This window comes from Bufo gargarizans, chromosome 6 (assembly GCF_014858855.1).
Source record: "Bufo gargarizans isolate SCDJY-AF-19 chromosome 6, ASM1485885v1, whole genome shotgun sequence".
Classification (NCBI taxonomy): domain Eukaryota; kingdom Metazoa; phylum Chordata; class Amphibia; order Anura; family Bufonidae; genus Bufo; species Bufo gargarizans.
The window spans coordinates 123,386,609-123,520,291 of record NC_058085.1 but is presented as its reverse complement, the minus strand read 5'-3'; the positions used below and the strand labels follow the sequence as shown (position 1 = coordinate 123,520,291).

The window sequence follows — 133,683 nt, the reverse complement described above, 5'->3', positions numbered from 1 at the left end:
AGCCAGATCCTCTGTTACGGGACCTCTCCTCTGCCTGTGTGTGTGCTGGGCCTAAATATATGCCAATGGACTGTTGCAGTGGTGGCTGACGTGAAGCCTCATTCTCTGCTATGACATGCAGACTGATTCTCTGCTGACATGAAGCCAGATTCTCTGTTACGGGACCTCTCTCCTCTGCCTGTGTGTGTGCTGGGCCTAAATATATGCCAATGGACTGTTGCAGTGGTGGCTGACGTGAAGCCTCATTCTCTGCTATGACATGCAGACTGATTCTCTGCTGACATGAAGCCAGATTCTCTGTTACGGGACCTCTCTCCTCTGCCTGTGTGTGTGCTGGGCCTAAATATATGCCAATGGACTGTTGCAGTGGTGGCTGACGTGAAGCCTCATTCTCTGCTATGACATGCAGACTGATTCTCTGCTGACATGAAGCCAGATTCTCTGTTACGGGACCTCTCTCCTCTGCCTGTGTGTGTGCTGGGCCTAAATATATGCCAATGGACTGTTGCAGTGGTGGCTGACGTGAAGCCTCATTCTCTGCTATGACATGCAGACTAATTCTCTGCTGACATGAAGCCAGATTCTCTGTTACGGGACCTCCCTCCTCTGCCTGGGTGCTGGGCCTAAATATATGCCAATGGACTGTTGCAGTGGTGGCTGACGTGAAGCCTCATTCTCTGCTATGACATGCAGACTAATTCTCTGCTGACATGAAGACAGATTCTCTGTTACGGGACCTCTCTCCTCTGCCTGGGTGCCGGGGCCTAAATATCTGAGAATGGACTGTTCCAGTGGTGGGTGACGGGAAGCCAGATTCTCTGCTATGGAACCTCTCTCCAATTGATTTTGGTTAATTTTTATTTATTTAATTTTTATTTTAATTCATTTCCCTATCCACATTTGTTTGCAGGGGATTTACCTACATGTTGCTGCCTTTTGCAGCCCTCTAGCTCTTTCCTGGGCTGTTTTACAGCCTTTTTAGTGCCGAAAAGTTCGGGTCCCCATTGACTTCAATGGGGTTCGGGTTCGGGACGAAGTTCGGATCGGGTTCGGATCCCGAACCCGAACATTTCCGGGATGTTCGGCCGAACTTCTCGAACCCGAACATCCAGGTGTTCGCTCAACTCTAATCTTCATGACACAGTAATTCCATTTTAAAATGAAGAAAGATGATATAATCTTAATGGTCTCTCAGGCCTAACTTATGTTATTAGTTGGTACATCAAGAAACGCAAACTGAAGACAAATTGGGATCTTGAAATAAAGGAAAAGTGAAATTTCATAGCTTTCATGCAGCCACTGATGGGTAGCAGGTGAGTGGCCGCCCATAGATGAATTTGAGACCCTTATATGCCTGGGTCCCCGAAAGCAGTCACAGCTGTATCACACTGAAGACTAGGTCAATCATATAGGAAGATAGCCTTCATCGACCCTTCAGGAATGCATTCCAAATGTAGATATTTTACTGTACAGTAGATCTCAGTTCAATGAGCTTTGAAGGCCACCAGCTAGAGATGCGCAAAGTTCCTAAAAATTCGATTTGGCTGCTTTGCCGAATTTTTCCCCAAAATTTGCTTTGTAACTAATTACTTTGTCACGTAGAGTATTTCTTTGTAGGTAGCGCCCCCACCCTCCCCATCATTGAACCCCTTAGATGCATGATGACTTCATGATCCTGGCCAGTGTGGTGATGTCATACTGGCCAGGATGTCATTGAACGTCATTGAACCCCTTAGATGCCTGCATTCATCACTGATCGCGGCATCTGAGATTAATATTAAGGCCTTTCAGGGGTTAATCCTAAAAAAAAAATTATTGTACATTTGAGCGAAAAGAGGCTGCCACGGCCATCTTTATTGAAGATCCAGCACGAAATATCACGTGGTGTGTGATGACGTCATCATCCTGGCTAGTGTGATGACACCATACATCACCGTGCACAAGATTTCAAATGGGATCTATAAGCAAGATGGCCGCAGCAGTTTCTTCACACTTAAATGGATAAGGTGAGTTTGATTTTTTTTATTTATACTGCTATTTCAGGGAAAATAGATTTGTTACCATGAAGTACAAGGAAATTCGGCTTAGTGGTCGAATCAAAATTTCCATGAAATCCGGATCGAAGTCCACTTTGGATACTTTGATTCACTCAACAGCATCAGATGAAATGAAAAATCCGTAAGGATGTTTTTTTTTGTCTCTGATAACCACTCCCAGGATTAGCAATTCAGATGTCAGCTTATCTACCCTGAAATTGAAAAAACATGGCTCTTGGATGTCTCAGGTCTACCAGAACCGTGCAGCTCTCCATTGTGGCCACACACAGGATCCTTCTCTATGACAGACATATACCCTTTGGATGCATCATCAAACAACTGCTGCCTATGACCTGCTCAATCACCCCTTTTAACAAGACAAGGGGTGATTGGGATTTATAACTGCATCTAATGCTGGATTTACATGATCCAACCAACAGCCAAACATCAAGAAGGAACACTTCCTACATTGGCTGCTCATTAAGTGTAGGAGAAGTTCTGCACTCACATGCAGCGATCACCTCCACAGTATGAGGACAAGCTATGGCTACTGCTATCGTTCATCCTTATACAGCTGCATTATTTCTGGGCAGCAGATCGCTGTTCAGACAGCACAATTTGTAGACCATGATTTGAACAATAATTTATCTGTCAGCATTAACGATTGTTTCACCCCATGAACAAACGTTTCGCTTGTTCATCAGGTGATCTGCAGTATCTTTAGACAGGCATGAGCATTCGTAGGAACGTTCTTTCCTGATAATCGGCTGAATATGGGACCATGTAAAATGACCTTTTAAAAGAGATAATGACTCCATGGTTCTGGAAACAACTACCTCATGTTCCCTAGGGGATCAGGTACAGAAATACCTTGATACTAACCCAGGATAGCTATATAGGTAAATCTTATCCAATGTTTCTGCTTATATGGCTTAAGTTTTATGCTTTTGTGATAACATCTCTCAGGAATCAGTTTAATGACATGACTTAATGCATTGGTGTTTCACTTCAAATACTTGTCAACACGGATGTATTTGTGCATTCTAACTCTCATTCAAAAACACGAAACCAATTGCTACCTATAATTTTCTCACTTTATCTATTATTTTTCACACTTTGCTGACAAGTAGATTGAGCAGAAACAACAGGCAGGTTTTGTGTAGTCAGCTGGACTGGGATAGCCAAGCCCTGGTAATAGACATCTAGATCTTCCCTGTAGGAACTCCTGTCTATGCTTCCAGCAAGTTTACACTTATCTATTGTACAATCTGCCAAACCCCATGTTGTGTGAAACTTAGAAGAATGTTTGATGCAATAGTGTTAATTACAATGCTATATAATGAGAACCACGCTGCATGTGGAGCAAAAAATGAGACAAGTAAATCATGGGCAATGTGAATTTGATGCAGTCAATTAAAAACAATTTACTGCCTTGGTAAAGAAAATCAGTATACAGTACAATGGCCAAAGTAAGAAAATGGCTTACTGTCAGTTAATATCAGTTACTGGTTATATCTATTCTTAGTAGAACTAAATTAACAAATATAATTGAAATGCCATGCTTGTCCTCCTTCCACCTTAAAGTGTCTAGAGTTTTACTCTTGTTCTAAGCAGCAGTAAGGTCAGGTAGGCCTACCAGACTATTCGATCTCCTTGTGGGTCCAGGTTCTGACAAAGTAGATGGACTCCAAAGGACCATTAGAAGTTGAATTGAAGGCCATCACTTGCTGCTATAGACTAATTGGTTTAATTCACAGATAACTTATTAGGTCTTGTTGATTATATATTCTATGTGTACAAATATAACAGCATTTTTGGATTTGGAGCACATGCTCTGCAGAGAATAGTTTGCTTTGATGAGCCTAAGTATATCAATCCAACACTAGGTAGGTTTGTATTCTACAATTCCAAGAAATTCCACCTATTGGATGTCTTAGGATCTGTAAATTATTGTTTTGGAAACAACCACTACCATCAGAAGAACTATCAGCAGAACACAGACTATGTCATAGCGCCATTTACAGAATACAGGCTGCCAACACTTGCTTTATTTTAGGCTGATGATACCTTCTTTACAGAAAATCTGACTGATGTGCCCATATATTGCACACTACCAGTGCAGCCCATCTCTAGCCTCGAAGGTTTCGATATGCAGGATGTCATGGCTGTAGACCAGAGTGGAAGACCAGAGCGGCGGTGCTGGAGTGGAGGAGGTAAGTATAAGTATAACTTTTATTATTTTAACACCTTCTCTGCCATTCAGTTTTTTCTTTACTTGGATAACCCTTTTAAACACTGGAGAACCATTTTACAATAAAGCCTTACAACCTACAGAGTACCAACCCAAACTGAATTCATCGGAAAAATTTGTCTCATGGGTGATTCAGTCTTTATATTATGTATACACTAAATATCTCTGGGACTGAGAGTATTATACACACATTATCTATGCTGGTGCTTTATATCATTTAGTGTTGAGAATGAGCCTTAGGCATCCTTCACATGTCTGTGTCCGTGATGACATCAGTGAAAAGATGGTCAGTGGTTCATTCAAGAAGATGTCCATGAAGGATCCGTGTTTGGTCTGTGTGTCCATTTTTTGCCCTTCATGTATCATCCATATTCCTTGAATACCGCTAGGCTGAAAATTTATTTCCAGAGCATATTGTAGCAACAGTCGGTGAAAACCAGACCAAACATGGATGGCATCATGGATAAAAATAGGGCATGCTTCTGTAGTTGTCAGCACAGACACACAGAACACGGAAAACCACTCATGTGTGAATACATAAATTAAAGTCATTGGATACAAGAGAGGTCCATGGAGACCATGGACAACAAACATCTACAATTTACTGTGATAGAGGCCTTATACAGTAGATGTCTATGGAAAGTTTCTTCAAATAAGGCTTATTTTGTAGACCCAGATTGTTCACACAAGTTTGATTCCTGAGAAATCCACATAGTTCCTACAATGGGGAAGAAAAGGGTGTAGTAGTAACAACATATACCAGTGGTGTAGAAATAAAGTTGTTTGCATTGACTTTTCCATTAGTATAAAGTATAAGCTTTTCTACAAGGAGATAATCAAGCACAAGACCAAACTAAGAACTCCAAATAGTAAAATATAAGTAATCCTTAAGTTATTGTCTAGACAGTTCTTTACAATTTGATACAAAAGATCACATAATTATAATTTTCACAAATTTCTGTTTGTCCTCAATGTCACAAAGAAGTATAGCAAACTTCAAAGTCATAAAATAGAGTCAGGTTTATGTCAAAAGAGACTAAGCAATAACAATGGGGAAAATGCAGACAGCCCGAGGGGATTTGAGAAAACAAAACCAAGCGAGGAAACTATTTTTACATACAATTTACATTAATCCAACAGGATTTATGAGTTGTTTTATGGTAAAAACATTAGGAAAAGAGCTAACTACACCCACCACCATGACTAGTATAAAAGCATCTATGCTAGCAAGGCTAAGACGTGCAATATAACAAAAGGTTCCTCAGGTCTCAGGTTCTCGTACCTCAAATATTACACCATGTCTTGTAACTGGAAAAGTGGATCTGTCAGAACATCAGTTAGTGGCAGTGTCAGTAACCACAGGATCAATGCTCTAGCTTTAGACCTGACTAAAGGATCTGAGCACTTTGCAGTCGGAAACATTAGTGGAAATGATGGCCTTCTGCATGGAGGAGAGAAGGAGACCATGCAAAACCTTAATGTCCGACTGGCTTCCTACTTGGACAAAGTCAAGGCCCTGGAAAATGCTAACGCTGACCTTGAAGCCAAGATCAAGGAGTGGTACATCAAGCACCAGTCGAAGACAATCCCGGGGGATTATAGCAAATATTTCGCTATAATTGAAGACCTCAAAAAAAGGGTAAATGTATTGACTAATTCAAGTCTGTCAAGGAAAGATCAAAGTATTTGTTTTCTTTCTCGGACTATAGGGTTATCAGATAATAATTTCATTTTAGGTTATTTTCCTTCCCCTTATATAAGCTGACTTATGCTTTATTTTGTATATGTATGTTATTTTTTGTCAATGCCCATAACAGCCTTAATCTGTAGTAATCTAAATCTCAATGTCTCAATTCATATGGAGTATTAGAATTAGTGATATCCATCTGTGGAAAGATCTGTACCAGTCTTTTGGACATCATCAGCTGAGAGTAGGTTTTTGCTTGGAGAAGCCATCACAGTAGCCTCACTAAAATACTGTTTAGGGAGACAACAATCAATAGTGACAGGAGAAAACATCTAAATAGCATGATACAGAGAGCATTGTTCAAAATCTCCCAAAGCAGAATTAGTGTTCCAGCAATCCCTGCTATGGGCCACACCAGACCATTCTTTTCCTACATTTCAGTAGGATATCTCAAATTGACAGCACTTCATAAACCTGGAGTTGGTGCTTTGGCTGTGTTTTCTTAACATAATAACATCTTTATATTTATTCATTGTTCACAGGATTAGATATGAATTCAATTAATGTTCTTGTCTTCTTCAGATTTTAGCAGAAGGCACTGAAAATGCCAGAGTTGTTCTTCAGATTGACAATGCCAAGTTAGCAGCAGAAGACTTCAGAATGAAGTAAGTTTTAGCACAGTCATTTTTTGGAATCATAATAGATATTAGATTAACTATTTCTTAAATAAAGATGTCTGAACCCACCAATTTTCAAAAAAATTTGCTAAGCATCCCTGCAATAGAGATAGACCATGCGACTGCTATAGGGCTTGGGGGGATGGCACAGAACTGATTAATTTCTTCCCTGCTTGAAACATGCATTTCAATGCAGTGGCCACTAGGGGGAGCAAATAGATTATTACAGCTTCCGTTGTAGTTATCTTAATTCCTATTCACTCAGCTCCATCTAGTGGTGGCTTCAGGCAGCCAGCTAGCTTTGTAATAGAAGAGTAGCAGGTTTATCGATGCATTTTTGCCAGTTTTCTGGTGTGAATACACTGAGAAATATGGTGTTCAGAATGCGCATCATATATTTGAAGCACCTGCTTTTTCCAACATAATTGTAGAATAAAGTGGGTGAGACCGAAAGCAACTTTTTTTATTGCAATTTGTATTTAATTAAAATTTCTTCCACTTCATTAAAAAAACATAAATCTGGGGTGTTGTGCATGTTCCGCATTGCCTGGGAGTGATTGACGCACGTACATGGGGAAACTAGGTGCAGGAGGCTCTTACTATGTTTAGCTATGGGGCCCTATGAGGTCTGTGTACACCTCTGTGAGCGTGCATGTATTTGTTCAATTCAGGGGGAATAACTATATCGGCTGAATGATCATTTGAAAATTATCTTTAGTGTATGGCTGAAGAATTTACCCTCACTATATTTCACCATGTAATTAGGCGAAGTATGTATGAATGGGTTTCATAAGTAGCTCCATTTCAGGTACGAGAATGAGGCCTCCATTCATCAGACCGTTGAATCAGATATCTGTGGTCTAAGAAGAGTATTGGATGACTTAAACTTTACTAAAGCCAACCTTACATCCCAGCTTGAAAGCCTGAAGGAAGAGATTGATTGTCTGAAGAAGAACCACGAAGAGGTACCATAAATGATACAGTATGCATTATGTCCACCTCAGAAAACCATATAGTTATTTAAAATGACCAACTATTAATAGTTCATACTCCTTAACACAAAGTAGATATTTTTACCTGGATCTGATTTGTCATGTACTTTGGCCCATTGTGTCTATAATAGATACGTACCTTATGTTTGTTGGCTTTCAGTTTTTGTAGTCTTGCCAATATTTTGTATCAAAATAGAAACATGAATATGGGTGAAGGGCTATAAATTTTTCAAACTAAAAAAAATTGCCTCATGGCTAATAAGCTTTGGGATAGGTCATCAATATCTAAAAAGGGGAGAACCCCTTTAAAGGGCATCTGTCAGCAGATTGTACCTATGATACTGGCTGACCTGTTACATGTGCGCTTGACAGCTGAAGGCATCTGTGTTGGTCCCATGTTCATATGTGCCCACATTGCTGAGAATTTTTTTTATATATGCAAATGAGCCTCTAGGAGCAACAAGGGAGTTGCTGTTATACCTAGAGTCTCAGCTCTCTCTGCAACTGCCGCACCTTCTCCACTTTGACATGGCCAGGCAGTGTAAACGTCATCACTCCTGGCCTTGTCAATCAACGAAGATTCAAGCAAAACTGACTTCAAATTTTCCCCTCATGATAAATTCCCCTCTTTGTTTATCTGGCCTTGTGTAATGTTCATATTGGACTATAATCCTGTCTCAGGAAATGAAGGCATTGAGAGGACAGAAGGGGGATATTAATGTGGAGATGGATGCAGCTCCAGGAATCGATCTTAGCAGACTCCTGAGCGACATGAGATCTCAGTATGAAGAAATTGCTGAACAGAATAGGAGAAAAGCTGAAGAGTGGTTCAATGAAAAGGTAAAATACCGAATGTACAGATGCATGATAAGAATAGGTGGCTCAAAGGGGTTTGCCCATCTCAGACGCTAATATTTTGCCTTATTGCTTGGATATGCCATCAATGTCAGAAAGGGGTGGGTCACACCTTTGGGACCTGCTCCTATCTCCAGAACAGGGGTCCTGAAGTGAAGGAAGGCACTCCACGCATGTGCAGCATGCTCTCAGTTCACTGCTATGGGAGTTCTGAAAATAGCTGAGCAAGTGCGCACGGCTATTTTCAGAAGTCCCATAGTGGTAAATGGAGAGATCACCGCGAATGCATGGCTGCCTCTCCATTCACAGGTATAGGACTGCTGGAAATTGCTGAGCCTGGGCTATTTTCAGAATTCCTATACCAGTGAATGGAGAGTGGTTGCGCTTGCACAGTGCGCCCTTTTTCACTTCATGAGGCCCTTTATGGAGATAGGAGCAGGCCACAGAGGCATGGAATTTAGCAACTATCTGACATTGAAGGCCTATACTAGTGATAACCCATCAATGTCTGAAATGGGAATACCCCTTTAAGATCCAGCCTACAACATGTTCATTAACATTTTTCATGTGTTTGTAGAGTGCCGAACTGAACAGAGAGATTTCCCATAGCAGCGAAAAGGTTGAGTCCCACAAATCCCAACTTACAGAACTGAAACGCACAGCGCAAGAGTTGGAGATTGAGCTTCAAGCACAGTTCGCCCTGGTAATTCTAATGCCTTTGATTGCTTATACTAGGATTTCTAAATACGTGTAGCAAAGTATGCAATGTGTGCTTTTATCTGGCCCAAACAGAAATCATCGCTGGAGTGCTCCCTGTCTGAGACAGAGTGTTGCTACAGTACACAGTTGGCACAACTGCAGAGTTATGTAGGAAATATTGAAGAACAGTTGAGTCAGGTCCGCAGTGATCTGGAAAGGCAGAACACAGAATACACAGTCCTTCTAGACATCAAGACCCGGCTGGAAAGGGAGATTGAGACTTACCGCAGACTACTTGATGGAGAATCGTAAGTCTTTTCAATGGATTATATGCTGTATGCATGAATAGATGTTTGGACTCACTGATGGATGGAATCAATGGGTAATACAACAGAAGATACTAGAGCAATAAATGTTGTGGTATATGTATCAATTATTTAATTTATTGGGCACTATTGGAGACTTTTCTAGGTGAGCAATCTTGTAAAAAGTTATCTTCTGATATACCATAAATATATGTGAGAAGATCGCCACTGATTTCAAAGCATAAGGACTCTACAGGGGTTCAAATACCATTGACTGTGCTTGTCGATTTTGTCTCCTTGATGTCTACAAAAGGAGTTTGAGCTCTCTATACAGAGCTTGAAAATTAAAAACTAGTGTGGTAGGAGATCAGAGACTACTCCAATGTGATCTTCTCACAAGTATCAGTGACATATGAAAGGATCACCTAATCTGTTCAATAATGATAAAATAATGGTATAAACAATTTTTTTTTTCTTTTTTTAAAGATGGCAACACAAAGAACCAGTCCCCGTGAAAGGTATGTACATTGAATAAACAAAAACTTTCAGGATTGTGTTCTTAGGACAACAAACCTGTCCATACTCCCCATTAATGTACATGGATGTCATAGACTATGATTCCCTACTCCTACCCCCATGCTCATGTAAGCCAGAGACAAACAGAAACTCTCTCTTAAAGTCCCAAACCATCCAGCAATTTTTTGTTGGTCAGAAGCCAATGGCAGCTGCACCTTCCCAGGCAATTTTAACTCTTTGCCGGGGGTTTCTGAAGGTGTACCTCCTTGGAATGGGATTTAGTTGATCAGAAAACCCTTTTAGAAAATGCAGTCAGTCCATTCCATCATTTTAGCGCAGTCTTAGGTTTAGTAGCTGCCAAATGCAAGCAGCAGAAAAGTAACCACCATAACATAACATTATATTCTATTTCAGAGGCAAACAAAACCAGGAAAGTCACAACTATCGTAGAAGAAGTGGTCAACGGCAAGGTTGTGTCGCAGAAGGTGAAAGCAACAGAGGAGAAGCTGAACATGTAGCCAACTACAGACCTATAAATCAAACATCTGTGCCAATATTTGATAATGACATGATCTGCACATGCTTTTGTAATACAGTTAATCCATGCAGGAAGCTGGGTGCATCTATATCTATATTCTATTAATACTCAATAAAGTTTATCTTGCAATTTATTTCTATCAAGTTTCATTAAGTAACTACAAATTACACTACAGAGAATTGTAAAAGTAGTATAGGCTATTATGGTGCATTAAAGAATAATGTAGAGGTCCTTGAGTATTCTTGGTGGCTTAAAGGGGTTATCCAACCTCAATAATGCCCACTAAAATGCCCAGGCACCTCATACAGGTTATACTTACCCCGCTCCCCGACACCCTGGCAGCCACAAAACATCCGTGGGAGGGGGTGCAGCCAATAGCAGGCTGCACGGGGAACGAGCCTCCGTTGAATTGCGGGTGACACTCATAATCCAATAGCTCATTTGTAGCCCTGATATCTCTGATCTCATGACCTCACAAACACTCATTATAGCTCAATTCCTATCAAACTAACAAGAATATGGTTTAAATAAGTGTTTAGGAGGTCAAGAGATCAGAGATAAGAGCTACATATGAGCAATCAGATGATGGGATTCAAAGAAAACAGCAAGTGACAACTTGTAAACATATTGTATCTCAGAAGTGGATGAACATTTTTAATAAATACACATTTTTTAGCCCAAAGTGAGGAAAATGCAATCATAAATTTGTTTCCTGAAGGTGGACAGAGCCATTAAATACCTGTGTCAGTTAAAGTGCCATTTATTGTTCGTTTGTTCTCTTGCCTCCTTCTGTCCCTCTAATGTGGCTCCCCTAATGCAGCCTACATTTCCCATTATGGCTCTGACTTTGCAGGGGCAGAGTCTAATCACGCTTCACTAGTTCTGACTCCTTAGTCTCCCCTGCTTAAGCAAAGTCTCATAGAAATACACTGTAGATTCTGCAAACAGCACCCACAGACAGTAAAGGCAGTTAGTATGAGTCAGGAGAGTTTTATAAATCTGCAGGTAATCATTGTATAGACTTACCTACTGGTCTTTTAGATAGGGCAGAATTATATCTATAGGAGGATATATGGTGGAGAACAGAGCTTGGAGCTTGGTGAGGAGAGGGAGTTGTCTGAGCGCTGCCAGTAGGGATGAAAGATGTTGATGTGAAACACCCAGCTGGACCTTCATTGAAAACTGCTAGAAATTCATTCATAACTTCTAGAAGGAATAATCAAGGAATGGCAGAACACAAAGTCGAGAATAGATGCTCTATACTTGTTATTGCATTGTCAATAGTTACTAAAACAGACATGTCAGGAGAGGTGACAGGTCCTCTTTAAAATTGTGGGGTACAGGGCAGAACTGGGACGGAAATTCAGCACTGGCATTTTAAAACAGAGAGGCCCACCTCCTGTGTCAGAAATACAAAGTATGTTTGTGTCCTTCCCTCTGATCCAACTCCCCCCCCCACACACACACACACACACACACACACACACACCAGTTCTAATGGCATATTTAGATAGACACTACATCCAGTGCTATCACACATACAAGAGAATACAGCACTACATGCCTATTAGTTACAGTAAAGTCTCCTCTGATGTTGACATTCTCTTTCCTCATCTTTTCCATTCAGTCCATACAGACATGACAATATCTTTCAGTCTCGTCTCTCTAGATTTTGCCCCACACACATCTTACATTCCAACAGTGTTATCCTGTTGCTATCCCTAATACTGTGCCCACTGTGATCCCCCTTACCCTCAAATACAATACTTAAAAATAACAGTGCCATACTACACCCCCATAAAAATAGTGCTCCCAAAATCCCACCAATATCAATAATTCTCTCCCAGAGTGAGAGTGCTCCCTACAGTGATAATGCTACCCAAAACTGACCATGTTAGTAGTGCCCTCCATATTTTGTCCCATAATAATAATAATGTTCCCAGCAGTAATAATGCCTTATAGTACCCCCTGGAGGTTATAATGCCCCCTATAAATCCCCAAGTAGTTATAATGTCCATCTATAGTACCCCTAGTAGATATAATGCTCCATATAGTGCCCCCAGTTAATATAATGGCCCCCTATAGAGCCCTAGTAGTTATAATTCCCCCCTTAGTGCTCACAGTAGGTATTATGCTCCATATGGTGCCCCTGTAGTTATAATGCACCTGTAGTGTCCCAAGTAGGTATAATGATTCCCTGTAGTCCCCCCCAATTGATATAATGGCCCCTTGTAGTGCACTCAGTACTTATAGTGTTCCCCTGTAGTGCCCCCATGTAGTTATAATCATCCACCACCCATAAAGCCCAGTGATATCTAACCACAAAGTGACAGAGAACATAAAATGCCTCACTCCTGGTCCATGCTGGACAATCCTGATTTTCCTGTGTCCAAGCTTTTGCGGTTTTGACAAACCCTTCACCTTTCTAATGCATCATAGGCTTCAGGCCTAGAGCCCTGAGGCCTATGAGGGTGAATGGCAGAGGGCCATCGGATGCTCCACCAAAGTGTTCAACTGTATCGTTGTCCTGAGGATGGTGATACAATTATGCAATTAATCTACTGTAAGAGGGGCACTCAAATACCTGAGAGCTCTGGACAATATTATATACCATAAAAACAATATTTATTATACACCACTAAAATACCACCATAAACCATAAAAACATAATAGAATTTCGGCTCATCAACCAGTCAATTGTATGTTGCTGATAAGCACACAAAACAGAATGATATAAGTCCACTGTTTGAACTGCATATAGAGGAGGCTTGAAAGTACTCTGGCATTAAAGCAGTATATATCTTAGGTGACTGACATATATTGCACACCTTATTGCCACATAGTATATAAACTGCTTAAAATGTCCCAATAAAAAAGCCTTGTAAAGGAAAAATAGATTGTGCCGCCTGTTATAAAAATGCTGCTTAGGGATGTCCCATATTGGTATGGACTCCTACTCATAAGAAATGTCCATCTCCTTTAATAGACAGCGTAATCTATGTCACCATCAGACAGTAATAAGATTTCAGTTATTATTGCAATGTAATCAGTATTGTACATTACCACCAAGATTGTGAGTGATTGCCAAGTATCTTCCTTCCCCACCACCCGGACCTACTACGGCGTCCCGTGTGGTCTCGGGTCATTGCACAGCATCCCACGTGACCTGGCGGCGTCTGACGTGACTTGAGTGTATCCACGTGACCAGCGCTAACTGCGCTGTGGGGAAATTAATATTCGGCTAACGTTCCACTTGAGTCCTGCAAACCGGACCTCTGCAAGTGTCTGAATTTTGATGAAAATGTTCAGTTTTACTTGCATATTAAGCAGCATATTGTAATGTCCATAATAATACAGTGCTTGCTGGGCCACTCCGACCAGACGCGTTTCGGGGTAACACGCGTTCTTCAGTGGTAGTGTCAGCAAGCAGAAATGTGACGTATTTTTAGATTAGGCTATAAATACGTCACATTTCTGCTTGCTGACACTACCACGGAAGAACACGTGTTACCCCGAAACGTGTCTGGTTGTATTATGTCTTCTATAGCCATGACAGATCTGTCTTGAACACCATTGAAAGTCAACGGGGGACAGATCCATTTTCTATTGTGCTCCGCTTCGTCAGGTGGACATCATAACGCTGCAGCGTTTTGGTGTCCGCCTCCAGAGCAGAATGGAAACTGAACGGAGGCAAACGGATGCATTCTTAACGGAGCCTTTTCCATTCAGAATGCATTAGGGCAAAACTGATCCGTTTTGGACCGCTTGTGAGAGCCCTGAACGGATCTCATAAACAGAAAGCCAAAACGCCAGTGTGAAAGTAGCCTAATACACTTTGAATTGAAGTTTTATTAAAGTGCATACCAAACACATGGAACCAATGAAAGACCAAATTATATTTTCTATTGGTTCATTTGACCTATGGTGCCTAATAGAGGTTCTATATGTGAATGTGTTATCAGTAGGGATGAGCGAACTCGAACTGTATAGTTCGGGTTGGTACCGAATTTTGGGGTGTCCGTGACACGGACCCGAACCCGGACATTTTCGTAAAAGTCCGGGTTCGGGTTCGGTGTTCGTCGCTTTCTTGGCGCTTTTGTGACGCTTTCTTGGCGCTTTTTGAAAGGCTGCAAAGCAGCCAATCAACAAGCGTCATACTACTTGCCCCAAGAGGCCGTCACAGCCATGCCTACTATTGGCATGGCTGTGATTGGCCAGAGCACCATGTGACCCAGCCTCTATTTAAGCTGGAGTCACATAGCGCCGCCCGTCACTCTGCTCTGATTAGCGTAGGGAGAGGTTGCGGCTGCGACAGTAGGGCGAGATTAGGCAGATTAACTCCTCCAAAGGACTTCACTTGATTAATCGATCGATCTGCAGCTGTGCATCATTGAGCTGCTGAAATTCAAATGCTCACTCACTGTTTTTAGGCTGCCCAGACCGTTTGTCAGTCACTTTTTTCTGGGGTGATCGGCGGCCATTTTGTGTCTTGTGCGGTGCTGCGACCAAGTGCATCCAAGCTGCGACCAAGTGCATTTAACCCTCAATGGTGTGGTTGTTTTTTGGCTAAAGCCTACATCAGGGTGAAGCTGTCACACCAAGTGCATTTAACCAGCAATAGTCTGTTCATTTTTTGGCCATATACTAAATCAGGGGCAAGCTGCGCCTGTCACCAAGTGCATTTAACCCTCAATGGTGTGGTTGTTTTTTGGCTAAAGCCTACATCAGGGTGAAGCTGTCACACCAAGTGCATTTAACCAGCAATAGTCTGTTTATTTTTTGGCCATATACTACATCAGGGGCAAGCTGCGCCCGTCACCAAGTGCATTTAACCCTCAGTAGTGTGGTTCGTCAAGCTGTGACACCAAGTGCATTTAACCAGCAATAGTCTGTTCATTTTTTGGCCATATACTACATCAGGGGCAAGCTGCGCCCGTCACCAAGTGCATTTAACCCTCAGTAGTGTGGTTGGTCAAGCTATCACACCAAGTGCATTTAACCAGCAATAGTCTGTTCATTTTTTGGCCATATACTAAATCAGGGGCAAGCTGCGCCCGTCACCAAGTGCATTTAACCAGCAATAGTCTGTTCATTTTTTGGCCATATACTACATCAGGGGCAAGCTGCGCCCGTCACCAAGTGCATTTAACCCTCAGTAGTGTGGTTGGTCAAGCTATCACACCAAGTGCATTTAACCAGCAATAGTCTGTTCATTTTTTGGCCATATACTAAATCAGGGGCAAGCTGCGCCCGTCACCAAGTGCATTTAACCAGCAATAGTCTGTTCATTTTTTGGCCATATACTACATCAGGGGCAAGCTGCGCCCGTCACCAAGTGCATTTAACCCTCAGTAGTGTGGTTCGTCAAGCTGTGACACCAAGTGCATTTAACCAGCAATAGTCTGTTCATTTTTTGGCCATATACTACATCAGGGGCAAGCTGCGCCCGTCACCAAGTGCATTTAACCAGCAATAGTGTGGTTATTTTTTGGCCATATCCCAGTCTAATTCTGTCACTAAATCCATACCGGTCACCCAGCGCCTAAATACTAGGCCTCAAATTTATATCCCGCTAAATCTCTCGTTACCGCTGTCCTGTTGTGGCTGGGAAAGTTATTTAGTGTCCGTCAAAGCACATTTTTTGTTCTGGGTTGAAGTACAATTCCCAATTTAGCAATTTCATAATTTAGTGGTTCCTGCTATATCAGAGCTATTTGAAATCTATCCCTAAAAGGGTATATAATATTCAAGGTGCACATAGGGTCATTCAGAATAACTTCACACACACGCTACTGTGCATTTCCAAGTCTAATTCTGTCACTAAATCCATACCGGTCACCCAGCGCCTAAATACTAGGCCTCGAATTTATATCCCGCTAAATCTCTCGTTACCGCTGTCCTGTTGTGGCTGGGAAAGTTATTTAGTGTCCGTCAAAGCACATTTTTTGTTCTGGGTTGAAATACAATTCCCAATTTAGCAATTTCATAATTTAGTGGTTTCTGCTATATCAGAGCTATTTGAAATCTATCCCTAAAAGGGTATATAATATTCAAGGTGCACATAGGGTCATTCAGAATAACTTCACACACACGCTACTGTGCATTTCCAAGTCTAATTCTGTCGCTAAATCCATACCGGTCACCCAGCGCCTAAATACTAGGCCTCAAATTTATATCCCGCTAAATCTCTCGTTACCGCTGTCCTGTTGTGGCTGGGAAAGTTATTTAGTGTCCGTCAAAGCACATTTTTTGTTCTGGGTTGAAATACAATTCCCAATTTAGCAATTTCATAATTTAGTGGTTTCTGCTATATCAGAGCTATTTGAAATCTATCCCTAAAAGGGTATATAATATTCAAGGTGCACATAGGGTCATTCAGAATAACTTCACACACACGCTACTGTGCATTTCCAAGTCTAATTCTGTCGCTAAATCCATACCGGTCACCCAGCGCCTAAATACTAGGCCTCAAATTTATATCCCGCTAAATCTCTCGTTACCGCTGTCCTGTTGTGGCTGGGAAAGTTATTTAGTGTCCGTCAAAGCACATTTTTTGTTCTGGGTTGAAATACAATTCCCAATTTAGCAATTTCATAATTTAGTGGTTTCTGCTATATCAGAGCTATTTGAAATCTATCCCTAAAAGGGTATATAATATTCAAGGTGCACATAGGGTCATTCAGAATAACTTCACACACACGCTACTGTGCATTTCCAAGTCTAATTCTGTCGCTAAATCCATACCGGTCACCCAGCGCCTAAATACTAGGCCTCAAATTTATATCCCGCTAAATCTCTCGTTACCGCTGTCCTGTTGTGGCTGGGAAAGTTATTTAGTGTCCGTCAAAGCACATTTTTTGTTCTGGGTTGAAGTACAATTCCCAATTTGGCAATTTCATAATTTAGTGGTTCCTGCTATATCAGAGCTATTTGAAATCTATCCCTAAAAGGGTATATAATATTCAAGGTGCACATAGGGTCATTCAGAATAACTTCACACACACGCTACTGTGCATTTCCAAGTCTAATTCTGTCACTAAATCCATACCGGTCACCCAGCGCCTAAATACTAGGCCTCAAATTTATATCCCGCTAAATCTCTCGTTACCGCTGTACTGTTGTGGCTGGGAAAGTTATTTAGTGTCCGTCAAAGCACATTTTTTGTTCTGGGTTGAAGTACAATTCCCAATTTAGCAATTTCATAATTTAGTGGTTCCTGCTATATCAGAGCTATTTGAAATCTATTCCTAAAAGGGTATATAATATTCAAGGTGCACATAGTGTCATTCAGAATAACTTCACACACACGCTACTGTGCATTTCCAAGTCTAATTCTGTCGCTAAATCCATACCGGTCACCCAGCGCCTAAATACTAGGCCTCAAATTTATATCCCGCTAAATCTCTCGTTACCGCTGTACTGTTGTGGCTGGGAAAGTTATTTAGTGTCCGTCAAAGCACATTTTTTGTTCTGGGTTGAAATACAATTCCCAATTTAGCAATTTCATAATTTAGTGGTTTCTGCTATATCAGAGCTATTTGAAATCTATCCCTAAAAGGGTATATAATATTCAAGGTGCACATAGGGTCATTCAGAATAACTTCACACACACGCTACTGTGCATTTCCAAGTCTAATTCTGTTAGTAAATCCATACCGGTCACCCAGCGCCTAAATACTAGGCCTCAAATTTATATCCCGCTGAATTTGAATACAATACATTGGGCCAAATAATATTTTTGTTGTTGTGGTGAACCATAACAATGAGAAAAACATCTAGTAAGGGACGCGGACGTGGACATGGTCGTGGTGGTGTTAGTGGACCCTCTGGTGCTGGGAGAGGACGTGGCCGTTCTGCCACATCCACACGTCCTAGTGTACCAACTACCTCAGGTCCCAGTAGCCGCCAGAATTTACAGCGATATATGGTGGGGCCCAATGCCGTTCTAAGGATGGTAAGGCCTGAGCAGGTACAGGCATTAGTCAATTGGGTGGCCGACAGTGGATCCAGCACGTTCACATTATCTCCCACCCAGTCTTCTGCAGAAAGCGCACAGATGGCGCCTGAAAACCAACCCCATCAGTCTGTCACATCACCCCCATGCATACCAGGGAAACTGTCTCAGCCTCAAGTTATGCAGCAGTCTCTTATGCTGTTTGAAGACTCCGCTGGCAGGGTTTCCCAAGGGCATCCACCTAGCCCTTCCCCAGCGGTGAAAGACATAGAATGCACAACCACTTATGTTTCCTGATGATGAGAACATGGGAATACCACCTCAGCATGTCTCTGATGATGACGAAACACAGGTGCCAACTGCTGCGTCTTTCTGCAGTGTGCAGACTGAACAGGAGGTCAGGGATCAAGACTGGGTGGAAGACGATGCAGGGGACGATGAGGTCCTAGACCCCACATGGAATGAAGGTCGTGCCACTGACTTTCACAGTTCGGAGGAAGAGGCAGTGGTGAGACCGAGCCAACAGCGTAGCAAAAGAGGGAGCAGTGGGCAAAAGCAGAACACCCGCCGCCAAGAGACTCCGCCTGCTACTGACCGCCGCCATCTGGGACCGAGCACCCCAAAGGCAGCTTCAAGGAGTTCCCTGGCATGGCACTTCTTCAAACAATGTGCTGACGACAAGACCCGAGTGGTTTGCACGCTGTGCCATCAGAGCCTGAAGCGAGGCATTAACGTTCTGAACCTGAGCACAACCTGCATGACCAGGCACCTGCATGCAAAGCATGAACTGCAGTGGAGTAAACACCTTAAAACCAAGGAAGTCACTCAGGCTCCCCCTGCTAACTCTTCTGCTGCTGCCGCCTCGGCCTCTTCTGCTGCTGCCGCCTCGGCCTCTTCCTCCGCCTCTGGAGGAACGTTGGCACCTGCCGCCCAGCAAACAGGGGATGTACCACCAACACCACCACCTCCGTCACCAAGCGTCTCAACCATGTCACACGCCAGCGTTCAGCTCTCCATCTCACAAACATTTGAGAGAAAGCGTAAATTCCCACCTAGCCACCCTCGATCCCTGGCCCTGAATGCCAGCATTTCTAAACTACTGGCCTATGAAATGCTGTCATTTAGGCTGGTGGACACAGACAGCTTCAAACAGCTCATGTCGCTTGCTGTCCCACAGTATGTTGTTCCCAGCCGCCACTACTTCTCCAAGAGAGCCGTGCCTTCCCTGCACAACCAAGTATCCGATAAAATCAAGTGTGCACTGCGCAACGCCATCTGTGGCAAGGTCCACCTAACCACAGATACGTGGACCAGTAAGCACGGCCAGGGACGCTATATCTCCCTAACTGCACACTGGGTAAATGTAGTGGCAGCTGGGCCCCAGGCGGAGAGCTGTTTGGCGCACGTCCTTCCGCCGCCAAGGATCGCAGGGCAACATTCTTTGCCTCCTGTTGCCACCTCCTCCTTCTCGGCTTCCTCCTCCTCTTCTTCCACCTGCTCATCCAGTCAGCCACACACCTTCACCACCAACTTCAGCACAGCCCGGGGTAAACGTCAGCAGGCCATTCTGAAACTCATATGTTTGGGGGACAGGCCCCACACCGCACAGGAGTTGTGGCGGGGTATAGAACAACAGACCGACGAGTGGTTGCTGCCGGTGAGCCTCAAGCCCGGCCTGGTGGTGTGCGATAATGGGCGAAATCTCGTTGCAGCTCTGGGACTAGCCAATTTGACGCACATCCCTTGCTTGGCGCATGTGCTGAATTTGGTGGTGCAGAAGTTCATTCACAACTACCCCGACATGTCAGAGCTGCTGCATAAAGTGCGGGCCGTCTGTTCGCGCTTCCGGCGTTCACATCCTGCTGCTGCTCGCCTGTCTGCGCTACAGCGTAACTTCGGCCTTCCCGCTCACCGCCTCATATGCGACGTGCCCACCAGGTGGAACTCCACCTTGCACATGCTGGACAGACTGTGCGAGCAGCAGCAGGCCATAGTGGAGTTTCAGCTGCAGCACGCACGGGTCAGTCGCACTACAGAACAGCACCACTTCACCACCAATGACTGGGCCTCCATGCGAGACCTGTGTGCCCTGTTGCGCTGTTTCGAGTACTCCACCAACATGGCCAGTGGCGATGACGCCGTTATCAGCGTTACAATACCACTTCTATGTCTCCTTGAGAAAACACTTAGGGCGATGATGGAAGAGGAGGTGGCCCAGGAGGAGGAGGAGGAGGAAGAGGGGTCATTTTTAGCACTTTCAGGCCAGTCTCTTCGAAGTGACTCAGAGGGAGGTTTTTGGCAACAGCAGAGGCCAGGTACAAATGTGGCCAGCCAGGGCCCACTACTGGAGGACGAGGAGGACGAGGATGAGGAGGAGGTGGAGGAGGATGAGGATGAAGCATGGTCACAGCGGGGTGGCACCCAACGCAGCTCGGGTCCATCACTGGTGCGTGGCTGGGGGGAAAGGCAGGACGATGACGATACGCCTCCCACAGAGGACAGCTTGTCCTTACCCCTGGGCAGCCTGGCACACATGAGCGACTACATGCTGCAGTGCCTGCGCAACGACAGCAGAGTTGCCCACATTTTAACCTGTGCGGACTACTGGGTTGCCACCCTGCTGGATCCACGCTACAAAGACAATGTGCCCACCTTACTTCCTGCACTGGAGCGTGATAGGAAGATGCGCGAGTACAAGCGCACGTTGGTAGACGCGCTACTGAGAGCATTCCCAAATGTCACAGGGGAACAAGTGGAAGCCCAAGGCCAAGGCCAAGGAGGAGCAAGAGGTCGCCAAGGCAGCTGTGTCAATGCCAGCTCCTTTGAGGGCAGGGTTAGCATGGCAGAGATGTGGAAAACTTTTGTCAACACGCCACAGCTAACTGCACCACCACCTGATACGCAACGTGTTAGCAGGAGGCAACATTTCACTAACATGGTGGAACAGTACGTGTGCACACCCCTCCACGTACTGACTGATGGTTCGGCCCCATTCAACTTCTGGGTCTCTAAATTGTCCACGTGGCCAGAGCTAGCCTTTTATGCCTTGGAGGTGCTGGCCTGCCCGGCGGCCAGCGTTTTGTCTGAACGTGTATTCAGCACGGCAGGGGGCGTCATTACAGACAAACGCAGCCGCCTGTCTACAGCCAATGTGGACAAGCTGACGTTCATAAAAATGAACCAGGCATGGATCCCACAGGATCTGTCCGTCCCTTGTCCAGATTAGACATTAACTACCTCCCCTTAACCATATATTATTGGACTCCAGGGCACTTCCTCATTCAATCCTATTTTTATTTTCATTTTACCATTATATTGCGAGGCTACCCAAAGTTGAATGAACCTCTCCTGTGTCTGGGTGCCGGGGCCTAAATATATGCCAATGGACTGTTCCAATGTTGGGTGACGTGAAGCCTGATTCTCTGCTATGACATGCAGAATGATTCTCTGCTGACATGAAGCCAGATTGTCTGTTACGGGACCTCTCTCCTCTGCCTGTGTGCTGGGCCTAAATATATGCCAATGGACTGTTGCAGTGGTGGCTGACGTGAAGCCTCATTCTCTGCTATGACATGCAGACTGATTCTCTGCTGACATGAAGCCAGATTCTCTGTTACGGGACCTCTCTCCTCTGCCTGTGTGTGTGCTGGGCCTAAATATATGCCAATGGACTGTTGCAGTGGTGGCTGACGTGAAGCCTCATTCTCTGCTATGACATGCAGACTGATTCTCTGCTGACATGAAGCCAGATTCTCTGTTACGGGACCTCCCTCCTCTGCCTGGGTGCTGGGCCTAAATATATGCCAATGGACTGTTGCAGTGGTGGCTGACGTGAAGCCTCATTCTCTGCTATGACATGCAGACTAATTCTCTGCTGACATGAAGACAGATTCTCTGTTACGGGACCTCTCTCCTCTGCCTGTGTGTGTGCTGGGCCTAAATATATGCCAATGGACTGTTGCAGTGGTGGCTGACGTGAAGCCTCATTCTCTGCTATGACATGCAGACTAATTCTCTGCTGACATGAAGACAGATTCTCTGTTACGGGACCTCTCTCCTCTGCCTGTGTGCTGGGCCTAAATATATGCCAATGGACTGTTGCAGTGGTGGCTGACGTGAAGCCTCATTCTCTGCTATGACATGCAGACTGATTCTCTGCTGACATGAAGCCAGATTCTCTGTTACGGGACCTCTCTCCTCTGCCTGTGTGTGTGCTGGGCCTAAATATATGCCAATGGACTGTTGCAGTGGTGGCTGACGTGAAGCCTCATTCTCTGCTATGACATGCAGACTAATTCTCTGCTGACATGAAGACAGATTCTCTGTTACGGGACCTCTCTCCTCTGCCTGGGTGTGTGCTGGGCCTAAATATATGCCAATGGACTGTTGCAGTGGTGGCTGACGTGAAGCCTCATTCTCTGCTATGACATGCAGACTAATTCTCTGCTGACATGAAGACAGATTCTCTGTTACGGGACCTCTCTCCTCTGCCTGTGTGTGTGCTGGGCCTAAATATATGCCAATGGACTGTTGCAGTGGTGGCTGACGTGAAGCCTCATTCTCTGCTATGACATGCAGACTAATTCTCTGCTGACATGAAGACAGATTCTCTGTTACGGGACCTCTCTCCTCTACCTGTGTGTGTGCTGGGCCTAAATATATGCCAATGGACTGTTGCAGTGGTGGCTGACGTGAAGCCTCATTCTCTGCTATGACATGCAGACTAATTCTCTGCTGACATGAAGCCAGATTCTCTGTTACGGGACCTCCCTCCTCTGCCTGGGTGCTGGGCCTAAATATATGCCAATGGACTGTTGCAGTGGTGGCTGACGTGAAGCCTCATTCTCTGCTATGACATGCAGACTAATTCTCTGCTGACATGAAGCCAGATTCTCTGTTACGGGACCTCTCTCCTCTGCCTGTGTGCTGGGCCTAAATATATGCCAATGGACTGTTGCAGTGGTGGCTGACGTGAAGCCTCATTCTCTGCTATGACATGCAGACTAATTCTCTGCTGACATGAAGACAGATTCTCTGTTACGGGAACTCTCTCCTCTGCCTGTGTGTGTGCTGGGCCTAAATATATGCCAATGGACTGTTGCAGTGGTGGCTGACGTGAAGCCTCATTCTCTGCTATGACATGCAGACTGATTCTCTGCTGACATGAAGACAGATTCTCTGTTACGGGACCTCCCTCCTCTGCCTGGGTGCTGGGCCTAAATATATGCCAATGGACTGTTGCAGTGGTGGCTGACGTGAAGCCTCATTCTCTGCTATGACATGCAGACTAATTCTCTGCTGACATGAAGCCAGATTGTCTGTTACGGGACCTCTCTCCTCTGCCTGGGTGCTGGGCCTAAATTTATTTAAATGGACTCTTACAGTGGTGGGTGACGTGAAGCCAGATTCTCTGCTATGGGACCTCTCTCCAATTGATTTTGGTTAATTTTTATTTATTTAATTTTTATTTTAATTCATTTCCCTATCCACATTTGTTTGCAGGGGATTTACCTACATGTTGCTGCCTTTTGCAGCCCTCTAGCTCTTTCCTGGGCTGTTTTACAGCCTTTTTAGTGCCGAAAAGTTCGGGTCCCCATTGACTTCAATGGGGTTCGGGTTCGGGACGAAGTTCGGATCGGGTTCGGATCCCGAACCCGAACATTTCCGGGATGTTCGGCCGAACTTCTCGAACCCGAACATCCAGGTGTTCGCTCAACTCTAGTTATCAGCCCAGGTAATAACATCCATAGGTGCTTATAGAAATGTAAACTCAAGCAAGTCTCCAGACTGGAAAATTAGCAGAAGCTTACCGTGGTCTACAAGTGACCTCAAAAACATGACTGCCTTCATTAAAAAACCGCACCATACATCCGTAGGTTGGGTACAGTATTACAAATCGGACCTATGTTCTTCAAAAGAGCTGATTCTCAGGATAGGCCTTCAATATCAGATATGGAGGTTTAACTCTGGGCCCCCCACTGATCAGCTGTTTGAAGGGATCAGAGCTGGCCTTTGGATACATGGAACCATGTTTGAGAAGTCGCACTTCCACCCTGCACAACCACTCCTCCATTCACCACTATGGGACTTTCAAAAATACCTGAGCACTGGCTAATTACAGAAGTTCCACAGCAGTGACTGGACAGTTTCACAAGAGAATGCTACCACCCATCATCACGCTGTGACTATAGCACTCATCATACACAGTCAATGCAGAATAAATATTTACATTTAGTGACTAACAAGTGACATCTCCCCAGGAGTTATTCCCATCCGGTTCAGACCATCATGCTGATTTCTCCTGGCTACGACTTGTCTCTGCAGACTTTGCTGCCCAAATCTCTTCAGCTTCTCACTTTACCAACACATTGGCACCATATATACAAACACAAACTCCTCTTAGTGCCATATGCCCTGAACATAATAGCAGCATACACTGTGCCTCTGAATACAATCCTGTCACATACTATGCCCCCTGAAAATGAAGCACCACACACCCAGTGCTCTTAATGGCAGTGCCCCCTTATATAGTGTCACACACTCTGGGCCTCATGTATATACAGCCTCATGGTCTGTGCCTCTGTATATAGTGCCATATGTGTTGTGCCACTGTATACAGTGCCAGGTTCTGTGCACCCGTATATAGTGCCAGGATCTGTGCCCCCTTCATATAGAACCAGGATCTGTGACTGCCTTATATAGCACCTCTTGCTCTGTATCCCCTTAATATGGTGCTAGATCCTATGCTGGTGTCAGGCTGGGGCCCCGTTATATAATGCCAAGATCTGTGCCTCTTTATATAGTGCCCGAATTTGTAACCCCTTTATGTTATGCCTCTTACTCTGGCTCTGTGCACCCTTTATATAATGCCTCTTCTTCTGTGCCCCTATCATGACTTATGTTCTGTGCCTCACTTTAGTGCCTCATGCTGTGTCCCCCTGTAGTGCCCTACGTTCTGTACCCGCTACAGTGTCTCAAGGTCTGTGCCCCCTATAGAGTGCCTCATGCTATAACCATTTCTGGACAGGCCTGCATCTGCGGAATGATGTGTATGCCACCTGCCTGACCCAAATAGAGGGGTAGGAAACTACTGATAATCTGCCTCTCCATTCGGCACGTTTATGTGATGTAAGTGGCACAATCACATTATTGTGCTTCCTGCAACGTTCCACAGATACAGACCTGGCCAGAAGAGGCCAGCCTGGCATCTGCAGAATGTTGCAGCTGCTGCACGTGCCTGCCCTTTCACAGTAGTTATGTCCCCTTAGTGCCCTCTCACAGTAATAATATACTGTCAGTGCTCTCACACAGTAGAATGCCCCTTCACAGTAAAATGCTTGTTTAGTGACCCCCATATAGTAGAATGCCGCCTTAGTGCTCCCACTCAGTAGTTATGCCTCCATAGAGACCTCACACAGTAGTTATGCTCCCTTAGTGCCCCCACACAGTAGTTATGCCCCCTTAGTGCAACCACATATTATGCCCCATTCATGCCCCCACACATTATGCTTCCTTCATGCCCCCCTAGTAGTTATGCCCCCTTAGTACCTGTTTACACTAGTTATCCCCCTTAGTGCCCCCTCACAGTATGCATGGACCCTTAGTGCCACCAGACATTATGCTAATGTAGTGTCCCCATAGTAGTTATGCCTTCTTAGTACCCCTTCACAGCAGTTATGCCCCTCAGTGGCCCCTTACATTAGTTATGCCCCCTTACATTAGTTATGCCCCCTTAGTGTCCCCACACAGTATGCATGCCTCCTTAGTGCCCTTACACAGTAGGCATGCCCCCTTAATGCCTGCACAGTAGTTATGCCTCCTTAGTGCCCCCACACAGTAGTTATGCCCCTTAAGTGTAAAGAGTAAAATACCTCCTTAGTGTCCTTACACAGTAAAAGGTCCCCTTAGAGCCCCCATCCAGTACTGCTTCCCCCTTAGTGCCGCCACAGAATAAACTGCCTCTTTAGTGTCCCATCATAGTAAAAGGCCCCTTCAGTGCCCCCATCTACTAGTGCTGCCCTCTAAGTGACCCCGTCCAGTAATGCTATCTGCTTAGTGTTAAGAAAATAAACAAAATATAATACTCACCTGGCACCCTCATTTCCCTGATGATTGAAAAATATCCTTCTCTCTCCAGCAGCAGGCACAATGTGGTGACGTCATCGTGACTGCTAAGCTGGAGAGTGAACAGGCTGATTCCCAACCTGTGTGCTCCTTCTACACAGCCCAGTAGGGAAGATGTGTCACTGCATCCTGCCTCATGCTGGAGAGCACAGGCCAGTTCATGGTGCAACCCCTTTAAAAAGCACCTGTCAGAAGGATCAACCCTATTAAAGGGGTATTCCCATCTCAGACAATGGGTGCATATCGCTAGGATATGCCCCTATTGTCTGATAGGTGTGGGTCCCACCACTGGGACCTGCACCTACAATGAGAACGGAGCCGGGAAATTAACGGAGGGCGCACTGCGCATGCACAGCCGCCCTCTATTCTTTTCTCTGGCGCTGCCGAAAATAGCCGAGCGCTGGCTCAGCTATTGCCGTCTGCCCTATAGAAATGAATGGGAGCATGGGCCACACATGCGCGGTGCGCTCCCATTCACTTCTATGGTAGCAGCTCTTGGTGGTGGATGGACCCTGGGAAATCCGGGGTCCTCCAGCCACAGCGCTCCCCGCTTAGTTCTCCTTGTAGGTGCGGATCCCAGGGGGAACTGCACCTATCAGACAATGGGGGCATATCCTAGCGATATGCCCCCATTGTCTGAGATGGGAAAGCCTCTTTAAACCAGGCATACTGACCCTGCTTAATAAAATATCTGTCACGTGACAGAGTTGCAATGTTTGCAAGAAAAAAAAAGTTGTATTCCTTATGCAAATGAGTACTTCAGCGCACTGATGGGTGTGGCCAACATTGGAAAGCTGAGGAGCTGAGGGATGCACCAATAGTCTAGGCTTAAAACCCTAATTTGCATTAAAAAAAAAATGTCTCTGGAATATTGCAGCCTATTTTCACAAGGTAGATATTATTTTAACTAGCACAATCAACCATACCAGGTAGTATGCTGGTTTAATAGGGTGGATCCTGCTGACAGGTGTTCTTTAAGTGAAAACATTCAATGACATAATATTAACCTCTTGGGGACACAGGGTGTACCTGTATGCCCTGATGTCCCAGTACTTAAGGACACAGGGCGTACAGGTATGCCCTGTGCATTTCTGGTGACCACCGCTCGGCGGGCGGTGATCGGAACTGGGTGCCTGCTGAAATCAATCAGCAGGCACACTGGGTCAATGCCGAGGGGGGTCCTGTGACCCCCCGTATCGGCGATCGCTGCAAACCGCAGATCAATCCAGACCTGCGGTTTGCAGGGCTTTCGGAAGTTTCTTATCCCCGCGGATCAGAAACTTCAAAATGCTTTTTTTTATGTTGCAGCCCTCTTTGTGATGTGCCGGAGGGTTGGCAGGGGGAGGTGCGTGCAGTGCTGGGGGTCGGGCAGGACCGCGATCATCCGCCCGCCCCCTCTCTCAGGATGGCTGAGCTTGTAATGCAGAGTGTCCGCACATTGCGACATCATCACACATCATCCGTAGGGACCGCTGCATGTAAGGGGTTAACAGGGAGGGAGCTCCCTATCATCAGCGGCTGCTGTGCCTTTTCAGCCCCCGATTCTTGACGGGATCACAGAGGGAAGGGGCTCCCCTCCCTCCCCATCACCCGCTGCTCTGTTGTGACAGCGAGTGATGATTACCATGGGAACCGGACACCTTCACAGGCTTCCGACTTTTCTGATCAGACTAAGTGTAAAGTGAAAATACAGTACAGTACCCTATATAGTGTACTGTACTGTATTATGCAGACATCATACCCACTGGATCTTCAAGAACCAAGTGGGTCTGGCTCAAAAAAATGTAAAAAAAAAGTGAAAAAAATCATATCACTGATTTAAAAAAAAAAAATTCCCTACACATGTTTGATATCACCGCGTCTGTAACGACCTGCTCTATAAAACGATCATGTTACTTTCCCGCAACGGTGAACACCATAAAAAAAAATATATATTTAAACTATGATGAAATTGAAATTTTGCCCACCTTACTTCCCAAAAAAGGTAATAAAAGTGATCAAAAAGTCGTATGTATGCCAAAATAGCACCAATCAAACCGTCACCTCATCCCGCAGAAATTGAGCCCCTACTTGAGACAATAGCCCAAAAAATTTAAAAAAAACTATGGCTCTCAGACTAAAACATGATTTTTTGTTTCAAAAAAGTTTTTTTATGTTAAACGTGAAAAAGAATAAAAAAGTAGACATATTAGGTATCGCCGTGTCCATAAGAACCTGCTCTATAAAAAATACCATATGACCTAAACCCTAAGGTGAACATCGTAAAAAATAAAATTTTAAACGGTGTCAAAAAAGGCAATTTTTTGTCACCTTAAATCACAAAAAGTGTAATAGCAAGCGATCAAAAAGTCATATGCCCCCCAAAATAGTGCCAATCTAACCATCATCTCATCCCACAAAAATGATACCCTACCTAAGACAATAGCCCAAAAACTGAAAAAACTATGACTCTCAGACTATGGAGGCACTAAAACATGATTTTTATTTTCTTTCAAAAATGATATTATTGCGTAAAACTTAAAAAAATTTAAGAAAGTATACATATTAGGTATCACCATATCTGTAACGACCGGCTCTATAAAAATATCATATGACATAACCCCTCAGATGAACACTGTAAAAAAATTAAATAAAAACTGTGCTAAAAAAACATTTGTTTTGTCACCTTACGTCACTAAAAGTGCAACACCAAGCGATCAAAAAGGCGTATGCTCCCCACAAAGGTGCCAATCTTACCGACACCTCATCCCGAATAAAAAGGATTTATTTCCACGTCCGTAAGAACCTGCTCTATAAAAATACCACATGACCTAACCCCCCAGGTGAACACTGTAAAAAGCAGTCAAAAAGTCATATGCACCCCAAAATAGTGCCAATCTAACCGTCATTTCATCCCTCAAAATGATACCCAACCTGAGACAATCGCCTACAAACTGAAAAAACTATGGCTCTCAGACTATGGAGACACTAAAACATGAATTTTTTTTGTTTAAAAAATTATATTATTGTGTAAAACCTAAATAAATAAAGCAAAGTATACATATTAGGTATCGTCGCGTCTGTAAGATCCTGCTCTATAAAAATAGCACATGATCTAAACCGTCATATGAACGTTGTAAATAATAAAAATAAAAATGTTGCCAAAACAGCAATTTTTGGGCAAATTTTTAATTTTAATCAATTTTTTCCCATAACAAAGCAAGGGTTAACAGCCAAACAAAACTCAATATTTATTGCCCTGATTCTGTAGTTTACAGAAATGCCCCATACGTGGTCGTAAACTGATGTATGGCCACACAGCAGGGCGCAGAAGAAAAGGAACGCCATATGGTATTTGGAAGGCAGTTTTTGCTGGACTGGTTTTTTGACACCATGTCCCATTTTAAGCCCCACCTGATGCACCCCTAGAATAGAAACTCCAAAAAGTTACCCCATTTAAGAAACTACACCCCTCAAGGTATTCAAAACTGATTTTACAAACTTTGTTAACCCTTTAAGTGTTCCACAAGAGTTCATGGCAAATAGAGATGAGATTTCAGAATTTCTATTTTTTGTTACTTTGCCTCACAAAAAGTGTAATATAGAGCAACCAAAAATCATATGTACCCTAAAATAGTACCAACAAAACTGCTACCTTATCCCATGGTCACTTTTTTGGAGTTTCTACTCTAGGGGTGCATCAGGGGGCTTCAAATGGGACCTGGTGTCTAAAAACCAATGCAGCAAAATCTGCCTTCCAAAAACCAAATGACGTTCCTTTCCTTCTGCGCCCTGCTGTGTGCCCGTACAGCAGTTTACGACCACATATGGGGTGTTTTTGTAAACTGCAGAATCAGAGAAATAAATGTTGAGTTTTGTTTGGTGGTTAACCCTTGCTTTCTTACTGGAACAAAATTATTAAAATGGAAAATCTTGCAAAAAAGTGAAATTCTGAAATGTTATCTCCATTTTCCATTGAATCTTATGGAATGCCTAAAGGGTTAATAAAGCTTGTAAGATCAGTTTTTAATACCTTGAGGGGTGTAGTTTCTTAGATGTGGTCACTTTTATGGAATTTCTACTCTAGGGGTGCAGCAGGGGTTCTTCAAATGGGACATGGTGTCAAAAAATAAAAAATGCCATCAAAATCTGCCTTCCAGAAACCATATGGCGTTCCTTTCCTTGTGCGCCCTGCCATTTGGTCATACAGCAGTTTACGACCACATATGGGGTGTTTCTATAAACTACAGAATCAGGGCAATAAATGTTGAGTTTTGTTTGGCTGTTAACCCTTGCTTTGTTACTGGAAAAAATAGATAAAAAAATAAAATTTGCCAAAAATTTGAAATTCTGAAATGTCATCTCTATTTGCCAATAACTCTTGTGGGACACCTAAAGGGTTAATCAGTTTTGAATACCTTGAGGGGTGTAGTTTCGAAAATGGGGTCATTTTTGGGTGGTTTCTATTATGTAAGCCTCAAAAAGTGACTTCAGACCTGAACTGGTCCTTAAAAAGTGGGTTTTGGAAAATTTCTGAAACATTTCAAGATTTGCTTCTAAACTTCTAAACCTTGTAACGTCCCCAAAAAATAAAATGGCATTCCCAAAATGATCCAAATATGAAGTAGACATATGGGGAATGTAAAGTAATGACTATTTTTGGAGGTATTACTATGTATTATAGAAGTAGAGACATTGAAACTTGGAAATTAGCAAATGATTTAAAAGTTTTGGTAAATTTGGTATTTTTTATAATAAAATATAAAAAAATGTAAGTAAATAAGTAAATAAGTAAAAGCATTTTAAAGTTATTCACACATAAAGTGACACTGGTCAGATTTGCAAAAAATGGCCAAGTCCTTAAGGTGAAAATAAGCCCGGTCCATAAGGGGTTAAGAGTACAGCAATTTATTAGCTATCCAAATTAAGCCAATAAAATAATTAATGACAATGGATTTAACAAATAGCCAATAAAAAAAGAGTCTAATTCCTGATGCTTACTCAGCAAATCCTTTTTCCAGACACATAAAAACTGCTTCTATCGGATTATCAGGAAAAGAGCTACTATTAAGTAGCTGCCAATTCCCGTGCGAGGGAGCAGCAAGTGTTCAATTCCATTGCAGCACTACCACAGGGGAAATACAGTATTAAATTGTTCTCTTTTAAATAAATCCAGTCCATTTGCTGAGTCCTCTAGTGTGAGAGGTGCTCTTCATAATCGCTCTGCACTCGATAGGGTTCAATGGGATTCCCCCTCCCACAAACCTCGATAAACGGATAATTACCCAATGGACAATTTCAAAAGGGATTTTCTACCCCTTGCAGATTAGCCACAGCACTTGGACATACCACAATACTCGTGAATGGAACTTAGATAACCACAAGACTCAATAGTGTCCTAGGTTCAGGTCCGTAGTACAACAGTGAGAAGGTGGGAAGCTGTAACAAATAGGATGTTTAAGTAGATACTCCAAAAATAAAAGTTTAAAAAAAAATATCTATCATAAAATATGAATGAGACAAGTTGTTGGACCTAAGTAAAGGTCAAAATGTATAAAAACTATGGGAGTTTTTGGAGTGAACATGGATCGCTGACTTCAATTTTTTTGGCCATGGCCTCCATGAAACAAGTTGGTAGTAAGCTATCTATTCTATAAAAATACTTAACAAGTAGACATTAGTAAATTTCTGGAAATTTGTTTCGAGTACAATTGGAACAAATTCGTCATCAAATTTGATGAATACATTTGACCAAAATCAAAAGTGCCCCAATAGCCCTGAATAGTTTGAGGTGTACTAGGACTGTATCCTACCCCTTTCAAGTTCATTAACACCAAGACAGAATTAGTAATGTCAAAGTGACAGTGACATGGATTAGTATGGGTAAACGGATGGTAGCCGGTGGTAACAAACAACCTGTTTAATAACATATTGCACATTTACACATTTTTCAAAATGTAAAAATAGTTTGAAAATGTTCTGATTTGTCTCTTTTTGGTGGCAGATGTGTTCCTCTCTGTTTTATGACCTATAAAATGGTAGCTCCAGTTTAAACAATTCGTCCAAAATGAATCGCAAAAGTTTCGGATTGGCTAGAATCAGAATTTTTGGGGAAGTTCGTAATGAATTTGAATGAATTTTGTTTAGAACCCTATTCACTTATCTCTACCAACAATCAAGGGCTTCCATAGAGATGTGTGGGCCCCTAGTAAAGATACAAATAAGGTGACTTTCTGGTGCTGGTTAACAACACAACCAGTGAAAGGATAACTTGATGCTTGTTTGCCCGCCTCTCCTTTTCATGATTCTTGAGTTAATTTCCTACACTGAAGGATCTATGAAGGTCTACAGGACAGAGGGGTTTCCTGACCGGTTATCACCAACTACAAGAATAAAAGGTGCACCCTGGTTTGTGTCTGAGGGTTTCATAGTTGATATGTGGTCTGTCTCTGTGGTATACATGCATTTGCTAACCAGACAGCCACCTACAGTGGCATGCAAAAGTTGAGTATGCCTACTCAAAATTACTGTTACTGTGAAGAGTTAAGCAAGTTGAATATTAAATGATCTCCAAAAAGCATAACGTTAAAGATGAAACACACTTTTCAGCATTTTAAGCAATATCAATGTATTATTTTGGTTTTGTACAATTTTAGAGGAAAAAATGGAAAAGAAGGAAAGAAGTACCTTGCAAAAGTATGGGAACCCAAGAAGATTAGAGCGCTCAGATAACTTTAACTGAGATCTCAGAGCTTAAATAGTTTATTAAGCTTAGGGCTTGTTCAAAATCATTGTTAGGAAAGGCCAGGTGATGCAAATTTCAAAGCTTTATACATATGCAGATTTCTCTTAACACTGTCCCCTAAAAACAGTAGCCATGAGTTTGTCTAAGCAGCTGCCTAACACTACTAAAAAAGGTTGAGGTCCACAAAGCAGGGAAAGCATTTTCAGGTTGCCATTTCCTCAGTTCGAAATGTAATTAAGACATGGCAGTTAACAGGAACAGTGGAGGTCAAAAGAGGGTCTGGAAGACCAAGAAACATTTCAGAGACAGTTGCTTGTAGGATTGCTAGAAAGGCAAATCAGAACCCCAGCTTGACTGCAAAAGACCTTCAGGAAGATCCTGCAGACTACTACTATTCAGCAACACTTGCCCAACTATGGACTTCATGGAAGAGTCAACAGAAGACAACCTCCCCTGCGTCCTCTCCACAAAGTTCAGCATCAGAAGTTTGCAAAAGAACATCTAAACAAGCCTGATGCATTTTGGAAATAAGTCCTGTGGACCAATGAGGTTAAAATAGAACTCTTTGGCCACAATGAGCAAAGGTATGTTTTGAAAAAATAAATAAAAGGGCACAGACATTTAATGAAAAGAACACCTCTCCAACCATTAAGCATGGGGATGGATCAATCATGCTTTGAGGTTGTGTTGCAGCCAATGGCACATGAAACAATTCATGGTTAGAGGGTAGACTGGATTTAATTAAGTTCTGGAAGCAAACATAACACCAACTGAAAAAGTTGAAGTTGAAAAGAGGATGGCTTCTACGAATGGATAATGATCCTAAACACACCTCAAAATCCACAATACACTACCTCAAAAAGCACAAGCTGAAGGTTTTACCATTGCCCTCACAGCCCCCCTATCTGAACATTATTTAAAATCTGTGGATATACCTCAAAAAAGCAGTGCATGCAAGACAGCTCAGGAAGACCTTTGCAAGATCAAATGGCTGAAAATCCCTCAAACAAGAATTGAAAGACTGTTGGCTGGCGACAGAAAGCGTTTACAAGCTGTGATACTTGCCAAAGGGAGTGCTACTAGGTATTGACCAGTTTTACTTTGAACCCTTTTACCTTTTTGTTACTTTGAAAATGTAAAATACAAAAATAAAAAAATAGTTTTTGCTGAAAATACAAAGGGAATGTGTCATCTTTAACTTTATGCCTTTTGGAGATCATTACATCTCCAACTTGCTCACAGTAACAGTAATTTTGACCAGGGTTGCCCAAACTTTTGCGTGCCACTGTATACTATCAGTAAACCAAATAACATAAAAATTCAGGAATGAAAATGTCATATTAATGTAGAATAAATCCAGTGTCTCTCAATGATGATAATGATCCTTAAAATATAAGTTTCATGCATCATTAGAAAGCTGCCATATAAAACCACATTCATAATTATTATTTACCTTAATAATTGTCAGCTGTTTGTCAGCACCTCGGATCTCCCCTATGACAATAAAGGCAATAGTCATTTTTAAAACTATAAAAAAGAGATAATATGTATTTTATGTGTAATTTGTAATAATCCAGCAAGGATTTACACAATGTTTTATAGTAAAATATAAAGCTGAGATGACATTACACCCATCTCAGCAATTATGTATAAATATCTTGAGGTTGAGCAGTGTTGTATGATCCACTGATAACTTTTCACTAGATCTTTGAAGATTGAAGAGGTTGCACCTGACATTTTGCACCATGTCTTGTCACTGGAAAAGTGGATCTGTAAGATCATCCTGCAGCAGCGTCAGTACTCACAGGGTCAGCAGCCTAGCTGGGGACTTAGCTTTGGGATCTGAGCACTTATTAGTTGGAGGTCATAGTTCAAGTGATGCCCTCCTGCATGGAGGAGAAAAGGAGACCATGCAAAACCTTAACATCAGACTGGCTTCCTACCTGGACAAAGTCAAAGCCCTGGAAGATGCTAATGCTAGCATTGAAACAAAGATCAAGGAGTGGTACATTAAGCACCAGCCAAAGGTAGAGGACTACAGCCCGTACTTCCATATCATTGAGGAGCTCAAATCCAAGGTGGGTGATTAACAGCACTTTGCTCTAAATGCTATGACCATTCTTCCAAAAAAAAAAAAAAACAACATGGTTGGCACTATCATTGCTCTATGACCCTAATATACCATGCTATCACTCATATGAACCAAAAAGGTTGTGGTTTAAAATGAAAATAGTTAACTATTTACTTATTAAAGAGCAGCGCACAATAGATTCTGGGTCTCTGGAGTTACCTTCCTCCAACATAGGCAGCATCTCTTTGGATTACAATAAAATTTTGGAGTTAGCATCAATGTCCAGTTGTCATAGAGGATGTTGCATTGATCTTCTGCTACTTACATCCTAGGTGATGAAATATGTCTCCCATCATTAATCTCCAAGTGCCAAACTGACACTAGACTGATTCATGTCATAATGGGTTAGATTCAAATACATTACACTTACAGAAGTAACAAAACAAAAGTTTTTTGTGTATGTAAATTCCCAAGAGTTCCCATAGCACTTGATGGCGTCTCTTTAGACATGCTATGTCTATGCAAGTAGAGTGGGAACCCCACTCTGCGATGTCCAAATGCTCTCGTAGAGCATATGAAATTAGCAATTCTTAGCCAGACAACCGCTTTAAACATGGTTTACTAAAAATGCAATGCTATAGATATCATCACTATGTATGGGAAATTCAAAATCAATGTAACTATTCTGGACAGAACTAAATCTGAACACTTCTCTCAGAATTTACTTTTCAAGAATCTCATGGTAATTTGACTTCGGTTGAGATTGAGCTGGGCCTAGTCATAAAGTTAAGTATTACTTAAAGGGGTTCTCAGGTACTTATTTATAATGGCTGCCAGCAACCTTTCCTAGCTCTGTTTGCATCCACTTGCAGAGCTAGGTGTGGTGAGGGGCTGGGCCTCACTACATGCTATACTGCTTTATAATAGATGGTAATGATGTGATCCTGCCTATGATACATCATCATGGCTGAGCAGCCTGACAGGAAAACTCACCAATATGTAGTATATGCAAGTGCCAGAGTGTAATATGTAGTGCCCCCACCCCCTCACCCTCCTGGCAGCTCTGCAAGTCTTGTTCATATTCTAGGACAGGTTGCTGGCAGCCATTTTATATCACTCCTTGAGAACCGCTTTAAGTCTTTATAAGAATTTGTCTAATAACATTACCTGATTTGTCAAAACAATTACTTCTTGAAGTTGTAATGTATAATATATCTTGAATTACTATTTTGAAGCATTCGTTGTGGTCCATGCAGAGGCATAGTTTGCCCAGGTACAAATTCCTTACAAGTACCTTGGGACCCTCATGACATGATTCTTTATCTACCTCCACATACAGTGCTGCTGCTTTCATTTGTATGATTGAGGAGCTACTGGCTCACCACAAGTAGTTGCCCAGTTGTGACTGTTACCACTATCTCTTAAAGCTATTTCACCACGTAAAAGAGAATACTGTTCGCATAAGATTTCTAATAAATAAAGGGCAGCATAGTTTATGCCACTATAGTAAAATAGGTTCTCTTTTCATTCCAGATCTTAACTGAAAGTTCTGAGAACGTAAAGATTTTTCTTCAAATTGACAATGCCAAGTTGGCTGCAGAAGACTTCAGAATTAAGTAAGTAAAAGAAACCTGAACACTCACTCAATTACCTAACATTGCCTAACATTAACAATTTTTTGAACCACAAGAAGAAAAATATACTAGGAGTACAGTTTACATACATGGTAAAACTTTAGAGGGTATGCCTTCAGACGGATATTTATCAAATCTGCTACGCCAGTATTGTGACATTAAAATGTCGCAAGTGAGGACCACGTGCCCAAGATATGACACACTATTTCTACACCAAAAAATTAATAAACAATGTTAATAAGCATTAAAATGGGCCCCCATAGAAAACATTATAATGGGGCTCCCTTCTGCTGTTCCTGGTTGACACCATCTTACCCCTGACTACTTGTTTCTGTTAATTTACTTTTCCTGTTCTGCAGGTGACTTTCCACCAATCCTTGTTTGCTAATGTTGTAGGGCTCATGGAAAGGGGATATACACATTAATTACAAATCCAAATCCAAGTGTATCCAATGCAGACATGATAGATTCAAAAATAGAGATGCCTAATTTCTACATGGTACAAATATCAACTCTCTTGTGTGTTGTTTGGTTTAAGGTATGAGAATGAACTTTGCCTGTACCAAAGTGTTGAATCAGACATTTGTGGCCTACGTAAAGTATTGGATGAGCTGAATTTTGCCAGGTCTGCTCTTGAACCACAGCTCCAGAGCTTGAAAGAAGAAATTGAATGCCTGAAGAGGACCCATGAAGCGGTATTGAGTTGTTTTTGCTCTTCTTCTGACATTTCTAAAGCTATACTTGATCAGATATAGATGTTTTGGTCCTGTTTATTAAAAAGTACAGGTTAATTCTCCAAGTCTTCCCAAGCCTTTGCAGATGCCAGAAGACATAAATAGCATTGTACTTTTTTGCTAAATTTATTCTCAATTGGTGACTTGACCTTGCATGTTATTTTTCTAAATGCTTTGAAGGAAATTAATGCCTTGAAGCGAGAAAGAGCCGATATTAATGTGGAAATGAATGCTGCACCAGGAGTGGACCTAGGCAAACTTCTGAATGACATGAGGGCTCAGTATGAAGAAATTGCTGAGCAGAACAGGCAGAAGGCTGCAGACTGGTTTATTGAAAAGGTAAGACTATGCTTTTCATGTCAAATTGAAAGAGAAGGTGAAGTCGTAAACTGGCATTAAACATTAGATAAAAGTCAACTGTGCATATCATATTCCTCCATACAATCTTATGCGTATGGGGCCTCTCAATGACAAAAATTAGGGAAAAGGATTGGCCAGGATCATCTGTTCCTGCTGGTGGTGAACCACTGACTGAGGTATCTGGCAGTAGATTATTCTCCTCTGCCAATCAAATAAACAATATTTATGGCTGGATCACGACAACTAGTCATTGATGTTCTTCTGGCAAGCTTTACATGAAGACTGGCATGATGTCTCATTGACTGGTTGGTAGTGGGTGGGGTTTAGGGGGCCCAATTCACATTCTTGCTATGGGGCCCAGTGATTTCTATGTGCGCCCCTGCTCATTGATTATGAGATATTTGTTACCCTTCATCATCAAATAATCAAAAACAAAAGACCAAGAACTCCAAACTGTGAAAGTGACATCAAAATTGCTAAAACAACAAAAACTATTTCACAGCAATACTTGATTTATGTTTCAGAGTGCTGAACTTAACAAGGAGATCTCACACAGCAGTGAGATCGTTGAATGTCACAAGACCCAACTGAACGAGCTAAGACGTACTGTTCAAGAACTGGAAATTGAGCTACAGGCTCAACTTGCCATGGTAATAACCAATCAGCTAGCATATGCTTAGAAACCAGTATCAAATACTTTAGAGAATATATCAAATGCATCCCCTATTGTAATATGCATAGAAATATTCAACATTGTTGATTTACTACAGAAAAAATCCCTGGAGTGCTCATTGGCTGAGACAGAGGGATGCTACAACGGCCAGCTGTCACAACTGCAGGATTATGTAGGAAATCTTGAAGAACAGTTGAGTCAGATCCGTAGTGACCTGGAAAGGCAGAACGCAGAATACAAACTTCTTCTGGACATCAAGACCCGTTTGGAAATGGAGATTCAGACATACCGCAGGCTACTAGATGGGGAATCGTAAGTATGATAAAGAATACTTTATGTAGGGAAATGTAGCACTACATTTGGACACTTACTTTATTAAAAACATCTCTGAAAAAGGACTAGTAAAATGTATTAATATGTAATACATTTTCTGTTACAGATGGCATTGCAAGGAAGTCATAGTCCCTGCCAAAGGTATGGTACCTACAGTAACATAGTTAGTTCATGGTATAAAATATCTACCTAAATAATATCTATAATCTATAGGAATATAGTATTTATATGCTACCTAATACACTAATACACATCACATGCTATGGCGTTTATTCTCTATGTACCACTTGTGACAAGGTACAGTACCATATAACATATAGTTTCTATGGCATAATAAAAATTTGGAAATACTAATTACCCATAGTACCAACACACATGTAGTGTCCACAGATCCTTAGTATGTACATAAACCATGTTTTCATAGTACCTATACACAACCTGTTACCTGCGTTTGCATAACATCTAATATGTATGGTGTTGTAGCACTTACATACTACCTCATACCTACAGTGCTATAGTACCTACATGCTACTTCATGCCTACAGTGCCATGGTACCTTCATACTACCTTATATCTACAGTGCCACAGTATTTACACACATCCTCATACCTACAGTGCCATAGTATCTACATACTACCTCATATTCACAGTGCCATAATACCTATATACACCCTAATACCTACAGTGCCATAGTACCTACTTACAACTTCATATCCACAGTGCCATAGAACATACATTCTACTGTATCTCATATCCACAGGGTCATAGTACCTACATACTACCTCATACCTAAAAAGATATAGTACTTGCATGCCCCTTTGTAGTTATACTTCTAATGTATCTACACAATGCTGTATTCCTACAGTGCCATATAAGCTACACACTACCTCATACTACTTATAGTACCATAATACTTATATACTACCTTGTACCTATAGTGCTATAGAAGATACAAACTAACTTGTACATGTACTGAAGTAGCTACATAATATTTCACATCTACAGTTCTACATGTACATTACCTACATACTATCTTGTACTTAAGGTCCCTTTACCAGAGACGATACAGCAGCAGAGTGTTGGGAACTCGGGAAGCATTCCTTCCTGAAAATCTGCTGCTCACTGGTGGAGGAGACCGCTGTATTTACATGCAGTAATCTCCTCCACAGTATGGGGATCAGTGATCACTAATGCCATCACTCATCCTCAGATAGTTGTTTATAGACAAGCGTTTTTTATGAATGTTCATTAGCAATTATCTGTGGGATTCTCGGCCCGTGTAAAGGGCCCTTTACACTACCTCATGCTTGCGACACCACTGCATCTTAATACCAGCTAATTTTTACACTACCTAAATACCTACATGCTAGTAAGTACTTTCTAAACCATAATTCTAGCAATATATTCTCTTTATATGTCACTGACTATGCCATCCTCCATAACTGAAATATTCTTTCTTTCAAGAGCCAAGCAAAACCAGGAAAGTGACAACAATTGTGGAAGAAGTGGTCAATGGCAAAATTGTATCACAAAAAGTGAACGCAACTGAAGAGAAGCTGAAGATCTAACTATTCCATCATTGCCATAGTCTGTCCTGAATAATGCACTGTCCGCTTGGGCATAAATATCTCTTTGCTTTCACTACTTAATAAATCTTATAGAGCAAATTATTTCTGTTTCATTTTAATTCTTATTAGGGAAAAATAAACCAAGTTACTGTCACAATCTAGTCAGTTCTGGAGGTCATACGCCTGCGTTGTCAGATAATCTAGAACATCTGATAATTTAGCACACACTAGCCTTTTAAATGTAAAATAAAGGGATTTTAAGAGCCCTAGCTGATTCCCCACACCCTGGCTTGTTAATGCTGTAGGGCCTGTGGGAAAGTATCCTTCAGTAATTATTTAAATAAGTGGTTTGACCAACCTGGGCAGGGCCCCCTCTCTCCAGGGTTCCCATGGCTGAATGGTAGGTTTCTATGCTATGTACACCTTTGAATTTTAAAATGCAATAAATAATATAAACTGCAAACTACTGTTCACAGATCAGAACGTCCAGCAGTGATACAAAGTCAACAATGACTATTCTGTCCTGTCACACCACATTCACCTTTAGTTGTTCACATAATGCTGCCAGACTTGATTATAGTACACAGTTCATATTGCCATGGACTCAGAGAGTACTTATACATACTGTAGTCCACAAATCTCATAAACCTTCTTAACACTAAGATCAGTAGTGGTCAGACTATGTAGTCATCTTCCAAATGGATAATTTGAAGTAGACCCTGGAATCATCATGTGCAGAAAAATATGTTGGGACAAGTGAGAACGCATTTTAAAGCTTACATTAAGAATTTACATAATTGTGTAATAGATTGTACTCCCAGCAGAGCTACTGCTACCCTTTGAGAGCTGTAATGGAAGGAATGCTATTGGTTTGAATAACCCCTTAATTTGAAATAGAAATAATCCTACTTCTAAGTTGAAGAGACAGTAAAACCTGGTCCTTGGTATAGTTTTGCCCCAAGGTCCATGATCTCCAATAATACATATCTCCATCCACTCATATTGGCTTTGCTGCATACAGCAGACTTCAATCCACTAATGCCTGAAAGGGGATCTAGAACTGGTTAGAAACTTGAAGAGCAGCATTCTTGGTTAAGGGAACATTTCTGACAAGCTGCATTCTGAGGAAAGATAAACTTTCCTTAAGGTCCAGCGTGGCAGACGCCTGAAGAATATGGTTACCTCTTCAGTGTTTTGATGAATATTATCTTGTTTGAAGACACAATGATGACAGTGATATTGACATGGTGACAATCTAAGGACTCTTCTCACAAGATCAGTAAGTACCGTACCATTGCTTTTGAAGGTGCTGCTCTGGAGATACCTGAACTAGAGAGGGCAGGACATTAAATAAATAGACTCACAGGTTACAATTGATCTAAGTACACAACAGCCGAGAACATGCCTAGCTGGTACCGTATTATGTTCATGACACTGTGAAAATGTTTTTATTCTAAAACTGGTTGTGACTGTGCTGAAGGAATGTGTCATACGTGATTGTTTTACTATTGTTACTTTTAGATATATACATTTTTGCAAGGAATGTATGGTGGCCAACAGAAAAAGTTGTCACCACATGTTTCATCAATGTACAATGAGACATACCATTCATTTCCAATAGCATTAGAATTATTTTTTTTGTTCCATAAGTGTAAACAGTAGAGTTTAAAAGTTTATATTGTAATGTAGTAAAAAACAGCAGGCGAAATTTCAACATGTAATATGCCATTTCATCAATTTGACTCACTTAAAATGGTGAACAATTTGCAATTTCTCTAACTTGTCATTTGTGTATGCCACAGAGGTGTGGCTAGTCACTTTGCATATTTGCTAGGGGAGGTTTCACCCCACTGTGACAACCTCCGTCACACCACCTGCTGATGCGACGAGAAGTCCCAGTTCTCACAAGACCATGCTGTACCATAGCTTCTGACTGGTCAGCATGCCACAGTGGCGTAACTACCGGGGAAGCAGGGGAAGCAGCTGCTTCGGGGCCCGGGCTGCCAAGGGGGCCCGGCACCCCAAGCAGCGTGTGTGACAGTTTATTTTCAAGTTAGATAAATATCGTGTTCAGGGCCCCTTCACAGCCGCTAGAGTGATCTAATTTTACTGTCTGCTAAAAGTCTCCTGGTCTGGGATTCGAACCCACAACCTCCAATCTATAAGTGAATCAGTGGCAAAGCATTTACCCTCACAGCCATAAAGGCTGCATTACAACTGACTGTAAAAAAAAAAAAAATACATCTATACACATGACAGCTGCCCAAACACACCTAGCACTGCTATATCTGTATATGACAGCTGTCCCTGCACATTCAGCTCTGCTACATCTCTATATATGAACAGCTGCCATGTGTATAGATGTACACTTAGCCAGCTATAACAGTAGAAGTCTCATATTTTTTCACTCAGCCTCAAGGCAGCTCTTATGGTCTAGTGGATAGCTGCTCTGCCTCTGAAGCAGAAGGTCCTGGGTTCGAATCCCAGCAGACTCTTTTCTGAAATACAAGCACTGACTCCATATAAGGGCATACAGGGCGGGACAGAATACAAGGCGGGACACAGGAAGAGGCTGCATCGCATCGCTGACATGGAGGTAAGTAGAAGTGTTTATTATTATTTTTTTAATACCCGACTGTTACTGCCATGGGGGAGCGGAAGGCACCTGATACTGGCACATGGGGGGAGGGGGGTTGGCACCTGATACTGGCACCTGGGAGTGGGGTTGGCACCTGATACTGGCATGGGGGGGAGGGAGAGAGGCACCTGATACTGGCATTGGGGGGGGGGGGGGGAGGGAGAGAGGCACCTGATACTGGCACATGGGAGTGGGGTTGGCACCTGATACTGGCATGGGGGGGAGGGAGAGAGGCACCTGATACTGGCATTGGGGGGGGGGGGGAGAGAGGCACTTGATACTGGCATGGGGGGGGAGGGAGAGAGGCACCTGATACTGGCATTGGGGGGGGGGGGGAGGGAGAGAGGCACTTGATACTGGCACTTTTTTTGTGGTGGTGGTGGGGGGGGGGGAGATGGCACTATGATACTGGGACATAGGGGGGGGGGGAGGCACCTGATACTGGCACCTGGAGGGGAGAGGGGGGGTTGGCACTTGATACTGGCACATGGGGGGGGGCACCTGATACTGGCACATAGGGAGGGGGGAGGGAGAGAGGCACTTGATATTGGCACTTTTTAGTGGGGGGGGGGGAGATGGCACTATGATACTGGGACATGGGGAGGAGAGAGGCACTTGATACTGGCACATGGGGGGTGGGAAGGAGAGAGGCACTTGATACTGGCACATGGGGGGAGATGGCACTATGATACTGGGACATGTGGGGGGGGAGAGGCACTTGATACTGGCACATGATAGGGGCACTTACTGGCACATTATTGGGGGGCATTATGGGGGACACTAGGCCGGCAGCCTATCAGAGGCCGGACACTGAGCGGCATCTACTGGGGCACTATATATGGGGCATTTTATACTGGTACATTTTGGGGGGGCACTAGCAGGAAGGGGGGAGAGGAGCACTATGGGGGAAGTTACTGGGGGCACTATATAGGGGTATTTTATACTGGCACATTTTTTGGGGCACTATGGGGACATTAGCTCAACTGGGGGCATTACAAGGGGGTATTTTTTGCACTGTCACATTATAAGGAGAATTATTACTACTGGGGGGGGGGGGCATTATGGTGGGTTTTATTACTGCCCCATGGTATGACCCCCTAGTAGCGGCACCAGCCTCTCCCTGCTCTGCTATCCCTCTGCCCCTTCTCCAAATCCTTATTATAAAATCTTTCTCATTAGGATAAAACACAACATCAGCTCCGCCGAGCCCCCGGCCAAAGTGTGGAAGTGGTGTCCGAGATCCCCAAGGACCAAGCCATGTAACTGTAAGTGTTCATGTGGAGTATGTTTATGTTATACACATATAGCCTACACTGTGCCACACAATATACAGTATACCGCTACACTGTGCCACACAATATACAGTATACCTCTATACTGTGCCTCACAATGTACAGTATACCGCTACACTGTGCCCCACAATATACAGTATACCGCTACACTGTGCCACACAATATACAGTATACCTCTACACTGTGCCTCACAATATACCGCTACACTGTGCCACACAATATACAGTATACCGCTACACTGTGCCTCACAATATACCTCAACACTGTGCCACACAATATACAGTATACCGCTACACTGTGCCTCACAATATACCTCTACACTGTGCCACACAATATACAGTATACCGCTACACTGTGCCACACAATATACAGTATACCTCTATACTGTGCCACACAATATACAGTATACCGCTACACTGTGCCACACAATATACAGTATACCTCTATACTGTGCCACACAATATACAGTATACCGCTACACTGTGCCACACAATATACAGTATACCGCTACACTGTGCCACACAATATATAGTATACCTCTACACTGTGCCACACAATATACAGTATACCGCTACACTGTGCCAAAGGAGTGGGGTTTACACAGGAGGAGGGAGGTGCGAAGCGCGCTGAGGGGGGCCCTTACAAATATTTGCTGTGGGGCCCAGTCACTTCTAGTTACGCCCCTGGCATGCCAGCATACCAATACCAGGCTTTTCTCTTCGGTGTTGAATCACTCTTGTCTAGGTGAGACACTGTCCCATCTGAGGCTATGGTACATCTTGGTCTCGTGAGAACTACCCTAGCAAAGATGCAAAATGACTAGCCACACCACTATGGGAAGTAACCTCAGACTGACATATGTGGCACCAGAAATCTCAGGGACATTACTCCATGCTCAGGGAATCATGGCCAACTAGAACATGCAACTATCTCACTTTAGTTTTTTGTGACACAAAGTATTTAAGTGACACAAAGAGCAATATTAATGGTGTTAACCTTGTGCAGTTACCCAGGCCAGATTTTGTGTCATTACTGAAGGGACTCCACTGGCCCTGGAGGCCTGAATAACCTGGTGCACCTCTAATCCTACAATTGGTGCTTGAATCTATGAAATGGCAGATGAACTGAATGGAGAACCTGTCACAGAACGCCGACTAGGCACTCACTCTCCCCAGCGCCGTCGGCGTCCCGTCTCTGTACAGGAGCGAGGATGCACACAGCGTCCTCGTCTCCTATGTGATAGGGGGCATCCTCAGTTCTGCCGGCAACCAGTGGAGGTCTGAGGACCGAGCCACGTCACATGACCCCAGCTAGTCAGTATTTAACTGGCAGCATGCTGGCCACAGGTTGCCTGGTAACTTGGTTCATTAGCGATTTTGTTACCTGGCATACTTACCTGTTCCTGTGTTCCCTGACGATCCTCTGCCTGCTCCTCCTGTACTGTGCTGCTCTCCTGGTATTCTGACCCCGACTTCCACCTGACGATTCTTTGCGGACTCCTGTTGTACTTCATTACTCTCCTGGTATTTGACCCTGGCTTCTCCTGACTATTCTCTGCTTACTCCTTTTGTACTGCGTTGCTCTCTTGGTATTGACCCGGTCCATTCACTATCCGTTATTAGTCTTGTCTGTCCTCCCAACACGTATTTAAGCTAGGGACTGCCGTCCAGTTGTCCCTTGTCATCAGGACTTGCAAGGCAAGTAGGCAGGGCCAGGGGTGAGGGTGGAGCTCAGTGGTCACTATCCTCCCCCCTGTGTGTGTGTGTACATGACCGTTACAGGACCATTCTATGGTTTATTTATTGGCAATTGATTATTATGTATGCAGCTTTCTGATAATTTTATTCACTCTACAAATGTACTATTTATTATCAGACACAGTATGAGCATGAGCAGGGGCGGGGCTTCACCAGAAGGTTCTGCACAGGACACCAACCAACCTAAGGCAGGCCCTGGATGATATATTTATGATAATAATGTGCCCCACCCTGCTTTAACCGTTTTCTTTCAAAGGGTATATCACAGATGTCCTTGCAGGGTGGCCCTTCAGTAGCCAAGAATGTATCTCATACAGCCTTGCTACTGTCAGCTATATCTTGGGGCGCATAGCAACTAGAGATACAAACCGGATTCCAAAAAAGTTGGGACACTAAACAAATTGTGAATAAAAACTGAATGCAATGATGTGGAGATGTCAAATGTCAATATTTTATTTGTAATAGAACGTAGATGACAGATCAAACGTTTAATCCGAGTAAATGTATAATTTTAAAGGAAAAATACGTTGATTCACATTTTCACGGTGTCAACAAATCCCCAAAAAGTTGAGACAAGTAGCAATAAGAGGCTGGAAAAAGTAAATTTGAGCATAACGAAGAGCTGGAAGACCAATTAACACTAATTAGGTCAATTGGCAACATGATTGGGTATAAAAAGAGCTTCTCAGAGTGGCAGTGTCTCTCAAAAGCCAAGATGGGTAGAGGATCACCAATTCCCACAATGTTGCGCAGAAAGATAGTGGAGCAATATCAGAAAGGTGTTACCCAGCGAAAAATTGCAAAGACTTTGCATCTATCATCAACTGTGCATAACATCATCCGAAGATTCAGAGAATCTGGAACAATCTCTGTGCGTAAGGGTCAAGGCCGTAAAACCATACTGGATGCCCGTGATCTCCGGGCCCTTAAATGGCACTGCACCACAAACAGGAATGCTACTGTAAAGGAAATCACAGAATGGGCTCAGGAATACTTCCAGAAACCATTGTCAGTGAACACAATCCACCGTGCCATCCGCCGTTGCCAGCTGAAACTCTACAGTGCAAAGAAGAAGCCATTTCTAAGCAAGATCCACAAGCTCAGGCGTTTTCACTGGGCCAGGGATCATTTAAAATGGAGTGTGGCAAAATGGAAGACTGTTCTGTGGTCAGACGAGTCACGATTCAAAGTTCTTTTTAGAAATCTGGGACGCCATGTCATCCGGACCAAAGAGGACAAGGACAACCAAAGTTGTTATCAACACTCAGTTCAGAAGCCTGCATCTCAGATGGTATGGGGTTGCATGAGTGTGTGTGGCATGGGCAGCTTGCATGTCTGGAAAGGCACCATCAATGCAGAAAAATATATTCAGGTTCTAGAACAACATATGCTCCCATCCAGACGTCATCTCTTTCAGGGAAGACCCTGCATTTTTCAACAAGATAATGCCAGACCACATTCTGCATCAATCACAACATCATGGCTGCGTAGGAGAAGGATCCGGGTACTGAAATGTCCAGTCTGCAGTCCAGATCTTTCACATATAAAGAAGATTAGGCGCATCATAAAGAGGAAGGTGCAACAAAGAAGGCCCAAGACGATTGAACAGTTAGAGGCCTGTATTAGACAAGAATGGGAGAGCATTCCTATTTCTAAACTTGAGAAACTGGTGTTCTCGGTCCCCAGACGTCTGTTGAGTGTGGTAAGAAGAAGGGGAGATGCCACACAGTGGTGAAAATGGCCTTGTCCCAACTTTTGGGGGATTTGTTGACACCATGAAATTCTGATTCAACATATTTTTCCCTTAAAATTGTACATTTTCTCAGTTTAAACTTTTGTTCCGTGATTTATGTTCTATTCTGAATAAAATATTAGAAGTTGGCACCTCCACATCATTGCATTCAGTTTTTATTCACGATTTGTATAGTGTCCCAACTTTTTTGGAATCCAGTTTGTATTAGCCTATTTTAAAGCTGACAATGTAAGCAATACAACCCAAGATACAGCTATAAACCTGCTGCTCTCACTCCTGCCCTGATTTCTATAAACTGTATCTCTGGTTGTATATATGTCAGCTAGCACCATGATCTTGCTTTAAAGCATAGATTATCAACTTTAAAACAATATCTAATATCTCCACCTGGTTATTCCAGGTTAAAGCAGCCCCCTCTTCAGTTGGCTGTGATACCAGCAAGTGTAGAAGAACATGGAGGGGCAGTGGAGACGTGTGATAGGCTGCAGGGAGAAGAGGAGATAATTAGATCCTCACCTGCATTTGTAAAAGTACATGACACCAGGGGAACGGTAATATGGACTTCTATGGATGTTATCAATCCTCCTCCAATCAGATAGTATCCTTTCTCTCTGATTGCAACATATAGGGTTCTTTTTCCAGAAAGGAGTGAGAAGATGATTATTTGCTCATTTAGTCACCCCTCTGCATCTAATTTGGTGAGTCCAAGTCTCAGGCATTTACAAGTGTCCAGATCACAATACTGAATAAGTCACACCAAACAACTGCACCGCAAATACACATACTTAACATCAATAAAGTTCACATTTCAGACCCTAACCTGTCCATAGTGTAAAGCATGTGGATGACTTCTCTAGCAATACTAATTACCTGCTACTATAATAGCAATAATGATTATCACTAAAGATAAATATGCAATATACACTGCCTGCCCCCCCCCCCAAAAAAAAAGGTCACACACAATATTTTGTTGGACCGCCTTTAGCTTTGATTACGGCACGCATTCGCTGTGGCATTGTTTCGATAAGCTTCTGCAATGTCACAAGATTTATTTCTATCCAGTGTTGCATTCATTTTTCACCAAGATCTTGCATTGATGATGGTAGAGTCTGATCGCTGCACAAAGCCTTCTCCAGCACATCCCAAAGATTCTCGATGGAGTTAAGGTCTGGACTCTGTGGTGGCCCATCCATGTGTAAAAATGATGTCTCATTTTCCCTGAACCACTCTTTCACAATTTGAACCCGATAAATCCTGCCATTGTCATCTTGGAATATGCCCATGCCATAAAGGAAGAAAATATCCATTGATGAATAACCTGGTCATTCAGTATGTTCGGGTAGTCAGCTAACCTCATTCTTGGAGGACATGCTGTTGCTGAACCTAGACCTGACCAACTGCAGCAACCCCAGATCTTAGCACTGCCCCCACATGCTTGTACAGTAGGCACTAGGCATGGACTCATCAGACCACATGACCTTCTTCTATTGCTCCAGAGTCCAATCTTTTTAGCTCCCTAAAAAAAAGTAAGCCTTTTTTTCTGGTATGCCTCACTGATTAGTGTTTTTCTTACGGCTACACAGCTGTACAGTCCCAATCCCTTCAGTTCCCTTCGCATTGTGCATGTGGAAATGCTCTTACTTTCACTATTAAACATAGCCCTGAGTTCCACTGTTGTTTTTCTTCGATTTGATTTAAATAAACGTTTAAGTGATCGCCGATCACGATCATTCAGGATGTTTTTCCCACCACATTTCTTCCTTGAATAAGATGGATCCCCACTATCCTTCCAGTTTTTGATAATGCGTTGGAAAGCTCTTAACCCAATTTTTACAGTTTCTGCAATCTCCTTAGATGTTTTCTCTGCTTGATGCATGCCAATGATTTGACCCTTCTCAAACAGACTAACATCTTTTCCACGACCACGAGATGTGTCTTTCAACATGGTTGTTTAAGAAATGAAAAGAAACTCATTGCACCAGTTGGGGTTAAATAACTTATTGCCAGCTGAAAGATAATCGCCCCTGCAGTAATTATCCAATAGGAGGCTCATAACTATTTGTTTAGTTAAATCCAGGTGGTGACTCTTTTTTTTTGGACAGGCAGTGTATTTGTGACAGATAGAAAAATATTTTCATCAGTCAGAAAATACATTTTTGTTCACTGACTGTCATCATAAATGAGCATTTCTGCAATTATCACAATTAAAACTAAATTCAGCAGCTTATCAGATGGGTGTAATACAGGGGCTTCCACATTATGGATGCAACACCCAGACCTACCACGATTCATCAGAACTGGAGTTATGGCGCTCTAACTACAGTTCTGATAAACCACAGGATATCCCAGTGTTGTGTCTATAATACAGGAGCAAAGAAGCACCCATATGAAGCCCATCTGAAAGTGGACTTAGTTAATGCATTATAAAAGATTTAGGAATTTAGCATTTTTTATTACAGTTTGAAGAGGGGTGGAAAATTACAGTATCTCACAAAAGTGAGTACACCCCTCATATTTTTGTAAATATTTCCAGCATCCTCCATTTATTTCTATGAGAGTTCTGAGAAGAGGAGAGCAAGTGTGCATGCTGGGAGTTGTAGTTTCACAACAGCGGAAATGTGCCACAGGTTGCCTATCTTGCCCTTATCAACCAGAGCTCGGCTTTTATTTCTTAAACTGCTCTGGTAAAATAAAAGCTGTGCTGTGATTGGTTGCTATGGGTAACAATCAGTTTTTCATTTAGATAGTTTTGATAAATCTGCTCCTCAATACAGTCTACATTTAAAAGAGAACATTTATTAAAATAATCCATGCAGGGAGATGAGAGGCAGGCTGAGAAGCTATGTGCCACAGCAGTTACAGTTAGCACTATATATGTCTGCTTTGACCTGCCGCTGAGTGGCTGAAGTAGTTAGGGATTGTTGTTCATCTACCAATCACAGTCATAGAGATGGCATAAATGGAATGCATCCATACAAACCGACGAAGACATCCATATAGAGAAATTTTCTCCAACCTGCGGTTTTGCCCTGCTAGGAGTTGTAGTTTGACACGACAGCTGGAGAACCACTGATATTGAACATTAAAAGATCATTCCATTTACAACTCCTTCATTTATAATTTATTACTTGTGATTTTTTTTATGTGTAAAGTTATTCGGCCATACGAGAAGTCCCATTAAATATGTAACCTGCAGGAGTAGTGTCTGAAGCTTGGATCAGTGCATAATAATAAAACTGGTGCTTGTGACTGGTCCCTCCCAAGACAAACAAAACGTATGAAGGAATCGAAGTTCATGTTTCTGTATGTAGTAACTCAGTGTTTATCTTAATACAGCGGTGTGGCCAACTCAATAAAGTAAGAACGATGCAGGATCTTATTCAGGTGGAGCCTCTGACCCAGAAGACCCAACTAAGGTACTGTGACAACTCAATTGTCTTTCTCTTGAAGTTTTCCCTACAGTATCTAGCATCAGACACACAAGGTCACAAACAGAACTCCGTGAGGAATCCACTAGATCAATATGATTGCATACGTAGGAGATAAAATGCAGATGACATAGGCAGCTAGGGTTGTAGCTATATCAGGAGCAGAGCCCTTGTGCCTGAGGGAGACCATGGTAAACATGGTAATTGGAGAATCTTTACAGATTTTGCATTGTGGAACAGGAACTTTAAAGGGACATTAAAATCAGAACATTTTTATTACATATTAACAATCTATATGCACACCTATTGCATAAAAAAATAAAAATGGTTTTCAGTATATCATTTGTTAAGTCACTCCATGTATTCTACGTCTTGTCCCAGCACTTTAACTTTCTTCTTTTGTTTGAACTTTTAGCATGGCAAACAAACTTGCTTGACTTTCTCAGCCAGACTATTCACTAAGGCCAGAGAGGGAAAGGCGATGAATGACCCAGTTAGAGTATCACACATTACACTGATAATGCTTTTCTATGGCATATTTATCCAGGCCTATCAAAAGAACAATATAGCTGGCATACTCTTATCCTAAATTCTACATCTACTATTATACTAGCAGATATATTCCCCTCACAGCAGCAGTGAACTAACAGTAGGATCCCAATCTATGTAGGATTTTTATCTCTCTATACTGACTGCTACAGAAGGACAATATTTTGTATTTAAATTTCAATGGTATAGTACTACCAAAAAAGAGAAACTGCCCCTAAAATGTTTTCTGTGAATAATGAATTTTTACAAAAATAACCCTTTCTGATGGAAGCACCTCTGGGTTTAGCATGGGAGGGAGCGAGTTTGTCACAGCCTATAACCCAAGGAGAACCCCTTTAAATTTCGGACAACACAGATGCATGTGCTGTTAAATAAATCGTCCGTACCTTACTCCGGTAGCCCATTTAAATCACCATATTTAGTAAATGATCCCTATTATGCTTAAAAATCTATGTATCCTCTGACTACTCTCCCCCAATTCCTTATGCGCAAGAAAATACACACTGTATAGCACATGAACAGGAATAGCACCAGCTGGTTTATTGAGGCATATAAGGCAGAAATGCTCTGCAGCCCAACAGCTCCCCTGTAGTTGTTGTGTTATGGTTGCATTGGTCACCATGCAGTCCTGCCCTTTACCTTAAAGTGCGAACCCCATTAATAAGAGCACAGAACCTCTATCTGACTTAGAATGTGTTCATTGTGGTCATTTTTAAAATGTTTGCTTTTTTTGCTTCTCTTTTTGAAGAGTCACGTGTAACAGATGTTGTACTACAGGCTCTGACTGACCCAGAGGTGAGCCAGGGAATCCCCTGGTGGGCCCCTGAGCAAAGTGAACTACTAGTTCCTAACACCCTGCACGAGTAGCACATAGCACAGTAGACTGACCACACTACATATAGATAGGCAGCGTATAGCACCTCAAAAAGCCTAAGGTCATAAGAGAAGCTGGGTAGATTATTCAACAAACTACCCAGTTTATTATTATAGATGCATTAGATAGCTGAAAGGACTTCTAGGTACCAAGGTAGACCATCCATTATCCTATTTAGTGATCGACGGACATCGGGCGATCAAATGTTTGCGATCTGCGCGTTCGCGGCGAGCCCCATTCACTTTAATGGCAGGTGAACCTGAAAAACCTTCAGGTCATATTTTCAGCCAGCAAACACTTACTAGAAGTGCACAAATAGTCCCACAACATGGAAAGTAATATACCAGAGGGGGATCATTGGCAAAAATTCCCACAAAAAATATGTAATTTAATGAGGGGACATTTTTATGCGTCTTAAAGGGAAAGTCTCAAAAATGTGCCCTGCTGGAGCCTAGAAAATGTTTATTTCCTATCAGATTGATGTATACAAATGTGCAGCACTCCACGTTTTTGTATCCTGGAGAGTCCATTAAAAAAAATACTGACAGAGCGCTACCTGGTCCTGGTGGTCAGGGATGAGGACTGTGCTTCCCTTAGATTATTTTCTACTGGTAAATACAGGGCAAAGTATAATACACTAGAATCTATATAATATAAAGATATTAGCCCAACCCCTACTGTTGGCCAGTACAGGCCCCAAAAATTAGCCAATAAGAATTCACCTGACAGCAAAGAACTTTGGATTCTGTGGCTGTAGGTATATTAGGAGGTCACAGGATAAAAATTAAACTGTCGGCCAGTACAGGCCCTAAAAATTAGGCAATAGGCTTTCACCTGACAGCAAAGAACTTTGGATTCTGTGGCTGGAGGTACATTAGGCGGTCACAGGATAAAAATGTAACTGTCGGCCAGTACAGGCCCCAAAAATTAGGCATCTACCTGACATAATAGGCCTTTTATTCTGCTGCATATACATAAGGCAAGGACCATTCTTTGTTCTGGGTGGTGGAGGATATGTGTGGGCTGGTATGAGGAAATTCAATTACACGTGGTGTTGAATTCTTCCGAGATCCATTTAAAAAAATGTGAGGTAGTCCACACTGTCGTGAGCTAGGCGAGTGTGCTTATCGATCACAATCCCCACTGCTGCGCTAAACATCCTTTCTGACAGGACAATCGACGAGGGGCAAGCCAAGAGTTCCATGGCAAATTGTGGCAGCTCTGGACACACTTCAAGCCTGCACACCCAGTAGTCAAGGGGTTCCTCGCTTCTCTGGGGGTCCACATCGGCCGTTAACCCAATGTAGTCGGACACCTGGCGGTCTAGGCGTTCCCTAAGGCTGGATCCAGAGGGCGTCTGTCGATGGGTTGGCTGCAAGAATTATCTTATATCCGAAGTAACCAACACATCTTCAAACTGCCCTCTTTTTGCGGGCGTGGTAGGATTGGTACCCGCACCTGTTGGTGGAAATTGCTCTGCCAGTGCCCGCAACAGCAGAATGCAGCATCTCTCGCAGCAAGGCCTGGAAATGCTGCATTCTGACAGCCCTCTGTGATGCTGGTAACATGTCCGCCATTTTGTGTTTGTACGGGGGTCTAAGTATGTTGCCACCCAGTACAGGTCCTTGACCTTTATGCCTTTTATACGGGGGTCCCTCTTCAAACACTGGAGCATGAAGGCCCCAATTTGCACTAAAATGGAAGCGGTGGAGCGCCCTGGCTCCTGCTCATCGCCCAGGAGAATGTTGTCCTCTGTCTGCTCCCCCCAGCCACGGACAACACCAGGGATCCCAGAAAAGTTTAAAGCATGCTATTCTTCCTCCTACTCCTCCCCCCAGCCATCATACTCCTCTGACTCCTCTTCAGACTACTGCTGACTTGTCTCAGATGGAGTAGCCCCCCTGGGAATTTATTCAGCATTGCGACTTCCTCATCTTCCAGCTCCTGCTCCTCGATGGCCTGATCAATGACATGACGCAATGCACGCTCCAGAAAGAAGGCGTAAAGGTACGATGTCACTCATGGTGCCCTGGCTGCGACTTACCAGTTTGGTGATCTCATCAAATGGGCGCAGAAGTCTTCATGCATCGTGCATGAGGAGCCACTGGTGCTGTGAAAAAAAAACAAGCTCCCCAGAACCTGTCCTGCCGCAGAGTTTGTACAGGTAGTCGTTAACGGCACGTTTCTGCTGGAGCAGCCTATCAAGCATATGCAAGGTGGAGTTCCAGCGCGTCGAGCATTCACAAATCAGACGTCTGACGGGCAAGTGGTGTCGCCGCTGAAAGTCAGCCAGGCGAGCCATGGCTGTGTAAGATCTTCTAAAATGGAGATTTTCCTGGCCTGCCGCAAGACAATCGACGCGGGGCAAGCCAAGAGTTCCATGGCAAATTGTGCCAGCTCTGGACACACTTCAAGCCTGCACACCCAGTAGTCAAGGGGTTCCTCGCTTCTCTGGGGGTCCACATCGGCCGTTAACCCAATGTAGTCGGACACCTGACAGTCTAGGCGTTCCCTAAGGCTGGATCCAGAGGGCGTCTGTCGATGGGTTGGCTGCAAGAATTATCTTATATCCGAAGTAACCAACACATCTTCAAACTGCCCTCTTTTTGCGGACGTGGTAGGATTGGTACCCGCACCTGTTGGTGGAAATTGCTCTGCCAGTGCCCGCAACAGCAGAATGCAGCATCTCTCGCAGCAAGGCCTGGAAATGCTGCATTCTGACAGCCCTCTGTGATGCTGGTAACATGTCCGCCATTTTGTGTTTGTACGGGGGTCTAAGTATGTTGCCACCCAGTACAGGTCCTTGACCTTTATGCCTTTTATACGGGGGTCCCTCTTCAAACACTGGAGCATGAAGGCCCCAATTTGCACTAAAATGGAAGCGGTGGAGCACCCTGGCTCCTGCTCATCGCCCAGGAGAATGTTGTCCTCTGTCTCCTCCCCCCAGCCACGGACAACACCAGGGATCCCAGAAAAGTTTAAAGCATGCTATTCTTCCTCCTACTCCTCCCCCCAACCATCATACTCCTCTGACTCCTCTTCAGACTCCTGCTGACTTGTCTCAGATGGAGTAGCCCCCCTGGGAATTTATTCAGCATTGCGACTTCCTCATCTTCCAGCTCCTGCTCCACGACGGCCTGATCAATGACATGACGCAATGCACGCTCCAGAAAGAAGGCGTAAGGTACGATGTCACTCATGGTGCCCTGGCTGCGACTTACCAGTTTGGTAATCTCATCAAATGGGCGCAGAAGTCTTCATGCGTCGTGCATGAGGAGCCACTGGCGCTGTGAAAAAAAAAACAAGCTCCCCAGAACCTGTCCTGCCGCAGAGTTTGTACAGGTAGTCGTTAATGGCACGTTTCTGCTGGAGCAGCCTATCAAGCATATGCAAGGTGGAGTTCCAGCGCGTCGAGCATTCACAAATCAGACGTCTGACGGGCAAGTGGTGTCGCCGCTGAAAGTCAGCAAGGCGAGCCATGGCTGTGTAAGATCTTCTAAAATGGAGATTTTCCTGGCCTGCCGCAAGACGTCCTGGACCCCGGGGTATTTGACAATGAATCGCTGCACGACTAAGTTCAGGATGTGTCCCTTCCCTATCTGCTGCTCCCTCTCTCCCTCTGAACTCCCCTCCTCGACACATCATCATCATAACCTTCACCACCACTGACATTAGAGATATCGGTGTAGGCAGCCACAGCGGGGACCACCCTCCTTGGGCCGATCTGGGTACTGTCGTCAGACCGCGGGGTGGCAGCCGTTGCTAACTCTGGCGCGCCCTTTGTATCCCGCGTGCCTTCTCCAAATTCCCACTTAGGACCTACCATCCCTGCAAAAAGGTCTGCATCTTCCAGATGAAGCATCATGGCGAAACCCGGGTCGGGCTTTGTGTACTTGTTTTAACTTGCTCCAAAACTTGCGTTCTTTGTGAGTATAATAAATCCTTTTTATTCAACACTGTGGTACGTACTTCACTATTGGTTGACATCTTTTCTCCGAGACCTTGAAGAGTGTGGAGTTCGGTGATATCCTGCCAAAGTGGTGCTCATTTTGGGATCCTGCTTGTGCTTGTGCAAGATTTCACATAAGCGGTAAAGCACCCTGCCCGTCCGTGTGGTCTAGTGAACGACATCCAAGGTGTGCAGTTCCTGGGTGGATGACAGCGCTGAGCCTGCTTTTTACGCCTAATACCATTTGAGTCTTGTGAGTATAACCTGTTATCAGGTGACACTCCTTTTGAGAAGTTACTACACCATAGTGCGGTTTCTATTTTATTTCAGATTTCCACACCGCAGCTGTGTTTGATGTGTATGGATGAACCTATTTGACTGAAGATTTCCATAGACAATAGAACACATATATAATTTTTGGACTTTAATTATTAAGCATACTCTCCTGCAGCGCAATCCTTTTTTTCCTATTTCATTGTGTGGACTATTTCTACTTACTTGTGTCCTGGATTTTGCAGCGCTAGAGGGTAAAATATCTGAACAGGAATTGTACCTTATATTTTCTCATCTTCCTCTGCCTGTCATTTTTCAAATGACCCTCTGCCTAAGTCCGTAGAGAAGAGCAGTATTTGTGGAAAAAGGCATATCGCAGCCCTCAATCAGTATTTGGCAGAAAAAGGTATATATCAATAGCACCCCTCAATCAGAATTTCGTGGAAGAAGGTATATGGCACCCCTCAATAAGTATTTGGAGGAAACAAGTATATATCATCCCTCAATCAGTATTTGGCGGAAACAGGTATATGGCACCCCTTAATCAGTATTTTGTGGAAGCAGGTGTATTGCAGCCCTCAATCAGTATTTGGTGGAAGAAGGTATATAGAAATAGCATCCCTAGATCAGTATTTAGTGGAAGAAGGTATATGGCACCCCTCAATCAGTATTTAATGGAAACAGATATATAGCACCCCTCAATCAGTATTTGGCAGAAACAGGTATATGGCACCCCTCAATCAGTATTTTGTGGAAGCAGGTATATTGCAGCGCTCAATCCTTATTTGGCGGGAGAAGGTATAAAGCAATAGCAACCCTCAATCAGTATTTAGTAGATGAAGGTATATGGCACCCCTCAATCAGTATTTGGAGGAATCAGGTGTATAGCACCCCTCAATCAGTATATGGCGGAAACAGGTATATGGCACCCCTCAATCAGTATATGGCGGAAACAGGTATATGGCACCCCTCAATCAGAATTTTGTGGAAGCAGGTGTATCGCAGCCCTCAATCAGTATTTGGTGGAAGAAGGTATATAGCAATAGCACCCCTCAATCAGTATTTTGTGGAATAAGGTATATGGCACCCATCAACCAGTATTTGGCGGAAAGAGGTATATAGCACCCCTCAATCAGTATTTGGCAGAAACAGGTATATAGCACCCCTCAATCAGTATTTGGCGGAAACAGGTATATGGCACCCCTCAATCAGTATTTTATGGAAGTAGGTGTATAGCAGCCCTCAATCAGTATTTGGTGGAAGAAGTTATATAGCAATAGCACCCCTCAATCAGTATTTTGTGGAAGACGGTATATAGCACACCTTAACCAGTATTTGGCAGAAACTGGTATATAGCACCCCTCAATCAGTATTTGGCAGAAACAGGTATAGAGCACCCCTCAATCACTATTTGGTGAAAGAAGGTATACAGCACCCCTCAATCAGTATTTGGCAGAAACTGTTATATAGCACCCCTCAATCAGTATTTGGCGGAAACAGGTATATAGCACCCCTGAATCAGGATTTTGTGGCAGAAGGTATATGGCACCCCTCAATTAGTATTTTGTGGAAGCAGGTGTATCGCAGCCCTCAATCAATATTTGGTGGAAGAAGGTATATAGCAATAGCACCCCTCAATCAGGATTTTGTGGCAGAAGGTATATGGCACCCCTCAATTAGTATTTTGTGGAAGCAGGTGTATCGCAGCCCTCAATCAGTATTTGGTGTAAGAAGGTATATAGCAATAGCACCCCTCAATCAGTATTTTGTGGAAGAAGGTATATGGCACCCCTCAATCAGTATTTGGTGGAAACAGGTATATAGCACCCCTCAATCAGTATTTGGCAGAAATTGGTATATAGCACCCCTCAATCAGTATTTGGCGGAAATAGGTATATAGCACCCCTCAATCAGGATTTTGTGGAAGAAGGTATATCGCAGCCCTCAAGAAGTTTTTTGGGGGCAACAGGTATATCACACCCATTGCAATTAGTTACTCCTCAATCAGTATTTGGCAGAAACAGGTATATAGCACCCCTCAATCACTATTTGGTGAAAGAAGGTATACACCACCCCTCAATCAGTATTTGGCAGAAACTGTTATATAGCACCCCATAATCAGTATTTGGCGGAAACAGGTATACAGCACCCCTGAATCAGGATTTTGTGGCAGAAGGTATATAGCACCCCTCAATTAGTATTTTGTGAAAGCAGGTGTATCGCAGCCCTCAATCAGTATTTGGTGGAAGAAGGTATATAGCAATAGCACCCCTCAATCAGTATTTAGTGGAAGAAGGTATATGGCACCCCTCAATCAGTATTTGGTGGAAACAGGTATATAGCACCCCTCAATCGGTATTTGGTGGAAACAGCTATATGGCACCCCTCAATCAGTATTTTGTGGAAGAAGGTATATAGCACCCCTCAATCAGTATTTGGCAGAAACTGATATACAGCACCCCTCAATCAGTATTTGGCGGAAACAGGTATATAGCACCCCTCAATCAGGATTTTGTGGCAGAAGGTATATGGCACCCCTCAATTAGTATTTGGCGGAAACAGGTATATAGCACCCCTCAATCAGGATTTTGTGGCAGAAGGTATATGGCACCCCTTAATTAGTATTTTGTGGAAGCAGGTGTATCGCAGCCCTCAATCAGTATTTGGTGTAAGAAGGTATATACCGTATTTTTCGCCCTATAAGACGCACCGGCCCATAAGACGCACCTGGGTTTTTGGGGAGGAAAATAAGAAAAAAAATATTTTTAACCAAAAAGGTGTGCTGTGTGTTTGGTGGGTTTGGAACTAATGGTGGTCTGTGGATGGCACTATTACTGGGGATCTGTGGATGACGGACACTGTTATGGGGGGGATCTGTGGATGACGGACACTGTTATGGGGGGGATCTGTGGATGACGGACACTGTTACGGGGGGATCTGTGGATGACGGACACTGTTACAGGGGGATCTGTGGATGACGGACACTGTTACAGGGGGATCTGTGGATGACGGACACTGTTACAGGGGGATCTGTGGATGACGGACACTGTTACAGGGGGATCTGTGGATGACGGACACTGTTACAGGGGGATCTGTGGATGACGGACACTGTTACAGGGGGATCTGTGGATGACGGACACTGTTACAGGGGGATCTGTGGATGACGGACACTGTTACAGGGGGATCTGTGGATGACGGACACTGTTACAGGGGGATCTGTGGATGACGGACACTGTTACAGGGGGATCTGTGGATGACGGACACTGTTACAGGGGGATCTGTGGATGACGGACACTGTTACAGGGGGATCTGTGGCTGGCACTGTTACAGGGGGGGGATCTGTGGCTGGCACTGTTATGGGCTGGGTGGATCTGTGGGTGGCACTGTTATGGGCTGGGGGGATCTGTGGGTGGCACTGTTATATATGTGCCATCCACAGACCCCCCCAGCCCATAACAGTGACATCCACAGACCCCCCCCCAGCCCATAACTGTGCCATCCACAGATCGCAGCCCTGTAACAGTGCCAGCCACAGATCCCCCTGTAACAGTGTCCGTCATCCACAGATCCCCCTGTAACAGTGTCCGTCATCCACAGATCCCCCTGTAACAGTGTCCGTCATCCACAGATCCCCCTGTAACAGTGTCCGTCATCCACAGATCCCCCTGTAACAGTGTCAGGCAGGCCATGCGGGCGGCCGGCGCGTCCCTCAGTGACGTCACTTGCCTGCGCCGCCTGCTTCATTCATAAAGTAGGCGGCGCAGGCACATGACAAGACTTGCTGCTGCCCGCCTGGCCTGCATGAATTCTACAGATGCGATTAGGATATAAGGTAGTAATACGACTGAGGGGGCATGTTTAATAACCAATAAATGATTATGACATCTTAAATTACTATACCGGAGCGGCGGGGCGGGGATACCACACTGACTGCACCGCCCCGCCGCTATTGCCGGCCACAGCTCCTCCTCCCAGTCCCTCCCCGAGTCCCCGCTCGCATCTACATCGCAGCTTGCGATGTAAAAACGGCAAGCATTCGCCCCATAAGACGCAGGGGCATTTCTCCCCCGTTTTGGGGGAAGAAAAAGTGCCTCTTATGGGGCGAAAAATACGGTATAGCAATAGCACCCCTCAATCAGTATTTTGTGGAAGAAGGTATATGGCACCCCTCAATCAGTATTTGGTGGAAACAAGTATATAGCACCCCTCAATCAGTATTTGGCAGAAATTGGTATATAGCACCCCTCAATCAGTATTTGGCAGAAACAGGTATATAGCACCCCTCAGTCAGGATTTTGTGGAAGAAGGTATATCGCAGCCCTCAAGAAGTTTTTTTGGGGGCAACAGGTATATCACACCCGTTGCAATTAGTTGCTCCAATAACTTTTGTCCCTCTATCTAGCTGCGGTATCGCAGCAGAACCGCATACAACTGCTGCACAATACAAATACACTATAATATAATTTCTATGTTAGAAAGTATATTATAAGTATAACACACCCTCTATATCACACCTATTGATAGCACACCTATGCCAGTCCTTAAAATGACTTTTGTGGCCCTATTAGCTATCGTTTGGCTCTGTCCTCTGGGCCTTGCCCCAGAGAGTGAAGCTAAATCAGCCCATGTAGTTCCAGCCTAAGAATTATTGATCCGTAACTGTAATTTCACTAGTAGGAACCCTCCGGGGACTTAGGGAATAATTGCTGTACCTACTGCAACCGCTTCAAAGAATGGAGCAGAGAGTTTGCCTGCCGTAAGAGAGACCGCCTTTGGGTTGCTGGATTTCTGAACTATAGAGTATTGGCAAAGGAAGATAACAGTCGTTTATCAGGTTTTAGTCACCTTTGCATTAGGTGGAGAGTTTCTAAGGTACAAGCTGCCCATCATAATCAAGGACAGAAAGGCGATGTCAGAATACTAACTTACAGAGGATCTAGACTACTATTGAAAGGCTGAGTAACAAAAGCAACATCAGGAACCAAGTATAATTAAGATCATCATTTCTATACAGTGGAGCTGGAACCTATAGACACCACCTCACTGAGCCTGGTATGGGAATTTACAGTTTTACCATCTGTATTTATGACAAAGTGCTGCTAATGGATAATATTTATTGCAAAACTACAATTTACAAGTAAAGTTCCTGTTTGGTTCAACCATTGCCTCCCTCGTCATTCCACTCCATCTCCTCATTGCACCTGGCGGTGCTGGTGTCACAAACTCAACACATGGGCCCAGCCACCAAAGCACCCTAAGCATACACATTGCCAACAAGAACACCTCAACTTCCATCTTGCTGGTGTTCCCTGCAATAGAGACTGCCCCGGAGGATTTAGGGCTGTCTTCTCATCCATTGCACGCCAGCCCCAGGGGACAACTGAGCTGTGAGTACTACTATCTTTGGCATCTCATCACTAGTACACTCACCATACATCCCCCCTGAGGTGTCCGGTCGAGCCCCCTGACAGAGTGGAGAGGGTGTCAGCAGTAAGTTTATGTTGACGTCCCTGATTATTTTGCCTTTCCTCTGATCCGTCAGAACAATAACCCACAAAAAACGGATCCTATCTGTTGAGCATCCGCCTTCACTCAGTCAGCATTTGGTCAGTAATCCATCAGTATTTCTATATACCTGCACAGCTGAACGGCAAATATATTTAACTTTTGCCACTAATACACGATAAAAAGGGCTGTAATTTTAGCACCACACACAACGGCTAATAAGCCCTTTTTTCCCACTAATACAAGCCAAAAAATGCTTTAGAGCATATAACATATGCACCGGACAAAGGCAAAACAGACGTAGAAATATTTCCTTGTAATAAACCGTTAATGCCTGTATCAAACAGCACTTGCACCCTAATAAGAACAGTTTGCTGGAATTACAGAGCTGTATAATGGCAATTTCCCAGTCAGTGCTGCAAGGCATAATATTATTGTTCCTATTACCCAGGCTGTAACCTCCCCTACTGAACCCTGTTCCACATAAATGCTCTGGAATGATTCCTCCCTATCCTCTCCCTACACCTTGAATAATCTTTCCCTGCACTTGTAAATAATTTTTTTAGCACAATGAAGTTTTTTCTAACACTTTCCCTAGCGCCTGCTGACGTCTCTACCTGCACTAAGTACACTGGTAAATGGCAGAATCTAAGATGGCTGCTGCTATTTATAGGGCTGTGACATCACAGGGCTGTCTGGCAGCTGATTTGCTGCATGCATAGCATTATGGGTAATCCTGCCTTCCCAGAGTTCCTTTCTCCGTGTCCTCACACGTGCAGCAGCGATTTTAGGAAAAAATGTGATTCGTTACTATTTTAATGTTTAGATTATAGTGCTATATATTCGTAATGATAAATATTTCGTAATTTTTTTCCATCTGAACACATGATTCCTCCCTGCTTTTTGCTTGTGGGCCAATGAGTCATTGGCCCACAAGCAATTTAAGCAGGGAGGAATCATAAGTTTGTTAGAATATTCGTCATTTTTTCCATCTGACTGTTCAGATGGAAAAAATGACGAATATTCTAAAAAACAAATATATAGCACTATATTGAATATAGTGCTATATATTAGTTTTTTTGAATATTCGTCATTTTCTTTCCATCTGAAGTCATGATTCCTCCCTGCTTAAAGGGAACCTGTCACCGGAATTTTGTGTATAGAGCTGAGGACATGGGTTGCTAGATGGCCGCTAGCACATCCGCAATATCCAGTCCCCATAGCTCTGTGTGCTTTTATTGTGGGAAAAAAATTATTTTATACATATGCAAATTAACCTGAGATGAGTCCTGTCCCTGACTCATCTCACATACAGGACTCATCTCAGGTTCATTTGCATATGTATCAAATCGTTTTTTTTCACACAATAAAAGCACACAGAGCTATGGGGACTGGATATTGCGGATGTGCTAGCGGCCATCTAGCAACCCATGTCCTCAGCTCTATACACAAAATCCCGGTGACAGGTTCCCTTTAAGTTGCTTGTGGGCCAATGACTCATTGAACCACAAGCATGAAGCAGGGAGGAATCATGTGTTCAGACGGAAAAAATGACGACTATTCTAAAAACAAATATATAGCACTATATTCTATAATGCTATATATTCGTTTTTGACCCACGCCTGTATTGAGCGCGCAATATTCCCATATTACGCGATCATTACCATGCCGATTTTCACGTAAAAAAAACCCAATGTAGAATATAACAAATATACGAATTCGCGAATATATCACAAATATTGTAAAAAATATTTGCGAAATATGACGAATTTGAATTTGACCCCTGCCGCTCATCACTATTCATTACCACGAAGCGCGAGAAAATTGAGCTTCAGTGGGAATCAAATGTTTCCAGAAATTCGGATCGAATTCCACTTTGTCAGCTTCGATTCGCTCATCTCTTCTAATTGCTAATGTATGATCTGTCAAGCAACTACTTGTGTATATATCTGGCCCATATGACTGACCAACCATCTAATGTCTATGAGGGTGTCCCAACTTTGAAATTTAACATGCCCGATCCTTTTATTCACAAGGGAAATAAGGTGCAGGCAGGGTTTTCCAGCAGCAGCTTTCTGTCCCCATTCAGAACACATGCAAACTTAGCAAGCGTGCATATGTCATAAGGGATAGCTATCTAAAGTCTAAGGCCAGCCTTAGTCAATACTAATATACTGCCAATGATACCTAATTAAGGTTAGTCTCCACTGTGACGCCTCAATGACATTACTGCAATTTACATTAGGCCTCATTTACACAGTCAGTGTTCGGTCAGTGATTTCCATCAGTGATTTTGAGCCAAAACCAGGTGCGGGTCTAAACACAGAACAGGTGCAGATCTTTCCCTTATACCTTATGTCTGTGGAGGCTCCACTCCTGGTTTTGGCTCAAAATCACTCATGGAAATCACTGACCAAAATACTGCAGTGTAATTGAGGCTTTACAACTTTGTTTTCCTATTTTAATAAATTGGGGGCCATTTATTAAGACTGGCCCCCAACTTTAGAGGAAATTATGAAGAGGCGCCAGTCTTAACATAACTGCCTACATCCAGCGCCAGTTCTAAATGTAAGACATCTTCCGAGCTTCCTAGACTATTTTCTACGCCTAAAACAGGTGTAGAAAATGATGAAGGAGACAGGCCCGCCGGCCTGTCCCATTCCCCACCCACGCCTCGCCCACCTTTTTAGACCTGGCGTGAGGGGAGAAAAGTTGCAGATTGCAGTGCAAATAACCTTTACGCCGCAATCTGCGCTGGAATATAGCCGCATTTCTGGATAATAAATGACCCCCATTGTACATTTTCCATGAGATTCCAATGATGACCAAAATCACTGGTGAAGGCTGTCTAGTGTTTTGGCACAATATTATGATCACACGAGCTCAAAGGGAACCTGTCATAAAATTAAGGGCAGTATAAAATAGTGACAGAAATGCTGATTTCAGCGGTGTGTTACTAATGAGCTAAAAGTAAGTGGTTGCTGAGAACCTGCATCATAATCACTGCAGCCCAGGCCTTGAGAAGAGTCACATCTACCTGAGAAGAGTCCTGCTTATCCATAATCTTCTGCTCTCTTGTCCATCTGCTGATGATTGGCAGTTCTCTCCTAGAGAGAAAAGGAGAAAACTCGGTAGAAGACTGTCAGTCATCAACAGGGAGAGCAGGACATCATGAATAACCAGGACTCTTCTCCTGTGGCCAGACTCTTTTCCAGGCCCAGTCTGCAATAATTATGATATTGATTTTCGGCAACCACTTACTTTTAACTTATAAATGACAGACTGCTGAAATCAATTCACCTGTCTCTACTTTATTCTGCCTTTAATATGGACACCATAAATTTGATGACAGAGGTTCCCTTAAAAGGGGTTATCCAACCCAAAAATGCCTGTGCCCTAACAGGTTATACTTACACCGCTCTCCGGAACCCACATCATTTCTGATTCCTTCACGGCTGAAAAAATCCAGCATGGGGGAGGCTGCCAATAGCAGGCCACAACCGTAACGAGCCTTCCTGGTGTCACCCGCCCGTCGGGGCCTGCTATTGGCTGCACGCCACCCCCCACCACCACCGCCGTCACCAGGTGTTTTGATCCGCGAGACGGGGAGATACAGTGGCGGTTGTGCGGGCACCAGGAGTGACGCGGGTGTTGGGGAGCGGGTGAAGTATTATCTGTATGTGGTGCCCAGGCATTTTGATGGGCATTATGGGGTTTGGATAACCCCTTTAAGTCAAATTGTTCAGAACAGTTCTGTTTAAAGTTTTCTCTGCTTTGGGCATTTATTTGTCAGGAAAGATCCTCGGCAATAAGTTGATTAAAAAAAAGTGTCCCCCGCTGCAAAGACCCCCTAAAATAATCTTTAATCTGTGGCAAAATCTGCCAGTAAGTGTTTGATTTTACTCCAGCACCATCAAGGTGGAAATAAAGCATTATACAATGTCATTCAAGACAATGAGATGTCTTTGTAATTGCTAGACATGACTGGTCCTCCAGAGCTTGAGATGTTCTGTACCTTCCCATAATTAATACTGTGAATATTCTAAATTTCAGCTTGAAAAAGCTTGTGATGATGTCAACGGATAATGGCTTCTCATCAACCGATCAGAAAGAGACAATGAGACAGCTCAATGAGAGACTTGCTGATTTTATGAAGCACTGTCAGTGCCTGGAACAATCAAATATTGCATTACACAACAAAATTGAAGAGCAATTAATGAAAAGTGAACAACAATTTCCTACCTGGGATGAGAAGGAGAAAGAGAGCCAAGATCTCCTCCAATCCGTGAGTGTTACATGGTTCTAGTCATATTATGGAACAGGGATCAGTTGTAAGAAGGACCACAAACCTAAGTTAGGGTCAATCTCCTTGATTCCCACAATGGGGTATCCCTTCATATTGTTTGGGCAATTCATTAAATCAGAAAGACCTAGTCTCCTAGTTTGCTTGGTCTATTGGATTTCCTAAAACTATCTTGTCAACCATGACCTGACAGCTATGCATTCTCTATGGTTGTGAAGTTGGTAATAGTCATTCTCAATACTCCCAATAATTGAACATGGCAACCTCTGTATATATGTACTACTAGGACATTCTAGATCCACCACTCTAGGCTCCCTATAATATAAATAGTGGAGGATGATTAAAACAGCAGCTTATTTAGCTACATAGTCTCCTCCAGCATCATCTTCACCTGGGTTTCAGCAGCCTTAGGCTACATGCACACCACCGTATGTGTTTTGCGGTCCGCAATATAACATCTGCATTCCATCCGGTCTTTTTTGTGGATCCATTGTAACAATGCCTAAAACAGACAAGTATAAGACATGTTATATTTTTTTTGCGGGGCTACAGAATGGACATACAGATGCGGATGTCCTCATTTTTTGCAGACCTATTGAAATCAATGGGTCTGCATCCTATCCGCAAAAAAACAACTGAACGGATACGGAAACAAACAACGTTCGTGTGCATGTAGCTTTATGCAGAGCAATAGGGTGATTAATGTTGGGGCTTCATTTTTAAAGTGGGCTGTCCATTTGAGACAACCCCTTCACATGTACAGGCTGGTTGTCCACATATGCATGCCCTGCCTATGGATGGATGAGGACTGAGTGGTTCCAACTGCTTCAGCATAGCTCTGATGGGCATAAGACAGAATGATGCCTTTAAGGTTTGAAGTCTGTCATTGATTACACATGGTAATAAAATGCCACACCTTTCAGATGAAATCACTACACCTGTGCCTGCCAATAGACATAATAATTTGTAAGCGAGTCACTAATGATTTTCTTGTAATAATTATCGGTGTTTAACAAATCCTGACAAATAATAACCACCAAAGCCATACTCAAGAGGCTGTGGACTATTAGAACATGTTGGCATTACTAGTGCATAAATTAGAATAGTCACCTTAATCGGTAATTACTATGCTGAGGATCTATGACAGAATTCATACTGGAAGTCTGAGGTGTAATTACTTTACTGTAACATATACATATTAGGAAACATTGATTACATTAATATTATATAGTATAAATATGGCTGTTTGCTGTCAGAAGAGCTGGGGGTGGGGCTGTAGCTTCTCATCAGTGGAGTTTCCCTTCAGGGCCTATATATACAATCATTAGTACTACACACAAAAAATAAAAAATCTCCCACAATTCTCTCTATATAAGCCTCACTATTGCCTTGTAGCAGGCACAGTATATGTGTGGGTCCTGCTCTCCTGGAATTAGATGCCCAATGGCATAAAGACAGGTATTAAATAGAGTAGGTTCTCATCCAGACAAAAGTCACCTTGCCATGGCAGGTGGTCACAGATATTTTTGATCAAAATATATTTCCTAAGCAGTGGTATTCAGGGGCGGACTAGGAACTTAAAGTGGCCTTGGAAAAAAAACTAAAAGTGGCCGCATGTAGAAGGTGGATCCAGATTGGACAACAGAAGTAGGCAGGGCCAGCAGTACAAAATACAACCCCAGCCGAACCAAATACCAAAGTGCAGCACAAATTGCCACCCCAGCCGAACCAAATACCACAGTGCAGCACAAAACACTGCCACCTGCATCGCAGTTCTCCACTGTATCACTGTCCTGAGGATGGTGATACAGTTGAATTCAAGAGGGCACCTGTGGATGTCGGCCAGGGGCATAAGTACCTGATGCTCCTAGTATTAATAAAAGAGGGCTTTGGCAGCCTGTAATGAGGGCTCAGGCAGCTCCCTTGACACTTCTTTCCCTTTAAACTTCCCTGTAGGGTCTATGGCCAATGCACCTCTGATGGTATTAGATTATATACAGATCACAGATTTTTACGTTTATAGAGTCCTATTATATTATGTTTTTTCTTTTATTTTTTCGATTTGGCCACGTGCGTCTGCAGGATGTGCTTATCAATTTTTTTTTCTTTGTCTTTACATTAATGTCTTGAAAACAAAAATGCCCATGCAATGTCAACAGTGCTTTTCTCATGTGCTCATGACAAAACCTCCTGTTTCTTAGGGTACTCTCACACTTGCAGCAGGACGGATCCGACAGGCTGTTCACCATGTCGGATCCGTCCTGCGGCTATTTTGCCGTGCGGCCGGACCGCCGCTCCATCCCCATTGACTATAATGGGGACGGGGACGGAGCTCCGGCGCAGCACGGCGAAAACCGCCAGACTAAAAAGCCTGACATGCAGTAATTTTAGTCGGGCGGCATTTTGCCGTGCACCGCCGCTCCACCCCCGTTCCCATTATAGTCAATGGAGACGGAGCGGCGGTCCGGCGACACGGCGAAATAGCCGCAGGACGGATCCGACATGGTGAACAGCCTGTCAGATCCATCCTGCCGCAAGTGTGAAAGTAGCCTTATTCTGTGTTATGGTGATCCAGTATTGTCATAGGGGCAGTTTTCTGTATTTACATCCTAAGTGCTGCCATTCAAGTCAGTTAGATGTGAATGGAATGCAATGTCCCTATGATAACACTCACCAACAGCTTACAACTTCTGTCACTAATACAGTGGTGCTTGAAAGCTTGTGAACACTTCAGAATTTTCTATATTTCTATAAAAAATTGACCTAGAACTACATCAGATTTTCAAATAAGCTTAAAAGAAAAATATAACTAAATCAAACAAACGAGTCAAAATATTAGACTGGGTCATTAATTTACTAAGGAAAATGATCCTATATCACGTTTGTGAGTGGCAAAGTATGTGAAACTTTAGGGGTAGCAGACAATTTGAAATAAATAATAATAATAAAGGTGAACGAGTCAGGTCTTTTCAATCAATGGGATGACAATCAGGTGTGAGTGGGCGATCTGTTTTATTTATAGAACATACAAGGCTCTATCTCAGTCTGATCTTCACAGCACGTTTGGGGACATGTCTCACAGCACAAACAAAGAAGATTTCTGAGGACCTCAGAAGAATAGGTGTTGATGCTCATTAGGATAGAAAAGGTTATAAAACCATCTCAAAAGAGTTTATAAAGAGAATCATGTTCACCACTGTTCAGTGTGTCCTGTGTTGGTTTATTGTGTGTGTAAACTGTGACCATTGTGTTTTGTATCTCACTTCAGTTCAGTACTGCTCAGGTTAACCTACGCTGTCCCGGTTATACAACAAGTTCTGTTTGGATCTGTTTAGATTCTATCTGCTTGTTCTGTGTTGAACCTTATATCTGTCTGTCTGGTCTCTCCAGATTGTATTTGGATCTGTTCAGGTTCTGTCTGTGTCTGAATTCTGAACTAGTTTGGCAGTTATTACCCTGTGTCTGGTCTGTGGATTAATATGTACTCTGTTTGCCTAACCTTGGCTGGTTCAGTCTGTGTTTGTCTAGGTGTTTCATGTACTCTACCAGCCTGTTCTCTGCCTGCTTCTGTCTGTGTACTTTGCCTGTGTCTCTGGTGATTTGCACTGAAGCCTCTGACCCGTGTGTGTCCGCTGCAAGTGCAACTACACCGAGACTATTCCAAGAGGCAGTGACTCGGTGGCTCCCCTGCAGCAAAGACCAGATCCTTGTATAGGGGCTAAAGATTGAAAACCAGGGGACTGCTAGGGACTATAACAGCTCAGGACTAGTATAACATCAAACCAGTTGGTTGGCACATGTGGGATAAAAATTAAATGGGTTTCAAACATAGGCAGCATTAAAGTGCAGCAGTCTTTTACTAAACAGTAGTAACACCCATGGCTGCTAACATACAGTCGAATGACATTACTAGTGCTAATCCAGTCTTTACTGACAGGGCAGTTCTTTGACTGTCCCTTTTCTATTACAGGGATGTTGTGGTCTTTTGAGCAGCACCCCCTTAAAGGGGTTGTCCCATGAAAAATATTCTACAGTTTTCAAACCAGCACCTGGATCTGAATACTTTTGTAATTGCATGTAATAAAAAAATTTGTATAGCCACTGAGTTATTCCATTAAATGTATCTGTTTAGCGCCACTTAATTTCTTATTTCTTTGTCCGGCTCACTGAGAAGGCCGCACATGCTCAGTTTCATCTTTCAACTGCCTCCAGAGCTGTGATAGGGAGAGCTGAGACACGCCTACTTAGCTGCAGTAGAAAAGACACTCCCCCTGAGCTGTCAGATTGATATAAATCTAGTAGAGAAATGAATGGGGAGATCTCTGGATCCATGTGAGGTACAGGGCTGGTTCTGGCTTTGTTAGAAACTGTCATGTGTTATATGTCTTATTTTCATTTTTTACATTAGTCATAGGATGACATCTTTAAGAGTTCTTTTTGAAGGTCCCTGATTTTCAGTGACTGTCAGCTGTTCCACTAAGTACCCCTAGCACCATACCAGCCTTCTACTTGTATTGGCAGCAATGCCTATGCTGTCAGTGCGAATAACACTAGGCTCAGATGCTGGCAGTGACAACTCTTGGTGAGAAGGGCTGTCCTTTAAACAGTCTTGACACAATTTCCTTGATAGAAATACGGCACATTTGTCCTAGTGGATTCTACTGCTGTTCTGGGGAAAAGGCCATGTAGCTCCATACCATTCCTGGTGATTGAGGCTCCCCACTAGGTTGGCTGGCATGCCAAGAACATTACACCTAAGAACCACTATGCCTTACAAAAGAATCGTTATGGTATAAGAGGTTAGAGGGTGGGCACAGCTATGTATTCAGCAAGATAAGGCGTGCTACGCAAAATACTGTATTAAATACTTTATTAGCACCAAACAACCAATATATGAAAGACATGTATAGTAAAAACAATACCAAACAGGAATTGTGGATTACAGAGGTATTGCCACCTCGCTGCAGCACTAGCCAGAGTAAGGCTGCATGTACACGTGAATAAAAAGTCAGTTAAAAACAAAACTGTCCATTTCTAATGGACTTTGCTTCACTGATGCCTTTCTGAGAAATGGACGTTAAAAACTGACCTATTCAATTGTATGGGGCAGTCAGTCAGTGAAAAACGGACAAGATAGAGCATGTTCTATTTTTTGATGTTCGTTATTCACTGGCCGTCAAAAAAGCTGCCATGTGAATAACCCCATAGACTACCATTGATCTTAAAACAGACTTGTGATGGCCATTAAAAAAAACCTCCATCACATGTCTGTTTTTCCCTGTCGTGTGCATGTAGCCTGAGGTCTTATTCACACGTCAGTGTTTTGGTCAGTGATTTCCATCAGTGATTGTGAGTCAAAACCAGGTGCGGCTCTAAACTCCAAACAGGAGCAGATCTTTCCCTTATACCTTATCCCTGTGGAGACTCCTGGTTTTGACTCACAATCACTGATGGAAATCACTGAACAAACACTGACTGTGTGAATAAAGCCTATGGTATGCAATAGATCAATATAAGCAAATAAGAATCAGAAGACACTAATACAGATATGGCTCTCCGATAAAATAGACGGTATCAACATCCACAATGTAATGTAAATTAAACTAATAACTGTGCACAGCACGTCATCATATAATGTTCTATCAACAGATCCATAAAATGGTCATGGAAAATGCAAAAACATCTTTGGAAATTGACAAATGCAGCACGGATCTTGCCCGGCTTAAACAAAGGTATATCATTATATTTCCTAAACAAATTGATTAGACATTTTTGCAACAACTAATGAATATAATTAGAGTGGCGCCAACAATATGTATTGTGCAAAACTGTGAAACTCATCTGCATGATTTATAGACATTGTTATGACCTATATATCCTTCAGGACTCGGCTTGGGTTTGCTAGCTTTTCACTCACAGGCTGTCAGTCCCATAGATCACACAAAGCCATGTGTACAGAGACAGGAAAAGAAAGGCGGGGCAGAGAGTCGAGACTATGCATTGCTAGGAAGTCTGGGTGACTCTGTGACTACACGAGATCTATAGCTTCACAAATGGCCACTATAACGAATTTCTAAGCCCAGCTTAAAAGAGGAAGAAGAGATCAGAGACATAACTGGCTAATAATGAAAGACAAATGGTCACACAGAGATAGAGCTAGTTGTTTTTTTTCTCACAAATAGACAGTTCTTTATTAAAAGAGTTTTCCAGGCTCCTGATTTTGATGACCTATCCTCAGGATAGGCCCTTCATAGAACAGTCCTTATCCTTGTCTGTAATGCGGGCAATAATAGGACATGTTCTATTTTTTTGCGGAACGGACATACAGAGATGGAATGCACACGGAGTAAATTACATTTTTGTTGCGGACCCTTTGAAATGAATGGTTCCGCATACGGTCCGCAAAAAAAAAAAAAACGGAGACGGAAAGAAAATATGTTCGTGTGCATGAGCCCTTAATGGAACAGGAAGCACAGCTCTATTCAAAGTGTGGTGGTTGTGCTGGGTACTGCAGCTCAGTTACCTTTAAATTGAATGGAAGCTAAGCTGCAGTAGTCCAGTACAGCCACTACACTTTGAACAGAGCTGTGCTTCCTGTTCCATTCACAGTGATATTTCCAGCATCAGAGGCTAAAGAGAACAGTTGATCAGTGGGGGGTGTGGATCTCAGAACCTCACCAATCAGATATTAAGGACCTATTCTTAGGATAGGTCATCGCTATCAGGTGCCTGGAAAACCCTTTCAACATAACAGATGTGGATAGGAAGGTCCTTCTGCTGGCTACTTAAAATTTCCTTGTTGGCTCTAGTGGTATCATGGGGAAAGTCAATGAACAATGTCTGTCTTCAATATGGAAGTATTTTTACAGGGCTGTGAGAGAGGCTTTGGAAAAGAATCGGATTACAGAGAAAACACATGTTCTGAGAACAATGGCAGATGATTTTGCAGAAAACATCTCTGATCTGAAAATAATAATTATGGATAAGGAAAAAGAAATAAAGAACGTCATTTCAAATCATCAAGAGGTATGAAAAGGGGCTCCCTCTAGTGTTTGGGCACAGCTACTGCAGCATAAGTGGTGGTCAGAAGGCTGTGGAGTTGGAGTCAGAGTCAACAGGTTGACTCTTATAAAAATGAACAAGGCCTGGATTGACCATGACTTCTAGACTCCACCATAGAGCAGCTGATGAACATAAAGGCACTTTAAATATGTTGTTTATAATGTACTGAATAAACTGTATTCCCATGCACCCCTTCCACGGCAAACAAGGGTATATGGTTAAATCTTCCTTTTCTTCTCCTCCTCTTCCATCATATCAACATGCTTATTCGTCGCATATAATGCCCTCGCATATATGCCATTGCATATAATGTTTTACAGGGTCAGTGGACCAGCAGGGCCTCACCTACAATCTTTTACAGGGTCAGCTCACCTGCAGGCCCTTGCATATAATGTTTTACAGGGTCAGCTCACCTGCAGGCCCTTACATATACATTTTTAGAGGGTCAGCCTCACCAGCAGGGCCTCACCTACAATCTTTTACAGGGTCAGATCACCTGCAGGCCTTTGCATATAATGTGTTACAGGGTCAGCTCACCTGCAGGCCCTCGCATATAATGTTTTACAGGGTCAGCTCACCTGCAGGCCCTCACCTACACTCTTTTACAGGGTTAGCTCACCTGCAGGCCCTCGCATATAATGTTTTACAGGGTCAGCTCACCTGCAGGCCCTCGCAAATAATTTCCTACAGGGTCAGCTCACCAGCAGGCCCTCACCTACAATCTTTTACAGGGTCAGCTCACCTGCAGGCCTTTGCATATAATGTTTTACAGGGTCAGCTCACCTGCAGGCCCTCACATATAATGTTTTACAGGGTCAGCTCACCTGCAGGCCCTCACCTACAATTTTTTACAGGTCAGCTCACCTGCAGGCCCTCACCAACAATCTTTTAAAGGTTCAGCTCACCTGCAGGCCCTTGCATATCATGTTTTAGAGGGTCAGCTCACCTGCAGGCCCTCGCATATAATTTTTTAGAGGGTCAGCTCACCTGCAGGCCCTCGCATATAGTTTTTTAGAGGATCAGCTCACCTGCAGGCCCTCGCATATAATGTTTTACAGGGTCAGCTCCCCTACAGGCCCTCGCATATAATTTCTTAGAGGGACAGCTCACCAGAAGACCCTCACCTACAATCTTTTACAGGGTCAGCTCACCTACAGGCCAAAGCATATAATGATTTACAGGGTCAGCTCACCTGCAAGCCCTCGCATATATTGTTTTACAGGGTCAACTCACCTGCAGGCCCTTGCATATAATGTTTTACAGGGTCAGCTCCCCTGCAGCCCCTCACCTACAATCTTTTACAGGGTTAGCTCACCTGCAGGCCCTCACATATACTTTTTTACAGGGTCAGCTCACCTCCAGGCCCTCACCTACAATCTTTTACAGCGTTTCACTATTCAAATGTTGTCACTAAAATATAACAATATATATGTTATATTTTATATTGTTATATTTTAGCAACAACATTTGAATAGTGAAATGTAGTATTTGGGTTGTCGCCCACCCTTTACAAGATTAGTGAGCTAACCTACAATCTTTTACAGGGTCAGCTCACCTGCAAGCCCTCACATATAATGTTTTAAAGGGTCAGCTCACCTGCAGGCCCTAGCATAAACAGTGCTGCCCATAATTATTCATACCCCTGGCAAATTTTGACTTAAAGTTACTTTTATTCAACCAGCAAGTAATTTTTTGACGGGAAATGACATAGGTGTCTCCCAAAAGATAATAAGACAATGTACAAGAGGCATTATTGTGGGGAAAAAACATTTCTCAGCTTTTTTTTACATTTGAGAAAAAAATACAAGATGTTCCGCACTGTGGAAAATCTCAGAGGACGTGGTCGGAAGCCAAAAATGATGCCTGTGCTAGCCAGGAGGATCGTTAGAGAGGTGAAAAAGAATCCAAGGATCACCACCAAGGCCATCCTGGTGAATCTGGGCTCTGCTGGTGGCAATATCTAAAGGCAGACAATCCAACGGACACTGCACACTGCTGGGTTCCACTTCTCCAGATAAGGCACACAAAAGCTTGCTTGACAATATCCCAAAACACACAGCAAATGTGGTGAAGAAATGGTTAGCAGACAACAACATTAATGTTTTGGAGTGGCCCAGCCAAAGTCCAGACTTGAATCCAATTAAGAATCTGTGGAGGGAGCTAAAGATCAGGGTGATGGCAAGAAGACCCTCCAACCTGAAAGATTTGGAGCTCATTGCTAAAGAGGAATGGGCAAAAATACCTCTGGAGACATGCAAAAAGATGGTCTGCAATTATAGGAAGCGTTTGATTGCTGTTAGAGCCAATAAAGGCTTTTCTATTGATTATTGAGAAGAGTATGAATAATTTCGGACTGGACACTATTTTCTGAAATGTAAATTTCAGGTTGGAGGGTCTTCTTGCCATCACCCTGATCTTTAGCTCCCTCCACAGATTCTTAATTGGATTCAAGTCTGGACTCTGGCTGGGCCACTCCACCAAAACGTTAATGTTGTTGTCTGCTAACCATTTCTTCACCACTCTTGCTGTGTGTTTTGGATCATTGTCATGCTGAGATGTCCACTGGTGCCCAAGGCAAAGTTTCTTTGCAGACTGCCTGATGTTGTCATTGAGAATTGCTCTTTTTTCATGGTGCCGTTTACTGTGATTAGGTTCCCTGGTCCATTGGCTGAAAAACAACCCCAAAGCATTAGGTTCCCAACACTATGTTTGACAGTGGGGATGGTGTTCTTTGGGTTGAAGGCTTCTCCTTTTTTGCGCCAAATGAAGGAAACATCTTTGTGACCAAACAATTCAATTTTTGTTTCATCTGACCATAACACAGAAGACCAGAAGTCTTCTTCTTTGTCCAGGTGAGCTTTTGCAAAGGCCAAGCGAGCTTTTGTGTCTTATCTGGAGAAGTGGAACCCAGCAGTGTGCAGTGTCCATTGGATTGTCTGCATTGAGACATTGCCACCAGCAGAGCCCAGATTCACCAGGATGGCCTTGGTGGTGATCCTTGGATTGTTTTTTACTTCTCTAACTATCCTCCTGGCCAGCACAGGCGTCACTTTTGGCTTCCGACCACGTCCTCTGAGATTTTCCACAGTGCGGAACATCTTGTATTTTTGGCTCAAATGTAAATAAAAGCTGAGAAATTGGTTTTTTTTTCCACAATAATGCCTCTTGTACATCTACTTATTATCTTTTGGGAGACACCTATGTCATTTCCTGTCAAAAAATTACTTGCTGGTTGAATAAAAGTAACTTTAAATCTAAATTTGCCAGGGGTATGAATAATTATGGGCAGCACTGTAATTTTTTAGAGGGTCAGCTCACCTGCAGGCCCTTGCATATAATGTTTTACAGGGTCAGCTTACCTGCAGGCCATCAATCATAATTTTTCAAGGGTGTGTATAATGCCCTCCTTTATGTGTAAACAAGGGTGTATCGGAGTGCCGGTTCCTTGTAATTTTTGGAAGCCCTTTCACTTAGTGCATAGGCTTTATGAGTGTAGGAGTCCCACTACCTAAACAATTGTACCACATGTGAATGAGGCCCTCCTTTATGTCATATACAGGTTGTATTGGAGTGCCTCTTCCTTGTAATTTTTGGCAGTACTTGCCCTTTATATACAAGTAAATATACAGGAAAGAATGTTTCCTAACAATTTTTCCTCTGAAATCGATTTTATGTTCGGTTTTGTGCGTATTGTTGTCAGTCTGTAAAATTGGCGTACTAAAACACATCAAAAACTGTTTGGCACTGAAGTCCTGTGCCAGTAGATACAATACTCAAACCGTTCCCTGTCTGTAAATACATAAGAGTTAATTCCCCAGTGTGTTTACGCAAATGCAGATTTACGAGGGTATTTTGCTTAATCATTTTCCATCTTCCCACAGTCAAGGAGATTAAATAAACTGTTTGCATTCATAATTACACGTTCAGGGAGTATCGAGCGGCATTTTTCTTGGGTAATGTATGGGCGAGTTGTAACAAGTGCTTAACACTGTAACAGCAGCTTCCTGTTACAAATGTGCTACAGTACAATGCACGCCAGTAAAGCTGCCCATACACATTAGAAGTATGTAAGATGACACCTCTAGAAGACTAGAAGAGCTCCTAATATGTATGAGGGTCAGTGGTAGATGGCTGGGGAAATAAGGATCTGGCATGTTGGGTTAGAACCTATCTTTGGTTCTCAGGGGACATAAACCACTGCCAGAGGAGTCTGGCAGTGTTTTACTCCTCTCTACCCATGGACAACACATGCATATGGGGGGTCGGGAGAGATAGCTGTCAGGGTTATATAGATGTGTCTGCCACCGCCTTACTCTGGGCAAGCAGGGGCACCGTGTCTGTCATCCTGCTGCTGTCAGCTACGCAGACCCAATGTCCCTCCTTTGCCCACCTACAACAGGTCCAGCCGCCGGAATCCAGGGGTTCCTGCAGGCTGCGACGTATGTTTCTCGGTCAAGTTATCACTGTCTGCCTGTAGGGCCCATGTACTCCCTGGCTCTTTAAGGGCCAGCATACTCCCTTACTCTCCCCAGCCTATGGCCAGACACCTTAGGGTACTTAAGGCACTCCGCTAGGGTGTGCTATAATGTTCACCTGCCTGCATGCTAACCTATGCCCAATTGCTGATTCTGACCCTCTGCTGTCTGACTGGAACATTACCTATTTACAGTATTGTCCCTTTGCTGCCTGCTTGACCTTGGACTAATTTCACAGATTTGCATGTACTGTGCCTGCGATGACCTCTGTCTGTTTCCTAACTAGGAGTAATACCTGATCCCTCAGTGCTTCACACCGGTGTCTCTGACCCCAGTGGATCATCAGCCAACCACACCAGGACTATTACAAGAAGTAGCATCAGCCTGGTGATATCCCTGCAGGGAAGTCCAGATCCCTGTATAGGGGTTAAAGGGTGAAAACCAGGAGACTGCCAGGATAAACAGGTCTAGGTCAAACCATTTAGTTCTATATCCACTACCCTTGACAGTCAGGCTTGTACTGTAAACAAAAAGATCAAGCATATTGAGACTAAAAATATCTAATATATACAGGGGCGTAACTAGAAGTGACTGGTCCCCACAGCAAAAATTTGTAAGGGCCCCTCCAGCGCGCTTTGCACCTCCCTCCTCCTGTGTAAACCCCACTCCTTTGGCACAGTGTAGCGGTATACTGTATATTGTGTGGCACAGTGTAGCGGTATACTGTATATTGTGAGGCACAGTGTAGAGGTATACTGTATATTGTGTGGCACAGTGTAGAGGTATACTGTATATTGTGTGGCACAGTGTAGAGGTATACTGTATATTGTGGGACACAGTGTAGAGGTATACTGTATATTGTGGGGCACAGTGTAGAGGTGTACTGTATATTGTGGGGCACAGTGTAGAGGTATACTGTATATTGTGTGGCACAGTGTAGCGGTATACTGTACATTGTGTGGCACAGTGTAGTGGTATACTGTACATTGTGTGGCACAGTGTAGAGGTATACTGTACATTGTGTGGCACAGTGTAGAGGTATACTGTACATTGTGTGGCACAGAGTAGAGGTATACTGTACATTGTGTGGCACGGTGTATGCTATATGTGTATAACATAAACATATTTCACATGAAAACTTACAATTACTTAGCTTGGCCCTTGGGGATCTCGGACTCCACTTCCACACTTTAGCCGGGGTTGTGTTTTATCCTAATGAGAAAGATTTCATAATAAGGATTTGGAGAAGGGGCAGAGGGATAGCAGAGCAGGGAGAGGCTGGTGCTGCTACTAGGGGGTCATACCATGTGGTAGTAATAAAGCCCACCATAATGCCCCCCCAGTAGAAATAATTATCCTTATAATGTGACAAAAATACTCCCTTGTCATGCCTCCAGTTGAGCTAATGTCCCCATAGTGCCCCCATAATGTGCCAGTATAAAATACCCCTATATAGTGCCCCCAGTAAATGCCTCCATAGTGTTCCTCTCCCCCTTCCTGCTAGTGCCCCCCATAATGTACCAGTATAAAATGCCCCATATATAGTGCCCCAGTAGATGCCCCCCAGTGTCTCTGATAGGCTGCCGGCCTAGTGTCCCCCATAATGCCCTCCAATAATGTGCCAGTAAGTGTCCCCATAGATGCCCCCCCATCATATGCCAGTATCAAGTGCCTCTCTCCTCCCCCCACATGTCCCAGTATCATAGTGCCATCTCCCCCCCCATGTGCCAGTATCAAGTGCCTTTCTCCTTCCCACCCCCCATGTGACAGTATCATAGTGCCAAACCCCCCCCCCCCCTATGTGCCAGTATCAAGTGCCTCTCTCTTTCCCCCCATGTCCCAGTATCATAGTGCCATCTCCCCCCCCAAAAAAAAAGTGGCAGTATCAAGTGCCTCCCCCCATGTGTCAGTATCATAGTGCCAAACCCACCCATGTGCCAGTATCGAGTGCCAACCCCCCCCCCCCCACATGCCAGTATCAAGTGCCTCTCTCTCCCCCCATGTCCCAGTATCATAGTGTCATCTCCCCCCCAAAAAAAGTGCCAGTATCAAGTGCCTCTCCCCCCCATGTGCCAGTATCATAGTGCCAAACCCACCTATGTGCCAGTATCAAGTGCCAACCCCCCCACATGCCAGTATCAAGCGCCTCTCTTTCCCCCCATGCCCCAGTATCATAGTGCCAAACCCACCCATGTGCCAGTATCAAGTGCCAACTCCCCCCCCCCACATGCCAGTATCAAGTGCCTCTCTCCTCCACCCCATGTCCCAGTATCATAATGTCATCTCCCCCCCCCCCCAAAAAAAAGTGCCAGTATCAAGTGCCTCTCTCCCCCCCATGTTCCAGTATCATAGTGCCATAGATATAGCAGGGCTGAGTGTGCTGGGACAGCTTTCATATAGATATATAGCAGTGCTAGGTGTGTTGGGGAAGCTGTCATGTGTATAGATGTACACTTAGCCAGCTATAACAGTAGAAGTCTCATATTTTTTCAAGTTGCAATGCAGCCTTTATGGCTGTGTGGGTAAATGCTTTGCCACTGATACATTGGAGGTTGTGGGTTCAAATCCCAGACACATCAGGAGACATTAAGATTAGATCACATTAGCGAGGGGGCCTGATCAGCTGCTGCTGTGAAGGGGCCCTGAACATTAAGACAAGAATCGATCATAACTGCTGCTTCCCCGGTAGTTACGCCACTGAATATGTACAAGAGGCTAAAGATGTGGCACTGCTTTTAGGCTACTTTCACACTAGCGTTCGGGGCTCCGCTTGTGAGTTCCGTTTAAAGGCTCTGACAAGCGCCCCTGAACGGATCCGTCCAGCCCTAATGTATTCTGAGTGGATGCGGATCTGCATCAGTATGGCTCCGTCTGTCCTCCGCTCCGCTCAGCAGGTGGACACCTGAACGCGGGTGTCCGCCTGGCTGTGCGGAGGCAAACGGATCCGTCCAGACTTACAATGGAAGTCAATGGGGACAGATCCGTTTGAATTTGACACTATATGGCTCAATTTTCAAACGGATCCGTCCCCCATTGACTTTCAATGTAAAGTCAAAACGGATCCGTTTGCATTACCATGAAGAAGAAGAAAAAATATATTTTTTTTTTTTGTTCATGGTAATGCAAACAGATCCGTTCTGAACGGATCTAAGCGTTTGCATTATAGGTGCGGATCCGTCTGTGCAGATACCAGACGGATCCGCTCCGAACGCAAGTGTGAAAGTAGCCTTAGCTTGTTCAAGGTTTTTTTTAGTACTTAGAAACAGATGACCTATCCTCAGGTCATCAATATCAATATCAATGTGGGGGGGTTCCATCAACTGTTTTAGGCAGCCACTGTCACCAGGAACTATACCAGGGATGGCCAACCTGCGGCTCTCCAGCTGTTGTAAAACTACCATTTCCACCATGCCCTGCTGTAGGCTGACAGCTGTAGGCAGTCTGTACATGCTGAGAGTTGAAGTTTTGCAACAGCTGTAGAGCCGCAGGTTGGCCATCCCTGAACCATACAGTGGAAGGGAGGCCGCTATATAGCATCAAGGTACTTGAATGGGAGCTGAGCTGATGCATCCTAGCATGACCACTACAGTGGAAAATTCTGCTTCAGGCTGTAGAGTTTCCAGTGCTGGTTGCTGTCCAACAGTTGGGGGGCGTGAGGTGACATACTACCATTGTTTTGATAGTAATGACTGATCTTAAGGAGAGATCATCAATATCTAGGTACTTGAAAACCCCTTTAACAAGGGACCGTCTTTTGGCCTCATGCACATGACTGTATCCGTATTTTGGTCTGTAAACCTGCAAAATACAGGTACTTTCCATGTGCATCCTACATTTTTCTCACTCCCATAAATTGAAAACACTATTCTTGTCTGCAATACAGCCCAGAACAGGACATGTTCTATAATTTGTGCAATGGTAACAAGGATCCACAAAAAATATGCATGTGTGCATGACCCCATAAAAAATGTAGATAGCACATGGATGAAAAATATGGTTGTGTAAATTTGGCATTAATGTAACGTAGGGTCCATCGTTAATAAGTTGATCTCTGGGAGCGGTGCAATGATTTGTGATATAATCCAGCAGCAAGTAACATAGTAGTAACATAGTACATAAGGCCGAAAAAAGACATTTGTCCATCCAGTTCGGCCTGTTATCCTGCAAGTTGATCCAGAGGAAGGCAAAAAAAAAAAAAACCTGTGCGGTAGAAGCCAATTTTCCTCACTTTAGGGGAATAAAACATTCCTTCCCAACTCCAATCAGAATAAATCCCTGGATCAACGATCTCTCTCTAGTAGCTATAGCCTGTAATATTATTACGCTCCAGAAATACATCCAGGCCCCTCTTGAATTCCTTTATTGTACTCACCATCACCACCTCCTCAGGCAGAGAGTTTCATAGTTTTACTGCTCTTACTGTAAAGAATCCTCTTCTATGTTTGTGTACAAACCTTCTTTCCTCCAGACGCAGAGGATGTCCCCTCGTCACAGTCACCGTCCTGGGAATGAATAGATGATGGGATAGATCTCTGTACTGATCCCTGATATATTTATACATAGCAATTAGATCTCCTCTCAGTCGTCTTTTTTCTAAAGTGAATAACCCTAATTTTGATAATCTTTCAGGGTACTGTAGTGGCCCCATTCCAGTTATTACTTTAGTTGCCCTCCTCTGGACCCTCTCCAGCTCTGCTATGTCTGCCTTGTTTACAGGAGCCCAGAACTGTACACAGTACTCCATGTGTGGTCTGACTAGTGTTCAATACTCTGCAGTGCAAAGTCCCTCAATTAGCTAAGGCTAGTTTAACACTAACGCTTCTCTCTGCATTCCGGCCCGTTTTTTGTCCATCCGATTTGCTGCATATTTGCCGGCTTGCGGCCGGATCTCTACATTTTAGCTTTCGGCAATGCCAGAATGTAGAGAGACCTGGCAGGGTGTTCCCTGCTGGAACAGTCTGCCGGATACTAAGAACTTGTGTGAAACCAGCACGCACAAAAAAAATTGAAATATATGTATGGGACAGGATTTTGAACATTAGCTTTTATGGGCATATAATCTATGTAGCACAGCATTACAACCTAGAGTATTGTTTGCAGATCCTGCCATTATGATATAGTATCTGTCTATTTTGATCAAGTGCTGATATAACATCACATGTATATTCTAGCGCTGCTGTTCTGCTGGGACCAGGGGCGTAGCTATAGGGGGTGCAGAGGTAGCAGTCGCTACCGGGCCCAGGAGCCTGAGGGGGCCCAAAGACCCTTGTGCTGCATACGAAGACACCAGTATTATAGAAAGTGCATGCTGGTCAAGTTAAACCTCTAGCTCAAGGGGGTGCCGTTTCAATTTTTGCCTTGGGCAACACGAAGGCCTTGTGCTTCCCTGACCCTGGCCACAAAGCACTGAGGGAAGGGGGGCCAAGCTGAACTCTTGCACCAGGGCCCATGAGCCATTAGCTACGCCCCTGGCTGGGACTTACTGCAAATACATCCTAGGTGCCTCCAACGTTACACCTATACATACAGATATTTCTGTAGACTATTCAGGGAATGTTCCATAGCTTTACTATAGAATATTCTTATTTTCAGCAGTTTCTGTCGCTTTTTCAGATTACTGGCTGCCAGAAGAAGTCTGTAGTCTGCTAATGGACTGAAACAGAGGGAAAATAAGGTTCTATCATTATCTGAACTGAATACTGACCTTTAATATGGAGGCTAAAATGAAGCTGTAATACAGCTATGTGAACTTGGTCCTAGGCTGAGTTCATATGGGTTCTATTCCATGTATTTCTGCAGCATGACCAATATGATGGATCAGATCTTGTAGTGTCGTCAGCTATTTTGGTGACATGTACAATTGCATGTGTCATGTGTGCATGCCCCTAATGATATATTGCTGATGGTTTGAAGGCTCAACATTGTTAGGGTGTATGCACTTCCCGGTTTTGTGGCATTTATTAACACCATTATTAGAAAATTAGGGCAAAAACTGTCACAAACCGCAAATGGTTATGGGGGAATGTAATACGCCAGCCTTAATCAGAAGTGCGCGGAATAAGATGCTGCAAATTTAAGAGGTTCATGCGCCAAAAAAACAAATCCACGCCTGTACAAGCAGTAACCTTGCATATAGGTATGTGACTGTCTCGTTTATCCAAATGGGGCTTGCAGAAATCCACGTACATTCTGCACAAATAACCCCATTTGACCGTATGGAAAGATCTTTCAGTCTGCTGCATGGGAACATACCCTACAGCATGACATACCAAAGGGGGTATAGTATCACGAATTATCACCAGATTAGTTCCTGGGACCCAGCTGCCTGGGCATGTGCAGTGGTCGGGTGTACCTGTCCTTGCTTTATGTGTGTACCGCAGAGGCAGAGCTCTCCTGCGGCTGACAGCGGAAGCCCCAGCACTCTCTCTCTCTCTCAGCTTCCAGCGCATGCACAGTGCATAGGTGAAACAGGGCAACTCCAGGAGCTATTCTGGTGATATTGGACCCCCTTTGGCATGTCAATCATGCCACGTTGAGCGTGATTACAGTCTGGATAGTATGACTATTCAAAGGAAGAAATCACCCAAATGACTATTTATTTCTGTCCGTTTTTCCAATAGATAAAAGACCAGTGCACTCCTGATCTGTTGAGCTTCATTGAGGTGCTGCGTACAGATCAGATTTCCATAATAGGGCACATAGAAAAATTCCACACACTCTCAAGAGATTCAAAATCTGTGATTTATTGTGTGTAAAATAAATGATGACAGCAAAGCCAATAAGAGATGCTGAGCTACCCTAAAGTGCTATACAGGTGATGCAATGAAGTGGTGAATTCCCACAATTTCTGCTGCATCAGACGTTGCTTGATTGGCGACACATCAGTCTAGACGTTTCGTTCCAGTGTGGACCTTTTTCAGTATGTCGCAACAGGAAGAGCTAGAGGGTAAGGAATGGCGTCTGGTGCACTGTGCCATACAAGCAACGTCTGATGCAACAGAAATTGTGGGAATATAGCATATAGCAGGTTCCCTTTAAGGCTTTCGATCAAGGAATATCACACAACAAATCCTAAATCCCCCCATAAATCTGTCAAACTCCTGCTGAGCTGTTATTCCTCTACCTCTTACCTACATAACCCGTATTACAGCTCCCCTAGGGACTGTCACCCAGCTTTCCTTGTGTCCTGATCACCAAATCTGCCCTGTGGAGCAGAATACATATCACTGGAGGGTACCATCCCTGCAGAAGCAGCCATATTGCTTGTCACCCAGCTTTCCCAGAGGCGGAGGGTGACTTAAGGATTTATATTTACTGGAGAATTCTCTTCTACATTTCCATGTGCAGCTGATTATAGTGTTTCATTCATGGCTTTCTCCATGTCTCCTTCCCTCCCTCTCTCTCCCACTGCAGAAAGTCCAGGCTGTGCAGCAGTTAAAACATCCCATCGATGATATTCAGTTTGCTACAGTGGAGGATGGGAGCAGGATGGAACTGTCCCAGCTCCTCAATGAGATCAGAAGACACTATGAGGCTCTCATCAGCAGAAGTCACACCACCGACGACCTTCCAGCCAGGATCCTGGTAAGTGCATTACACAGGCAGGCAGCTTCCAGGAAAGGGATGCAGAGTCATAGCCAGCCTGGTCCTCTGATTGCCTCACTGCAGGGGATGCCGGGCGGGAGTGCCAGGAGCACTGCAGATAAATATATATACGTGTGTGTGTGCATGAATGCAGGGATTACCCAGCACCCACAATGCTTTGCAATATTTTATGATCAATACCATTACCCATCGTAAAATGTAAGGCCTTGACATTAAGATGCTGATGTGAATGAGGAAGAGGCCTTTTGGGAACCTGACCTCAAACTTCAGGAGTGGCCATACACTTACCTCCCTTCATTATGAACACCATGTCACGATGTAGCTTGGATGAGCCCAGGCTTCCGTTCTATTGGCCCTCCTATATAGTTTTGAGCTCTCTGCTCCATGGGTTCAAACCCTATTGAAATATATTGTCTTAACCCTTTAGCGACTGTTTCATAAATTGTTCCTAACAAAACTTTCATTCTGTTATTTAACTTGCCTCTAAAAGGCCTCCAAACTCTTAAAGTGAAACTCAGCTGAAAAAAAAAGTTTCCTATTGTAACTATCAATTAGGGAGTCATACGTCATTTATTAGCCTCTGTACTTATGAAGCCAACACTTTTGTCACAAAAAAACTTATAGGGGTTGTCCATTTTTATTTTTTTTACAAAGGGGGCAGTGCTTAGCAGGAAGGGGAAGGTTTTTTTAGGGAAGGGGCACGGCCTAAGATCAGATACAGCATTTTGCACCGAAATTGCACCACAATTCTGGTGTAAAATTCTGTCTCAAAGTATTCCGACAAATAGTTCGTACCGAGGTAAAAAAAAAGTGTCTGTCTCTGAGCCAGATTTATTATCCAGCCTGAGCCCCTGTGAAAAAACTGGTGCAGGTCTAGACAGTCTAAATGTACCCCATCTATAGGATTAGTAAATCTGGGTCACTATTTTAAGGGTTGGTATTTTTTTTCTTGTGTTTTAGTTCTTCAAAAAATGCTGTGTTTAGATGTTAGCTGCCACCAGCAAAATGTAAAATGCACTACTACCAGTGCTTTCTCAGTGCAATTTGTCTTCACTTTTGGCATGTTTTTAGGTCACTGGAGCTTATTGTGGAGGAAGCTTAAAAATCATGTAGACTTGATTTTATCCTTGTCCCAAGGATGCACGCTACATGATCAATGACATCAGTTTTAGCTTAGCCATAGCACATGCAGCCATAAAATACCTTTAAAGGGATTCTGTCACGAGATTTGAGGCCTATAACCTAAACATATGGCCAGGTCCCTACTAATACACTGAATCCGAAACTGACCTTATTAAATGTGCCTGTGGCTCTATTAGCATATAAAACAGGTTTTTATAACCTGTCATTCACGTACCTAATGTGCCCAAGGGGACGTTTCTTCATGCAGGGTGCCAGGCTGCAGCCATCTCCGTCTGGTGCCCAGCGCCGCCTTCCCACTAGAAATCGCCGCCCTCCCTTTCAATAGAGCCGCCTACCTCACCTCAGCGCCGCCTCCCTCACCTCAGCGCCGCCTCCGAAATCATCCGCTCTCCTCAGCCAGATCCCGTGCGGCTGTGAAAGGATGGCTGCAATAGGGCGGTCAAGGCAGGTTTGAGCGAAGTGCGCCGGCCAGCACATGCGCACTTCGCTCAACGCGCGGGATCTGGCTGAGGAGAGCGGGTGATTTCGGAGGCGGCGCTGAGGTGAGGGAGGCGGCGCTGAGGTGAAAGGGAGGGCGGCGATTTCTAGTGGGAAGGTGGCGCTGGGCACCAGACGGAGATGGCTGCAGCCGGACACCCTGCATGAAGAGACATTTCCTTGGGCACATTAGGTACGTGAATGACAGGTTATAAAAACCTGTTTTATGTGCTAATAGAGCCACAGGCACATTTAATAAGGTCAGTTTCGGATTCAGCGTATTAGTAGGGACCTGGCCATATGTTTAGGTTATAGGCCTCAAATCTCGTGACAGAATCCCTTTAAAGGGGTTTCTTCATTATGGCAACTGATCCTTGAACCTAAGAATAGAGGATAAGTGTTTTATCAGGAGGGGTACGACCACTGGGGCCCATGATGATCATGAGAATGGGGGCAGTGCTCTCTCATTTGAAAGGAGCTGCAGTCATACATGCAGGCTGCATTCAGGTCTATGGTGCTGCCAGAGATAGCCAAGCACTCATACTCGGCTATCTCTAGCAGTCCCATTGAGTTAAATGGAGTGACAGACATGCTTGAGTGTCTGCCACTCCATTCAAATGGGGAGCATAGACCCCTTTCTCATGATCGGTGTAGGCCACAGTGGTTGGACCACAACCAATCAGACACATCCCCCATCCTATGAATGAGTTGTCTTAATGTGACAACCCCTTGGCTTACACACAACAGAGGAATATCCCATGCTTGAGCAGTAGCCAGGTAAGAGTATCTCCTGCCCGAGCTGACCAGGCCCATCCATGCATTATATGATCTGTCATTTATTTGAAAAGCCAGCATATAATTCTACATTTCCTCTACAGTTAGCTGCTACTACCCCCATGATAACATCTGAAGCCAGATGCACATCAAGTAGATGATCACCAGGCCCGCTCCAATATAAACATGGCACAGACCAGTGAGAGTATGGGTCTAACTGGACAGGCTGGGATATGCTTGAAACATTTCTAGTTCTCAAAAAAAAAAAAAAGTCAGCAATGACTGGCTAACAACTAATACCAGGGGATGTTCTGTGAATCGTCACGTCTCATCAGTAGAATTAAATGTATAGAATTTCAGTTTATGACTGGTGTCATCAGTACTGGAGAATCCGATCTTGGCAGGAAGAGCTCTAATATCAGTTCATCTCTTTATGGAGATTTCCACCCACATTTCATTAATATAAGGCTAGTCACCTTAAAAACACTTTCCCCTCTCCCACCTGATCTTCAACTGGGCTGTGACTAAGTGATGTGTGGGACAGAAGCATTGAAATCTGGCCATGTTACCTACTTTGAGCAAAGGCACAAACATATTCAAGCCACTTCATGGTTGTGCTTAATATTCTCTATGTAAATGTTTTTTTTAAGAATATTGAAGAAGCAGATGCCTGGGCCCAACAAGGAAACCCATTAAATATAATTACACAGCGATAGTAACATCATTTGTAGTAACATTTCATTTTGAGGTTTCTTTCTGAAGGTTCTGAGTTTCACATCATGTAGATCCATCCAATAATCCAGAGTATCTAATGACCTGGCACATGCCTGGACACATTGAGTAAAAATTAAAGGAATGTTCTGTTTTTTATCCATATGTTGACCATGCATAGTTTGCCTATAATCCATAGGCTTGTCAGAGGTACTGCAAGTCTAAAGACGGAAACCTTCAGGGCAAGCAATGTTAATATTAAAAAAGTTGCGTCCTTGAGATTATATGTGTCATCTGTCATTGTCCAATTTTCCCTGTCAGTGTACGGTTCTTATCTTTTGACCTATCGTGCTCACAGATCAGATACATTATGATCCTGTCACTTCATTTCCATCTAGCTGGAAGAAGAAGAAGCTCGGCAGAAGATGCAGAAAGACGAAGAGGAACTGAGGGCGGCGCAGGCCAGTCTTTATGAAGCCAGGAAGCAATGGAAAATCCTACAGACTGAAATTGAGTCTCTCCAAGCAATGGTAAGTATTTACCGTCACAGAGCCATGTCTACCAGTTGTAAATGTGACACCTTGCCTTGAAGAATCAGGATCCTTAATTAAAGGACTACTAAAAGATTGTGAATGGCATTGTGATGTGACACACAATATGCCACAACAGTCGCAGAAAATCCAACACTGTGGGATTTTTGGTCAAAGGTTGCAAGTCAAAACTTTATCATGATAGACCATAATGAAAGTTGTGTGCGTCTTGCCACTTGCCTGCAATTTTTCTGAGATATGGCTGTGTTTTTAAAGCCAAATCATAGCTGTGACACAGAAGTCACACAAATGTTTCTGGTGGCATGACTTCTCTGTCATGTGACACGTCTGCGTAGAGCCCCAGCCTTATAACCTGCAATAGGCCCACATAAATACCACCAGACTCCACAAGAAAATTGTAGCATGTTGTGATGGATGTGCTGTCCCCTAGAAGCAATGTTTCCAGTGAAGAAAAAGAGGCAGCAAGAGGTGGCACAAGGGTCTGTAATGTGGACCTGTATGGCCTCCATGTACTGGCATCCGAGGCAACGCTGTGACCAACTGCAAGGTCTACAGAAACAAAAAAAAAACTGAGATAGATGCTGCTCAAGTGCACTGTGTAATCTCAGCTTAAGTGGCTGAAAATTCAGGCCCTACTATGAAGTAACAACCCACACTAACAGTGTTTCAAGGGGTTGTTCAGGTTTTATTTTTTTAAATTTGCCCCCCTTGCCCAACCAACGCTATGTGTGGAAAAATCCAAACTCACCTGCTCTGTGTCAATCTGTTCTGGCTCCCTTTCTCTCTTCAATTCACTTTCATTCCACATGTGTCAACTTCCACACAATGGGGTCATATGCGCCTCTACAGTAAATGACTGGCCTCCGCACTGATGTGTTCCCAAGCGGCCCCTAACCCAGCAGTGATGTGTCACTTGGAGACACATCACCACTCAAAGTAAAAAAAAAAAAAAAAAAAGAACAAATGTTAAGGGATCCAAAATGTAATAAAATAAAAAAATAAATCACCAGTACTTACCTGTTCAATCCCCCATGCTGCCACTCTAGTGGTCCCTTTCAATTTTTGTTTACTTGTTCTGCAGTAATGACATAACGTACATCCACGTGACCACTGCAGCCAATCAGTGGCCTTAGCAGTCTTGCTAGATATGTAGAGAAAAACAAAGAAGTATACAGCGAGGGTTAATCCAATCTAGTGGAAGCAATTATCCAAGAGATAGGAAAAACTAGAGGCGCCAGTGGACTAGGAGTGTGGTATGATAAATGGAAAGGTTCGTAATGGAAGGAAAAAGGAGGAGAAAGGTCACCAGAGGGTGCTATGGGAGGAGGCTGCTGAAGGGGTAGCAACGCAGAAAAACAATCGGTGTGTATGGCGAATACAGTAATTATATGGCCAGTATCTGGGGGGGTTCACTGGAGAGCAATGGACCCGAGCAGACTGGTGTATAGCCCCGAATAAAAGCAATGGACCCGAGCAGAATGTATAGCCCCTAATAGAAGCGCCAGGTCCCAAGGAAAAATGATGGAATACACTAAATTGACTATCAGGATATACTGGACTATCCTGGACCTACTGGCCCCACTGGCTTCATCCCTCATACTCTCAAGCAGTGAGTTATTGGATTTGGGATCACTACTATTTATATCCTGAATCAATTTATTTATATCCTAATAGCGCTTCTATTAGGGGCTTTACATTGACCAGTCTGCTCAGGTCCATTGCTTAGCAGTCTTGCGCCATATGTGCTAGCATAACTGCTCAAGCCAATGACTGGCTGCAGCAGTCACATGTATGTACGGCATGTCATCTCTACAGCAGAGTAAACAAAGACCTTGGGAACAGCTGCAGAGGCTCCTATCCACCACCACAATGTGCCATACAAAATAAAGTGTGTAGATTACCTGTCACCGCTCTTGACATGCTTGTTTTAAAGTTTTAACTTTCAGGCTCCATATCTCACCATCCACTACAGCTTCGAATGCGAGACTACCATCATTTTATAGACAATAATCTTGACCATCTCATTCATAATTTGGACTTGCAACTATTTAGCATATGATTAGTTGCAGATTCTTGTCATGTGCCTTCATTGTTACTGTTTTGCTCTTAAAATTCAAAATTTTTATTATTTTGTTAGTTTTTGTAAATCCACCTTTGGCTTTCAACACTGCCTGAATCCTTCTGGGCATGCTCTAGATCAGATTCAAGCATGTCTCGACCGACAACTGTTCCCAGGTACGGCATACATATTAGGACATCGTCAGACATCATCCACAACTCCATCCTCCATCAGGCAAAACTCCATCAGCCCTCAGACATCAGACAAAACTCCGTCCTCCGTCAGGCAAAACTCCATCAGACATCAGACAAAACTCCGTCTTCCGTCAGACAAAACTCCATCAGCCCTCAGACATCAGACAAAACTCCGTCCTCCGTCACCCAAAACTCCATCAGACCTCAGACATCAGACAAAACTCCGTCCTCCATCAGGCAAAACTCCATCAGACCTCAGACATCAGACACAACTCCGTCCTCCGTCACCCAAAACTCCATCAGACCTCAGACATCAGACAAAACTCTGTCCTCCGTCACCCAAAACTCCATCAGACCTCAGACATCAGACAAAACTTCGTCCTCCGTCAGGCAAAACTCCATCAGACATCAGACAAAACTCCGTCTTCCGTCAGACAAAACTCCATCAGCCCTCAGACATCAGACAAAACTCCGTCCTCCGTCACCCAAAACTCCATCAGACCTCAGACATCAGACAAAACTCCGTCCTCCATCAGGCAAAACTCCATCAGACATCAGACACAACTCCGTCCTCCGTCACCCAAAACTCCATCAGACATCAGACATCAGACAAAACTCTGTCCTCCGTCACCCAAAACTCCATCAGACCTCAGACATCAGACAAAACTCCGTCCTCCGTCAGGCAAAACTCCATCAGACCTCAGACATCAGACACAACTCCGTCCTCCGTCACCCAAAACTCCATCAGACCTCAGACATCAGACAAAACTCCGTCCTCCATCAGGCAAAACTCCATCAGACCTCAGACATCAGACACAACTCCGTCCTCCGTCACCCAAAACTCCATCAGACCTCAGACATCAGACAAAACTCTGTCCTCCGTCACCCAAAACTCCATCAGACCTCAGACATCAGACAAAACTCCGTCCTCCGTCAGGCAAAACTCCATCAGACCTCAGACATCAGCTAAAACTCTGTCCTCCCTCAGACATCAGCCAAAACTCCGTCCTCCCTAACTCAAAATACGCCCTACTACACACACTCTTCACCTGACGGAGCTGCTAGCTGCTGGAGAAGCAAAGGACCTGTGATGACGTCATGACCATGTGACGAGTCACCTGTGTGGGAGGGGTCAGATGTGCACAGCAACTGGTAGACTGTACAGAACAGTAGCCATCAAATAGAGCTCTGTACTAGAGATGTGTGTGTAACCTGCATGTAGCAGAGCTGTGTACTGTGTTACAGAGATGTATGTGTAACCTGCATGTAGCAGAGCTGTGTACTGTGTAGCAGATCTGTATGTGTAACCTGCAGGTAGCAGAGCTGTGTACTGTGTTACAGAGATGTATGTGTAACCTGCATGTAGCAGAGCTGTGTACTGTGTAGCAGAGCTGTATGTGTAACCTGCATGTAGCAGAGCTGTGTACTGTGTTACAGGGATGTATATGCAACCTGCAGGTAGCAGTGCTGTGTACTGTGTAGCAGCGATGTGTACTGTGTTACAGAGATGTGTGTGTAACCTGCATGTAGCAGAGCTGTGTACTGTGTATATAGAGCAGTGTGTGTAACCTGCATGTAGCAGAGCTGTGTACTGTGTTACAGGGATGTATGTGCAACCTGCAGGTAGCAGAGCTGTGTACTGTGTATATAGAGCAGTTTGTCTAACCGCATGTAGCAGAGCTGTGTACTGTGTTACAGAGATGTGTGTGTAACCTGGGAACTATAAAAAAGTGTAAAAAAACCCCATAAATATTCAGATCACCCCCCTTTTCCCAAAATTAAAATAAAAGACACATCATGGGTTTTGCAATGTGTAAAAACGCCCATTGTATAAAAATATATTCCCCATACGGCAAACAGCAAAACAGAAAAAAAAAATAGTCCAAATGTCCGATTCGCCGTTTTTGGTCACTTCATTTGCTACAAAAATGTAAATAAAAAGTGATCAAAAAGTCTTAAACACCCCAGAATGGTATCAGTAAAAAGTTTAGATTGCCCCGCAAAAAATGAGCCCCCATCCAGCTCTGTACACATAATTACAAAAAAGTTATGGGGCTCAAAATATGGCGACAAAAAAAATCGGATATTTTAATTTTTTATCACTATTAAAACGCAAGAAAAACTATACATATAAGGTATTGCCGGATTCGATCTGACCTGTAGAATAAAAGTAACCAGTCAGTTTTATCGCACATCGAATGTTGTAAATAAAAATCACGTAAAACTGTGGTGGAATTGCTTTTTTTTTTTCAACAGGAAGAATGGGCAGTTTTACCATCTGAGAAAATAAAGACCCTCATCCATAACTACCACAAAAGACTTCAAGCTGTCATTGATGTTAAAGGGGGCAATACATGGTATTAATAACTGGGGCGTGTAAACTTCTGATCAGGGTCATTTGGGGAGTTTGTGTTGTGATTATGATTTATAAAGAGTAAACACCGTTGTTTGACATAAATGGCTTCAGCCGACCACTAACCACGAGCGAGAGAGAAGTGTCTGTGGTATCATTCATATTCTCTGAACAATGGTTAAAGGGGTATTCTCATCTTAATGATCACCGGTAAATCTGTTAATGATTTGACAGTGACCATTTTTCTAAATACATTTTATTACCCAATTCCCATCCTTTTTTAGAAAATAAGTCCCCTCTTACCTGATGTTGTCTTTGGTCTCCCCTGGTCACGGCCACCTCTCCTGTCGAATCCAGCCGGGCCACGCTTGCGCAGAAGACGGAAAATTCTCTCCCGGCTGGGCCGCGCAATGTCCTGAACGCGCATGCAGCCGCGCATGCGCCATGATGACTTCTTCCTGGCCAGTATAGTACAGAGCCGCGAATGCGCACGCCGACTCTGTACTATACAGGCCAGGAATAAGTCACCATGGCACATGCGCGGCGCTGTGCGCGTTCAGGACATTGCGCGGCCCGGCCGGGAGAGAATCTTCAGTCTTCTGCGCAAGATTACAGGAGAAGAATACAGGAAGTGAACGTCACGCTCAAGGAAGGTAAGTATGAAAAAGGGAAGATGAGAATACCCCTTTAAGAAATCATAAATTCTGCAAGGGTATGTAAACTTATCAGCACAACTGTAAGTAGCTGTGTGATATAAATCTGTGGAATATGGGAAGCACAAGAGGATGTGCACCTTAAATCCCATCTTTGTAAGGCCTCTTGCACATGGTCGTATTGTGGACCACATACGGCGGTTCCGCAATACACAGGGCACCAGCCGTGTGCATCCCGCATCCGTGATGTCGACCCATTCACTTGAACGGAACAGAAACACGGATCGGATCCCCACAGAAGCACTACAGAGTGCTTCCGTGGTGTTTCTGGCCATGCCTCCGCACAGCTAAAAAGTAGAACATATTCACGGACCTATTCAAGTTGAATGGGTCTGGATCTGTCCCGGCCGCTGCACGCACGTTGCCCGTGCATTCAGGACTGCAAATTGCTGTCCCCAATGCACGGAATGGACCAACAACGTTCATGTGCAAGAGGCCTAACACTTGTGATCTGTGTGAAGCGGCATATATGCATTCATGTTGCATGTATTTATTAATTAGGGCTACCAATTCTGAGTAACTCGGAGTGACAGGAGATTTACAGAATCAGATTTATTTTTTTGGTCGTCATATTTTGAGCTCTATAACTTTTTTGTAATTATGTGTACAGAGCTGGGTGGGGGCTCATTTTTTGCGGGGCAATCTGAACTTTTCACTGATACCATTCTGGGGTGTTTAAGACTTTTTGATCACTTTTTATTTACATTTTTGTAGCAAATGAAGCGACCAAAAACGGCGAATCGGACATTTGGACTCTTTTTTTTCTTCTGTTTTGCCGTTTTCCGTATGGGGAATATATTTTTATACAATGGGTGTTTTTACACATTGCGACACCCATGATGTGTATTTTTTTAGTTCTTTTATTTTCATTTTGGGAAAAGGGGGGTGATCTGAATTTTTATGTTTTATTTTACACTTTTTTATAGTTCCCAGGTTACACACACATCTCTGTTACACAGTAAAAAGCTCTGCTACATGCGGTTACACACACATCTCTGTAACACAGTACACAGCACTGCTACATGCAGGTTGCACATACATCCCTGTAACACAGTACACAGCCTGCTACATGCAGGTTACACATACAGCTCCGCTACACAGCACACAGCTCTGATATATGCAGATTACACATACAGCTCTGCTACACAGTACACAGCTCTGCTACATTCAGGTTACAAATACAGCTCTGCTACACAGTACACAGCACTGCTACATGCAGGTTACACATACAGCTCTGCTACACAGTACACAGCTCTGCTACATGCAGGTTACACATACAGCTCTGATTCACAGTACACAGCTCTGCTACATGCAGGTTACACATACAGCACTGCTACACAGTACACAGCACTGCTACATGCAGGTTACACATACAGCTCTGCTACACAGTACACAGCCCTGCTACATGCAGGTTACACATACAGATCTGCTACACAGTACACAGCTCTGCTACCTGCAGGTTACACATACATCTCTGTAACACAGTACACAGCTCTGCTACATGCAGGTTACACATACAGCTCTGCTACACAGTACACAGCACTGCTACATGCAGGTTACACATACAGCTCTGCTACACAGTACACAGCACTGCTACATGCAGGTTACACATACAGCTCTGCTACACAGTACACAGCTCTGCTACATGCAGGTTACACATACAGATCTGCTACACAGTACACAGCTCTGCTACCTGCAGGTTACACATACAGATCTGCTACACAGTACACAGCTCTGCTACCTGCAGGTTACACATACATCTCTGTAACACAGTACACAGCTCTGCTACATGCAGGTTACACATACATCTCTGTAACACAGTACACAGCTCTGCTACATGCAGGTTACACATACATCTCTGTAACACAGTACACAGCTCTGCTACATGCAGGTTACACACACATCTCTAGTACAGAGCTCTATTTGATGGCTACTGTTCTGTACACTCTACCAGCTGCTGTGCACATCTGACCCCTCCCACACACGTGACTCGTCACATGGTCATGACGTCATCACAGGTCCTTTGCCTCTCCAGCAGCTAGCAGCTCCGTCAGGTGAAGAGTGTGTGTAGTAGGGCGTATTTTGAGTTAGGGAGGACGGAGTTTTGGCTGATGTCTGACGGAGGACGGAGTTTTGTCTGATGTCTGAGGTCTGATGGAGTTTTGCCTGACGGAGGACGGAGTTTTGTCTGATGTCTGAGGTCTGATGGAGTTTTGGGTGACGGAGGACGGAGTTTTGTCTGATGTCTGAGGTCTGATGGAGTTTTGGGTGACGGAGGACGGAGTTTTGTCTGATGTCTGAGGTCTGATGGAGTTTTGGGTGACGGAGGATGGAGTTTTGTCTGATGTCTGAGGTCTGATGGAGTTTTGGGTGACGGAGGACGGAGTTGTGTCTGATGTCTGAGGTCTGATGGAGTTTTGGGTGACGGAGGACGGAGTTTTGTCTGATGTCTGATGGAGTTTTGGGTGACGGAGGACGGAGTTTTGTCTGATGTCTGATGGAGTTTTGGGTGACGGAGGACGGAGTTTTGTCTGATGTTTGAGGTCTGATGGAGTTTTGGGTGACGGAGGACGGAGTTTTGTGTGATGTCGGAGGTCTGATGGAGTTTTGGGTGACGGAGGACGGAGTTTTGTCTGAGGGCTGATTGAGTTTTGCCTGACGGAGGATGGAGTTGTGGATGATGTCTGACGATGTCCTAATATGTATGCCGTACCCAGGTCTCTTCTACATGTTCCCAATGTTGGTGCATACTGGTCGACGCATACGAATACAGCTTTTTCTTGAAGTCTACCCACAAATGTTCGATTGGGTTGAGGTCTGGGGACTGTGGCGGCCAATCCAGCACCTCTTCTGCATTTTTTCGCTAATGTGGACATATGCTTCGGGTCGTGGTCCTGCTGGAAGACTATGTTGTCCTTTTCATACCCATAGTACTCGAGTGTATGAAGTAACTCGTCTTGTAGGATACTCACATATTGCTCAGCATTGAGATCACCATTTATCCTGGTCAAGTCTCCAACATCTTTGGCTGTGAAACAACCCTATACAGTATCAGGCTTCCTCCACCGAACTTGACAGTTCCTCCAATTTCTCGATCCGTTAGCCCCCTTTTCTCTTGTTTTTTTCCAGACCCATTTGTACCCATCAAAGCCCAGTCTATTGACTTTCATCTCATCGCTCCCAATGACCTGTTTCCAATCTTCTACTGTCCACTGTTATACTTCTACTGTCCACTATATATATACAAATATACTTATTTGCAAACTCGAGCTGACGCTTCTTATGACGATATTGAAGTCGAGGCTTTTTTTTCGGGCCACCATTCCAGACTTGTGTAATATGCGTCGCACAGTGCTTGCATGGACTTCTGTGATCTCACTATTACAAAGAATGCCAGCCACCTCTACTGCCGTGTTTGTTGATCCAGAACTGTTAGACTTTGTGATGAGCCGACTTGTTGATTCTGATATTTTGCCTGGATGTCCACTTCTTGGCTTTGGAATGGATGGACAGACTTAGTTTCGTATTCTTCCAACTGTCATGGCACTCACATGATGCAGTTTGGCAATTTTCTTTGCCCAGATACCCCTATCGATGAGCTAGATCGCTGATGGTTAACCTCCAGCACTCCAGCTGTGGTGAAACTATGACTCCCAGTATGCTCCATTAATTTCTGTAGAGTTCTGAGAACAGCCAAGCAAGTGTACATCTTGGGAGTTGTAGTTTTACCACAGCTGGAGTGCTGGAGGTTAGCCATCACAGAGCTAGATGATGCTGTTTCTCTTTTCTTGGGAAATCTTCTTCATGGCTGGATTTGAACCAGTGACCTTTCGCTTAGGAATCAACCTAATAACACACTGAGCTATAGGGAGTGTGAGAACAGGTTTTAATTTGTAGTATACAAGAAGAAAAAGATGGTTCCACCACCAGGAGTAAAACAGTAACAATGCAGTTACATGACAAGAATCTGCATAACTAGTCATATGCTAAATAGTTGCAAAAACAATTTATATATGAGATAGCCAAGATGATTATCTCTAAAATGATGGTAGTCTCACGTTCGAAGATGTAGTGGATGGTGAGATATGGAGCCTGAAAGTCAAAGGTTCAAAACATTGTTACTCTTTTGCTCGTCAGTGTACATGCATTCCCCCTGTGATAACAATTCTGGAGGATGTACTCTCATGGCTCTATGATGTGCCATTCCTTTAATATTTATTGTAGAAGTTATGACTGAATTGCTAGCAGTCTGCAGTAAGGGTACAAAGGGGTGATGACCAGTTGGGGGTGAGACTGTGCAGGGACATCCCCCCCAACTGGTTAACACCCCTCTGTTTCCGTACTGCAGACTGCTAGCAATTCAGTCTTAACTTCTAGAAGAAATAATAAAGGAATAGCACAACATAAAGCCATATGAAAAGATGCTCCAGAATTGTTATCACAGGGAAATGCATTTAGCTATTAAAACAGGCATGTCAGGAGCGATGGCAGGTCCTCTTTAAAGGGGTTGATCACTTGCTGGCTACTTGTAACCACTGTGCATGTAAAATAACTATATGTCACTTGATAAAATAGCCTGTTGTTGAAATTCTGTGTAATTTTCTATATTTCATAAGGTATGCCCCATTGTTTGCCATGTCTTTTCTATTGTCTTCAAAAGGTTGTGTCCATAAAGTGGCTGCTGCACCTGCCATATGGACAGAACCTCTTTGTGGACAGCACAAAACATTTGGCAAACAAGAGGGCATACCTTATGAAATATTGCAAGTTGCATAGAATTTCAACAAAGGCTATATTAGTAAGTAACATATAGTCATCTTAGAAACACATTGATCAACAGTAATCAGAAAGTAGCCAACCCCATTAAGGGATTTTTGTAGAAGCTAATGAATAATTACCGTAGGTTATTCTGTGTTTCTAACGAGTTTCCCTTTAAATGCATTATTTATGATTGTTTTAAAGGAAAGGAGTCTGACGTTCACCCTCCATGAAACAAAGCAGCAGCACCAGAAGCAGCTGGAGGCTCTGTCTGCTGTGATTGCTGATTTACAGCATGAGCTGCAAGAGGTGAGAGAAGGAGTTTGGGCCCAGCTCCAGAAGCACAAGATGCTCCTCAACACCAACATGAAGCTGGAAAATGAAATCTCAGCATATCGAAGCTTGCTGGACAGTGAAGAGAGAAGGTGCATCTTTCTAAATTAAGCTGTACATACCCGTTATTAAGGCCTAAGATGACCTCAAAACCAAGATACATAGCACACCCCATATCCAAGTTCCTGTAGACATAAATATATAGAAATTATACCAGATGTTGTTATAGTAATAATTAAAATTATTGTCCATCCTAGAAATACATTTTAATTTTGTCATGGTAGGAAGCAATAAACTCTGAATTACCCGCCCCACTGTCCCTACCTACTTGCATGATCTGCCCTAGGCAGAGGCCCACAACTAGTCGACAGTGCCTCCCTAGATAAGTGCTGGGACCTAAGGGGAAGGACACATAGTGACAGATCGACAAGCACACTATCATACAAGCGGGGTCAGGCCAGGAAAACACAAGATAAACCAAATCAGAACCAAATAAGAGCCAATACCAAATACAGAAGTCAATACCAGAAGTGTAATCAGGGTAATTCACCAAACCGAAATCAGAATTGATAACAAACCAGAATTCCGAACAATGAAGGAGCATCAGGGTCCAAATCATCAGCCAAGAACCTAGGTTAAGATCCAAAAAGAGTCAGAAAACCAGGACAGTAAGGATTAGTGGAAAACCGCTAGTGAGGATATCCTAGGTAGAAGACAAATCACTAGCAATATTTGGGCAGAAGATTGCCTGTTTAAAGAAGCACTCCCACAAAAATGTTAATTGTCTGACCTGTTAGAAAGGTACATGATGTTAACTGTAGTGAAGGTAGTTTTCTTGACTGAATTTGTGAGTTATAATCTCCCTTCTGATCCTCAGCTGTGTCATGTGACTGACACTTTGACACGACTGCTGGCCCGAAAGTAACACATATATTTTAACAGCAAATCCTGAGTTAATATAGGGGGTCCTTAATTTAGGATCCTTGTCTCTTGGTCAGAGAGTGGTTACAAAGAGCACTTCTTATTCTTGGGGACTTCACCTGTCCTCCTTAACAAAGCCAATAACTTGAATTGGTACCGTGTAATGCCCAATTTCTCCTGTAGATATCGTGTACCGTAAAGGGGTAATGGTTTATGTCACAAAAAGCACTGTCCTCACTCATTTCTATTGACAGATTAAATGGTACAAGACAACTTCAGGAACAGGAATCATCTACCAGCAAAATAGGCTTTAACTTGCCTTCAGGTAAGTGTCAGTGAAGTGGTGATCACTTAGGTTGCTTCCACATCTCCTATACAGATGTATGGAGCATCACATACTTGATTGATGCTCCTTACAATTTCCCTTCACCATGGGTATGCCTCCAGATGCAGAAGATGACCTCTCATCACAGTCACAGTCCTGGGGATAAATAGATGATGGTAGAGATCTCTGTACTGACCCCTGATATATTTATACATAGTTATTAGATAGTCGTCTTCCTTCTAAAATGAAAAAAAAAAACCTAATTTCGATAATCTTTCAGGGTACTGTAGTCCCCCCATTCCAGTTATTACTTTAGTTGCCCTTCTCTGAACCCTCTCCATCTCTGCTATGTCTGCCTTGTTCACAGGAGCCCAGAACTGTACACAATACTCCATGTGTGGTCTGACTAGTGATTTGTAAACTGGCAGGACTATGTTCTCATCACGGGCATCTATGCTCTTTTTGATGCAACCCATTATCTTATTGGTCTTAGCAGCAGCTGCCTGACACTGGGTTTTACAGTTTAGTTTGCCGTCCACTAAAATTCCTAAGTCCTTTTCCATGTCAGTGTTACCGAGTGATTTACCATTTAGTATGTACTGGTGACTTGCATTATTCTTGCCCATGTGCATAACCTTACATTTGTCAGTGTTAAACCTCATCTGCACTTCTCTGCCCAAGCCTCCAATCTACCCAAATCCATCTGAAGCAATATACTGTCCTCTTCCGTGTTAATTGCTTTACACAGTTTAGTGTCATCTGCAAAAAAAAAATATTTTTCTGTGTAAGTCTTCTACAAGATCATTAATAAATATATTGAAGAGAATAGGGCCCAATACTGACCCTTATGATACCCCACTAGTGACATTGACCCCTCCATTACTGACCCCTGTGGTACCCCAGTGATAAATGTTGGTAAATTTGCCGGGGTCGAAGTTCTGGCCCTAGCCCAGCCCCCCAGCATGCCCCTGCTCTGCCCCCATCCATTCCCAACTGCTGAACATGACGTGAAACTGCCCGTGCAACTAAATATTGTCGCAAGGCCAATTAAAAAAAAAAGGGAATTGCAACTATTCTTCAACTAAAATGGTCACAAGTCCCTTAACCACTTCAGCCCCGCTAGGTGAAACCCCCTTCATGACCAGGCCACTTTTTACACTTCGGCACTACACTCCTTTCACCGTTTATCGCTCAGTCATGCAACTTACCACCCAAATGAATTTTACCTCCTTTTCTTCTCACTAATGGAGCTTTCATTTGGTGGTATTTTATTGCTGCTGACATTTTTACTTTTTTTGTTATTAATCAAAATGTAACGATTTTTTTGCAAAAAAATGACATTTTTCACTTTCAGCTGTGAAATTTTGCAAAAAAACCGACATCCATATATAAATTTTTCGCTAAATTTATAGTTCTACATGTCTTTGATAAAAAAAAAATGTTTGGGCAAAAAAAAAAAATGGTTTGGGTAAAAGTTATAGCATTTACAAACTATGGTACAAAAATGTGAATTTCCGCTTTTTGAAACGGCTCTGATTTTCTGAGCACCTGTCATGTTTCCTGAGGTTCTACAATGCCCAAACAGTAGAAAAACCCCACAAATGACCCCATTTCGGAAAGTAGGCACCCTAAGGTATTCGCTGATGGGCATAGTGAGTTCATAGAACTTTTTATTTTTTGTCACAAGTTAGCGGAAAATGATGATGATTTTTTATTTTTTTTTTTTTCTTACAAAGTCTCATATTCCACTAACTTGCGACAAAAAATAAAAAATTCTAGGAACTCACCATGCCCCTCACAGAATACCTTGGGGTGTCTTCTTTCCAAAATGGGGTCACTTGTGGGGTAGTTATACTGCCCTGGCAATTTAGGGGCCCAAATGTGTGAGAAGAACTTTGCAATCAAAATGTGTAAGAAATGACCGGTGAAATCCGAAAGGTGCACTTTGGAATATGCGCCCCTTTGCCCACCTTGGCAGCAAAAAAGTGTCACACATGTGGTATCGCCGTACTCAGGAGAAGTTGGGGAATGTGTTTTGGGGTGTCATTTTACATATACCCATGCTGGGTGAGAGAAATATCTTGGCAAAAGACAACTTTTCCCATTTTTTTATACAAAGTTGGCATTTGACCAAGATATTTTTCTCACCCAGCATGGGTATATGTAAAATGACACCCCAAAACACATTCCCCAACTTCTCCTGAGTACGGCGATACCAGATGTGTCACACTTTTTTGCTGCCAAGGTGGGCAAAGGGGCACATATTCCAAAGTGCACCTTTCGGATTTTGCAGGCCATTTTTTACACATTTTGATTGCAAGGTACTTCTCACACATTTGGGCCCCTAAATTGCCAGGGCAGTATAACTACGCCACAAGTGACCCCATTTTGGAAAGAAGACACCCTAAGGTATTCCGTGAGGGGCACTGCGAGTTCCTAGAATTTTTTATTTTTTGTCACAAGTTAGCGGAAAATGATGATTTTTTTTTTTTTCTCTTTTTTCCTTACAAAGTCTCATATTCCACTAACTTGCGACAAAAAATAAAAAATTCTAGGAACTCGCCATGCCCCTCACGGAATACCTTGGGGTGTCTTCTTTCCAAAATGGGGTCACTTGTGGCGTAGTTATACTGCCCTGGCAATTTAGGGGCCCAAATGTGTGAGAAGAACTTTGCAATCAAAATCTGTAAAAAATGACCGGTGAAATCCGAAAGGTGCACTTTGGAATATGTGCCCCTTTGCCCACCTTGGCATCAAAAAAGTGTCACACATCTGGTATCGCCGTACTCAGGAGAAGTTGGGGAATGTGTTTTGGGGTGTCATTTTACATATAACCATGCTGGGTGAGAGAAATATCTTGGGAAAAGACAACTTTTCCCATTTTTTTATACAAAGTTGGCATTTGACCAAGATATTTTTCTCACCCAGCATGGGTATATGTAAAATGATACCCCAAAACACATTGCCCAACTTCTCCTGAGTACGGCGATACCAGATGTGTCACACTTTTTTGCTGCCAAGGTGGGCAAAGGGGCACATATTCCAAAGTGCACCTTTCGGATTTTGCAGGGCATTTTTTACACATTTTGATTGCAAAGTTCTTCTCACACATTTGGGCCCCTAAATTGCCAGGGCAGTATAACTACCCCACAAGTGACCCCATTTTGGAAAGAAGACACCCCAAGGTATTCCGTGAGGGGCATGGCGAGTTCCTAGAATTTTTTATTTTTTGTCGCAAGTTAGTGGAATATGAGACTTTGTAAGGAAAAAAGAAAAAAAAAAGAAAAATCATCATTTTCCGCTAAATTGTGACAAAAAATAAAAAATTCTAGGAACTCGCCGTGCCCCCCACGGAATACCTTGGGGTGTCTTCTTTCCAAAATGGGGTCACTTGTGGCGTAGTTATACTGCCCTGGCAATTTAGGGGCCCAAATGTGTAAGAAGTACCTTGCAATCAAAATGTGTAAAAAATGGCCTGCGAAATCCGAAAGGTGCCCCTTTGCCCACCTTGGCTGCAAAAAAGTGTCACACATCTGGCATCGCCGTACTCAGGAGAAGTTGGGCAATGTGTTTTGGGGGGTCATTTTACATATACCCATGCTGGGTGAGAGAAATATCTTGGCAAAAGACAACTTTTCCCATTTTTTTATACAAAGTTGGCATTTGACCAAGATATTTTTCTCACCCAGCATGGGTATATGTAAAATGACACCCCAAAACACATTCCCCAACTTCTCCTGAGTACGGCGATACCAGATGTGTCACACTTTTTTGCTGCCAAGGTGGGCAAAGGGGCACATATTCCAAAGTGCACCTTTCGGATTTTGCAGGCCATTTTTTACACATTTTGATTGCAAGGTACTTCTCACACATTTGGGCCCCTAAATTGCCAGGGCAGTATAACTACGCCACAAGTGACCCCATTTTGGAAAGAAGACACCCTAAGGTATTCTGTGAGGGGCACTGCGAGTTCCTAGAATTTTTTATTTTTTGTCACAAGTTAGCGGAAAATGATGATTTTTTTTTTTTTCTCTTTTTTCCTTACAAAGTCTCATATTCCACTAACTTGCGACAAAAAATAAAAAATTCTAGGAACTCGCCATGCCCCTCACGGAATACCTTGGGGTGTCTTCTTTCCAAAATGGGGTCACTTGTGGCGTAGTTATACTGCCCTGGCAATTTAGGGGCCCAAATGTGTGAGAAGAACTTTGCAATCAAAATCTGTAAAAAATGACCGGTGAAATCCGAAAGGTGCACTTTGGAATATGTGCCCCTTTGCCCACCTTGGCATCAAAAAAGTGTCACACATCTGGTATCGCCGTACTCAGGAGAAGTTGGGGAATGTGTTTTGGGGTGTCATTTTACATATAACCATGCTGGGTGAGAGAAATATCTTGGGAAAAGACAACTTTTCCCATTTTTTTATACAAAGTTGGCATTTGACCAAGATATTTTTCTCACCCAGCATGGGTATATGTAAAATGATACCCCAAAACACATTGCCCAACTTCTCCTGAGTACGGCGATACCAGATGTGTCACACTTTTTTGCTGCCAAGGTGGGCAAAGGGGCACATATTCCAAAGTGCACCTTTCGGATTTTGCAGGGCATTTTTTACACATTTTGATTGCAAAGTTCTTCTCACACATTTGGGCCCCTAAATTGCCAGGGCAGTATAACTACCCCACAAGTGACCCCATTTTGGAAAGAAGACACCCCAAGGTATTCCGTGAGGGGCATGGCGAGTTCCTAGAATTTTTTATTTTTTGTCGCAAGTTAGTGGAATATGAGACTTTGTAAGGAAAAAAGAAAAAAAAAGAAAAATCATCATTTTCCGCTAAATTGTGACAAAAAATAAAAAATTCTAGGAACTCGCCGTGCCCCCCACGGAATACCTTGGGGTGTCTTCTTTCCAAAATGGGGTCACTTGTGGCGTAGTTATACTGCCCTGGCAATTTAGGGGCCCAAATGTGTAAGAAGTACCTTGCAATCAAAATGTGTAAAAAATGGCCTGCGAAATCCGAAAGGTGCCCCTTTGCCCACCTTGGCTGCAAAAAAGTGTCACACATCTGGCATCGCCGTACTCAGGAGAAGTTGGGCAATGTGTTTTGGGGGGTCATTTTACATATACCCATGCTGGGTGAGAGAAATATCTTGGCAAAAGACAACTTTTCCCATTTTTTTATACAAAGTTGGCATTTGACCAAGATATTTATCTCACCCAGCATGGGTATATGTAAAATGACACCCCAAAACACATTCCCCAACTTCTCCTGAGAACGGCGATACCACATGTGTGACACTTTTTTGCAGCCTAGATGCGCAAAGGGGCCCAAATTCCTTTTAGGAGGGCATTTTTAGACATTTGGATCCCAGACTTCTTCTCACGCTTTCGGGCCCCTAAAAAGCCAGGGCAGTATAAATACCCCACATGTGACCCCACTTTGGAAAGAAGACACCCCAAGGTATTCAATGAGGGGCATGGCGAGTTCCTAGAATTTTTTTTTTTTTTGCATAAGTTAGCGGATATTGATTTTTTTTTGATTTTTTTCTCACAAAGTCTCACTTTCCGCTAACTTAGGACAAAAATTTCAATCTTTCATGGACTCAATATGCCCCTCACGGAATACCTTGGGTTGTCTTCTTTCCGAAATGGGGTCACATGTGGGGTATTTATACTGCCCTGGCTTTTTAGGGGCCCTAAAGCGTGAGAAGAAGTCTGGAATATAAATGTCTAAAAATGTTTACGCATTTGGATTCCGTGAGGGGTATGGTGCGTCCATGTGAGATTTTATTTTTTGACACAAGTTAGTGGAATATGAGACTTTGTAAGAAAAAACAAAAACAAAAACAAACAAAAAATGTCCGCTAACTTGTGCCAAAAAAAATGTCTGAATGGAGCCTTACCAGGGGGGGAGTGATCAATGACAGGGGGGTGATCAATGACAGGGGGGTGATCAATGACAGGGGGGTGATCACCCATATAGACTCCCTGATCACCCCCCTGTCATTGATCACCCCCCTGTAAGGCTCCATTCAGACATCCGCATGATTTTTTACGGATCCATGGATACATGGATCGGATCCACAGAACGCATGCGGACGTCTGAATGGAGCCTTACAGGGGGGTGATCAATGACAGGGGGTGATCAGGGTAATCAGGGTGATCACCCCCCTGTCACTGATCACCCCCCCTGTAAGGCTCCATTCAGACATCCGCATGATTTTTTACGGATCCATGGATACATGGATCGGATCCACAGAACGCATCCGGACGTCTGAATGGAGCCTTACAGGGGGGTTATCAATGACAGGGGGTGATCAGGGTAATCAGGGTGATCATCCCCCTGTCACTGATCACCCCCCCTGTAAGGCTCCATTCAGACATCCGCATGATTTTTTACGGATCCATGGATACATGGATCGGATCCACAGAACGCATGCGGACGTCTGAATGGAGCCTTACAGGGGGGTTATCAATGACAGGGGGTGATCAGGGTAATCAGGGTGATCACCCCCCTGTCACTGATCACCCCCCCTGTAAGGCTCCATTCAGACATCCGCATGATTTTTTACGGATCCATGGATACATGGATCGGATCCACAAAACGCATGCGGACGTCTGAATGGAGCCTTACAGGGGGGTTATCAATGACAGGGGGTGATCAGGGTGATCACCCCCCTGTCACTGATCACCCCCCCTGTAAGGCTCCATTCAGACGTCCGCATGATTTTTACGGATCCATGGATCGGATCCGTAAAAATCATGCGGACGTCTGAATGGAGCCTGACAGGGGGGTGATCAATGACAGGGGGGTGATCAATGACAGGGGGTGATCAGGGAGTGTATATGGGTGATCACCCGCCTGTCATTGATCACCCCCCTGTAAGGCTCCATTCAGACGTCCGCATGATTTTTACGGATCCATGGATACATGGATCGGATCCGTAAAAATCATGCGGACGTCTGAATGGAGCCTGACAGGGGGGTGATCAATGACAGGGGGGTGATCAATGACAGGGGGTGATCAGGGAGTGTATATGGGTGATCACCCGCCTGTCATTGATCACCCCCCTGTAAGGCTCCATTCAGACGTCCGCATGATTTTTACGGATCCATGGATACATGGATCGGATCCGTAAAAATCATGCGGACGTCTGAATGGAGCCTGATAGGGGGGTGATCAATGACAGGGGGTGATCAGGGAGTGTATATGGGTGATCACCCGCCTGTCATTGATCACCCCCCTGTAAGGCTCCATTCAGACGTCCGCATGATTTTTACGGATACATGGATACATGGATCGGATCCGTAAAAATCATGCGGACGTCTGAACGGAGCCTGACAGGGGGGTGATCAATGACAGGGCGGTGATCAATGACAGGGGGGTGATCAGGGAGTTTATATGGGGTGATCAGGGGTTAATAAGTGACGGGGGGGTGTAGTGTATTGTAGTGTGGTGTTTGGTGGGACTGTACTGACCTACCTGTGTCCTCTGGTGGTCGATCCTAACAAAAGGGACCACCAGAGGACCAGGTAGGAGGTATATTAGACGCTATTATGAAAACAGCGTCTAATATACCTGTTAGGGGTTAAAAAATTCGGATCTCCAGCCTGCCAGCGAGCGATCGCCGCTGGTAGGCTGGAGATCCACTCGCTTACCTTCCGTTCCTGTGAGCGCGCGCGCCTGTGCGCGCGCGTTCACAGGAAATCTCCGCTCTCGCGGGAGGACGCGTATATGCGTCCACCCAGAAGAGCAGGACCGCCGGCAGGACGCAATCCTGCGTACGGCGGTCCTGAGGAGGTTAAAGGGAACCCGTCACCAGGATTTTGTGTATAGAGCTGAGGACATTGGTTGCTAGATGGCTGGTAGCACATCCGCAATACCCAGTCCCCATAGCTCTGTGTGCTTTTATTGTGTAAATAAACCGATTTGATACATATGCAAATTAACCTGACATGAGTCCTGTATGTGAGATGAGTCAGGGACAGGACTCATCTCAGGTTAATTTGCATATGTATCAAATCGGTTTATTTACACAATAAAAGCACACAGAGCTATGGGGACTAGATATTGCAGATGTGCTAGCGGCGATCTAGCAGCCCATGTCCTCAGCTCTTTGCACAAAATCCCGGTGACAGGTTCCCTTTAATTAATGACCCCAATACCCATTGCCCAAATAAGAGTTCAGTCGACATCTATCTTATGTGGTGACACATTGATGACCTTAAGAATGTCCTCACATTTACTGCAGAGTAACCAAATCCCTAATCCATAAGCCTTTTCAGATATAATTAAACGTGTTTCCACCAAATTCATTTTATAGAATGAGGCTCAGCTGCAGGACCAAGCACAGCCATGTGGGAGAGAGAGGTGCTGTGTCTGGAATTTCTTTTCAGTTCTACTAACGGGTTCAATATGAAGCTTTTGTATCATCAAAAACATGAAAATGTAATCAATGCAGAATTCTAAGATAATACATTACATGTCTCATATTTTGATTATTGTAGGCTCTGTGCACAAGAGTTCAAAGGTTTACAGGGAGTCTCCAGACCAGCAAGACAAAGACCAAGCAATATTTAATGGAAATTTAGCAGATGAGGGTGCGGAGGCCACTGGAACAGTGCAGTAAGTAATGCATCCTATTAACCACTGGAGAAAACAAAAAAATAAATAAATGAATGTGTTGTCAAGTTTAAAACCATAGCTCGGTTTGGCCGAAATTAGAAAGTTGCTCATACCATTAAAGGGGTTGGTCGAGTTATATGAAAACTCAGGTTACCCATGTAAACTGCCTAAAATAACAACTTACTGCTTACCCGTTTTCCCCTCTGCTACTTCCTGAGATGCACTCCAGGCTTCACCGCTGCTCTTTGTCTGGGGGTATAATTGTCCTTCTCTTTGGCCTTTCATCCTCAGTCGAACAGACAGAATGAACGCACTAACCAGAATCTCAAGACTTATTTGAGATGTTTCGTCTCGGAGAACCAGGAGAAGTGGTCCTCATTTTTGTCTTTAGCCGAGTTTGCCATAAATAACCGAAGACAGGAGTCCAGTGATAAGTCGTCATCCATGGTTATGACCACCTTGCAATCCATCAGCGGTGGCTGTGCTTGCACACTATAGAAAAAAGCGCTGGTCTCTCTGGTGGCAAAGACCGTAGGAGCGCACATAGGATGGTACTTTTTTCTATAGTGTGCAAGCACGACCACCACTGATGGATTGCAGGGTGGTCTGTAACCATGGAACGAGCAGAGTGTAATATGATGGGAAAAATGAGTCCAGCCAGCAAAGGAGGCAATATGAACAATCACAATACATTAGTAAGTGCCTTGTATTAACTTTCTCTACATGATAAATGCTATTTGCTCAAGTGACACAACCCCTTTAATGGGGTCCACATTTTGCGGACAAGTATAGGACCTGTTCTGTCTTTTTGCGGAACAGTCATCGCATGCAGATGTGGATTATCCGTGTGCTTTCTGCATCCGTATGTCTATTCCGCAAATAGACTATGTCCGCAAAATGCAGACCATGGACCCATTAAAAACAATGGGCCCGCAGCTAAACTGAGGATAGCACACGGATCGCATCTGTATTTTGTGGATTCACAATTTCGGGACTGCAAAACTGATAGGGTCGTGTGCATGGGGAATCACTGCTATAACTGAAGTGTCCAGCAGAAATCTAAAGAGTCCTTCTGTTTGATATAGTATAACACACTTGTATTCTACTTTTACAGGACAGAGAAAGTGGATGAAATGATCAGAAGGTGGGAAGGTTCCTTCTTCAAGGACAATCCTAAACTCAGAAAGAAATCTGTGTCTTTAAGATTTGACCTCCACATGGCAGCTGCAGATGAAGCATGTTCCCAGACCAAAAAGGACAATCTACCTGACATCGAGGTTCGGTTAATCATGAAACGCTCGAGCAGCATTCCCACCATGAGTCCTTGACCTCACAACTACCAACCCAAAGAAAAAAGGCAAACAACTCAGATGACGACATTTGGTAATACTGCTAATCATATCAAGACAGAGGGTTGCATTGGATCTAAGAGAAAAACTGAATATGCATTCTTCATGCAAGTATAGAAGTTTCATATAATTTGTATGTATATTTATTGAAGACGTAGAAGTTAGAGGCCTAAAATATATATTTTAATTGTTTGTTACAGACAGGTACAATCCTGGACCAACGCTCCTTTATTTTAAATTTCTCCATTGCCATTATAGGACTCATAGGCTGATCAGTATTCACAGAAATACATTTCAAGGAATTGTCTAATATTTCATATCCTCTTCTTAGTCACCTATTGAGAACATTTTGACCCAATGTGTGTAGGAAAGATTTAGGGCTAAACATTAGACTGTTGACCACCTATAGAAGGTAGCACAGTCATATAGAGTGCTAATGATCTACTAGGGATTGCACTTTACTGTATTTCATTCTTGCTGGTGCACAAAGGTCGAGCTTGGGATTGGGTTGAATTTAAATTAATGGTGGACAAATTTTCTAATAGGACACTAGTGACATAAGTAATGGTGATTGGTGCTTACATGTATGGTGATTATCCAATTGCATTGGGGAGATGGGTGATTATTGTAATATTTGGGTAAAGGGCAATACAAATAATAGATCAGCCCTATAGCCAGGGGCGTAGCTATAGGGGGTGCAGAGGTAGCATTCGCTACCGGGCCCAGGAGCCTGAGGGGCCCAAAGACCCTTGTGCTGCATAAGAAGACACACAAAGCACTGAGGGAAGGGGGCCCCAAGCCTAACTCTTGCACCAGGGCCCATGAGCCTTTTGCTACGCCCCTGCCTATAGCTAAACTTAGAATTGGGTCCCACTCCACCAAGTGAGTTTATGAAATTGAAAGGTTATGATTATTATAGTAATAATAATTTCTAACTAACCTAACCTATGGGGAATGGCCCACCTCAGATGCTGGGTCTTATAGAAGTTGCTGCTACCCAGGTGGTTTTGCTCTTGCCTTATGTCTACTGTACACCTTAAAGGCTTTGAACACTTTTGCACAGAATTTTTTTCATTCCTTTGCCTCTTAAATAAAAAATGAAGCCACTTTCTAATTAGTTTTCATTAAAAATTTTCTTCCATTTTGCTTCTGCAGAGTGTGTGCAACTTCTTCACCCAGCTGCTGATGTTTCTAAATCTGACATAACTCCACTTTCCCCTTCCCTCTGTCGGTGTTTGCAGGAAGAGGTTGTAAAGGGCAGATACTGTATACACTGCTCACAAAAAGTTAGGGATATATGGCTTTCAGGTGAAATTTATGGAAAATGTTAAAAGTTCACGCTACAGTGATATTATATCATGAAAGTAGAGCATTTAATTAGAAGAATGCAATAGTAATTTCCTCATCTCAAACAATTTATTGAAATAAAAGCAAAAAACTGTGGTGGGTATACCCTCACAGAAAATGTCAATGTCTCAATAACTTGTCATGTGGCCTTGAGCATCAATTACAGCTTGACAATGGCATCTCATGCTGTTCACAAGTCGACTTATTGTCTGCTGAGGCATAGTATCCCACTCTTCTTGAAGGGTGGTCCTCAGGTCATTGAGGTTCTGGGGTACAGAGTTACAAGCCTCTACATGGTGACTCAGTTGATCCCATAAGTCTTCAATTCAGGTCTGAAGAAAGTGAGGTACCCCAGTGTCTAGTAGCCGATCCCTAATAATGCAACCTCGATGAGCTGGCGCATTGTGATTGAGGTTCTGAGGTAGAGTTATGAGCCTCTACACGGCGGCTCAGCTGATCCCATATGTTTTTAATGGGATTCAGGTCTGGCGCATTTATCGTTTGTGAAGATGAAATTAGACCTGTGTTGTTCATGTAGAGGCAAGTAGTATGGGCTTGTCACTGTACCGTTCACAAAGTGTAGGGCAGTTCTGTATTGACTAGACACACCTGTCCACACTGTAACACCACCACCACCAAAGGCTTGTCTGGTGACAACAGTGGCCGATGCATAACGCATTGAAGTGTCCAACTCCTTGGCGGCCATGATTTCTGCTCAGCGTCCGTGAATCGACTTTTATCAGTGAACAGCACTGGGGTCCACTGGTCCCTTGTCCAGCGTAGATGCTCCCTGGCCCATGCAAGAAGATGACACCTGTGCCTGGTGGTGTGGTCAGGTTGTCTAGCACGCAGACCATGTTGATGAAAACAGTTTCGAATGGTCTGACATGACACTTGGGTGCCTCTCATGTCCCTTAAATGTGCCTGGAGTTTTGTGGCATTTATCATCTGGTTCCGCAGGGAATTGTTCACAATAAAGCAGTCATCAGTGTGGGATGTAGCGAAAGGACATCCACTTCTATACCTTTCTGTGACTATTCCAGTGTTTCTGAATCTCTGTTTCAACCTGCTTTTGACACTCTGTGACGTGCTAAGCTCAGTGGCCACTTCCGTCTGAGAACATCCTGTTTAAAGCCTAGTAATGGCGAGGTACTGTTGATTACTTGTTAGGTGTCATCTTGGTCCCATAATGTCAAAATGTGAACAGCATGATGAGGAGGACTGTTTAAATACAAATTCTAATTGAACCAGAAAATCTATCGGGCGATTCATGGATCAAACACCTGTTGTGAATTGTGCCGTAAAGCTCCATGTTAGAGCACGGCAAGTTGTGCAAAAAGTACTGAAACACTGAACAGTTGGACATGTGCATTCAAAAGTTTAGAGAAGGTCATATTAGGTTCACCCGTAAAGGTTAGAGTGCATTTTTGATTCATCCTGAAATTTCATCCACAAGCCAAATATCCTTAACTTTTTGTGAGTAGTGTACGTGCGAGGGGGGGGGGGGGGAATGTTCCAAAGAGGACACCTCAAACAGGTTGCAGACAGGCAAGATAGCACACACAAGGTAGTTTGCTGTGGGAAGACATCAACATCCAGAACACACAGATTCAGCATGTACTACTTGGGGGGACACGTCCACATGGGTAAAGTCAACTAAGTGCAGTTGCAAACTCAATAGCTGAAGGTCTGAAAATAAATGTAGGAATGACAATTGCAGACTGAAACTTAGTGCAACTCATTGTTTCATGAAGACAACCCATTTATGAGCAAAAGCTAGCACAGCAATTACAAGTTTCTCTGAGATCAGGAGCTACCAATGAAGGAAGCCACTCCTGACCAGGCTTTCCCTCTGCATTCAAATGAATGACAATTCATCTAATGCATTTCACAATAAGATCCCACTCTTAATTGGCTCTCCATTCTGTTAGCTCTCAAGACCACCCTTAATAATAAAAATCTTCTCAGAGCTCCTCCAATCAGTAGACCTGCATCACAGTCGTCCATATTGTAAGCTTTTATGGCTAGGTGGAGGGACGTGCTAACATAAATGAAACAATTTATGATCAGGTCCTGATCTAAATTATTACAAAAATATTTTTAAACAGCATCACACACACAAGTGGCTTTTTTTCACAAAAACAACTTTGTTCCTCACAGAATATGAATGTCTATGCACAATAATTGAAACTGTAAAAAGGACAGTGCAGCAAAATCTGTACATTTTTCATCATTTCTCTCAGGAGCAGAAAAAAAACTAAAAAGGTAGCAAAATTGATTTCTAGAGTAGTACGTATGAAAGTAAGCTTCCAGAAAACTGAGAAGAAATCTCTGGGAATGGGAGTGCTGGCGGTTGTACATTTTCAATATGCACCACAGATGTAGGAATTGGGACCCTTTGGACCCATCAGAGTAAATGAATATGTACATGTACACTTTAAATTTTTGTTGTAATTTTTGTTGGGATTTATCATCAATAGGATAGACTCAAGTCCCTGGTCATGAGTTCTTGACCCTAAATGAGGTTAATGGCTGTCTGCTGAAGTTTGGAGCCATGTAGCATGAGAGGTCACAGCCAGGGTTCCTGTTAGGGTCCATTCACACGTCCGTAAGTGTTTTGCGGATCCGCAAAACACAGACACCTGCAATGTGCGATCCGCAATTTGCGGACCTCACATCACAGACACTATAATAGAAAATGCCTTCTCTGGTCCGCAATAGCGGACAAGAATAGGACATATGTTTTTTTCAGGAACGAAATTGCGGATCCCGAAAAAACGGATCCAGATCCAGAAAATGCGGATGCGGAACCCAGAAATGTGGATTTGCCTCAGTTCCAGCCCCATTGAAAGTGAATGGGTCCGCAAATTGCGGAACGAATGCGGACCCAAATTACGGACGTGTGAATGGACCCTTACTCTGATGTGCTAATCCAGTCCTGTGTGCCACATGTCCTGCAGTGTACAACCGGTTTCCGCTTAAAACATACTGGAGGTTTTCGCTTTATTCATACCGCCAGTCCCCACTTGTCAGATATTACTCCCGAGCCTGCAGTTTAACCCAAACCAGAACAAGTACAAGCATTTTTCTTTGCTAAGGAGTAGATTTCAGTTTCTGGCACACGGGCAGCAAAAGATGTGACAAATTTATTACAAGGCGTGCGTCTCTTAATAAATAGGTCAGATCTATCTCCTGCGGGCTTTAGAGAAATGCCTGCCTGTAGTCCACTTGCCCCACTGACTATTCTGTAGATGCACTGGCGGTGTACAGTAACGACATGCCACCAGTACTTCTTCCTGGAAGATGGTCTCCAGGGTCAGATGCAGTTAGCATAGGAAAAGTAGAGAAAGACCACGATGGAGGTTTTCTTTAAAAGTTGCCTGTCCTGTTTAAATGATGACATCTCCGCTACATGACTCACTGTCTGGCTATGCGATCCATTATATACCTGCACATCTAATAAACATTTTATGTATGCACAGAATTAAATAACACTTTTATTAGTATAGGCTTTATTATATTGTGTTGCTATTACATATTATATTATATTATATTATATTACTTTTTACCTTTGACCAGCTCATTTACACTGTGTTTATGCAATCACACTCCTGTACATGCCACAGCAGGATCACATAAACTGATTAGAATTGAATTGCTTATTCAGAGTTCATTGTTAATGGGCACAAATCCTGCAAAACTATTCAGCCATTAAAGGGATATTCCATTTTTTTTATTTGTTGATATAATAGAAATGTATAACATTTTCCAATGTATGTGTATTTAAAAATTTGCTTACTTACCTTTCTTATATCAGTTTGTTGACCCCTAATCTGCACTGTAGAATGGTATAACCCATGAATCAGTCAGTCCTGTGTAATGCATCCATGTCCTAATTAAAACATGGCATCAGTCATATCACCCCCCCGCTGACATTCAGTAAGCAGCAGTGTTATATGACATATACGTGCACACAGGACACTTCCATGGGGTAACTACATAGGACTAATGGTGGAAACCATTGTGGTTATTACAAAAACTACTTTACTGTATTAGGCTGCTTTCACACTAGCGTTCATAGGTCCGTTCGTGAGCTCCGTTTGAAGGAGCTCACGAGCGGAGCAGAACGCTTCCGTCCAGCCCTGATGCAGTCTGAATGGATGCGGATCTGCTCAGACTGCATCAGTCTGGCGGCGTTCAGCCTCCGCTCCGCTCAGCAGGCGGACACCTGAATGCTGCTTGCAGCGTTCAGCTGTCCGCCTGGCCGTGCGGAGGCGTGCGGATCCGTCCAGACTTACAATGTAAGTCAATGGGAACGGATCCGCTTGAAGATGACACCATATGGCTCAATCTTCAAGCGGATCCGTCCCCCATTGACTTTACATTGAAAGTCTGAACGGATCCGCTCAGGCTACTTTCGGACTTAGAAATTTTTGTAAGTTATTAATGCAGACGGATCCGTACTGAACGGAGCCTCCGTCTGCATTAATATGAGCGGATCCGTTCAGAACGGATCCGATCAAAACGCTAGTGTGAAAGTAAGTAGCCTTACCTGCAGTCTGTTTCCAGGTGATATGTAAAATGGCTGCCTGTCTCTAGGTGATGTGGTCATGTTGTTAATAAAGTTAAATGTCAAAAAATAAATAAATTACAAACACTAAACATACAGGAGGGTCAAGAAGAACAATGTTCGATGTTACAGCATTGATGAGGTGCTGCTGCAGGCAGTAATACAGTATATAGTGTATACGTATACACATGTATTGCATCTCAATAAACTGCTATTCAGCAGTTAGATGTCTGGACAGTTAAAGGGGTTGTCTCATCTTGGGCATTGGGGACATATTGCTAAGATATGCCCCAAATGTCTAATAGGTGCGGTTTCCAACACTTGGATCCACACCTATCCTTAGAACGGCGCCTGCAAAGTGACAAGGGGCGCACCACACATGCGCGGCCTTCCTCCATTCATTTTTATGGGCTTGCTGAATAGCTGTGTCAGCTATTTCTATCAGCCCCATAGAAGTGAATAGAGTGGTGGCCACCATGCTTGCGCTGTGCGCTTCCCATTCATTTCAACTGGACTTCCGAAGCTCGCCGTTCTGCTGTTTTTGGCACTCCCATAAAAATGAATAGAGGGAGGCCACGCATGCGCGGTGCGCCCTCCATTACTTTGCTGGCGCCATTCTAAGGATAGATGAAGATCCCAGAGGTGGGACCCGCACCTATGAGACATTGGGGGCATATCCTTGGGACATGTCCCCAATATCCAGGATGAGACAACCCTTTTAAATGAATGCCAGATGTCACATGACAGGATTGAGGGTCACATGACTGACGGCATCTTTAGTCCTATTCACGTCTTCTACAGATGCATTTTGCAGGACTAAAATGGGTCGTACCATTTCAGAGCGAGAGGCTATTGTGCGGATATAATAAAGGTCTGCAAGCAAAATTTTAAATACATGTATATTAGAAAATTGTATAACTGCCTATTCTCTAAACAAATTAATGTAATTGTTAAAACCGGAATACCTTTAATGATGGACATCAAATAAACATTTTGGTTCTAATCTGTATATATGATCCCCTTGCGGCTTACACAGCCGAGCGACCACGCAGCGGCCATGTTCTGGCTGGAGTCACTGGTCATCAGCCTAATGGAGCAAAGCTAAAAAGCCAACACTGACTAAGCTGGTGACTTACATATAATGGGACATCCACTGGTCATATGAGCCTTGAAATGACCGTGAAACAATAAGATCAGAACTTAGTTTCCTGCTTATGATTAAATTCATTAAATGTAATTAGGATTAAATTAACCACTAAATTATTCATAATTATATGTAATCTTGTTGCCATCTTTATTATAACACACTCACATTTTTTTACTGGCTTAATTCATTTTAATAATGGTTGTATTTTACCACCGCCCTTCCCACCCTTAATATTCATGTGGTATTTATAGATCTAATTTTATGGCATTTTTCAGCATCATTAGGGAAGTTATATATGCATACTCTTCTCCGGAACGTACATAATAATGTCGTTCATGTACTTTTATTCCCCTCTGGTGCAACTGAAGTCACATAACTTCCAAGTGCAGTACAAACGATTACGTCAAAGGGGAAGTAGAAGGGTTCATAGGCCATTAAAGGGGTATTTAATTATTACACTATTAGATAGGTGGGGGTCTGACTGCTGGGACTCCCACTGATCCTGAGAACAAGGCTCCCCTACCCAGCAAGCCCCCCTAAATGAATGGCGCAGCAGGTGGAGCGTGGGCACTAGCTGTAGGGCTGCTATACTAGGTTATCTCCAGCAGTCTCACAGAGAATGAATAGCGTGGCATGGCACATGCCCAACCAGCCACTCCATTCAATTCTAGGTTCTAGCAGCCAGGCCCCCACCAATCTAATAATTATCCCATATTCTATTGATATGGGATAACGTTATACAACTCAGACGGCCGTAACCTTTTTCTAGAGAACATGGGGTGGATTGACCTTATATAACTCAGTGGGGCAGTGTCCTTTCCTCAAACAATACAGTATTTCAAGATGAAAGTGAAAATGTAGCTTGAAGCAGGATAGTCAGCAGCATAAACACTGCACAATCCTCACTTTCAAGGACTTAAAGGGGTTGTGTCACTTCAGAAAATGGCATTTATTATGTAGAGAAAGTTAATACAAGGCACTTACTAATGTACTAGGATTGTCCATATTGCCTCCTTTGCTGGCTGGATTAATTTTTCTATCATATTGTATACAGCTTGTTTCCATTGTTATGTCCACCTTGCAATCCATCAGTGGTGGTTGTGCTTGCACACTATAGAAAAACGCACCAGTCTATGCAACGGTCCCGGACACCACTTTTTCCAATAGTGTGCAAGCACAGCCACTGCTGCTGGATTGCAGGGTGGTTGCAACCATGGAACCAAGCGGTGTATAATGTGATGGAAAAATGAATCCAGCCAGCAAAGGAGGCAATATGGACAATCACAATACATTAGTAAGTGCCTTGCATTAAAGGGGTTGTCCTGGTTCATAGCTGAACCTGGACATACCCCCATTTTCACCCCGGCAGCCCATCTGACTTGAGCATTGGAGCAGTTCATTCTCCGATGTTCTCCTTTGCCCACCCATCACAGCCGGTGACGTCACCGAACACACTGCCGGGCGGAAGCTTCCGCCCGGCAGTGTGTTATGATAAACAAAAGAGCCCGTGCCCTGAGCGATTTAGCGCAGGGCAAGGGAGCACATCGGAGCATGAGATGCTCTGATGCTAGCCTCAGGGGGGCTGCCGGGGGGAAAATAATGGTATGTCCAGGTTCAGCTCTGAACCCGGACAACCCCTTTAACTTTCTCTAAATAGTAAATGCCATTTGCTGAAGTGACACAACTCGTTTATTATGGCCTCTATGAAACATTTCTATATCACTTGCCATAAATCCATGTATACAGACAGATTTGTAGGTGGCTGTATACAGATACATAATATCAAGAATATACGTGAAATACTCCAAGACAGAAGGCCCTGGCAAGTGTTAGAGAGGCATGTCTGTGCCCTCGACAATGCCCAGGCCACTCTCCGAGCATCTCGCAGGACTAAAAAAAGGCTGGTGTTGCTGGTGAGTAAAAAAAACTAACTACCCCTCCCCTAGATTGTTAAAAGGGCACTTACTGCACCTCCAAAAAGCCTTGGCACAAAACAGACATGAAAAGTGAACATATGGGCTTATAAAAAGAAATAAATACCGTAATATGCAGAGCACTTCTGCACCTCAGGCATTTAAAGTAGGCAGGCCGTGGCTACCATCTGTTGGAGGTTGGTATCTTTAGGTCCCTAGCGTAATAAACCCTTTCAAAGCTCTCTAAACAATTATCGTATATGACTAATAAGAATAGATACCACACTTGATATGAACCAAAAGGCCAAGAAGTCTTTTAGGCAACTCATCTGCTGCAGAGGTGATGACAGGGAGTATTGTTTGTATGCCACCAGCATTTCTAAACCCGGCATACAGCCAAGGAAAGTATACCTTGTTGGGCAACTGCCTAATTTACCGTCCATAGCTAACAGGGTGAATCTGGACTGTAGGTGCTATATATACACATCACCCAACTTGCTCTTTTCTGCCCATACACGCAAGATAAATTTGCCTGAAATGGATCATTTTGGTTATTTCGATTGACCATTGTTTGAAAAATGAAAGCAAACAATTTTTCTCGTTGGCTGACGGCCTGCCAAATATGAGATCCAGTCAGGTTGGAAAATCTTGCCCGTGTTTGGCCAATACTTCATATGTATCATTTGCCACTTTGCGCAAGCCACAGGGAGTCGGTTTTTTTCCAACTGACTCCATGATCGTGCAAGTTCAGTCTCTCCAGGTGCTGGTGGCATCATCCATTGGACCACTGATCATTATCTTACGTATACAGCCTGCTTAACAAGGGAACATCATCCAACCTGTACCAATAGTCTCAGGACGAGGGAACCTCTAGTATGGAGAATTCTGGTAAAGGTGAAATCAGGAAAATTCAGGGAAGGGTGGAGGAAGTTAGGAGGCCAAATCTCCAACCAAAACTGATCTCTGAGTAAATGGCTGGAGATTGCCTTTAGATGTCCGAATAATATGCCAAACATTGGCTTAGCAAATAAATAATAAAGTCTGGAATTATATTCTGCTACAATACTTGGTTGATTGGTTCGACCATAGCAGAGGACATGGAAATCTGATGAAAGATCTCCACTCTGCAAGCAATGGGTATATTAAAGATACATTTTTGACATGAAAAATGTTCATTTTGTCATTGCAATTCATGCAGTAGCTGATTCATGCTGACTAGTACTGTAATATAATATATGTATACAGGCAGGCTATATAATGTGCTGCTGGAGATGCTTTTCTTTGTCCTCATCCAATTAAGGGCTGCTTCTTAGTTTTGCCTTTTAGCAATATCCGGCTTATTGAATGTAAACGCCTTGACGATTGTCTTCATGATGTTAATGTATTGCTTTACATCTAGCTGTACCTATGAAACCTAGTTTTGTGTATGTATAAGTAATATGTGGGGGAAATAATATTAAATGCATTGGTTTGGAATATGATCGAATTGTGGTGATGACTTGTGGATGACAATGCCTAATTTTTAATAAACTTGCTGTTTTTTATCAATAAAAATCTGAGTTTTTATAGTTTTATCCAGGCAAATACCACACGACCTGTGTGTCGACTGGAGCTTTAAAGGGGTTGTCTCACCTCAGACATTGTGAGCATATTGCCAGCGCTCGGCTATTTTCGACGATCCCATAGAAATGAATTGAAGTATCAGATCTTGAGGGCATATCCTAGTGATATGCCCCCAATGTCTGAAGTCAGACAACCTGTTTAAGGCTGTATTAGGAGTCTTCATAGCAGAATCCATCAAAAACACCCAAAACTATAACGGACACTATTCTAGTCAATAGGGTCTGTCAAGCACCATTGGTGTCGGTCATGTCAGGATTCCAGCACGTGTTATTAGTTAGTGTTGTTCTGCTCCAATGACATAGCAGAAGAACAGAAATAACAAGGAGGATGTGAACAAAGCCCATCCAGAATAAATAAAGACATTATGGCCATGATGAGGTCATGGAACCCCTCACAATGCACAGGCATCAAGGAGATGAAATACTGCCCTATAAGAAAGATCCAAGCTTCATCTGACCAGTCTTCAAGCAAGGCCCTGCCCAGGCTGGTAGCTAGACCGCCGCGAGTAAAGAGAACATCCTGAATGATGGGAATTCAGCAGTATAGTTTTATCATACAACAGCCCGGGATCATACATGTAGACACACAAGATGCCTTCCACAGGGCTTTGTGCTCAACTAGGCTCTAGTGGCTTACAGTGACTATTGGCAAATGTAGACAGTTCAGTTTCACAAACCTCTCTGGGAATGAATTAAAATGGTCCCCAGCAACCTGTCCTAGGATGTGAGGAGGACTGGTTGCCTCAGTTTGTAGAGCTATCCAGAAGGGTGAGGTGCCGGGGCCTTACTACACTGTTCTACAATAGATGGTAATGATGTGATCATGCCTATGATACGCCATCATGACTGAGCAGACTGACAGGAACGTTCACCAATATGTACATTATATAGTATATGCAGGTTCCAGAGTGTAGTGTGTAGTCTGGTCCCAACCCCTCACCCCCTCAGGCATCTCTGCAACCAGTACTGCTTACATTCTAGAATAAGTTGCGGGAGGCCATTTTAAACCATTCTCGGAGAACCCCTTTAAGGTGTTCCCCAGTATTATTTTGTTCTAATATGTCATATAGAAATGTCAGAAAATGACATCTTGCAAACCAAGTGCTGTCTTCTCTTCAAACAGCTGATCGGCGGGAATGCCAGGTGTAAGACCCGATCTGACATTGATAACCTATCCTGAGGATAGGTCATCAATATTACTGGCTGCATAGTCACATTAAAGGGAATCTGTCAGCTCTTAAAAAAAAACTTCTAAAACAAGAGTAAGTGGCGCAGATTGTAAGTGATACTGGTTATGTAATTATCTTCATACTCTCTTGCATTCTGATGTTGAGTGCTCTCCATTATGTCCATGAGCATGGGAATCCTATCGATGCATTTTACTGCTGGTTGTGGGAGCACAGCATCAGAATGCAGAAAAATATAAAGATAAAAATTAAATAACCGGACTCAGCACCACTTACACTATATACACCACTTACTCTAGTTTGGGGGGAGGGCTGGAGCTGACAGATTCCCTATAGAAAGAATCCAGCCTTAGGGCCCTTGCACACGACCGTATATGATCGTATGAGTGCGGGACAATAGTCCCATGGGCGGCCCGACGTGCACAGCATCATTGCAATCTATGATGCCGTGTACTCCCGCACGATCAAAGCTGCTCCAGGACATATGGCCCACTCACGGACCGTATGTCTCGCGTCGGGGGGCATACGGTCGTGTGCAAGGCCCCTTAGAGTTTTCTCCATATCTGTGGGATAACTTCACTTGAAGATCTGGGCCACCAAATCTGGCCTCATAAGGTCCATATGACACCACTTCCATGAAAGCTGAAGTGGATCAGAGCCCAATATGTTTCTTGGGAGCAGCAACATGGAGCAGAAGCACCGACTTGGCAGTCGGTATTTTTCACATTTGGAAAAGTATTGAAATGCAATCAAAAGAAGAAGAAAAAAGGGCAAATTGTTATATTATTTCTATATTTACAGAATCTGTTAAGAAGACTGAGGAGGTCAGTGGTGGGGCTATAAAAAATGAAGCAGAACTGAACATCCATTTTACTGATGACAGTATAGAGGCGATGGGCACACTGCAGTAAGTACTGACTACCTGTAACTCCCAACAATGATCTGTCACAACTCACCACGACAATACTAGACCAAAAGAATGATCCTACAGATTATACATATCATTAAATCGGTTCATACCCAGGGAAGGACTGAGAACTTAATGGGGCCCTGGAAACCTAAAAGTGGCCCCATGTTGTCGGCGGGTCCAATTTAACACAAGGAAGGACAACACAAGTAGACAAGATCAGGGACACCAAAATGCAGCACAAAATACCATCCCAGCAGACCCAAATACCACAGAGCACCACAAAATACTGCCACCATCGCTGGAGTATTCAAGTGTATCACTGTCCTGAGGGAGGTGATGGAGCTGAATTCAGGAGGGACTTGTGGCCACCGGCCAGGTGCATATACAGGTCCTTCTAAAAAAATTAGCATATTGTGATAAAGTTCATTATTTTCTGTAATGTACTGATAAACATTAGACTTTCATATATTTTAGATTCATTACACACCAACTGAAGTAGTTCAAGCCTTTTATTGTTTTAATATTGATGATTTTGGCATACAGCTCATGAAAACCCCAAATTCCTATCTAAAAAAATTAGCATATCATGAAAAGGTTCTCTAAACGAGCTATTAACCTAATCATCTGAATCAACTAATTAACTCTAAACACCTGCAAAAGATTCCTGAGGCTTTTAAAAACTCCCAGCCTGGTTCATTACTCCAAACCGCAATCATGGGTAAGACTGCCGACCTGACTGCTGTCCAGAAGGCCATCATTGACACCCTCAAGCAAGAGGGTAAGACACAGAAAGAAATGTCTGAAGGAATAGGCTGTTCCCAGAGTGCTGTATCAAGGCCCCTCAGTGGGAAGTCTGTGGGAAGGAAAAAGTGTGGCAGAAAACGCTGCACAACGAGAAGAGGTGACCGGACCCTGAGGAAGATTGTGGAGAAGGACCGATTCCAGACCTTGGGGACCTACGGAAGCAGTGGACTGAGTCTGGAGTAGAAACATCCAGAGCCACCGTGTACAGGCGTGTGCAGGAAATGGGCTACAGGTGCCGCATTCCCCAGAAACAGCGGCAGAAGCGCCTGACCGGGGCTACAGAGAAGCAGCACTGGACTGTTGCTCAGTGGTCCAAAGTACTTTTTTCGGATGAAAGCAAATTTTGCATGTCAAGGTGCCAGAGTCTGGAGGAAGACTGGGGAGAGGGAAATGCCAAAATGTCTGAAGTCCAGTGTCAAGTACCCACAGTCAGTGATGGTCTGGGGTGCCATGTCAGCTGCTGGTGTTGGTCCACTGTGTTTTATCAAGGGCAGGGTCAATGCAGCTAGCTATCAGGAGATTTTGGAGCACTTCATGCTTCCATCTGCTGAAAAGCTTTATGGAGATGAAGATTTCATTTTTCAGCACGACCTGGCACCTGCTCACAGTGCCAAAACCACTGGTAAATGGTTTACTGACCATGGTATTACTGGGCTCAATTGGCCTGCCAACTCTCCTGACCTGAACCCCATAGAGAATCTGTGTGATATTGGGAAGAGAAAGTTGAGAGACGCAAGACCCAACACTCTGGATGAGCTTAAGGCCGCTATCGAAGCCTCCTGGGCCTCCATAACACCTCAGCAGTGCCACAGGCTGATTGCCTCCATGCCACGCCGCATTGAAGCAGTCATTTCTGCAAAAGGATTCCCGACCAAGTATTGAGTGCAGAACTGAACATAATTATTTGAAGGTTGGCTTTTTTTGTATTAAAAACACTTTTCTTTTATTGGTCGGATGAAATATGCAAATTTTTTTAGATAGGAATTTGGGGTTTTCATGAGCTGTATGCCAAAATCATCAATATTAAAACAATAAAAGGCTTGAACTACTTCAGTTGTGTGTAATGAATCTAAAATATATGAAAGTCTAATGTTTATCAGTACATTACAGAAAATAATGAACTTTATCACAATATGCTAATTTTTTTAGAAGGACCTGTATACCTGGTGCTCCTACATTACAATTGAGAGCATGAGATGATTATGTACCTTGCCATCAGCCATGGGTTCAGGCGGCCCACTGGGCATTGACCCACCAGCAGATTTTCCTGTGGGGTCTACGGCTGGTCTCCCCTTTCATGCCGGTCACAAAATACATTAGGGTATATTCCCTGTCCTGGTCTTTGAAGGTTTTGTTGCTGCAGAGGATACAAATGACAGAAAAAAAACACACAAATGAATCAAAATTATATAAAGTTATAGCATTTATAGTTAAAATGACTTATCGGGAGTAATTATTGATGACCTACCCTCAGGATAGGACATCAATATCTGATCGATTGGGGTCTGACACACAACACCCCACCGATCAGCATGCTAAGCATAGCACTGTACACATATCAGAGCAACAGTGCTTGGCTATTTTCGGAACTCCCATGGCAGTGAATGAAGACTGGGCATGCTTGCACGGTGAGCTCTGCTTCACTTTGGGGGGACCTGTTCTGGAGATAGGAGCTGGTCCCAGAGGTGGGACCCACATCTATCTGACATAGGTGGCATATCCTAGTGATATGCCACCAATGTCTGAGATGAGAATACCCCTTTAAGGCAACAAGCACACTGCAGTGCAGTTTACGTAGATTTTCCTGCATTTCTGCACCAAAATCGGCATGCTTTGAATGCGGATTATGTTGTGGATATGCACTAGATCCCACCATTTGCATTGCAAAGGGTGAAATCTTTAATGGAGGATCATGTAAAAAAAAATTGACATGCAACATATTTCAAAATCTGCACCACAGGTCAATATCTGCATGTAAAATGTCTGCACTTTGGAGATGTGTATATGGTTCTGTATTACACTGCCACCCACCACCACTAGCCTACCCAACCACTATGATAACTATCCCTAGTGGTTATCTAGGACTGTACATATGTGCTTAACAAACATCTTCCAGTAGGCTAAGCTCCTACTAAAAATGGTCCATTGATATCCAAGGCTCAGCTTGAAACACTACCAATCCCTCCAGGTACACCTACAAGATGGACCACATTCACTCCACACAACAACTGTATGCGCATCTACATAACTACCTCCGAACAATACAAGACACTATATTATAAGATGAAACAGGAAGTCTGATCCAGGGTCCTGTGTCCATGTCCAAAACAAATCTCCTTGGTCACCAAAACCAGGGTAAGAGGGTCTGAAATACTGGATGGTGGGCTTCCAACACTTACTAGAGTCACTCTTTAAGTAAACAATATCACATTCAACATTATGTATAAGAACTTCATAAAGATGGTGTCCACATAACTTTTACCAATAATCTATTTCACAGAGCAGACAAAGTTGATGAAATCATCAATCAGTGGGAAGGTTCTTTCTTCAAAGACAATCCCCGACTAAGAAAAAAATCCATATCTTTAAGAATTGAGGTTCACTTGGAAGGTGATGATAACAAGTGTTCCCCCAACAAAAAGGACGATCTACCCAATATAGAAGTTTGGATGATCTTGAGACGCTTCTGCAGTAATCTCACTATGAGCCATTGATTTGGCAATCAACCGTATAATAAAGAATGGTATCACTAAACCTTGGATGTTTCTTTTTTTTTCTTTTCTTTACCATCATTTATCAGTGTGTTATTGGTTATATATCCATTATGGATGCTCAAGCCACCCACTTTTGTATGAGGCACTTGTGCGTCTGTACACTCAGCTGTGCCTGGTAATGCCCTAATACAGTGCTTGCTAAAGTGCCAATGCCTCTTTCTTGATCATAGGGGTATTGTCACGGACGTACCGAGACATACGGATGCCCCGGCGACAGTGTGTGGCAGGAGATCTGTGAGACTGGTAACACATGGTTTTATCTGACAGGTTTTTCTCGTGGATCAATTGGCATCTGTGTTGTTTCTGGTAATGGCCACACCCCTTGTCCCCAGGTGTTGCTTACATGGTCATTTAACCTGCTGCGCGGTTAATAGCTTCTGTGCCTGTGGATAGTTTGTGGTTGGATCTCGGCTGAGTTCCTGGTGCTTCCATTGCCTCTTTGAAGTTAAGTCTTTCCTTTCCCGTTTGTATTTTTTGGGGGTTCTGTGTGTTGGATTTTCCATTGTTTGTTTTAGGCCTGAAGAAGACTCCTGTTCATCCTTCCATTTTGAAGAACAGGTAGTCTCATCCTTGCCATTAGTACCAGGATCCTATAGGGCTAGATAGGACTCTAGGTATTCCTGCGTATGAACTCACCTACCTTTGGGGTCTGTTCATACTGGTAGTCAGTCAGGATTTTGGTTAGGGTTTTACTAGGAGGTGTCCATTTTCCTTCCCTAATTCTCAGGTCTGATTCCCTGTTTTCCCCTTCCCTTCTATGCTCGGTGATGTGTTTCACTCCCACACCGAAGTGTGACAGGTATGCCATCAATGAAAATTCCTCAAAAACTCATCTCAGTTCAGGAAATTCACTGTTAAACTAGGTACTTGTATAAATATATAAACAGACCGTAGTCTCCGTTCAGTCTCCAGAAGCGTCAAAGCTTCTTTACTGTAAGAACTGTAACTCGGTGGAATAGTCTACCTCAGGACGTGGTCACAGCAGGAACAGTGGGCAGTTTGCATCTATGCAAAAATATAAAGTATTTATTATACAATAATTTAAAATACAATCAAAGATTAATCAATGTGAAACTCAATAATCTGCAATGATACACAGTGATATGCAGTACCCAAAATTCGCCATAGATGGCACCAACACAAATACCAGCATGCAGACAGTACCTCTCAGACAGAAGAAAATAATACAATCCATCTCAACCACAATTTTTAGATATAAAAACTCAATAACTTTAATAAATTATACAAATCCTTGCTCTGCGCAAACCATGACAAATCTCGGATAATGGGGTAGAAATATAAATTATCAAGCCTGTTATTGACTATGGAATGAAATTATTCCAATCAGAGAGTTACCTCTGAAATCAATATTTAGGTATTTTATTCAGTAATTCACATCGTGACTGAATAGTGACAATATTGATGTAGCACTTTTAACAACTATACATCCGCCAACAGCGGGGAGTTTGCTGAATATCAGGCTGATTAATTTATATCAATTCTACACAAAATAAAGTTATACATTACCGAGAATGCAGATGATGTGGAGAAACTAAGGGAAGTCAGCTCTAAGGTACGATCTGGTCATTAGGATCTTTCTCCTGGGTTTTCTTTGATTCTCTGTGTTTTCTCTTTTTTTCTTGTTGTCCCTTTCCTCATGTGTGTGTGGTTTATGATCACAGACTTATCAGTTAGACACACCTTCCTAGCTTGGAGTTTTCCAATCATTGTCGGCTAGGCGTGTACATATGATAAGGACTATGATGTCATTGTATTACCCAAAATGCACTTCTGCTGTTGGTGTAATGTTAGTAATTTACCCCTAGGTGACACTATTACCTAAGCTATTAGTATCATTCTATAAAGGGTTAAATATTCAAATATGACGTTATCTCACATTCTATACACATGACCTCTGGAACCTAAATCAAAGCTAGAGGGATTAATTCTGACCCTTTTACTAATTAAAACACAGACATTTGGGCACCATTTAGACTTTTCCTATACTCTCAGATTTATGTACCGATAAATAATATGATGAGCCTTGTTTTCTCACAGAGATATCTGTGCCTCCTTTGCTACACCAGCGGGTAATTGATGGTTAGTTAAAATAACACATCTTTACAGATACTCATTAACAAAGTCCATACTTAAACGGTTTTCATCATATAATAGGAATATATGCATTCCTATTGAGAAATATATATGATAACAAATACATAAACGTCCCCAATAATACGTGACAATATAAAACGATACATATGTCTTATTGATTTTCTTATACAAAACTAAGGTTGATTATAAGCATATATAGGTATCACAGCTAATGTTGAGCAAGCACCAAAGTGCTTGTGTGCTCTGGCCGAACACATCAGTATGCTCATGTGTTCTACCGAGCCACATGGAAGTCAATAGGAAAACCCTAGGCACCTCCTGCTCCTAAGAGAAGAGGGTGTCTGGTTCATAAAAAAAGGTTAGAAATTAATGGTTTGTAAACAGCATTAAAAGGACAGCTGGATGCATCTTAGACTCCTATTATGTATGACATACAATAGACAACCACACAAAGGCTATATTCCAAAACCCAGGTATGTACAAGCCATCCATCCATCTATCCATGAGACAGATAACAGTCGGCATACCTTACAATAGCAGCCTTGTGCACTATGAGATATTCCAAACCAGCTCTCATCTGACTGAGAACCAGTAAACCTCAAAGTTATTTTGCATCTGTTGGATGGCTTGGGTGGACCTGCACACCTAGATTAATATCGTTAGGGCGACAAAAAGTTTTCTGATTGTTCTAACATAATATTCAATAACCTTTCTATACAGTTTTGTCATGTAAAAACTCATTTGCATAAACATGGACATATGGAAAAGACATGCAAATGAGCAGAATCTGCCTTGTTTTTCCGCTGTCATAAGACTATGAAAACCAATAGATGGCGCTATTGAGTTATGAACATCGCCATCTTTTAGTTTCACAGTCTTATGACAAGAGTAAACTAATAGTTTTGTCAGAAGACTATGAAACCAATAGATGGCGCTGTTTACAACTCCATCTATTGGTTTCATAGTCTTCTGACAAGAATATTAGACTATGAGTCTTATGACAAGCTTATTAGTGTAGCCTTTTGCATGGAAAGTTCGCAATAAAAATTCGCGTTCAGAATATTTGCGATCTACACTGAGTTATTACCCAGCTTTCTCAGTGTCAGATATAATCACTGAGTTATTACCCAGCTTTCTCAGTGTCAGATATAATCACTGAGTTATTACTCAGCTTTCCCAGTGTCAGATATCTTCACTGAGTTAGTACTCAACTTTCCCTGTGTCAGATTTTATCACTGAGTTATTACCCAGTTTTCTCAATGTCAGATTTTATCACTAAGTTATTACCCAGCTTTCCCAGTATCAGATTTTATCATTCAAATTTTACTCAGCTTTCCCAGTGTCAGATATCACTGCGTTATTACACAGCTTTCCCAGTGTCAGATATCTTCCCTGTTATTACCCAGCTTTCCAAGTGTCAGATTTTATCACTAAATTATTAACCAGCTTTCCAAGTGTCAGATATCATCACTGAGTTATTACCCAGCTTTCCCAGTGTCAGATATCTTCACTGACTTATTACCCAGCTTTCCCAGTGTCAGATTGCATCACTGAGGTATTACCCTGCTTCCCCAGTGTCAGATATCACTGAGTTATTACCCAGCTTTTCCAATGTCAGATATCTTCACTGAGTTTTTACCCAACTTTCCCAGTGTCAGATTTTATCACCGAGTTATTATCCAGCTTTTCCAGTATCAGAAATCTTCACTGAGTTATTACCCAACTTTTCCAGTGTTATATTTTATCACTGAGTTATTACCCAGCTTTCCCAGTGTCAGATTTTATTACTGAGTTATAACCCAGCTTTCCCAGTGTCAGATATCATCCTAGTGTAGATCACGAATATTCTAATCACAAATTTTTATAGCGGATTTTCTATGCAAAAGACTACACTAATAACCTTGTCATAAGACTCATAGTCCAATATTCTTGTCAGAAGACTATGAAACCAATAGATGGCGCTATTGAGTTGTAAACAGCGCCATCTATTGGTTTCATAGTCTTCTGACAAAACTATTAGTCTACTCTTGTCATAAGACTGTGAAACTAAAAGATGGCGATGTTCATAACTCAATAGCGCCCTCTATTGCTTTTCATAGCCTTATGACAGCTGAAAAACATGGCAGATTCTGCTCATTTGCATATCTTTCCCATATTTATGCAAATTAGTTTTTACATGACAAAACTATATAGAAAGGATAGTGAATATTATGTTAGGACAATCATGAAAACTTTTTGTCACCCTAATGATATTGATCTGGTGTGCAGGTCCACCCAAGCCATCCAACAGATGTAAAATAACTTTGAGGTTTACTGGTTCTCAGTCAGATGAGAGCTGGTTTAGAATATCTTATAGTGTACAAGGCTGCCATTGTAAGGTATGCTGTCATCTGTCTCATGGATAGGTTGGGCACATACCTGGGCTTTGGCATACAGCCTTTGTGTGGTTGTCTATTGTATGTCATAGATAATAGGAGTCCAAAACACATCCAGCCATCCTCTTAATGCTGTTTCCAAACTATTTTGATGGGGTTTCCATCAATTTCAAACTTTTTTTTATGAACCAGACTCCCTCTTCTCTTCCAAGCAGGGGGTGCCTGGGGTTTTCCCATTGACTTCCATTGTATTAATTTGTACTCAAGCACCCGAAGTATTCAGCCGAGCACTCGGATCTGCCGAGTATTTGCTCGAGCCGAACAGGTATTCGGCCGAGCATGCTCGCTCAACACTAATAACAGCTTTTCCGCCTCATTAATAAATACCAAACTGTAGAGGTAATTAGCACCAGCTGCTTCTGGAGAGCACCCTTATTTCCTGTCATAAATCCATAAGGAGACAAGAAGGCCTCTTTTCAGACTGGTACATCCATGAGAAGAAATCTTATTAACAGCATCCTTACCATGACCCTCTCTCGGCCATCTTTAAAGGGATTCTGTCATCAGATTTGTGCCCTATAAGCTAAACATATGGCCATATCGGTGCTAATCACATGAATCCTAAACTGCCCTTATTAAACCTGCTTGTGGCTCTATTAGCCCAAAAAACAGGTTTTTATAAGCTGTCACTCACCTACCTAAGGTGCCCAAGGGGTTTTGCGTTAATCCAGGATGCCCGCCTGCACCCCTCGCCGCCTGGTGCCCAGCGCCGCCTTCCTCACCTCAGCGCCGCCTCCTTAATCCACCCGTCCCTCTGCCAGATCCTGCGCCTGTGCACTAGGCTCAGCCTGATGCGCCGCGGACTCCTGGCAGCGGCTTCGTTTAGCAAAGTGCGCATGCGCATCAGGCCGGCGCATGCGCACTTTGCTCAATGAAGCCGCTGCCAGGAGTCCACGGCGCATCAGGCTGAGCCTAGTGCGCAAGCGCAGGCGCAGGATCTGGCAGAGGGACGGGTGGATTAAGGAGGCGGCGCTGAGGTGAGGAAGGCAGCGCTGGGCACCAGGCGGCGAGGGGTGCAGGCGGGCATCCTGGATTAACGCAAAACCCCTTGGGCACCTTAGGTAGGTGAGTGACAGCTTATAAAAACCTGTTTTTTGGGCTAATAGAGCCACAAGCAGGTTTAATAAGGGCAGTTTAGGATTCATGTGATTAGCACCGACATGGCCATATGTTTCGCTTATAGGGCACAAATCTGATGACAGAATCCCTTTAAAATACATAGATATATAGCAATATGGCCTCTTATAGGTCTAATCAAATCCGCTATAATTATATTTAGATAAATGTTTTATACATTTATAAAAAAGCACAGCAGTCCCAAGGATCAGAGTTAAGAAACCCTGCCTTTAAGGAATCAATCAAGACCTGGACACC

The 133,683-nt window shown here is 43.3% G+C and overlaps 3 protein-coding genes across 6 annotated transcripts; all 3 read left to right on the top strand.

The window, feature by feature from the left end:
• Positions 1–5,737: 5,737 nt before the first annotated feature.
• On the top strand, positions 5,738–10,658 carry LOC122941083 (keratin, type I cytoskeletal 17-like). The gene is made up of 8 exons (XM_044298078.1): positions 5,738–5,926; positions 6,557–6,639; positions 7,460–7,616; positions 8,325–8,483; positions 9,076–9,201; positions 9,291–9,505; positions 9,989–10,020; positions 10,433–10,658. The coding sequence occupies exons 1-8, from the start codon at positions 5,753–5,755 to the stop codon at positions 10,534–10,536; spliced, it is 1,050 nt and encodes a 349-aa protein (XP_044154013.1). The 5' UTR covers positions 5,738–5,752; the 3' UTR covers positions 10,537–10,658.
• Positions 10,659–35,253: 24,595 nt separating this feature from the next.
• LOC122941084 (keratin, type I cytoskeletal 14-like) lies at positions 35,254–39,146 on the top strand. Its single transcript, XM_044298079.1, has 6 exons — positions 35,254–35,436; positions 36,963–37,045; positions 37,602–37,758; positions 37,978–38,136; positions 38,682–38,807; positions 38,928–39,146. The coding sequence occupies exons 1-6, from the start codon at positions 35,269–35,271 to the stop codon at positions 39,144–39,146; spliced, it is 912 nt and encodes a 303-aa protein (XP_044154014.1). The 5' UTR covers positions 35,254–35,268.
• A 2,475-nt stretch (positions 39,147–41,621) lies between these two features.
• Positions 41,622–112,992, top strand: KRT222 (keratin 222). 4 transcript variants are annotated; one of them, XM_044298074.1, is made up of 11 exons: positions 41,622–42,010; positions 51,508–51,587; positions 66,803–67,034; positions 72,702–72,784; positions 73,922–74,078; positions 86,003–86,173; positions 89,698–89,829; positions 100,132–100,352; positions 101,436–101,506; positions 110,019–110,136; positions 111,251–112,992. In XM_044298074.1, the coding sequence occupies exons 2-11, from the start codon at positions 51,538–51,540 to the stop codon at positions 111,462–111,464; spliced, it is 1,449 nt and encodes a 482-aa protein (XP_044154009.1). In that variant the 5' UTR covers positions 41,622–42,010; positions 51,508–51,537; the 3' UTR covers positions 111,465–112,992. The 4 variants fall into 4 exon arrangements, with proteins under 4 accessions (XP_044154009.1, XP_044154010.1, XP_044154011.1 ...); XM_044298075.1 differs by lacking the exon at positions 41,622–42,010 and adding an exon at positions 44,597–44,634; XM_044298076.1 differs by lacking the exons at positions 41,622–42,010; positions 51,508–51,587 and adding an exon at positions 56,686–57,224.
• The last annotated feature ends 20,691 nt before the right edge of the window (positions 112,993–133,683 follow it).

Bases quoted from the DNA above. Each gene is read 5' to 3' on its own strand.
- KRT222 (XM_044298074.1), top strand. From the start codon at position 51,538: ATGCAGGATCTTATTCAGGTGGAGCCTCTGACCCAGAAGACCCAACTA. The intron at 67,035-72,701 runs GTGAGTGTTACA...TTCTATCAACAG, and splicing joins GCCAAGATCTCCTCCAATCC to ATCCATAAAATGGTCATGGA. The intron at 101,507-110,018 runs GTAAGTGTCAGT...TGATTATTGTAG, and splicing joins AGGCTTTAACTTGCCTTCAG to GCTCTGTGCACAAGAGTTCA.
- LOC122941084 (XM_044298079.1), top strand. From the start codon at position 35,269: ATGCAAAACCTTAACATCAGACTGGCTTCCTACCTGGACAAAGTCAAA. The intron at 37,046-37,601 runs GTAAGTAAAAGA...GTTTGGTTTAAG, and splicing joins GCAGAAGACTTCAGAATTAA to GTATGAGAATGAACTTTGCC. The intron at 38,808-38,927 runs GTAATAACCAAT...GATTTACTACAG, and splicing joins TACAGGCTCAACTTGCCATG to AAAAAATCCCTGGAGTGCTC.
- LOC122941083 (XM_044298078.1), top strand. From the start codon at position 5,753: ATGCAAAACCTTAATGTCCGACTGGCTTCCTACTTGGACAAAGTCAAG. The intron at 8,484-9,075 runs GTAAAATACCGA...ATGTGTTTGTAG, and splicing joins AAGAGTGGTTCAATGAAAAG to AGTGCCGAACTGAACAGAGA. The intron at 10,021-10,432 runs GTATGTACATTG...ATTCTATTTCAG, and splicing joins AGAACCAGTCCCCGTGAAAG to AGGCAAACAAAACCAGGAAA.